Source organism: Onychomys torridus, chromosome 9 (assembly GCF_903995425.1).
Source record: "Onychomys torridus chromosome 9, mOncTor1.1, whole genome shotgun sequence".
NCBI classification, from domain to species: Eukaryota; Metazoa; Chordata; class Mammalia; order Rodentia; family Cricetidae; genus Onychomys; species Onychomys torridus.
Genome location: NC_050451.1, coordinates 20,408,485 through 20,552,663, shown reverse-complemented (window position 1 = coordinate 20,552,663; position 144,179 = coordinate 20,408,485). Strand labels below are relative to the sequence as shown.

Genomic DNA, 144,179 nt, shown 5'->3' with positions numbered 1-144,179 from the left:
GTAACTATCAACCAAAAAGTTACCCCCACATTTTTGCCTACAGAGCATCATGCTGTGTTAGCCTGCATGCCACATTTCCCATCAATATGACAATGGACTAAATCTCTGAAAACATAAGCCACTCAATTAAATGTTTTCTTTCATAAGAGTTGCTGTGGTCATGGTGTCTCTTCACATCAATAGAAACTTGAATTTAGACAATGGTTGATGTGGAAGAGGCCAGTCCACTATGAGGGTAACATCACTGGGCTTGTTATCTATGTCTTTGGGGTATATAAAAAAGCAGACTAAGTATGCCATGGAAAACAAGCCAGTAAGCACTGTTCATCCAGGGTCTCTGCTTCAGTTCTTATCTTTAGGCTTCTGCTTGAGTTCCTGCCCTGACTTCCCTCAATGATGGATTGTCCAAATAAACCCCTTCCTCCCCACATTCTTGGTCTTGGAGTTTATCACAGTAATAGAAACCTGAGTAGAACATGAGTCTTGTCCCATATAAGTAGGATAGATCAAAGACCCTGGAGACAGTGAAGAGATTACAGACGTTCTTTTTTTTTTTTTTTTTTTTGAGACAGGATTTCTTTGTGTTTAATTGCCCCTGGCTATCTTGGAATTCACTCTGTAGACCAGACTGGCCTTGAACATGAAGAGATCCATCTGCTTCTGCCTTCTGAGTGCTAGAATTAAAGGCATGTGTCACCACTGCCTGACTGATTACAGCTAATTTTGCACCTGGCTTTTTATCACCACTTAATACTATGAGGCACATCCAAAGGGAATAATAGGCTAAAGTTCCCTTGATATCCAGTTGTATTCCTGATTCAGTTCCCTGTGTCCCAGAATCCAAAATCAGCTCTGTACAACCAGATGGCATCTGACAAGGACTCTACTTTGAGGAAAACCAATGAAAAACAAGACAAGGGTTTGATTCTTTGAAGCTATGATGTCATTTGTATTGATTTCTCCAATGTGTCAGAAGTTCATTTTGGAGCTCCCCATTCATAGCATTGCTGCTGAGGGAAGTGGTTTTTTTCCCTCAGAACTCTTTGGATGCTAGATACTCAACACCTGCCCCTGGATGGACAAATAAACAACAATCATCAGTCACATCTGCTTTACACCCACACACACACACACACACACACACACACACACACACACACACACACGCACACACCACTGAAGAACATGCAGTGACAAACAGAGGTAGAAAGGGTAAAAACCAGAAGCTATGCCAAGAGGTTTGCAAGACCCCTAGAACACCAAAGGATATAATTGGCCTTTTGAATAAGTCTCAAAGTTGTTCTATAGAGAAAGGTCCAAGCACGGTCCTCAAAATGAGTTCAACATTCAACTATGAGATTCTGGGGGATATCATTCTGTGAATATATGTTGTTCCCATTGGTTAATAAATAAGCTGCTTTGGCCTATATCAAGGCAGCTTAGAGGCAGGTGGGAAACCCAAGGAGAGAGACAAGCAACAGAAAGGCAGCGTCTGGGGAAACACCAGACTGCCATCTGAGGAACAACATGTAATGGGATGCAGGTAAAGCCACAGAATATGTGACTATACATAGATTAATAGTTATGGGTTGACTTAAACTCTAAGAGCTAGCTAGAAAGATGCCTGCCATAGGCCATATAGTTTGTAAACAATATTAATCCTCTGAGTGATTATTTTATAAGTGGCTGCTGGACTGTGGGGCCAGTCAGGACCAGAGGGACTTGGGAGTGGAGAACCTTCTGATTACAATGAGACCCCACTCATAGAAGCAAAACATTTACAGTTAAGTCTTGCAGGGTCCTATCAATCACATTAGTCATCAAGGCAGGATAAGTCATTAAGCCTTCACCAGAGGTCTTACATCACAGTATCATACTGTACTCTACATGTATCATCTCATTTAATCCTAACTCTACTACAAACAAGGAAAGAACACTTGCCACCAAGCCTTCTGACCTGTTAGATCTGCAGGACTCACATGATAGAAGAGAACCAACTCATACAGGTTGTTATTTGGCCTCCACACATGTGCTGTGGTAAGCCCATGGTTCCCATACAATCAATCAAGCAACCAATCAATGTAATAAAAGAGGAAACTGAGATTGAAATACTCAAGAAAATCTTCACAGTAAATAGAATCCAAAATTTAAACCTGGATCTTTCTCTATGGCCATAGCATGTACAGTAACATGGGTTATGAGATATCTTTTGTGACTCAAACCAGGCTACAATTCATACTAGCCATTCCTATTGCCTTTAACATCAGAGTGAAGAGGGGAGGAGAGAAGGAGGAGGAAAGGGAGAGGAAAGGAGAAAGGGAGACAAAGAGAGGAAACAGGGTTGGCAGGTGTTATTGATGTTCTAGACACCTGACCCCTGCTTTGAAGTTCAGGGCTCTGAGGCTCAGCCCAGTGGAGCCCATGGGAAGAGCAGACACCCTGACCTTTGAGCAGTGCACCAAAATTCTTGTAAAACATTAATAAATCCCTGCTATGGGATGACTTTCTGTATGCTGTGAATATGTGTTGCTCTGATTGGTTGATAAACAAAGCTGCATTGGCCTACGGCAGGGCAGAATGGAGTCAGGTGGGAAAATCTATGAGAGACAGTGAAAGGAGAAAGCAGAGTAGGGAGACTCGAGCTGCCACCCAAGGAGCAACAACATGCCAGCAGACCGGGAACACCATGGCCACATGGCAAAACAGATTAATAGAAATGATTAATTTAAGATGAAAGAGCTAGCTAGCAAGAAGCCTGCCATGGGCCATACAGTTGGTAATTAGTATAAGCCTTTGAGTGATTATTTCTTAAGTGGCTGAGGGACCTCAGGGCTGAGCAGGACACAGGAAGACTTCCAGCTACAAATCCCACTTCCCGTAGGTTGTAATTATCCCAAGTTTTATGATATTTCCAATTCAGTATCAGGGAGGCATTTAGACCTAGAAACTGGCATAGTTGGAATCAAACTTTTCTATGGCTATTTTCAGGAGTGGATGAAATACTAATTGACATCTATGTGGACTGTCACTCATGTCATTTGTCAGAGTCAAAATGAATATACAAATATTGATGAAGGATTTTCCCCATATAATTTGATGAAGGAATAGCATGGTTATTTCTATGAGCAGCACGTATAATTTAGTTCTGTTTAAAACAAAGCAGCTATGTCCTCCAGCCCAGAGGGCAGCAACACTGACTCATTTCTCCTTAACATTATTTATGCATAGCAGAGAGCAGAATCCCTGAGAATACTCGTTCCTTTGTCTTTTCAACTTTCCTTGTATTTCAGTTATTTTTATGGGTTGTCATAGTCAAGTATTGTAACTGTTCAGCTGGAACCTCCAGCTCACGCCTGCTTGATCCAGAAAGCCCATTCCTTTCTCTCCAAACCCTACCATCTCAGAGAACTTCCAGGAAAGAGAAGGCACCAAAAAGCCCAATTCTACATTCTTGGTGGCTATGGCAGCTCCTCCCCTGAAGTTGTCAGCAGCCCAAGTCCCTGCCCAAGTGTTCCAGCTTTTGATCATGCTTGGGCACAACCCCAGCTTGTAGAGGACACACCATCCCTCATCTACAGGGCATATAAGCTCTGTTTTAGTTTGTGCATTTGACTTCTCTTGCCTCAGTCTCTAAGGCTCACGCAGGAGTTGCTTTGCTCAAATAAACCTGTTCTTTTACTTTTTCAATTTGGCTTGATCTGACTTACTGTGCTGGTGGAGAAACCTACTCTCCAGGTACAGAAAACCTATTAGTAACCATAATACTGCTTAATGAACAATCAAATTGTCTTAATCTCTTCAAGGAAGAATCAGTTACCTGTGTTGCTCAGTGTCTTGAACATCAGTGAGGGTGATTGCTACCAAGTGATCCTTCTCCAGGCATTTAGAAGGCCTACTTTAGGTGACTCCCATTCTCTTTTAACCAGGATTCCCGCATTATGTCCTTCTCATAATGATCAGCTGGTCTCCTGGGGTGGGAAGGGAGAGTGTGGCACCACTTGTGTCATGTCTGTGAACTGGCACACTGCTGGTCCTGCCGGGGGAGCGCAGGGCCACGTGGCCCTGGATCAGACGTGGTAGGAAGATCATTGCTGGGGCCCTGCTGTCCCTCCCTTAGCTCTTAAGCCTTGTCTATACAAAGCAGAGCAAAGAGCTATGGGAAAAGCTGTTTTAAACCACCTTTCAATTTAAGAAAATGAAGACTAAAATTACACAAGGGTTATTTTACCCTCCAAAGCTTCGGGATTCTCATTTTCTTTTTCTTTCGTTTTCAGGATGAATCGAAATGTCATGTTTTGAGATATCTATCTTCCTTAGGAAAAAATGGAAATTCAATTTATTGCGTACTCTCTGCCAGAAAAAGCATGTATGTTGTGACTAAAGAGCTCAATTTGTCACAGAGAAATCAACGTGAACACCCAAGAACTGAAGTTCAGGAACTTCTGAGGTAAGACAGTGGGGTTTAGCTGTTTCTACATGACGAGAAGACTCAGAGGAGTAGACTAAATTCTATGAGAGAGGGGGAGAGAGAGAGGGAGAGACAGAGAGAGAGAGGGAGAGAGAGAGGGGAGGGAGGGGGGGGGGGGGGGGGGGGGGGGAGAGGGAGCACGCACAAGCGTAGAAAAGCACTGGAAATCACGGAGAACAAGACAGCCGACACCGAAGAGAACAGAAGATTCTGGAGCACAAAATGGAAAGCAGTCACAGACCCTGCTGGAGCCTCAGGGCAAGGGGGCTCAGACACTCCAGCACATGGTTTAGTTCCCTCATCTGAGCAGGGCTGCAGGCTGAGCTCTCAAGACTAGTCTGCTTGTTAAGAGACCCCCATGCTGTGCTTGGTGGCACACACCTTTAATCCAGAGGCAGTAACGGGGGACCTCAATGAGTTCAAAGCCAGCTAGACCTATATAGTGAAATCCTGTCCAAAAAGGAAAAAAAAAATTAAAGGAAAATATATTCCCAAATAAAACCAGAAGATATAAAAGTGCAAATTACAAAACGGAATTACAAAAAATATAAAAATGTTAAGGGGACACATAACACTTCCAACAGATCATAATTCCTTAATTACCAAATCCAAAAATAATGAAATAGTTAAAAAGCCAGGCAAGTAAGTAAAAAAAAAAAATGTACTTCCAATAATAGTCACTGACTTCAAAAGGGAAACAAGCAGACAAAAGAAGTAGGGAATGAACTCTGGTGAAGATAAATAAGAAAGTCAAATTTGTAGAAAAAATTCAGCAGCATGGGTGAGAAATGTAGCAAGGAAATTGAGATCTTAAGGAAACTATGCTTTAAATACAAGACTCAATTCACTCAATAAAAACCTGTAAAGTATCAGCAAGACATATTGTCAAACAGAAGAAGTAACATCAGGGAAAAAAGACAAAGTTAGTGAAATACTACATTAAAACACCAATGAATTAAAAGCTAAATATAATCATTATATTAAGAATGCTGAAGCATGATTAAAAGATCAAATCTATGAATCCATGAGGAAGAAGGAACTGAAATAAAAGAGGCATTAAAATCTATTTAATGAAATTATAGGAGAAGACATCACAAATCTAAGGAAATAAATGAATGTCAAAGGAAAACAAGGATTTAAAAACCTCAAGTAGATACAGATACAAAGGAAGTCTACATTCTAAAACTAAAAACAATGAAATAATACTAAGATCTAAACAGAAAAAACCCAACTAAAATAGACAAACCAATCAAAATAATATCAGATATATCAGCAGAAATCCTAAAATCCAATAAAGCATAGAATGGTGTTTCAAGCATTAGAAGTAAATAACTGCCATCCAAAATTAATAAGTGCATATAAATAAGGAAAGAAAAAGATATGTTTTTATCATCACATGCTAAGGCAATTCATGACCACCAGCCTAACACTGCAGAACATACTTAAATAATCCTCCAGTCAGAAGGGAAAGAAGTTTCAGTCTCAAGAGGGGATAAATTTTATGAGAGAGATATATTAATATCAAAGAACTCAATCACACCTACTCCAACAAAACAGTAAACCTCTACAACTAACAAAATTACAGGAATGAGTAGACCCTTCTTAATAATAACCCTAAATGCAAATAGCCTTATTACCTAATCTAGGAGACACAGAATAACTAAGTTAATTTTTAGAAAATAACTACCTTGAATACAAGGAACATATTTCATTGGCAAAGAAACAGAATGAGGATAAAATGATGGAAGTAAACACATAAAGCAAACAGAAACCACAAATAAGCAAGATTAACTAGTCATATAACTGGTAATATATATTGAAAGTTAAAATTAGTCAGAGAAGGTACAGATCATTTCATATTAATAAAAGGAAAATACAAAAGAAGATATATTCTAAATACATGTGGACTGAACATTGATGAATACAATTTTGTAAAAGAATTGCTAATGGCTATAACAGGGCAGCTGGGTCCAAGGACAATTATAGCTGTTAATTTCAACAACCAATTCTCATCAAAAGAAAGATCATATGGTAAAAACAGCAACAAGAACAAACAGCAACAAAGAAACTTCAGAGGTAACTGTACCAGTTATCAAATAGACTTAACAGATGTTTATAGATATTCCACCCAACATCTGCAGAGCATACATTCTTCTCAACAGCTCATGGACCTCTCTCTAAACTAGATGAGTCTTTACAGGTCTTACAAAGGAAAAATTAAAATAAATTGTTATATCATGGAATATTGGAATAAATCTACAAATCAGTATTAGAAGAAAACATAGGATTACCTGGAGAGAGAAAAATATACTCTTGAATGAACAGAACAGTGGGCGGTTGAAGAAATTCTGTAGGAAACCCTTAGACTAAAATGGAAATGAAAGTCTAACTTACCCAGATGGCTGGGACACAGCAAAGGAAGCTCTGTGTGAAAGTTTGATTCCGTGAATCCTTCACTAACAAAAACAAAGATCTCAAATAAATACCTTAATGATGGATGGCAATGTCTTAGAAAACCAAGAGGAAGAAAAGCCCAGTTTCAATAAATAGAAAAAATAATAATCAAATTATAGAAATAAAAAATTGGAGACTACACCAAGGGGACTGGACCTGCCTCAACCTACCAGGCTGAGCTGAATCCCCAGGGGAGAGCTTGCCTTGGAGTAGGCGGGGATTGGGGGTGGATTGGCGGGGAAGACTGGAGGGGAAGAAGGAGGGAGGACAGGGCAATCCGTGGCTGATACGTAAAATCAAATTAATTATAAAATAAAAATACAAAAAAACTGAGGACTAACAGAATGATGCAGAGAAAAATGAAACAATGAATTGGTTCTTGAAAAAAATTAAAAGGATAAAAAAAACTCTAAGTTAAAAAAGGAAGATCTCAGTTAATAAAATTAGGGAGAACAATGGATGCATTATAACATGCACCAGTTGAAGCCAGAGGACAAGGAGGTAATGATTTGAGAGACTATATCCCATAAAGCTTTTAAAAAGAATACGTAAGTTAATAGACTAGTAAGACCTACCAAAACTACATTGGGAGGATATTAATAACATAAGCAGACCTATACCAAGCCAAAAAAAAAAAAAAATTGAAGCAGAATGAAGTTTTTAAGGCAGAAAATCCCAGGATCAGACAGATTCACTGTCACATTCTACCATGTCAAGAAGAAAGAACATGAATGTTCTTCGAATTGTTCCACAACAGAGGGTGAAGAAGCACTACCAAATCATTTTATAAAACCAAGTCACTCTGTAAATACCTGCAGTCTAAGTTCAGTAATACCGAGGAGAAATAGCACATCAAAATAAAGTTGGTTTGGTTCCAAGGCTGCAAGGATGGTTCAACATTTTGGGGTCTATAAATTTAATAATGTGTATAAGTAGACTCAGAAACAGAAGTCACATGATCAACTCAATAGATTTAGAAAACACCCCTAACAAAGTTCAACTTATTTTCTTGACAGAACATACCACAATATAATGAGGATATACACAATAAACCTATAACCAAAAATATAGCAAATGAGAAAAACTGGCAAGTGTTTTCTTTAGTATAAGGCATGAAGTAAGTATATTTATTCTTATTCATTGTAATGCCTGGAATCATAGATAGAAGAAGAAGTTTGAAAAAATAACAATAAGTGAAATAAGTAAAAGTGATACAAACAAGAAAAGATCATATCACCACTGTTTACAGATACCATAATCCTATATTATTTACAGATAATTTAATTATGTACTGTTTACAGATAATGTAATCCTATATTGTTTACAGACAACATAATCTTATACTATTTATAGACAACATAATCTTATACTGTTTACAGATAACATAATCCTGTACTGTTTACAGATAACATAATCCTGTACTGTTCACAGATAACATAATCCTGTACTGTTTACAGATAACATAATCCTGTACTGTTTACAGATAACATAATCCTGTGCTGTTTACAGACAACATTCCTGTGCTGTTTACAGATATCATAATCCTATACTTCAAAGACCCTACACCTCACCAGCAACCTTTTAGATCTGTTCTACAATTTCAAGAAGTTATCAGGCTACAACATCAATATACAAAATCAGTAGCTCTTTTTAACAAATAATTCATGCTTAGAATAGAACCAGGAAAAAAATCCATTCACAACAGCATCAAGATAACATCTAGGAACAAAGTAGCTAGGGAGATGAAAGACTTCTACAATAACATCTTTAAAGCAGAAAATTTTACAGTAAAGAAATTGAAGAAGATAAGAAGATCTATGAAAGGCTTTCTATGTGATCAATTGGCATATCAATACTGAGACCATGCCTTTAATATCAAATGCACACTGCAACATCAATGCAATCACCACCAAAATCCCAATTCTGTCTTTAGGATTAAACAAAAACATTTTGGATTCATACAGAACAGTGATTCTCAACCTGTGGGTCACAACCCCCTTGAGGGTCAAATGACCCTTTCACAGGGTTTGCTTATGACCTTTGGAAAACACAGATTTACATTATGATTCATAACAGTAGCGAAATTACAGTTACGAAGTAGCAATGAAAATAATTTTATGCTAGAGGGTCACCACAAACTGAGGAACTATGTTGAAGGGTCACAGCATTAGGAAGGCTGAGAACCACTGATATAGAGAATTAAGGATCTTGAATAACCAAAGCAACCCTAAACATAGACAGCAATGCTAGAGGTGTCACTTTCTCTGACTTCAAGGTGTATTACACAGCCTTAATATGGAAAACAACATGTTACTGGCATAAAGCAGACAGAGACCAGTGGAATGGAAGGGAGGATCCATAAATAAAACTATGAACCTACAGCCAGCACCTAATTTTGATTAAGGTGCCAAATGTACACACTGGTGGGAATGTAGCTTCTTTGACACATGGTGCTGGGGATAGAGGGTTTCTACGTGTCAAAAAAGAGGCTAGATCCATATCTCTTTATCTTTCATGAAAAATAATTTAAAAGATATCAAATACTTCAATGCTAGATGTGAAATTTTGAAACTGCTGAAAAAACTTAGGTAGGACACTTTGAGATATAGGTGAGTGAAAGCAAGTCACTCCTGAAAGGATTTCAGTAGCATGAGAAATACGAGCATGGGTTCTCACAAAGCTGAAGCTGAAACTGTCTTATTATCTTGCTCTACCTCTCCTGGGTATACAATCAAAGGAATCCAGCTCATTACAGAAATGCCTGCATGTCCTTTTTTTTCTGCACTATTCATAATAGTCAAGATATGAAATGGATACAGTCTATGGGGTCTTGATCCGGTTCATTTTCTCTGCCAGTTAAAGAATAAAAAGACGGAAAAACAATCTGAAGTTCAACCGGCAGAAGGATCAGCAGTCGGAGACAGGCATTTACTGGGGGCCAGGAAGCACAGGCATGCAGCAGACACAGATGCAGCAGACACACAGAGAAAAAGCCCCTCTGCGAAGCAGGAGGAGTGGGGGCAGGGCTGGAGGTGGGGGTGGAGTGAGGTGGGACTCAGAAATCCAAAAATCCAGTCTCCTCTCCAGGCCAGGGGTTTGAAATCCTCCCAGGGGTCTTCCTCCCCTAATTCAGCGCTGGTCAGTTTGAAGAGTTAGGATGGTTGATTGGCCCAGAACTGTTGTATTATCCTGAGGTGGCCTTGAACTTGCTGAGCCTGTCCTTCAACAGGGGACCTGCTGGTGGGAGACAGAAGCCAGGAAAGCCTTTGTTTTATCTTTTGTCTCAGGTCAGGAGGGTGAGGAAGAAGCTGGTCATCTTGGAAACGCAGCACCTTTATTACGTAGCCATGGCCCCTCTTCCTATTTGTCTGGCTACCTGGAAGACTGTGTAACTCCCAGTCTCTCAAAAGCAGCCTAGCTATTCAATAGTTAAACAGATGACATCATTTGCAGGAAAATGAATAGAAATAGAGATCATCTTGTTAAGCAAAATGAGCCAGGCTCACAGGGATGAGAATTGCATCTGGAACTGTGTGTGTGTGTGTGTGTGTGTGTGTGTGTGTGTGTGTGTGTGTGTGTGTTTCCTTAAAGAAGAAAAAGTACTCTTTGAAGTGGTGAAAAGGTGGGAATAACAGCGAGTAATGTGGGGAAAATACAGGCAAGTTTTGCAAATTTTGTCTCATATTTAGAATATTAATAAGGGGTACAGGAGGATATGGAAAGGTGAACAAAAGAGGGTTGAAAAGTTTATGCACCCCATAATTCTCTCCATGGAAGCAGCAATCCAAATCAGACCAAATTGAACTGAATTTAAAAAAAAAACAAAAAAAACCCTTAGTTTAATGGGTAAAGTGGTCCCTGATGTGGCCCCTCAGAGAGGAGATGGTGAAGAGAGACCAAAAAACCACGTGTCTGTTTTCTGGGGTGCAGTTTAAATATCCTGTAGGAGTGGTCTTGTGTAGCTAGAAGTTTTTTGTGTCCCGCCTGATCCACAACTGCTCAGACCCATGTAAACACACAGAGGCTTATATTAATTAAAACTGCTCGGCCATTAGCTCAGACTAACTATTGACTAGCTCTTACACTTAAACTCAGCCCATTTTTGTTAATCTATAATGTTACCATGTTTTCCATGGCTGTACCTGTGTGCCATTGCATGCTGCTCCCTGGACAGCAGGCTGATGTCTCCTTGACTCAGCCTTTCCCTTCCAAGAATTCTCCTTGTCTGCTTCTCCTGCCTATATTTCCTGCCTGGGTACTGGCCAATCAACTTTTTATTTATCAATCAATCAGAGCAACACATCCACAGCACACAGAACAACATCCCACAGCAGTCCTGAGCATCTCTGGGGTAGGAGTGGTGTTTGGCAGGCTTGAGACAGGGCAGGGTTTGGGGAGAGAGATGGGGGAGGGGAGTTGAGGTGGAGCTTCCACCAGAACAAGGGTGAATATGAACAAAGTACAATGATATATGTACATAAAAACATTGTAATTAAAGCCATTATTTTGTTGCTAACTCAAAAAATTATTAATAAAAATGTCAAACAAAGAATAAATTAGGAATGAAGGGAGAAGAGTTAGAAATACTCCTAAAGAGTACATTATACCAGGCTATGGTGGTGCACACCTTTAATCCCAAGCAGAGGCAGGCAGATCTCCACTGAGTTCAAGGCCAGCCTGGTCTACAAAGCTAGTTCCAGGACAGCCAGGGCTACACAAAGAAACCCAGTCTGGAGAAAGAGTACATACACTATGGTTAAATCAAGCAATTAAAGGAACAAAAGAACAATGATGTAGCATAGTGAAGACCAAGGATAAAATGTCCAAGAGCCCATAACACATAAATAAATGTTTGGATAAACGCAAAAATCAAGGAGAATCCATGAGTCTTTGTTGAATTCCAAACACTGTGCAGATAACTTCTCTTCCTCAGTTTTACTTCCATAAGGTATGGGCTGAAGTAGGTGATTTATTTTCAATGAACAGAGTATGGAAAGGGGGAAATCACAACTTGACAGGGGAGAAACTGGCTGACACTCTATGAACTAAATGATCAGAGTTAGAATCATCATCAGAACCATGTTAACTGATTTATTAGGTAGGATTGTCCTCTGCTCCCTGAGTTTAACAATGAAAACATTAGGCCTTTATGTGTTCTTTGTCAAAAATTGCACACTTCCAATCTAATCATAAAATATCTCCAGAAAAAGCCAAAAAGCATTCTATAAAACATCTGCCCAGTGCTCTTCATAGGTCAAGTTCATAAAAACAAAAAATGAATAGAATGCTCAAGATTGGAGCAGATTAATGAGATAAATGTATTGACCGCAAGGTAATATTTGGAGCTCTATATATATTAAAAAGAAACTACTGGGGGAAAGAAAAGGAATGGGGTTTGCTGAGAGCACAAAGGTCCTTGTGCTCAAGAATTTCCAAGGAACCCAGGAATGTTATACACTCAGGGTTGTCCTTTCAAAAGGAGGGACAACCCTGTTTTTCCAGAAAGCTTGGAATTGGAGGTAAATAATAGCCGGGTGATATCCATTATCTGTAGAGCCAGGCCATGTTCAAGCTCGACAGCCAGGGCTGGAGGTGACTAGTAGTCTAAATGACCCTTACATTACCTGTACAGCCAGGGCCTCCCCAGGCTTCCACAACCAGGACCAGGGGCGGCTAATAGCCCAAATGACCTCTATGCTCTCTGTATGATGGAGACCAGGCCAGGTCCTTCCGTAGGCCCTTAAACTAATACAGGTAGTCTATCTCTAGAACCCATCTTCTTGGAAGAAATGACACGTTCCCTGAGTTGAGTTTGGATGTAATCATGCTTCCTTGTGCATCAAGATTACACCATGAAACCTTTTTCCAAATTATATTGTGTTCAGATACCCTGATGATAAGCTGACTGGCATCAGTCTTCCCAGAGTTTGATCCAGGTTAACAAAGAAGTCAGTCTGAACGGAGTTTTTCTACTCACCTCTTCACTTAATGGAACACTGCCCGCCTTGACACCTGCAGAGGCCCCCACATGGGATAACGTTAGCCAATTGTCAATCTCAAATCATTCCATAATTTAATTTTGAAAAGGTTGCAAATTCAAAGTCATATACATAAAAATAGACTTGAAAATATTCTAGTCATTGAAAAGAAAGTGTGTAATGTACAAATGCAATGTATAATGGTAAAAATTCATTATTTTTGTAATTTAATTACATATGTATTCAAATAATATATTTGAATTGAAAAATATATGAACTGAACTGGGGTTCAGTTCACAACATGATACATGTTGATTTAAGGTCTCAAGTAACACTTTTTCCTTGACTATAATTATCAATTTTTTTTTCATTTTGTTTTGTTTTTGAGACAGGGTTTCTCTGTATAGCTTTGGCTATCCTGGAACTACCTATGTAGAACAGGCTAGCCTAAAATTCACATAGATCAACCTGTTTTTGCCTCCTGAGTGCTGGAATTAGAAGTATCAACACCACATTCAGCTAAATTACCAGTTCTTAAATCAGTTGGCAGAAACTCGGTACTGGCAACATATTGAAATAGGGTGAAAGTCAGAAATGCATGCAGTTTTCAGAATATTCAGCCTATTATTTTGATGAACAAGAATTTGTGTTAAATCATGGTAGCTGGGATAAATTTCAATCTCTTCCTTGAGATCCAGGTTCCTCAAACATCAGAAGCTGGATTATGATAGCATGAATGTCAGAGACTTGATTTGTAGAGGAAATATCGGGCCGGCCTGATGCCTGACATGTATGAATGAGCATTTTTATTGTTTTGTATGTGTCTTGATTATGCCACACAATGGGGTCCTGAAGAGCCTTTTATTATAGTAAGTCCTAAAAACAATATACTCCATCTTATTTGACAACCAGACATTAATCCTTTATGCTGTAGCATTTTTACTATTGTTTTTAGACTCCTAGTGATAACACCCAAGTGGCTTTAGAAAAAGTGTTCAGTTGTTTTCATATGGTTTGACTTTGAGGTACAGCACTCCAACTGTCTTCCCGAACAAACAGCATGCAGTAACGTAGGGTTTCCAGGTGATATGCCCATGAATGTGTGGGCATGTGGGGAAGCTAGAAAGACAGAGGTTCTCGATGAGAGCATCCATCCATCCATCAAGGACTGGTCAAGGAATTTAGTCAAGTACATAACATGACTTCAGTCAGTTTTCTGCGAGGTTGCAAGCAGTTACAATAAAACCTATTAGTAAACAAAGTCTTCAGATAAAAGTAGCTCCTTCAATTTCACATAGTTGGTAGAGATTTCAAACCATTTCACCTATGGCTCAGTTAGAATCAAGTCCAGCTAGTTTTGATTATGTCAGGTTGAGCTCAGCAGAATAATTATGTTGGTTCATAGTGCTCATTGGTTCTGTGTATTTTCAACATCAGCTTCATAACCATTAAATTTAAGAGGCAGAACACAACGAAATAATGACTGCTAAAATGACGACAACAAGGAGGATGACTGATGACTCACAGTGCCATGGGGCAGCACTCAAACACCTCCCAAATTCACTTCTTGCCTAGGCCACTGGCTTTTCTCATTTGGGATTAGAATAGCAAGTGCCTGACTCTCTGGGCCTGGAACTCGCTCCTAGTGCCGTAGACAGGGAGCTTTTAGACAGCAGACACTGGCCACACTCCATCCTGGTTTGGAACTCTTCAAAGGATCTCAAAGAGTGGGGAAGGGTGTTGTTTCTAAGAATTCAAGAGGGAGAGCAGGACTGTATTAGTAGTGAGTAAAATAAGCCAGACTCAGAAGCTAAGTGCTTTCTCTCATGTGTGATACATAGATTACACATAAGCATGTGCACATACATATATATATATATATACACATATACATAGGACACAGGGAACTAGGAAGGATGTTATTTGGGAATGGAAAAGGAGGTAGCAGAAGGAGAAGGGAACGGGGGATAATTGATCATAAATATGGTTATTTGCAAGAGATACTTAAGTAAAAACTGTCATTACAAAATCTACTTTGTTCAGTGAATATACATTCATTTCATTTTTCAGAAAAATGGTTATATTGTCGGTAAGAGGTCTGGTATGGACACTGTAGGCACACTCTTCACAAAGAGCAAGAATGGAAAGAACTGCAGTGTCCGCCAACTGAAGCATAGGAAAGGAAAATGTGGCACATATAAACCAAGGAATGCTAATCAGCCATATGTAGAACAGAACCTTGTCCTTTGCAAGGCACAGATGGAACTGGGGATCATTATGTTACATGATGTAAACCAGGCACAGAAAGGCAAGCACCATGGGCCAGTGCTCATAAGGAGAATCATAAAACGCTAGTCTCCTAGAACTAGAGAAAGGGATTACACATGCTCAGAGGATAGGACGTGATAGAATAAGACCACCCAGTGAACTGTTGTACAGCAAATGACCATGGAATGTGGCAGTGCAGTGTTTCAAAAGTGAGAAGATAGAGTTCAGAATGTTTCCAGTAGAAGGAAATGTGGAGTGATTGAGGAGATATTGTGATTTGAACTCACATTGTGCTTATTCTGATTTCAACTCACACTGTGTACACACATAGCTAAACCCCACACTGGAACCCATAAATACACCTAGTTTTTATGTATCAGGCAAAAACATATTTAAATTCTTTAAAAATGTAAAATATGAGTTAAACCTGTTGAGCACATTCATAATATATTACCTTAGGTGACATTTTATGAATGTATAGACTATGAAGTCATTATCTCTAAGTGATGACCTTTAGGAAGACTTATATTTTCTTTATAACAATCCATAATATTACCACATTTTTATATTCTAGAAGATTCTATGTCCTTAGTTTTTGTTGATGTTGTTTGTTGTGCGTGTTTGTTCTTTGTTATTTTTGTTTGTTTGTTTTTGTTGTTACACAGCTCAAGCAAGCTGGCTCAAACTTACTATATCTCAGGCTAGTCATGAATCTGCTCAGGCCACACTTGCTACACTTTCAACTTTTGCTTTAAACATAATTTTTATTGATTCTTTGGGAATTTTACATAATTCACCTCAATTCCACTCATTTCTCAGTCTTTCCATATCTGTCCTTCACTCTTGTAGTATCCCTCCAAAGGAAAATTTAAAAAGAAATGATAAAACTAAAATTTTTAATCAAACAACATAACAAAACAAAACCAAGCAAAAAAACTAATACTTGGCTCCTCCATTCTTCCCACCTCTCTGTCACCTCTTCATTCATCTTGGTGGCACTGGAAGCTGCTGTATATCGTGCAGTATAATACCCTTTTGTCAAAATAGCTTTATTTGCAAATGTTACTTATGTAACATATTGTTGGTCAGGTTCAAGGCCCCTGGCTTCTAAACTTTTTAAAAAGATTATAATTTTTTATTTTTAATTACGTGTATATATGTGTCTGTGTAGGGGGTATATGGATGTAAGGGAAGGTGCCTGTAACTAACAGCTAGAGCTGTTACATCTCCCTGGATCTGGATTTAAAGGTGGATGTGAGCCACCAGACATAGAATTGAACTCAGATCCTCTGTAATAGCTAAAAATACTGAAACCACTGAGCCATCTCTCCAGCTCTATCCTCAAACTGTTAAACATCCATCTGACTGTCATTTTGCAAGCAATATGAAAACAAGCATTACAGTTAAGTTTGCTGTTTATTTATTTTTATTCACATCTAAGGCAAACATTCCATCAAGTGTGGCTGTTGTGGTATGGACTGCTTGGCATGATGAGTGAGCTTTGTGAGGCTTCTGGTGTCCCAGGGTTCTGTTGCCTTGCCTGGAGACGGCAGCTGAGACTTCCCGGGTAGATCCAACCTGTGCATCTCTGGCCATACAGGAACCAGTCCTAATGATGGGGCTTCTCTTGTGCTGAGGAGCAAGAGATAAGACCCTTGTGCACAATCCTGGTGAGAATTTTTTAAGTTTTTCATCAAAGGGATGATCTTGGATCTACAAACTGAGCCAGTCTATGGTGGAAATGGCTGGAACAGACTGAGAATACCTTTCTTTATTTCAACTGTTCTGCTCTGAAGAGGGCTGCTATGATGAGTTATAAGGAACTTGGAGCTATGAGGAAAATTCTCAGTGAATCAATCCAGGACAGAGGATAGAGTAAGAGTTGTGTGTGATCAAATGTGGAACATGAAGTTAATTACAACATTAATTACAACATGGTTTTCATGGCTTATCACAAATGGCTTTGAGAAGAATGATTAAAATAGTTATGTAGACATGAAGCTAGCAGGTCAGATTGCTTACTCATTTTGTCCTTTCTTGACATATCTGCATGGAGGCCCTCACTTCTATAGGCATCTCTCTGCGTGAGTTCTATCCAGAAGACAAGTGAATTCATTTCAAAACAAAGATGCTCCTGAGAGCTAAGGGCAACACAGAGAGACAGCTGTGGTGTTGAGACACGAAGGGGTTAATTACACTTTCTACAACTTTCCTTGATTATCCCAGTGAAAACTTCCAAATGCTCCTTGGCTAGTGATCAGGTACATGGCTTTCTGGGTCTGCCTTAGTGAGATAATGCAGCCTGTCTCTGTGAATTAATAGACATCCCTTCTCAAGGTTCTGGGGACAGGGGTCCGGGAACAAGGTGCTGGCAGCTCTGGCTTCTAAGGTCTCTGCTCTTTCTTGCAGATGGCCACTTCTTGGCTCTGAGTACCTGGTTTCTTTGTGAAGGAAATGGTCAAGTCAAAGGCCTCATTTCCCCTTAATCGATGATTTCAAGGCCCTGACTTTAAGTACAGCAACACTCTGAGGTGCTGCATGCAGTTCTGGCTTCTATCTATAACTCCTGAGAGTCACAACTCACCCCATAGCAAATGGAAGGAGCTGTGCAGAGTAAACAGAAAGCAAAACAATAATAGTTTATAAAGTGCTGCCTCTTAGAATATTAGCAACAATGGCCACACCCTCTGCCAGTGCTGAATAAAGAGAAATCTGAGCTTCCATCACGCCCAAGGCCAGATCACTGCCCTTCTAATCTGTGGCCTCTTCAGTCTCCCTCTGGCACCTCATAAGCATAGGGACACAACTTGAGCTTTGGTGTCAGAGAAGCTTTCTCCATCATTACCTGGGGCACTTTGTGAGTTATGGGTCTCTGTATCTGCCCCCTACCAAAACAGACAGAGAACAGGAGGGTGTGTGAGGCAGAGGAGGCATGGTGCCTAGATGGCTGGGGGAGCTGAACTTCCATTTGAGCTTGAGTTCAGAGGACTTTGCAATGGTTTCGTGACTGGCTCTCAATCATGTTTGGGATATGAAAACAAGTGTGGCAAACACCTGATAAGAAATCAGAACCCATGCAAAGTAAAATGTGGAAGGAGTCTGGGACAATCCACAAATCTCAGGGAAATTTAAAAGATGGATAATAATACACACTTTCCCTTTTTAAATTAGGTAACAAGTTTGAGAGGTTTATCTACTTAGACGAGTAGTGAATTAAACACAATCAGAATGACTAATGACTTGTATTCAGTAGTCAATAAGAGGTTAGAAGGCAGCTATGTGGCCTTGAAGGCCATACACAGTCACTAAATTTAGAGTATGGACTTTTTTGTGGCCTCTGAGTTTCCCAGCATGTGAGGCAAGGTGTGTGTGTGTGTGGGGGGGGGTGTCTTATATTACAGATTCTCAATCTACTCCATGAGGGAACAGAGTCCATGCTTTTATGTCAGCAAAGTTCTGCCAAGCACAATGTTGCCCAACAAAACAAAACAACAAACAACAAAAATAAAAACAAAAAGGCCTCACAGTGTGCCCGTGGGTCAGTGTTCCTACCCTGACTGGTCACAGTCGACCTGAATGTGCCAGCAGAAGACAGGAGCCTGACTTAGCCTCTGGGGAACCATTTCAGAAGATGTGGCTGCAGCACAGGTAATCAGATGATCTGGATGCTCATCTCAGCCTAAGCTATCGTTACATGGGTTTAAAGCAATTCTATCTGCTAGGCTGTTCAGACAACTTAGTTTGCACTCCTCCAATAGTTAGACACCAAGTTAATGATTTGTAAGCACAATTTATTTGGAGGTGCATAAAATACCAAGGAAGGCATGGGACAGGGATTAAGCAAGCGAATAGAGAAGTGTGTGCCTCCTCAGACCTCTCCTCATGATGGTCTGCAGAGATCTTTTCTGTCAGGGAAACTGAACTCAGGCTAAAACTCACGATGGAAAGGCTGAGGGAGCTGGAGTATGCTGTGGATATCACTCTATAAATAAAGTGCTGATTGGCCAGTAGCCAGGCAGGAAGGATAAGGTAGGCGGGACAAGGAAGAGGAGAAGGCTGGGAACAGGACTAACAGAAATGGGCTAAATATAAGAGTAAGAGCTAGACAATGGTAGGCCTGAGCTAATGGCCAGGCAGTTTAAATAATATAAGTGTCAGTATGATTATTTTGTACGTGGGTTGTGGGACCGTAGGGGCTTGGTGGAACCTGGAGAGAAGCTCTCCAACTACAGGAGTATATACACTGAGTTCTCAGTTATTATCAGCAGAACTGTTATTAGAGACTAAGTGTGCCCTGGCATCCTAACCTGCTTTCTGAGAAGCTGCCATTGCCAAAGAAAACACTCAGGCACCTGCATGTAGGAGGTGCCATTGGCATTTGCCCACTACACATGGAGATACCCTCAGCTAGGCCTGGCTGGCTGCTGTCAAGCCAAGAATTGAGTCTTCCTTTGCTGACATCCTAGGAGCAAACTGAAAATCCAGGGTCATCAGTCTCATGGCTGAAATCTAAAAATATCTTTTCTTAACTTCTACTATTTTTATTATTGATTAAACTGTGAGAATTAATAAAACTAAAGATGTCCCTAAGCAGTTGACATAGTATGGACAGAACAAAGCTACCGACACATAGCTGGTCACACTCCAGCATTGCATGTTCTGTGCTGATCTTGGTGAGATGTTTTCTTGGTCTTATTTTACTCATCTGTAAAATGGGCCAGGGAGTCCTTACACACTGTAGGGAGCATAGAAGTCCTTGTGCTCACAGATAAGCACTGGATAAATCAGGAATGTTAAATAAACAGGATTGTCTCTTCAAAGAGAAGAAATATAGCCTGTTTTATACCCAGAAGGGTGGGAGTGTAAGTGGTTAATTGCCTGGTGACTTTTGCACTATCTGTATGACCAACACAACACCAGCTCCTCCCCAAGACCCCTAAAATGTCACATGTAGTCAATCTATAAAACCTATTTTTATGGGAGAGGATGCATGTACTTTACAAAGAGTTTCAATGCAGTCATGCTAAAGCTTTACTGTGCACACAGGATTGAGTTAATTGTCATCAGAAAACTTTTCACAAATTGTACTGTACTTTAATATGCCTTAAACAAACCTCCCACTGTAAGACTATTGAAGTCTGAGCCAAATTTGGCTGTTGAGTTGGACTGAGCCAATTTGTTTCTTGCCTCACAAGGATAATTACTCCGTTGGCCGTGGTGTCTGCGGAGACCCCCACAACACACTTGGTAGTAAGTGTTGTAGGAACTAAGGCCAAGAGAAATAAAACTTTGCACTAGGCAAAGTATGTCTTTTAGAGACTCCTTGAACCAATTGTCATTATCTGTGACTTACCCATGGACTCCTCTGTCCACAATATGCTTGCCAGTCTCATTGATGATGAAGTGATGGAAATGTCAGTCTGGTTTGTCTCCCTAGGACCTTCCTGCATGTGACACTTTCTTGAGAGCTCCTTACTTTTGATTTTACATTCTCTCTAGTGATAGTAGCTGACTCCTCAGAGAGTCTGGTAATTGGCAAGGTTGTCTGTGGGGTGAAAGGCTATGAGAGATGAGCAGCATCTTTCCTATGTTTTCCCACAGAGGAAATGCAGATGATCCCAAGGAATTTGTGTGTGCTAACCCTTCCAACTCCCATGAGCCCATTTTCTGACAATCGATAACATTAACTCAATCCACAGCTTAGTAATATCTAGCCAGCAACCAGATTTCAGATTGCCCTGAATTTTATAGACTCGTCAAGAAAAAGAAAAAGAAATACAGAAATAAGAAAGCATAAGGTTTTGATATGAAGCCCAGAGAGAGCTTCACTGAGTATGCTGTTCAAGACAGCTTATTAGATATGACCCAGTGACTGTCATTCAGATGTCTCCATATGAATGAACACACTGAGCTTTTTTCTTCTTTTAATAGTAAGTTGCAGAACACTTGCCAGACTTGGAAGGAGCATAGGTTATAAAGTTGATTAACTCACTGTTTGCACTGAGCTTAGGGACAGCTTTAAAAATATTTACAAATTTCCCCATAAATTCCAATCTCAAGTAACTCTGAGCATCCCTTGGCAGAGTTACTGTTAGACCTGATTCTTCCCTAGTGTCTCTCTGATTCCTTCCTTGGCTTTTGAAACTCAGTGGTAAAATACAAATATAGAGATACAAAGGAAGAGAGGAAGGGAGAGAGGGAGGGTGGAGAAGAGAGGAAGAGAAGAGGGAGGAGACAGGTGGATAGATGATAGATAGATAGATAGATAGATAGATAGATAGATAGATGATAGATAGATGATATAACTAGATGATTGATAGGTAGATGATATAGATAGATGATTGACAGGTAGATGATAGATACATAGATATAGATAGATAAATGATAGACAGATAGATAAATAGATAGATAGATGATAGATACATAGATAGATAATAGAGTTCCACCAATGCATGTTAATGATTTTTCTATTTATTGTCATCACTTAGGAAATCATGGGACTCTTTGTCTATTTTGTAGACCCAAAAGACTCAAAATAATCATCTTCTTGGGTTGAATGAAAAATGTCTTGGCCCTGGCAGGGTCTTTGAGTATGTTCTGGCCATCGTTGAGAGGGCAAATGCAGAATGCAGGCATGTCTTCTCTCCTCTGTTCCAGATGTGTGAGGATTGAGTTTGCCCCACCCCCGTATTAGTTTGCTTTCTGTTGCTCAAACAACATGAGCAGAAGGAACTTGGGGAAGAAAGAGTTTAATGGCTGCTGCATCCCAGGTCACATTCCAGCACTGAGGTAAGGCAGAACAGGAATGCCAGCAGGACTCTGGAGGCAGAAACTGAAGAAGAAGAAGAAGAAGAAGAAGAAAAAGAAGAAGAAGAAGAAGAAGAAGAAGAAGAAGAAGAAGAAGAAGAAGAAGAAGAAGAAGCAGCAGCAGCTATGGAGGAGTGCTGCTTACTGGCTCAATCCTAAGAGCTGGGCCAGCCTGATTTCTTATACAACTCAGGACCACCTGCCCAGGGATGGCACTGCCCACACCAGTGGACATCAATGATTCATCAAGAGATTGCTCCAAAGGCTTGACCACAGGCCAATCTGATTGAGGCATGTTTTCAGTTGAAGTTTGCTCCTCTCAGATGACCCTCGTTTATGAAAACTTGACAAAACCAAAATTAACCAGCATGCTTCTTGTTTCCATTTTATAGGTGAGAACTAGCCAACTGAATGAATCACCGACACCACTTTGGGAAGCCAGGCAGACAAGAGCTCTGAGATGGAGACAGGCATTGAGGAAGGGCAGCCTTGTCTTGCCAGCTTGGCTGCACTCTATCATTTGTGGTTCTGCTCAAGGAAATAAATGTAACTCCTTTCTCTCATTCTGGGACATTGTACCAGCATCATTTCCCCCATCTTGGAAGCTAGGTCATGCACATTTTTAAACATGTTATCCTTGTCTACTTTTACAGGCAAGCAGATCCTGACACCTGACCTTGAAGGAACAATTAAAATTTCAGAATTATGGGTAGTCTTTGGCTCACAGTAAAGTAGGAATCCTCAGAGAAATTTGCTAGTATCCAGTGACATTTTTCCCCTGTGCATGTTGTTATGATGTTCACAACCTGTCTTCGATGACTGGCATAGAACTCATCAGGATGGCAGTTAGTGCCCAAAGGACACTTAGAGACAGATACACATGCCCAAAGCTCTAAGCATTTTAGTGTCTGTACCTGTGCAGTGAGTAGACGAGAGTACTCCAAGGACCCTGATGATGTAGGAGAGCATCTGCCTGCAGGAACTGAGCAGTTATAAGCAGAATTTTCCATTCTATGTCTCTGCCAGCAAACTGAGAGAACTGTATGAAAGACTTGAGTCAATAAGAAAACCTCACGACACCCCAGACTGCCATATGCTTGGTGATATCAGAGCAAGAATTACTGTGGGGAGTCAGAGATGGACAAGAAAAAGAACAATGCTCTCACACTGCTCACTGTACAGCAGTGATTACAATTTGTCCAAGTGTTATTGGAAGTTCAATCTTCCATTATGTAAGTTTTTATCACTTTTAAATGTGTTCTAGTTGAGTTGGCATGTTTTATGGTTTGCTTTGCTTCAGAGATAAGCACTTTGTCAAAGATTAGATTAAAATTCCTAGGGGCATTTTTTTTTTTTAAATCTGAAAGGTGGAGGTTGAGAGAAAACAGTCTGAGAAAAGGCACTGCCACTTCCAGGATCAGGACTTGAGCTGCTGTGTGCCTAGGACACTAAGATGGTAATTAATTTCAAAAATCTTCCCGGGGTTCGCCGTGAACAAAAACTCCCACAGAGGGGTGGGAAATGAGGCATCAATCTAGGGTCAAGACTGCAGGCTCTCACTAAGCAGATTCTTCCAGTCATCGCTTGGTGCATTGTTGGCCTCGTGGGTAGACATTCCTATACGCTGGCAATTAGATCGTTTCTCTTCTCTTCTGGTCACAAATAGACATGCTCATCTGTTACTTTAATTACACTTATTTGATTTTTATTATCTAATAACTCCGATTCGATTCATGGCAACCTAAATTAATGTTTGCCATTTTGAAGCTCTGGAGACCCTGTAACCTGGTAATCTACAGATGGAGGAACTCAGGGAGGGAACCTGCAGCATGCTTCTCAGGTCTACTTGGAGAGTTGCAATCCAAGTGAGCAGTGATTTAACTGTTGTGCACTGAATCAAGGATATGACTATCCTCACCAAATCCTCGGAGACCTTCCATTTATGAGAACATTCATTGGATTAATGGATTGGTCATGAGGAAAATAAGCTCTCATTACTAAAGACATAAAGATGATTTTGGAGGGAATGACATGAAATGGATTATCTAATCCATCTGTGGAAGATTTTCCAAAATGAATGTGACTCATAATTCAAATAAGCACACATTGATTAATTTTCAAAACTTTTGTTTAACAGCTTTTTTTCCCTATGCTGTACTTGCAGTGTATTTATAGTACTGTCCTCCAGGAGGAGCTGTACCTTCAGCCCAGTTCTGACTCCTCTCGCTGGTTCTTCCATATAGATTCAAGGCAGGCCATCAGACTTCAGTCTCCTAGGTGCAGAAGTTCTAGGCCCTAACACAAATTGCACATCTGAGAGTTATTGCTGAATTTTTGGCTAGACTGATACACCTCAGAATGGTTAAAGTGGCTGTGAGCATACAGCGGCCAGTGCTCTGAGTGTCTTGCTGATTTCTTCAGCAATCCTTTCAACAGACTATGGTTATAATCAGAACTCCAAGGCTTCCTGAAACTGTGAGTTTTCACAACCTGAAGACAATCTCCTGTGGGCTGGACAAGGCCATGTGTCTCACAAGGGCATGCTAACCCTCTTTCCTACAGAGGCCTTATACAGAGCAATTTCCCTGTGTTTTTAAATTGAATTGTCGTGGAAGTGTTTGTAAACGCATGTGGCGGAGGAACTGGCCACCTTGTGTAGCAAGCCAAGCCTAGGACAGCAGGGCAGGCAGGACAGGAGTGGTCCAGAGACTATGGGTGTCAGTGTAGGTGTCAGGAGCAGGGGGATACAATTTTCAAAACTCTCAAAACTTAGTGTCCGTGCATGTGCTATGCTTCCTACAAGTGCCGGAGTTCTCAATCTATTACATAACTCAAAACGTTCTCACAGGGTCTTGCAAGCATTAATTAAGGTGACTTAGAAAAGTATTAGGTGCAAAATAAGTGTCCCTTCCATAAGTGGCATGTGATGACAGGGTATTCTCCAGTTCAAAGTCACCCTAGGGTTTGGATTTGTATCTCACTCTCCACAGAGATTCTTTTACTGGGAACGGTTCTCCACCTTCGCTTCTATGCTCCCTAGCTTTGGTCCTTCATGCTTACTTGATCACATTCATCCTAAAACAAACAAACAAACAAAGCCCATCATTCATCTCCCACTCTAGGAACCAAATGTCTTCCAGCATGTCTGACCACAGTTGGGACATAATATCTCCTTTGTGTGGCAGATTGTATACAAGAACAAAACTCATGAAATTTCATGTTAGTGCATTTTTATCATGTAAATTGTTTGTAAGGACTATCACAGAGAAGACCTCTATTCAGAGAAGACCTGGTTCAAATTCAAGTTCTAAAGCTCTCTATTGGTATGGAGACTGGACCTGTTTTACCTGTATGAGCTGATGGCCACTTGTTCTCCTCTGCTGGTAAGAGGTTAGGGACACCAGTGGTGTCAGCATCCCCACACAGTGCTCCCCCAGAGCATCCCCACACAGTGCTCCCCCAGAGCCAGTGCTCCCCCTCTTCTAACACAGCTATTTCTGTAGTCAGCACATGTTCCTGCCCACCGTAAGGCAGTCTTGAGGATAAGACACATGCCATCTCTTACTTTCCCATTGCATCCAGCACAGAGTAGAAGCAAATTTTTATTGCTAAACCTACTCAGTTTGAAAATCAGCTGCTAGTCAGCAGGCATCCTAACATATCTAGGCTGGAAAACATGCATTTGTATAATCATCTTGGCTAGCTAAAGTCTGGCAGACACTTAACTGGTCAATAATTCAGCTCTGGTTCCCCAGGGTGCCATAGAGCTTGTAACGATACACCTTTCAATATAATAGTCTTTTAGAGTAGCAGGATTGTCTTTTACTCTTTAAAGCAAGTGGATTGGTTATATTGTTTTTTAACCAGAAAGTCACACTCTTTTCCATGGTTCAAAGTTAAGCTTTTATTCAGTTTTAAATTAAAAAAATAAATTTCATTATTAAATAGTGAGATGGGTCTAACTAATGTTCAGAGAGTTTGTTACTCGGGAGCCAGGGACACAATGAATGGGAGAAGATCGCCTAAACTAAAATTATTAGTGTTGTGGTGTTTGTGAAAAGTTCAACAGTGGTGTGATTCCAAAGAAACTAAAATACAAAGTTTTAAACGTGTACAATGGAGGGAAAAGTGAACCACTTATCCTACTATAACCAGAAGCTCCTTTCCCAGTGCCAGTCAATGTGGTCATTATACCACAGTGCTAATGTCATCGGGCTCATCTGCCTTCTTTTGCCTACTTGGCAGGGATTTCAAGTATTCAAGGTGTCTCCGAGCATCCTCCTGATTCTGCCTCACATAATATACCACATAAGAGATCACCATGGTGAACCAGCCAAACATGGTGACGAGCATGGCATAGTCAGTAGTCTTTTTAGGGAGGTTACAAAGGTCAGCATCATTGGCAGCGTTGAGGAATGGCCTCCCAGCATGCTCATCCAACACTGAGGTCTTGCAAATTACATTGTGTGCTGTCTCATGATTGGATGCCATGCTCCTCAGAACTTGCTGGAGAGTGCAGTCACAATGCCAGGGGTTGTTGGCAATTCTGGCCCTAGCCTTCAGATTATTGAAGGCATTTTTATGCACACTTTGAATCCTGTTGTCAGACAGGTCCAGGGTCTGCAAGGTTTCTGCTACTCCTTTGAATGCATGCTCATCGATAAACTCAATGCCGTTTTTGGACAGGTTGAGAACTCTCAGTTGATGGAGGTCCTTAAAAATCTCATTGGGGATGGATGTGATCTGATTGGAGTCCAGGTAGAGCAAAACTGTTTCCGGAGGGAGATCTCTGGGTATTTCCTTGAGATTTGCATTGCTACAGGTGACATTTAAACCCCCAGAGGAAGAACAAAGGCAGCCTTTGGGACACATACTGGCAGAATGAAAGCACAGTATCATCAGAACAAAGCTTTGGAGGAGAAGACACATGGAGAGGGAACGGGATAGCCACAGGTCGACCAGATTCATTCTGGAATCTCAGCATAATCACGAGTCCATTCCTCATTTACTCCGAGTGCTGCAATTGTCTGACCACACGCTGGATTTCCTTCCCGGGTGGTTCAAACGGATGTAGCTAGCACACAGCCTTCGTTATTCCTGTCCTTGCTTGGAAACCTAAAGGAAAGGGAAGCAGATGCAATCAGCTCGTTTGCAAGGAGGGGTACAGGGCAATTAAAAAGTGCCCTCAGGTGTCTCGTCTTCTACAGGGGTGGAAGGGGAGTTAGGCAGGTAATTTCCATCAAGGCCACTGGAGGTTTCCCGTGTAATGGGAATCTCCTATTGAAATCCCTAGTGCTGGGAAGAGACTCTCAGCAGAGGTCAACATTTCCACATCCCATCACTTTGTTTTCAGCAGGGCAGAATTAGAACAAACTTCTCCTATCTCTTTACTCCATTCCTGGACCTTTCTATGGCCGTAAAATTTAATCTCAGCTTTTACCCTTCCTACAGTAATGGAGGCATTATGCAGTTCAGTCCCGCATGTGGGCAGCAACAAAACCTGATACCTGTATTTCAAGGCTCATGATCATAGACAAAAATGTCTGTCATGGGCTTTCAGAAGATACTCAATGTAGAATATTGTCTCTAAAGGAACATCTGACTTCAGAAGTGGACAGTTGCCTCTGATCTTCACTGCTCGACGTTGCTGGGGTAAACATCATGTGGAGCCTCCACAAGAACGGCTCTCTCCCAGCTCCAGAGACAACACTGTACCTGGGAGGATGCTCACAACTGCATCCCAAAGGATTCTCTGTCTGTTTCCTAAACAACATATCCTCTGCCAACTCAAACAAGGCACATTGCTGTAAGGCTTTTTATAGTAAAGAAGATATTTAAGAAATACTGGCTTCTAGGACATACCCAATAGGCTATTTGTTCTTTCACTGATGCTTGCCCATACATACACACATACATACAAATATTCATATACATATGTTTATATATACTGTTATAAATGTGTGTGTACTTTGTGTGCAAAAACACATATATACATACATACATATTGTGTTAGAAGCAGCCATGGAAATTCCCCAATAGATGATATTTCTCTTTCTTTCTTATATGTATTATATATGTTATATATACACACACCCCATACACACAGACATTGTTAGTTTTGGAAAGAAGTGTGGGAATTGCAAAATTGAATAGCATTAACAATATTGTAGAGTTTTCTCAGCAACAGAGAGCAGAGGAGAGAATACAATCCAGCATTCAGAACTACCTTATGATAGCAGTTCACAGGAGGAGTGAATGGATCTCATGAGATTATGTGTCTTGTAGACGTAAGGACAGGAACCCTGCCTGTCCTGACTCATCATCTCACTTCTCTTTCTGCTGCCCCCATGGCTCCCTCCACTCCCATCTGCTCCAGAAGTTGCACAAGGCTCCACAGAGCATTGTTTTTAGGGATTTACATTACTATTATATTGTAGCCAAAATCTCTGTGCTTTGGGTCTTGATATATATTGGGAACCTTATAGAGCTCAACTGAGGGGCCGTGCATGGTGAAGGAACCACAGTTGACTTCAGAACTATCTATCCTTTTAGGATTCAGGGAACAATAAGTACCTTCACTCTCAGCAGTGAGCACCAAAGAGCTTTGTGCAAGCCTATCTTTTATAGAGATCCCAGATGGATAAATTCATAGGGAAATTATTCCAAATGTTACCAAACTCACAGAAAGGATGATTAATGTGAGCTGGAAACATAATGAATTGAGTTGTTAATCATGGAAAAATTAGATTAACAACAACAGAATGACGTGGATGTGCTTTTGGAGTTCTGCATGCCTCGAGTGCCAGAAAACAAGAAGGAAGGAGCCCAGCACACTGGGCAACCGGTGGGTCTTTGCTTTCCTTGATTCCATTAAACAGCAGAAAACATAAAGGAAGGAGACCCAGAAGCACCAAGCCCTCTGTCAATACCGTGCTTCCTTTGTGGTCAGGGTCCTTCCCTCCCATGTTCTCTGAAGCTACACTGTGGCATTTGGTAATCTCCAATAATCATCTAAGTGGGAGAGAGACAAAGGGACAGGACAGGGAGGGATATTCAGACAAGACAGACTGGGGCAGAAGTACAGACTGACGATAACAGGGGGACACGGCGGCATGACAAAAGGGTTTGTTGGTGGAAATAGAGGAAGTGCACATCAACTTAGAGACAGCCATCAACTCAGTGTGTCCAACAGCCACAGACTGACTGAAAGGTGGAAAGCTCTTCAGGGCCTTCACACTCCTGAGATTCTTTTTAAGTTGATTGATCTGTGAGTCGATATGTTCCTTAGTTCAGAGTATGAATTCCTTTAGGGTATAGACTTGTGTCTGTCTCATGTAGGAATAACAGTAAATGGTCCATAAGCACTATGAAGTCCAGCTTTAGTCCTTGTTCACATTATTCCATCTCTCTATCATTTCTTTGTCTTTGATTTAATATTACAAAAGCACTTAATTATGAAGTTGATCAGAGAATTATATGAGGTAATATATAGGCAGTGAGAGCTCAGTATTTATCAGCTATAGTTACTATCATCCTTCTTGGATGTGTACCCACAGCCACATAGTGACTGGCACACTGTAAGATATAAATACTGTTAGGGAATGAATTGATGAGATATTGAAAAGCCTATCTATGCTTTTTATTAGCACAACAACTATTACTATCTTTCACTTAAAAATCAACTCATTACGTGTCTACTGGTTTCATATGCTGATGTGGTGAACCTTGGAAAAACTGAGAACACAGGCACCTGAGGAGAGATGGAGGGGTGGATCTTTTTGTCATCAGACTCCTCTAGACTTGGCAATGGTTTCTCTAGAATAAGCATTTCTTTAGCCGTGGTCACATAAGAAATGGGTCTGAATCACACTGAGGTTTTAGCATGAGAGTACAGTCCATCTTAAGAAGGGGCCCCTTCTCCCCAAGGGGCTATCCATGCATGGAATGCTTGTTAGGAAAATTAATACAGAGCATCTTTTTCTTGCAGAGATGTTGGCTCCAAACAAGTGTCTAAGTTTCTAACTGTGATAGTTGAAAAATGAGGAAAGAAAAAAGCCTTTTGAGATTAACTAGATGGCTCAGCTACTGTGACTTGCTTTATACCCCAACCTGGACTATGGTGACAGGAGACACAGTGGAGAGCTGCTATGGGCTGAATATTTATGGACTCTGATGACTCATGTGTTGAAATCTATTACCAATACAAGGGTAACACAAACATGTGTGTGGAAGAATAGATCCCGCATGGGCAGCATTAGTACCTGTTGTAAGCATTTTCAGAGAAATTTTTGTCTCTGCACTTTGTGAGGACACATAGAGAGTACTATCTTTGAACTAGGACATGAGCCTCCACTATATATAAAAATCTTTTGTGACTTTGATCGATCTTGGATATCCTATTATCCAGAACCATGAGAAATGAACTTTTGCTACATCACAAGAACAAGTAGATTGACATAGTGTTGAGGAGATACCCAGCACAGCCAAAACATTCAATAAAGTGAGGTCATCTTCACAAGGGAGGATGGAAAAGCTGGTCACGCTGATTAACTAGTTCAAAGAGATTGGCAGCATGGCATAGCCTTAATTTACTGCACAAATGGACAACAGCTAGTGAGCAGATGAGGCTCCAAGAAAGACAGAGAGATTCTCTCACTGGTTATTGCCTGCAAAGAACAATGCTAATGGGAGCATAGAAAAATGGACCTCCCCCCCAGTCTGTTTAGATTCAACTTTGCACACAAACTTGAAGAGGAAATAAGCTGTGGTGCTGGAGAAGAGGGTAGCCGAATGCCATCAAAATGAGAAGGCCCAAGGTCACAGAGGGATGGCAGAGATAGCCAGAAGTCATTGGCTGTCCTGATACAGAACTAACTCACTGGTCACCAGCTGTCCTGATACAGAACTGGAATCACTAGTCACCGGCTGTCCTGATACAGAACTAACACTGATACAGAACTGGACCCACTAATGAGACAGAACAAGTTTAAAAGCACATTTACTAGCTCAAAACTCCTCTGCACACCCCAATTCACTGGACTCCATTATCTCTATTCACTGATCCCTTTGCCCATGACAACCAGAAAGCTGTGATGTTTCCAAACATGATGTCTAGCTGTGACCTGTGCCCAAAAGAGGATCATTTTATTCCAAGACTCAAGCCTTGCTCACATTTTCTAACCACATAAGCTTATGAGCTATTAGATGAATGTTGGAGTTGGTGACAGTCATTAAACACCCTTTCCATAATGAAGAAAACGAAGTCCACTTAGCAGACAGAAGACAGTTCCCTCGGCAGCTGACTGCTTGTCGCCGTCTTGTTTTCTATTTCTTTCTTGTGATTAAGAGATAGGCGGTACCATCGAGAGGCTAACCTAGGCATCTGCATGAACCATTGCAGAAGAAACTGATGTTACTCACTGGATTTTGAACAACACTGCTTCCAGTCATGGGGATTTGGTTAAAAGGTAAAAGTCACAAAGCAGGAAAGCCTCTAAATGCACTATCTAGAAGTCAAATCAATGGTGGAAATATCACATAATTATATACATTAATAGTTTCTCTGTGTCAGAAAGTAAGACCATGCACAAGTCAAGGGGAAGATGATAAGACAAAGGGCTTGTGTTTATGTATCTTTAAACTTACAGAAAATATAACACACACACATATATTACATGCCATATAAACTACAGACTATCACTACCAGTAAAACAAACTTAGCGAGGCTTCTATGGTCTTTTTTTAAAAACAGGAAGAACATCTAACATCAACAAACATGAGAACAAAACTTCCTTAGCCCCTTCTGAGTGCAGAGAGCAGTGAGAGACAAGCTTCGCAGATGCAAGGATAGCAAAGGATGACCCCTAAAATAGCTTGGTAAGGAGGTTCCTACAGTAGAATCACATGCATGTACAATGTTTTTAAAAGAGGAAACACGCAAATGAAAACGGGCGTTCACTCTGCTTCCGTAGGCTCAGGCAGTTTCCAAAAGGAAGTTAGTGATGGCTAATGCTAAGCAGACAGTGGACTTGAGAGCCTGCCAGAAGGAAAGACTGCATATTACCCACTTCTGTATGGTTTGAAATTCTGACAGCATAAAACTGTTATAAACATTGAAACAATGATAGTACAAAGGTACCATGGAGTAGCTAGAAAACGAGACCAATGTGGTCATTTAGCAGGGTGTTCTCCTCATGTGAGGGCTGGACAGTGGCAGCCCAGGGAACTAGGGAAGGTCACATTGCAAGATGACAAATATGCAAAGATGACAATGTGAGCCACCCCCTGCAGCAACCAGCCTGGAGCCTCTCCATAATACCAGCTGGGATCAATCCTTCCATGAAGGGCACCAATGCTCCCTGAGACCCTAACCTCTGCTTCTGTAGTATCCGAACTGCCACTTACAATCACTTTCTATCCTAATAACTACTTACCTATTACAATTAGTAGACTACATGATCACGAGAGTATTCAGTGTCTTACCATTGCCACATTAGTCATGTTAGTAAAAATTTATTGAAATGAACTTGGATCTGTTCTCATTTCATCATACACAGCTACCATTTTACATTTATTACATGCCAGGCATTTGTTTAGAGATGCACCCATCTAGCAGTGTGGTAACTGAAATTCTGACCAGGGTTCTGGGAAAATAGATATAGAATTCCTGAGTGAGGGGTTAAAGTTACCATATGAATCTTGAGTGGCACATCATGGTAGTCTAACATCTTCTAACCTACTTGAAGGATGAAAAGGGTCCAAAGGCACCTCAGTCATCATCTTTTCCAAGGGTAGTTTATTCCATGACCTTGGGGGTTGGTGGTTGGTAGAGGAGTGTGATCTAGAATCAGAGTCAGGTCATGTCATTTGGAGGTGGTCATGGTGATATTTGGAGGTTTAATGGTCTTGCTCCTTGACGTGTAAACAGAGATGTTAAACTGGCTACTATGGGTCAGATATGGTCACCAAAGGCAAAGATGTCCTGCAAAACAGAACAAGTACTATATAGTTTCCAGGGTAAAAGTGCCCCAGCAGCAAGAAAATAAAAGAGAATCCTGAATCCTAACCAAGGAATGTCCGTGCTTAGGTTTAGATGTATGGACACCTGGAATTCATACGATCCCAGAGTCATGGAACCAAAGAATGGGACTGTGTCACATAAGAGTCTTGGGAAAGAATTATCAGGTCTAGTGGCTGTGAATCTTCCATCTATTTGTACTTCCAAGGGCAGCTGATATCTCACCTGACATGGGAGTGGAGTGAATGGGACAGAGAAGAGAAAACCATTACCCCTTTCTCTTTTATCCTGAGACAAAAGGTGATAGGGAAAAGATGAATGTAAGATTCAATGTTATAATTAATCTTCTAGAATAAATTTGTACTTTGGTTTAAAGTAAGTTTGTCCCTTAAAATGATGGTAAGATTATCTACTACCTTATGCTAATCACGGAACTATGGGGCTGAATGGTGTTCTCCTTCAGAGGCTGAGAACAAGCAAAGGAATGGAGACTAAGGGAATGCCGGGGAAGAAGTGGAATGGCGTTTTCTCAGGGATGTACAAAGGTCCTCATAACTCTGTAGGAGCAGCTGTTGCCCTGATGTGATGACAAAATGGAGACTTGCATAGGTTATAGCCTGTTTGTGGTGCGCCTGCTCAGTGTCAGAAGCAAAACCTCGAGTCTCGTGTTTCATGACACCCCAGTACGCTGTACTAATGCTTAGTCATGCTCCTCTGTTTCCTGCTCATCTAATTCTACTAAAATGGGCAATGTCAGCCTAGACGCAGTTTGTGTCAATATAAACTGCTCTGTGTCATAATAATGATGATGGTAAAGAGGAGGGAAGAATACTCTCAGGACAGAACTCAGAATAACAGACATGCCCCAACAGAGCTTGGATTACAGACATCTCAGCACAGAACTCAGATCTCCAACCCACTCAGGCCAGAACCCTGCATTCCAGAAGTCATGAAGGAAAGAACTGGGAACCTGGATCCCCCCAAGAGAGAATCTGGATCTTAAATGTCCCCTAGGACAGAAGATAGACCCTTGATGGCTCCCAGATAAAACCTGGTATCCTGGATGTTTCCAGGTAAGAATCTGGACTCTGTATGTCTTCAAGACAGAACCTGGACCGCAAGACAGAACTCCAACCTCCAATCTCTTTGGGTCAGATCCTGGACTCTGAGATGCTCCCCAGGCTAGTTGCCACCCACTGTGAACTTGATTTGTGCCTCTCTTTCCCTTCTCATTTCCAATTACTGAGAATCTGTAAATGTAAGTGCTGAGTTTTAATGCCAAACCAGCTCTCTGAACCTTCTGAGTGAGTCTGGTCAAATTGAGACTACATGCCCTCAACTTCTTTTGTGAGGTCCTTGTAGTCCACCCTCTAACATCACAATGGCATGAGACTCATCTGTTCTTATTCCAGTCAGCTGTAGTACAGCTTTTCCCTGCCTACAACATTCCTCACAGAATATATTTTATGCTGGTTGGTTTTATGCCAACTTCACACAAGCTAGAGTCATCAGAGAGAAAGGAGCCTCAGTTGAGGAAATGATTACATAAGATCCAGTTGTAGGGTACTTTCTTAACTAGTGATTGATGAAGGAAGATCTAGCCCATTGTGGTCCTGAGTTCTATAAAAAAGTAGACTGAGCAAGCCAGTAAGCAGCACCCCACCATGGCCTTTGCATCAGCTCCTGCCTCTAGGTTCTTGCTTGCCCTGTTTGAGTTTCTGTCTTGATTTCCTTCAACAATGGACTAAGATGTGGAAGTGTAAGCCAAATAAACCCTTTCCTCACCAATTTGCTTTTGGTCATGGTTTCATCACATCACATAACACCCTAACTAGGACACATCTGTGTGTCCTAAGTGAACCCTTGAGATAGTAGGCAACCCGACTTCTGAACATCTTGCCTCCTCCCTACATGCTCTGAAGGGTTTCAAAGTTCTTCTTATCCGTGAATTCACTAGAAAAACAGAGTCCAAGACTTTTTTTTTTTTAGCCAGGAATTTTTTTCTGCTGTGGGTTCAGAGCACAGGGTAAAAATATTTCCATGTCTTGACTAATATCCATAATTATTATACAGCATGAAGTAAGTTTATGAGATTAAGTGGGAACCATCACCTTGGCTTCTTTCTGCTTCCCTATTATTATTTCTCAGCATGTGCTTACATGTCTACAGTAGCGAGAGCTTTGGAAACTTTTAAAATATAATCTCCATAAATTAAGCTTTCACTGTCTTACCAGAGTGCAGGTTGCTTGAAGGTTGCTTTTACAAAGACCTAACTGATGCTGGATTCAGATGTAGCTCTGTGTTGATGAGTGTCTATTACCTTTTTAAAAATGCCTTATCCTTCTTAATCCTGCCCCCTATCTATTTTATATTAAATTGATAATAGTCACTGACTTGGGAGGGGAAGCATAATATTGAGATCCCAAACCAAGGTCAAATCCCAGCTCCACAAGGAGCCATGTCCAGGAAGCTAGCACGTCACATACCCCCACACTTCAAATGCTTTAGTACCAATCAAATACAGCAAGGATAAAGCAAAAACATCAACAGCATCCTCAGTGCTGTCAGAGCTTCCAGGATGTTCAAGGGAAAGATGTTTCCAGAAGTTTTAGTCAGTAAGGAGGATTCTCTGTCTTAGATTTCAATAGTTGTGACAAAAAATAACACATAATTTTATTGGATAATTTCAGTTATTTTCTTCTACATAAAGGAAATGGTTTGCACCTCACTCATGTCAGGACAAACTCCCACCAGAATCCAGTTGAGATGAAAGAATTACACTACTACAGAACTGAAGGAACTCTAGAGTGAACGGTTACAGCAGGAAAACGAACACAGGACCACACAGAAGGAAACCACGGCAACAACAGGAAGACAGGACACAGAACTTCCAGGTGGGGAAGCTACTTCACAAAGACATTGGGAAAATGGGCTTTCTACTTAAAAAGGGGGCGGGGGCTGAAAAGCAGATGTTGCTTGAAGAGCTGAGGAAGCCTAATCGCAGACTGAGTTTTAGATGCTATTGCACCAACTTGAAATTTCCTGGGCTTTATAATGATGTGCGTAGGACAGAGATGGTCCTTCCTCTCAGGATCCATGCAGAAGTACTGGGAATGAGTTCTCCGAACAACTGTCTGTAAGCAGAAAGGCCCATGGAGCAGAGGTTGTCACAGCAGACAAGGGGATGCCAGGACAGACAAAGGTCATTGTAACAAGTCTTTTTTCAACTTCTCAGAAAGTTTTTTTTCTTTCAGATGAAAATCTGGCGTAGGGGAGATACTAAGACATATAGAAAAGAACCCCAAGAAAAGAAGAGGTCCTCTCAGTGCTGTGGGCATGTCACAGCAATCCTAGAGTTAGACATTAGTTCCTTTGAGTTTCCAAATGGAAATCCAGGGAGCAGAAAACAGAGGTTCTTCGAGATTGTGCTGTATAATCCCAGTGCACATTGCTCTGCCTGTCACATGAGGGATGGACATAGTTTTACTTGGTGAACACAGCTATTATGGGTTGGTCACTTTCTCTCAGTCATCTGGCTTTTCTTATCTGAACTTGGGATATAAATGATTCCCACACCATGTGGCATGGTAAGTATTGAAATAGCAGGAGCCAAACACAGAGCAGCTTCAGTAATGTGATAAACTGTCCATAGTAATTGTCACCTGCCATCAGACTTATAAATGTTAGGCATCTGGATGACTTGAAGAGGAGGAAAGTAGATGGTAGGTACATCCTCACCAAATAAGCAGGGGGTAGATTTGAGTTGAGCAAAAAAGGGAGGCTGTATCTCAGTGGCTGTGTCTCAAGCTAGTTAGAATGCCCCTTGGCCACATAACCTGAAAGCTGAAGTTAGAGTCTTCTAGCCATACTGGAAATGGCATAAGAAGCCAGGCCACTTTCCCTGCAGCTACACATGAATGGCAGCTACCATCTTAATAAGCAGGTAAGGGAATGAATCTCACTGACATTTTGACCTCGGCACATTTGCAGAAGAGTGAGATAAAAGGAAGGTGGTGCCTAGTGGGGAGCAACTTAGCAATGACATCGTAAGAAGGAGGTAAAAAAAAAAAATATTCTTCAAAGTCTACAACACAGGATCCAGGGGGCTGTGCCTATAAAGAAGATCTAGTGGCCCATGGTAAAAAATTAATCTGTAGCAGGAAAATAAAATGGTAAAGCAAAGTCAGAAAGCAATGAGTAAAGGGAGGAGGGGATACCTGGAAGCTAACGGTATGTGGACACCTACTATATGCAAGGCACCAGATGCTTGATTTTAGAAAAGGAAACCAGAACCTCAGAACTGCTCTTTCTCAGAGTTGTCTCATGTCTGACCTGAGACAATTTATGATGATGTTGGGGACTTTTGAGCTGATACTATTTAGATTAGATACTGAACTTCGAGTTGATTATCTGAGTGGAAACATTCTGAGGTTGCCGGGAAATAATGTGTATATTTTATATGGAGGATTGATGTGAAGCATTTGGATAGACCTGCTGGGAGGAAACAAAAGAAGAGTAAACAGAGAAAAAAAGATTCTCTAACTACTGAGCTAGAGATTAAAGTGAGGAGGCCAGAAATCCAGCCACCACTAGAAGCTGGAAACAAAGAATGGATTCTCCCTTGCAGTCTCTGGCAGGGCTGTGTCTGTCTAGCAAGTTGATGTCTTCTTTTGACACACACTTGAAGTTTATTAAGAAAATGTTTTATATAGATTTAAACATAAACATTAAGAGATTGGAGGGAAGAGATATGTAAGACAAGGAGAGTAGCACCGTAGGATCCATTCTGGGCTGAGTGTGGGCTTCTCAAGAAAGAAATTCTTACCTTGATATGCTCTTGGTGGCCTTTGAAACCAATGATCAAAGTGTTAAATTAATAAAAATATTTTAACATGCTATTGTGAGCTAAACAACTTTCACTTGAGTAAATGAGCTTTCAAAATGCTTGACGGTATTTTGTACAGGTTTACAGGCCGACAAGAAAAAAACAGCACCAGAACTCTTACATGCACAGGTTACACAGAGGTCAGGACATGCATTTTGACTGTACGTAGAGTTCTTAATCTTGCTTAAGGATGGTTTTCTTTTTGTTCTTTTTCTGGACACTGGGTTTCACTATGTATCCAGGCTGTCCTCAAGCTTGCTATCCCCAATGTTAGCCCCTTGAAAGCTGGGATTACATACATACACATACATACGTCATCATTCCTGAGAATCAAATTGACTTTTGCCTACAGAAGCCAATGTCAGTCTTCTGCCTCTGAAACCACCATAAAAGGATAGATGCATGTTAGTTCAGGATTCAAATGTGTGGCAACTTGTTGCATAAGCCTTGGGGACCTAATACAACAACGAAGGAGAATGAAATCTCTTCTGTTGACCTGCTCTCCACATGGGTGAAGAACTTCTGCCAGAGTTGAGTACATGTTTCATCTCTGAGTTTCTAGGCTTCCAAATGAAGACAGTAAAGGTATCAGAGTGGAAAATATTGTTTTCCAATATATAGAAAGGTGATCAGTTATTAGAAGATACAAACATGTTCAAATATCAGGATCCTCACAAAATCCTGGGAAAGAATACTGAAAACATGACACACAAAACTTTCGGTTAAGCATTGAGAAGAAATCAAAGTCTGTCAGAGACTTTGTATGCCATGAAAAGCTACATTACTAACAAGAATGGCGGGCGCTAGAAATTAGAGTGAAAGCAGGGTGGGGCAGAAAATGAGTAGAGCAAACATCTCTCCACGGAGAAGATTTTACCAAGTTGGCCTCACATTTTACTAGAAATGATGGTAGCATGGGACGACTGGTCCAGATAAGCAGTCCAGGAGACAACATCCTAGAGAGTTCTGCAGGTCTATGTTTATCCCAGGCCAGGACTCAAGCAGACCACAGTGGATTTCTCATGGGCTTTCTAAGCATCAACAGAGACAAACTTGTATGAATTGTTAACAAAATTTCACATGTCATATTGTAAAACAGATTTCCTCTTAAGTGAAACATATTAGGAATTGTTCTGTCTAACAAATCAAATTCATTCTTCCAGGCATGTAATTTTTTTTTTATAATTGCCAGCTAATCATGTTTGTGTATCTATATTTTTCAAAGTCCTAAATGCCCATGACTTGTTAACCCCAGCAAAGGGGGGCTTTATGCAATATTGATTACTACATTAACTTTTGGTTAGATATTTGTACTTTCTCCCATATTTTTCTTCTGAACTGATATCAGATGGAAACATTCTATTCATGATCTGTATTATTGGAAAGCCACTGAACAACACAATGGATGGTGGCTTTAGATTGGGAGATTTGTCACACTTGTCCAGTTTGTAGAGCATCTGTACTGATAGCATAGAAAATGGACCACGCAGAACTGGGCAAGCCCCTGAGGAAGAGGTCTCTTGAAGAGGCTGGGTCACTTCTTTTATGTCTAGTCAGTCATAGCTGTGAAATCTGATGGGGACACCACCCCGGTCTATTCACTTCCTGTGTAAGAAGAGATCAGGAGGCTGGAGTGCTGTTTCTTTTATCAAAACTGTATTTTAAGAAACCTGTTGGCATTGAGATGAGGACTCAGTAGATGAAGTGTTTGCTGTGCAAGCAGGAGGAACAGAACTTCCTGCCCAGAACCCCAGTGAAAAATCAAGTGTGAAATGCACGGTTGTAATCCTAGCACTAGGCAGGGGTAAGAGGGTCCCTGATGCTTGTTGGCTACCCGGTCTAGCTGCATTGGAAAGCCATAGGTGAGGAGAGATTAGAAGGAAATCATCCAGTGTTGACCTCAGGTCCCCACATACATGCACACCTGTACACACACACACACACACACACACACACACACACACACATTCATTACAACTCCTGTAGCATTTTCTTGACAAGAGAGTCACTGGGGAAATGATGAGTTCATGTGATTTCCATGGAATTTTTTGGTCTTTTTTTTGATTAAAAACAAGAAGGTTAAAAAACTAGAAACAGGCTCCGGTTGCCAAGTCTCATGACCTGAGTTCAAACTCTGGAAATTAAACGATAGGAAAGAGAGAAAGCCAACCCCTGAGAGGTTCACTTCAGCCTATGCATGCTCCCTTTAACATGTTCACACACATGATAGAAACTATAATTCATTTAAATACCCACCATATCAAGATTGATTAAATAATATGGCATATCAATAAACAACAAAACAATCTACAACTCATGATTTTTCAAAATTTCAGATATGTGTCACTGAGGGAAAAGCTTGAATGTATGACCACCTGTGAATGAAACAGGAAGAAATCATACGCAAGTGCACACATGGATATACATACACAACAGACACATGTCCATAATGCACTCATACACATGCACTCACAAAGCAGTGATATACACACACATGATCAAATGCACACAAATGCACACATACACATGTAAACATGTATACATACACACTTGTACAAACATTGTGTATGCACATGTGTATATAAACATGCATGTGCATGCAGGTGCACAAGCATGTATGTACACAAACATGCCCTTGAATCAATGAATCTGCACACACACACACACACACACACACACACACACACACACACACACTGGCAAGAGCTTTCCAAGGATGAATAAACACTAACAATTGTTACCATTTACACCTCCAGGAGAAGGCTCTGGCAGCTAACTTATGTTGTAAACATTTGTTATGAGCATGATTAGAATCCAGACAATAAAGAAAAGGATTGGCCTGTCAGCACTGACTACTAACCTATTCTCATTTAGGACCCACAGAGGATAAATGTGCATAGGAGACATAGTTATCCTTACCAGTTAGCCACCCTGGACAGTTCAAACTTTCTGAAAAGTATATAGGAGATGGCACAGGCCCGAATCTATACAAATCCAGGTTCCTCTCTCAGTTCCCATTCCAGTTGAGGCCCCAGGGCAAGCCAATGTTCCTGTCTCAGACCCTACTCCATAAGGAGTATATTTCCTATTTGATTCTTACAGGCTCCAGTGGAGCAGTGCATTATGGGCTGATACATCTAGACATCTGGATGGAGATCAGAACAACTTTGCATTTTCAAAGGGTTCTATAGGATTCCAGGTGTCTACGAGTTGCATCAAATGAATATCCTAAAGTCATCCTGCTGGTTTTGAGAATAACAGCAGGCATCAATCTGTTAGAGTTTCTGAGAATCAACACCATATTAACTCATAACCCAGATTTTCTCAAGCACACAAGCCCTTGCTGGAGAGTCCCCACACTGTATGCACATAGTACTACACTCTGAATTTGGAATGAACGGAACAGCATCAATACTCCCTCACTACCGCTAGTGATGCTCCTTACTTCACCAACATGCTCTGGGGGAGCGTGAGGTAAAGGCCGTGCATGGGGGATTCCAGTTGAACACTTCATCAGTACCAGTCTGTGCAGCACTACCATGAGAAACACCTGCCCAGTTAAGGCCTACCCAAGTAGAGATGAGAAAACAATAACCTACAGCTATCCTCAGGGCTGGATTTTCGTTTAATTAAAGCAAAGTCCCTTGATTAACACAATCCATGCCTTTAATAATGAGAACAAAAGGGCTATTGCTGTTTGAATTGTATACTTGGTTATTTCCTCATCTTTGGTCACCACTTTCATTAAGCATTTACAGTCCTAACATTTGGGCATGAGAGAAGTTCAAGGTCATCCTTGCTGACATTTTGAGTTTGAAGCCACCTGAGCTACATAAGACCCCATCCAAACAAAATAAAACAATGACCACAATGCATTGGCTGGGTCTGATAGACATATGAATTCAGGACTGTAATCTCAATTATTCAGGGATGCTGAGGCAGGAAGGTCACAAGTTTAAGGTCACCCCAGGCTACAGAATGAGTACAAAGCCAGCCTGGATAACTTAGGGAGACTGTCTCAAATTAAAAAGTAAAAATAGAGTGGTGGATATAGCTCAGAGAGCTTGCCTAGCACTCAGCATCATTCATTATTCAACCAACTAATCAGTTGACAAAAAAATTTTAAAGTCAAAAATAGCCTTGGAGTTAGGCATGGCTTAGTGTCTAACTTTGTTATCCAACTACCTGCTAATTTTTAGTGAGTTAGAGTGCTTTGCTAGTTAATCATTTCATAATTTTTAGGGTGGTCTATTTAACATTTCACCTCAGCATTTCCACCTGTAAAATGTCTTTAGAAACACTTATTTCTAATGCTTATTCCTCATACTATAATAGCCACTCCCCTTTGCAATGTGATCTTAGGTCTCTTTTTACCCAGGGATAGAATCTTGAATCTACCCGCCTAAAGACTTGCTTTAGCTATAGCAGCAGACAGAAGTGATGGGGTTATGGGTATGATTTCTGAGTCCCTCTGAAAGGACTTCTGTACTCTTGCTTTTTTTCCTGAGGACCCTGCCAAGACACGCATTAGCACACTACATGGAGCCTGCTGGATGATGGAAGGCCACATGATGTGGAAGCCAAGTTTTCCACCTGAGGTATTCAAGCTTCAGCTCTCTCGGCTTCATACATATGAGATAGTCCACCTGGGTCATCAGATGCAGTTACCTAATCTTTATCTGACCCATCTGAGTGAGCCAATGAGCCCAGAACCAAGCTACCCACACATGTGAATGATAACAAGCACCTTTCTCATATTTTATTATGTAGATAATAATACACACGACCATCTTACCAATTAAATACCTTAATATACTTGTTCCTTATCACATGCATGACCGGTACTTGTTTACCGTCAACAACTAATAAGTGTATGCTCCTTAACAAAGTGTAAGAGAGTCCTTATTCACAAGTGCTGTCATTGCTCACTGCTGAAGGACATCAGCAATTCCACTGTCATTAGAAAACAAATTACTTAATTCTATTTGCTGACCATCACAGTCAATAATATTCTGGGTTGTTATGGTAACCTCTGAGCAGTTCAGAAAACCTGACACATAGATGAAAGATATTCATGCAATCTGAAGGTCAAACTTGAATAACAAATTGAAATACTGTTTGCTCATGAATCCCTGATGTCTAGAACAATGGGTGATGCAGAGACAAGCACCTTGTGCAGGCTTGGACAAAGAGATTTGGAGTCAGGCTGTGGAACACAGTCCCTTCACTGTGTTTGTGTTGATCCCCCTGTGTGTGAGCAGAGAACCACAGAAGCCCTTACTGCTTCCGAGTGTTTTAAGGATAAAGTGAGATTATTTAGATAAGACACCTGAACAGAACCTGGATCTAGTCTGTGGACAATGAATCTGAATTATGTGCCATTGTTGAATTGTTTTTGTTTCTGATGTGATCTTAGAAACAGAGCTTATGTTTCTCTCCAGCTCTCAGACTCACACTGCAAACAGACAAATGTCAAAGGAAGCAAAGGCTATAGAAAATCAGTGGGAATTTAACATCATGTCTTGGTGATCCTATGCTACAAGTGCAATAAATAACAATTAATCAATTCAGGCCCCACTGCCACCATGCATCTAGTATGAAGTCCCATCTCCCACTAAACAGAGTCCTCACTACCCTGGAAATGCATGGGGTACTCTCCTATTTGTACTTTGGTCATACCCTTTCTGTGAGCCTTATCCAGAGCTGTGACCTCCCGTGATTCCCTCTGAAGCATCCAATGATACAGAGACTGAAGCCTGTTCCTGACCTCAATCAGGGATAAATAGGGAAGTCACATTTCTCAGTTTGTCCATCCACCACCTGTTCTTCCTAATCAGGGATTCAAATATTTGGCCGAGGCAGGGAAGTGAGTGAAGGCCTGGCATGGAGGCAGATTACATGAATGGTGCACATAAAAAGGAAAGCCAGCAAGTCCAGGATCATCTCATCCACAAAGCAGACCTTTTGGCTGGGCAGCTGTCCTGTCCAGAGTCACCACTCATCACATTGAACTGAAAGCCTCCAATCTGCCTGCAGAGTCAACTGGCATAAAACCATCACCAACATCCGTGTAATATCTCTTTGATTTCAGATTCAGATTTTCGTTTTGCTAAGCACCTGCAAGTACATTTTAAATCCCCACCTTCTCCATGATTGCATGAAGGATCATGGGAGGTCAAAGTTGATCTTATAGGTTCTATCTTGTGATTTATACTTTCACATAAGCTGATGCCCTTAAAGACAATACAGAGTGTAAACCTTCTGACTAATAACCCTGGGCAGGGCATTCACAGTGCTGTCAGTGGGCCTTCAGTTCTGACAGGAGGGTCAGAGACAGGCCACCCCAGCTTACCTATGATTGCAGTGAGCCCAGGAAGCAGTCAATTTTTTAGGTCAGTGGTATGGATCCTCTCCATGTTGCACCTCTATTTTCTCAGGTAAATATAGATACTATTTTCCAACCAAAAATAACCATTCATTAGAAAGAATCCCTCAAATCAAAAAAGGAAATTTGATCTGAGATTGCTATCTTCTGTGTCCTGTGCAGTGCATCAAAGCTGTACTGGGAAACACATGGATCTGAGTTGGCACAATTCTCCCCTGGGAAGCACCCGGAAAAATTAACAGCCACCCGGGGACTTGGCTTTGTCAACAACACACCAAATCAAACTTTCCAAGTCCTTTAATTGTCTTCCTGACGCAGTGAAGATGTTCCTTGCCTCCTTGCTCACATCTAGCAGAAGAGTTCTTCTGCACTTTCCTAGGGACTCTACTGTGAGCTGACCAGCAGGGGATGGTGGCAGGAATCTATTCAGGGGAAGCTGAGAGCCCAGGAGAAGGAAGCAAGGCTCAGCAGTAAAACCCATCCTGTGTCCTCTGAATGCTTGCATAAACTCTGAAAGCAGACCATCAGTACTGACACCTTGTTCTAAGTCTCACTGCTTGTGGTACAGTTGCACAAAAATGACTGAGGGAGGGACGGATAGAGAGCTACTATTGAGAGCCATTTCCCATGCAATTGTGTGCAAAAGGAAAACAGAGAGCCCAGTGCACTGGGAAATGGAGATGGCAGGAGCCTCACGAAGGCTCACATTGGCCAGTTGGGATTTAGTGTCTTGTTCTGGAAAGGCCATCTCCCTTCTCCTGGCCTCTGCCTCTCCAGAGGTTTCCTTTGCTTTTCCTTTGCTCCTCATGTTGGTGGCTCACAGAAGCTGAGTGAACAAGAAGATGCAGAATAACAATGCCATGTTACAGAGACAATCTTTATATGCAGGCAGCTCACACATGGGTTTGGCCAGGTCAAGCTATCTTATTTTTACCCTGAGTTACAGCTTGTGAGGACCGGGAAAACACATCTGGCATGGTGTCTCAGACTCGTTCACTTAGGAACAACAGGCTGAGGAGCACGGGTCACTGAGCAGCTCTTTCCCTTTCACTGTCTTGAGTTCAACAATGCCTAGTGTCACAGACGGAAAGTTTGGACAGAGTAGAGCAAGACATCCGTGCATGGTCCAGACAGCAGAGCATCTGAATACCACAGCTGCCGGCATCCCCAGGACTGCCTGGCCGATGGCACAGCACATGCTCAGGACAAGCTGTTCAATGAAGGACTTAGTGGATGAAAATGGGGCAGAACATCTCATGAACCTAAAATGCTCATGGGAAGAGCTGGTCTTGACGCTACCCAGGGCTGGCTTTGCCTCCTCTGAGCTGTGTGTAGTCCATAGGGACACAAGTAAGGAAGGGAAGACCACGAAGCCACTTACTGAGAGCTGTTCCTCACAAACTTAGATTCAAAAGAGAAACAGAGAGCCTGAGTCTGTAACCAGTCAGGATTGATTCCGGTGTCCAAAGCACTGTTTCCAATCCTGTGGCACAGACCTTGCCCACAAATTTCAGAAGTACACATACTCACAGGGAGTGAAAGGCAAGGAGAGATGATGGCCTGTTTCAGTGTGTTTGGAGGGAAGGACGTCATCACGGACCCTGGGCAGATGGAGTGACGCACATACAGGGTTCCCATGTTTGGCTGCTGGGTCCCCTAGGCCCAGCATTTTTCTGCAAACTGAAATGCCTGGCATTTGTCTGTGACAGAAAAACAGAGGCTCTGGTCACATGGAGAGCTGACACTTGCCAAATAGAAGAGTCAGTTCACAACAGTCTAGCACTAAAGTGAGAGCAGAGGCCACACTTGCAGTTCAATTGCCAAGCTGACCAGGGAAAGTGTGCTCCAGGCTATGATTATGGGGATGAGCTAGAGACAGCCATTGCCCTCTGCTGGTGCTGGCACATCATTCTTTACCAGGTTAAGCTTTCCCCCAGCACAAAGGAGCACCTTTATACTTCCTGTGGTCTTCTATTTAAAATGTGTGCCTGGTCCCTTCTTCAGGGGATCATTCTTTGCTGGCCAGAAAAGGGTAAATGTGGTGGTCGGAGGGAGGACGTGGGCTTAGTTTTGAGTGTCCACTGTTCTGGTTTTGTCCTGTTGTGACAAACACTGTGACTGAAACACTTCAGAGGAGGAAAGGGTTTGTTTGCTTACACTGCCGAGTCACAATCCATCACTGAGAGGAGACAGGGCAGGAACTGCAGGTAGGAATCGGGAAGCAAGAGCCATGGCGGAATGCTGTCTTCTGGCACTCTCTGGCTTGTTCTCAAGCTCATGCTCAGCTAGCTTTCTTATATAAGGTCCAGAAACACCTGCTAGGAACGGCACTATCCACATTGGACTCGACCCTCCTATAGCAATCATCAAGACAAAGACTAAAAGAGACAGACACAAGCCAATTTGATCCAGGCAAATTCCCCACTGAGACACTCTCAGATGCCTCTAGGCTATGTTGAGTATACAGCTGAAGCTAATGAGGACATTCGTCCCATTACTATTAATTTGCAATATTTTAAGTGCTTCACTGGCCTATATCAATTATACAAAATAGTGAGTTTCATGCAAACATACAACATATGTTGATCATACTCACCCCCATTATCCTATCTTGTCTCCCAGTCTTAGAACATTTGTGTTTTCTTTACAGGGATGTCAGCAACGTCTCATTTGAGATGGCCACAGTGAAAGATTCAATGAGATCTCTTTACAGAAACAAAGCAAGAAATAATTTGCAAAGGATCTGTCTGGAGGCTGCAGGAAAGCCATCTGCTTGTGTGGCTGCTCTGCTCAGTAACCAGGGATGGATGAGCTAAGGCTGCATGAGGTGACAGAGTCAAGGCCAGTTTCTAACTACTTCAACTGTGGATTACCTCACCCTTTCCAATCTGTCTCCTTGGTGGTCCCTGGTCATTTTTGCCACTCATTATCACCAGTCCCAGAGGGAAGGCAGAGTGATGAAATTCAAGTGAGTCAATTCAGCCACTTGTACGCTGCTCAGCTCCCAGTGCACACGGGGAGGAGGCTGCAGTCAGGGCCGCTGTGCTTACAGTTCTCTGTGTTATTCCTATCCATCCCCCGTGCTGCCAGGCAATCTTGAGTGGGCTGTATGGAAATGATCTGTGGGATGAAAGAAGAAAGGGGGAGCTCTCTCCCTGTGAAGCTTCTTCAAAGAAGGAAGGGGTGTTATGCTCTGAGCATCATGTCACAGAGAACAGCCAAGCTCTTATTAAACAAACCCATGTTTGGATGCACAAGATCTCATCAACAGCACAGAAAATGAAAATGCAGAGAGAGCCCTGATTGTCACAGCCACAAGAAGATAGTGAAGGGTCCCTAGTGACCAGACCAAGAACCACAAAGGCAGAAGTAAACACGGCCACATTAAATCATTATAGAGTTGGAAATAGGAGCAAATACAGCAAAACTTTAAACCACTGTACTGTCACTGACACATGTGGGGTGCTGAGGTCACAACCTAGAGAAGACAAACTACTTTCTTTACTCTAGGATTATTGATTAGAGCAGAGGCAGACTAGTCAACAATCTCCTACTTTCTCTGTCATGGTACCCAATGGGGTACCATTGGGTATGTGTGCCCCCCCCTGTAATGAGGGCTTGACAACACAGGAAGGGCTAGAAGTAGACAGTTCTGAAGCGTTGGCTTCTTCAAGGCTTGTCACTGTGATAGATACCCACAGAGCCTCCAGGAACAGCCACAGCCAGGGAGTGACAATCAAAAGGAATCGGGCCTGGACACCTCAGCCCAGCTAGGGTACTCTTGCAGTGGACCTGGGGTCAGTTCCAAGAACCTGTATGGGTACTAGTCTAGATCTTGAGCTGCTGTGAGGTGGGCTATGTCTGTCAGGGGCTGCGTCAAAGTCACTGTTTCCCCCTCTCCAGCCCCATCCACCCCAACTGTTAGTTGTCAGGATACTCCCCAGTAAACTTCCTGTGTGGCAAACCCTGCCCTTGGCTTTCTAGAATTCAAACAGGCAACTGTTTACTTGTTTACCACACTGCAATGAATCCAGATCACCACTTCCTTATTAGTGTAAGATTTATTTTATTATGTTATTGGTATTTGCCACAAAAGAGAGACTCTGATACTCATTTTTTAAAAACGACATGCAAGGTAGAATGTGGAAGGACTGGGGGGAAGGCTCTGGCTGGTGCAGAAGGAGACCGAGTAAGCATTCTGAGCTTCTAGTACTCTAAGAAGCAAAGCTCAAGTTAGCATTGTTAGTTATTTAGCGCTCTTACCCTGCAAGAAAAAGTCCCGAACACGACAAATCCACAGAAGAGCTGTTTATGAAAAGAGGATGGAGAATGTGACAGACGTGACAGGCCTGTGTGAAACACACACGTGAGTGAAAAGAGGAGAGAGAAAAGAGAGACCTGTGCAAAATGGCGCTGGCTTTTTAAAGAGTGGGCTGCTGTGCATGCGTACTGGAACACATATGGCTACTCCACACATGCGCGTAGATTATATGGCCGTGCGCGCTTTACGCAACCATGTAAAGCCATGGAGTCCCAGTCCCGGGAGATGTTTGACCCGGAAATGGCTATTTTGAACTGGAAATAACTAGGTGGTCCGCCGGACAAACCCAACCGTGTGGACATGTTGTGATTTCCTATCCAGCATAAGAAATGAGATCACTAAGAACCAACAGCGATGTCCTTTATTTAAAATGGAATCCATACTGGGCCAGAGTACTGGGGAAAAGAGAGATACAGGGATGGGTGCGATTTGGGGAGACCCCATTCTGTGAATAAGCTATCAGCTGCTCATTTTGTCTAAGTCTGAGAACATGACTGTTTCTATCTAGGGGAGCTATTGGCAATATACGGTCAGCAAATGCTTGCCACCAGAGAAAGACATTGCAACTGAGAAGCTGAGTGGCCCCTTTGACATGGGGCATCTGAGCATACTTCACCCCTGTACCACTGAATGGCATCGGGTTCAGGCTCCAGATCTGAAAGGAATAAAGATCAGTGAACATAACACCTTTCTGAATTACTTGATAGAAAATTTCCACCAACTGGGGTGGCTAAGTAGAGCAGGGGATGGGTGGAAAACAGTATTGACAGCACGAGGTGCTTCTGAGTAAAGTGAACACAGCTATAACTGACTGTATGCACCCTGTCTTTGTTCCAGCTCTTGCAAAGAAGGATCCTGATGCCATCTTCCATGTGGATGGTGTCCCAGCATCACCACACTCCTTTAAGAAGGGCAGAGTATCATTTAGGGCTGATTCTCCTAGGACACTGAGAATCACCCTTTTCTACTCTTCTTGGAATGCTCATGGAAACCCCTGGGCTAATGATTCTGAATATAACTTGTGTGAGCTTTTGCCTCTCTCTAAGTCAGGGTGTAACTGGGAAGTGCAGGTCTCCAGGCCAGGCTTGAGACCACAAATAAGAATGAAATTCCCCTCTTTTGAGGAACCGTGACTTGGAGCACGTTATTGCCACTGTACTGTGAAGTCTACATTCTGCAAACAAAGAGATGGAGACTTAGAGCCATACCATCTTTGTCCATGTCACAAGCTAGTGAGACAGCACTTTGCAGGAAACAGGACAGTCAAGGCTAAGAAAGGTGAACTGGAGCTCTTCAAACATCCGCACATATGTGAGGATGGAGTAACGAAGCCACCCCGGGAGAACTCAGGTCTGGGGTGCTGCATGAGAAAGGAGCTCATTCTGAACTTATGTGTTCTCGGAGTGAGAGCTGCAGCTCGAATGTCTGTCATTGACAATTACCATTAAAGCACCATCGTCATTGTAGCATCGTGAAGATTAGAGACCCTCGAGAAAAGAAGATTCATGCTGTTGTAAGGGGGCAAGTGAGGCCCCTTCTGTTCTTTGTCCTGTTTCCTGCCATCTAATGGTGCAGGAAGGAAGGCCCTCAGCAGATAGTAGACTCTTGGATTTCTCATTCTTCAGGATTTTGAGAAGTAAATTTCTGTTCACAATAAGTCATTTGGGTATTCGGTACAGCAGCATAAAGTAGACTGCCAAGAGAGGGACTTTTCATTATGCCTGCCAGAGATGGAAGCAGTAGAGCAGACACTGCCAACACGAGACAGCAGAGAGGTGGTGACATGCATCACATGAACAGTCAAGGCCACAGAACTGTCCACCAACTGGCCAGATTCCCAATGCTCCATGGTCCTTTGATGCCACATAGATTGAAATTTACTTGATTTCATAAGAGGCAGTTGGGCTCAGCAGCTCAGTATAATCTGCTCAGCCACTCTTAGTAACTAAAAAGTCTTTGTAGACAGATCTAAAATGTTCTAAGCCTTGTTTTCAAGACAGGGGAAGCTTCCAAGAAATTGTTCAGCCAGCCATGGTCCTGAGTGAATAACTTGAGCAAATCATCTGAATTGGCTGATTCACCAGCAGATATGGGAAGGATCCATGGCAGGGCCAGCCAGCTGGAAGGAGCCAGGAAAATACTGAAAGGAATGATCTGTGGACTAAGGGTCAGATCTGCCTCACACCAACATTCACCAGACAAAATGCACTGCAGTGAGAATAGAGGTTTATTCCTGAGAGAGCCTACTGGCATGCCACATCCCAACTCTGCCCAGGCAGGCAAGAGAGCAACACAGAGTAGAAATCTTACTAGGCTGTAACATTGGGCCTGATAAAACAGATGGCCAGGGGGCTGACCAGGGTGGTGGGTGGCCTTGTTTTTAGTAAGATGGATTTTAGGCTTGAAGTCTTGAATTAGTTTCACTTCTTGGTAGAGATGTAATCCTAAAGTAATGTAGGTTTGCTCATCCATGACCCTTCTACTCTGTGTTGGACTAAAGCACTGCAAACCACCCCCTGTATTCAGTAGTCTTGGTTATACTCTGAGTCTAGTATGTGCATTCCCTAAGACCATGATGGGGCTTAGGCCTGACTGATGAGCCTGGAACCACCATGGTGCAGTTGCAGGATACAAGCTTTGCAACAGTTGGACAGCCACCTAATCAATGTGCTCAGCAGATCAGAAGTCACATAAGCCATGTGTATGTCCTTCATTTCACTTGACTTTTGAAGTTAAGGTGCAGACTACTTCCTAAAGAGAGCCCAAGTAGCTCCAAACAAAGAATAAAGGAGACCCCATATGGTTTCCCAGCTTCACCTTTCTGTTATGACCTCTCCTGACTTCCCTTCCCAAATTGTACTCTGAAAGTCCTAGCATGTCCTAAGTATGACTAAAAAATAGAAGTGCTCAAAGTCTGATGAAGTCGTGCCCTGCAGATTCATAAGTTCTAGGATAGCCTGAGCTACATGATGAGACTCTGCCTGGAAAAAGAAAAGAAAAGAAAAACCTTCAAATCACCCAGACAGAGCTGAAGACTTAAATAAACAAAGCTAGGATTGTGTGGAGGTTTGAATGGGAATGGCCCCCATAGACTCATGTGTTTGAATGCCTGACCCATAGAGAATGTCCCTTTTAGGAGGTGTGGCTTTGCTGGAGTAGGTGTGGCCTTTTTGGAGGAAGTGTATCACTGTGGAGGTAGCTATACACAGTGTGGCACACAGTCTCCTTCTGCTGATCAAGATGTAGAACTCTCAGCTCCTCTCCAGCACTATGTCTGCCTATGTGCTGTTATGCTTCTCACCATGATAATAATGGACTAAACCTCTGAAACTTAAGCCAGCCCCAATTAAACATTTTCCTTTATAAGAGTTGCTATGGACAATGTGTCTCTTCACAGCAATAGAAACCCTAGCTAAGACAGATTGTTTCTGCCTGCCAATTTCATATGTCACAGGTGCTGTTTAGAGAGGCCTGGGCACCAATCAGGAAATCTCAGTTCTTACACTGTCTTTAGTGAGCACACCAGACAAGGGAAACAGGAAACACAAAGCTAACCAAAGTAAAAGGAAGCCAGAGAACTGACACCATAGGGCTACAGCTTGTGATGTCCAATGGCAAAGAAGGGACCATTATCTGGAGTTCTGCCACCCCCAAGTGAGGCTCTGAGGAGGACACTTACAGCGTCAGTGCTGTATCATGGTGAAGGATAGCCATCTTCAAATATTTGTCCCTGTTTGTCTAGGCTTGAGACTGTCTTTCCAACAGCATTTTGCATGAAAACAATCCTGAAGGGAAATAAACAACTCTTCCCACCAAGAACAAAGAAAATAGAAATGTGGCTTCTCAAGTAACCAGGAGACCTGATGGAAGTAGCTAGAGACTTTTCACAGGGGACACTGGGATGTGCGTGGCATGTGACAGAGAGGAAGCAGGCAGGGCTTGAGTCAATTTGAGCATTTTCTAGGACAAGGTAGTGGTAATGAGGTACAGATTATATGTAGAAGGGCTTGAACCCTAGGCAAGGTGTCAGAAAAGAAAAGGAACACGAACAAGTTGGGCATGATGACAGTCTGGCACAAAGCCATTGCCTGTGTCTGCATGATTTTAGTTGGCTACAGTATAGAGTGGATCCAGTCAACCACCAAATCTGACAAACACACTGCATATACTGGTTTATTAAATGAATCACTTTGTTTAAACATTCAAGAACCTTCATTCATTTCAGAAACACTTATTTATACCAAGTTCATCAACCATGTGGTGGCTCTTCTATCAGGCAGTAGTTGGCACCAAAGCTAACACACATGACAAGAGTAACTATTGTAACAGTTGTGGCTGACATTGATGGAGTCTTAATCAGGACTCTGTGCTCTGTGCTCACACACCCCCCTGTTGTGCTTTCAGAGCCACCATCAAAAGTCCAACCCATGAACTCTTGCTCTTTTAATAGCTGAGGAAATCAAGGCTCAGGGAAGTCTGATGACATCGGTTGCAAAGCCTGGTCTTGATATTCCAACTCAAGAGCTTGGATGCTACACACTACACACTGTTGCCTCTTGCAAAAGAAAGACAGTAGGTTCATGTCTTTTGCTCCCAGGAGGCTGGAAGGAAGATTTCACATGCTACAGCTATGATGCCGTTAAAAGAAATGTAACTCAGTTGAAGCTCTCAAATCAACTGTCCTGTTACAACCACCTAGTCAATATAGCCTTTTCCTCACAAATCTATACCTATATTTGTTTGCTAATGGAATTTAGTGTGTTCACACAGAATTGGCATCATGATCCATTAAAAAAAACTTTCATAACACAAAAGATTAATAAAAATATTCTAGCATACAATAGGAAAATGGGCTCACCTTCCTTGTTTCTCTCATTTCTTTCTCTCTCTCCCCAGGAACACAGTCATTAAACTGTTGTTCTGGTTAGGGTTTCTATTGCTGTGATGAAATCCATGACCAAAAGCAAATGGGGAGGAAAGGGTTTATTTGGATTACACTTCTACATTTTAGTCCATTATTGAAGGAAGTCAGGACTGAAACTCAAACAGGGTAGGCACCAGGAGACAGGAACTGATGCAGAGGCCATGAGGGGCAGGGTACTGCTTACTGGCTTGCTCTCCATAGCTTGCTCATTCTGCTTTCTTATAGAACCCAAGATCTAATGAAGGCATTTTTTCCAACCAAGGTTCCCTCCTTTCAGATGATTCTAGAGTGTGTCAATTTGACATAAAACTAGCCACCACAATGTCTTTCTTAGTATATAAGTGGCAAAATAAATATTTGAGAAAACCAAAGATTATGTTTCTTCCTCTCTGTCCAACATCCCCTGTCTTTAGCTTCAGAGACAGAATTCAGTGGCTAACAACAAAATAGGAAAGCGAACCACACCTAGGTAAGGATGGTTCCTTAAAATACATGTAAATCAGCAGGGTGGTGGTGGCACACCCCTTTAATCCCAGCACTCAGAGGCAGAGGCAGGAGGATCTCTGTGAGTTCAAGGCCAGCCTGGTCTACAGAGTGAGTTCCAGGAAAGGTGCAAAGCTACGCAGAGAAACCCTGTCTTGAAAAACCTGAAAAACAAAAACAAAACAAAAAAAACATGTAAATCTGTGTGTGAGGATATGTCAGTACAGAATCCCCCCGTGTGGTAGGCCATGCCATGCTTTAATTTTGATTAAAAAAGAAAAGTCACTGACGATCCAGAGGGAAGTCATGTAGTTTATCCTATGAATACAACAAGCCAACCAGTTTCCTCACATTGTGCATGGCTTCTGCACTATGTGGGAGGGTGTGGAGGCCATCTGTGTGTGCATTAGCTGTTTTTTTCTAGAAGGAAAACTACATGCTTGGCATGCACCATAGAGAGGCTTACTGGATTACTGAGGAATCTTACACATGGCTTTTCGTGGTGGGCAAGTGGCTGAGCTGTAAAGTCGCATTTCCAGTGTCCATAGAAGAATTCCCAATCCTGACATGGCACAGACTGCACACAAGAGAAACCCCAGCAGAATCCCCATTCACTTGACTTGTGAAACTAAGGTACAGGCCACTTCCTGGGTAGGTAGAGACATGCAGCTGGAAAGTACAACTTAGTAGGAGTCCCAAGCACACAGTCCAGCTTGAATTGTGGATTTAATGTTTTCTTCCTCAATGAACAGTTTTAGTGGGGAAATGAATGCCAAGGGCTTTGAGGAAATAAGCAAAAGTTATTGATATCTTTGGGTTGATAAAAATAGTAAGATGTTGTCTGTAGCAGGAAATTTTTTGAGAACTAATTTCAGTTAATAGCAAAGGTCTATGTTTCCCTGTTTCAATTTTAAAAAAGACAAACAATAAAATAGGTTTAATTATCAATCATATTTGACATTTCTTCTATAAAGACAAAATTAGCCTTGTGGGCCTGCATCCACTGGTTATCACCAGCTTAATTTCCTGCAAGTCATATTCTGTGTTGCTCAGCCCTTTCACCTGTAAGACAGGGGCAATAGCTGTCCCTTCTTGAGGGTCACAATCATCATACTTTCTGTTTTGCCCAAGTGGAGTCATGACAGGGGGTCCAGGTCTTCAGGTGGACCAGAAAAGGGTTCCAATGCTACCTGGAAATTCTGATACTCTAAGAGGACATCCCTCTCAGAAGACAGAAAACAGCCAGGGCCTATGGATCCTCAGGGCAGCTCTTCTTTCCTCAAGACTTGCAGACACAATGATACAAAGCGGCCCACGGTAAGCTGTGACTGTGGCAGAGGGGAAATGATAAAGGACAGGCTGGAGTGTTATGTGCTGTGGCTGGAGGATGCAAACCTGCTGTCTGGATCCTGTATCCTGAGGCTGCTGAGTCAGGCCTGACTTCTCTTTCAGGTGCCTGGCAGAGGAGGTATACTGGTAGACAGTCTGTTTTCTGTTTTTTTTCAAATAAGGAATTTTAGATGGTGACCCTAAGGATGACACTGTCTATCTCAGTGTGGGGTAGGGTAGAAACAAGAGCATGTGAATGGACACCTAGATGGCAAGAAGGTATATGTGACTAAGGTAAGATTGGGTGCTGAGACAGTAACAGGGGATATCACTGTGGCTTAGCCAGACATAAAGTGCTGCAGTCTCGAGAAAGTCTCCATGAAATTGAATGTTCAGCTTAGCAACCGTGCATTCAACCATTTATTTGGAGCTGACTATGTGCCAGGTACTAAGAAGCAGTGGGTGCAGAATAAACACAATCTTCCTAACAGTGACCAGACATCACACAAGGGAGCCATTGCCTATCACTTGACAGCTAACTCTCATATCTAAATGCTGGAGACAACAGGGGTCATGGGAAGAAAGAGTGAGCCCCAAGAGCACTGCTGCACAGTCTTGGCTGGGGGTTGTCTTTATAGGCAGATGGCCTAATGGCTCTAAAATTATGAGTTTTCTATAAAATGAAAGCAAGTTTGCATGGTCTTTCGTGTCTTCTTCAGTCTGCTGCTTCATATAAATGAAATACAGAAAAGGTACTTTCTTGTCCTGACAAAGATACTGGTAAGGGCTATAGGAACCAGGTACTTACTGCTGCTTAACATGCAAGTGTCTCTTTCTCTGGAGCTTTGATTTATTTTTTTAAAATATGTTTAGTCAAAATACATAAATCCCAGATTTCCTGGCTGCCTAAAGGTTGGCTGTTTTTTTGTTTTTTTTTTTTACAATTTCCTCCACCACTACCTTTAGCAACTTTGTTCCAAATTAAGCTTAGCACAGAATGACAAACATTCCTGGGTGAGTTTGCCCCAGGGTAGACTGACTCATCCTGAAGCTAATCAGGCACTTTCCTTATTGTCCTTACACTGATGAGGCTGCAAGATGCAGGAAACAGCTAGAGGGAGGAGAGGCAGAGGGCTGGGACACCAGGGGTGTGCTTACTAACTCCATCCTCTGAGCCTCTAGGCATCAGCGCAGGCCCCTGGCACCTCAGAGGTTCTTAGAAATACAGACTCAGAGGCTCCACCCAAGACTTCTGGAGTCATGCATCTTAGGCCTCTTCTGGTGGTGAAAGAGAGAACGGAAATGGGTGAGCTGCAGAGGCTGTGGTGCTGGAGAAGAACATGAGGCTTAGGGATTCCAGCTCATTTCTTGCATCCTACCCTCCTCATTCGCTCATTTGCTCCTTCAACAAATACTTCCTTATGATCTCTTCGTTTGCCAGGCACTGTTCCCAATAGAGCTGGTAGTCTGTCAGGCCATGTATCTGCCCTCGGGAAGCTTTGCACACACATCTCTTAATGGGAAAGAGTAACAGAGTGTAGTGATGATATCACTACAGATAGGAACTTTAATAGCAGTGTCTCCAAGGTCGTAAACAGGTGCAAAGAGTTGAGTGAAGTGACAGTCGCTGAAGGATAAAGGGACCAATGCTCTGGGCAAAAGCCACAGAGGGCATCAATGCTCTACATCACCTCCACTCTTAGAGGAAAGAATGAGAAGTCTGTGGTCAGTGCAAGGGGCAGAAGTGGAAGAGGCCCTGCTGGAGGTGTGGCTTTGTGATTAGAAGGGCCTTTTTGTTTTTCTTTATGGGAGTGACAAAGTAACTCACTTTCCTTTTCTTACTGAGATGGCAGTTCTGGGTCTCAGACAGCACCATTGTTCCCCATAACAACCTTCCCTGCAGAACCACAGTGGGCTTTGACAGAATGCTGCTCCTGAGGACTCTACTCCACCCTGCTCCAACATCTGGAAGACTGAGTAAGTAAAGGAGAGATCCAGCAGTCTCAACTACAGCCACCCAAAGCAAAATAGCCTTTGCTGTAGTTGATGAGCTGATCACCACAAATATGCTTGAGTTCAGTACAGGATAGCAGCCTTGGTATGAAGAGAGTCCACCTAAATACGGCTAATCTGACCTTAAAAATACCAATTCTCACTTTCCCCCTAATGTTTCATTTTTCTCCTGGGAAGAATCCCTAGCTCTTCCTTCCAGAAAGCCTTCATTTCCTCTTTGATCTCACAGGCTTTTGTTCTGACCTTCAACAGAATATAAATTGGGAACTGCACAACCTTCAAAGACTATTTGATGTCTTGTCTCCTGCACATGATTTCATGACCCATGGTGGTGTGCTTCCAACCCTTCTCCAGAAGTGCCTGCTCCTGTGGTTCTGGGCAGCCCCTGCTGTCTGTGGTAAGTCTTGAATGGAGATTCTGATTCCTCAGGCACCAGTAAGGATCAAAAATGCCCTCTCTGCCAGATGTTTGCAAATTTTACCAGGAAGGGGTCTTGGACTTTCCTATAAATCACTTGTAAAAATCCTTCCTTAGCCATTGATTCTATCAGCAGTTCAGTTTCTGCAGTAAATGAGAAGATGCCTCATAAAGTGTCTCTCTGGAATTAGAGCGTTATCTCTCTTCTCATTGCTGTAGCATTGGAATGGGGCTTCTCCTGACATCTCCCAACAACTGGCACACTGCCAATCTGCTGTGACTCATACAGCTGCTCTCTTTCTCACAGTCACCCTCTAGACTGGGTTAGAACAGAGGTGGAAGAGCCTGTGCCCTGACAGCCATGCCAGTTCCATGACAGGCAAATGCTTGCCCAGAACAGTGACCACTGGCTGGGCTTCCCTCCAGGTCAGTAGTGCTGTTTGCATAGCTCACAGCCCTTGAGGTCAAATATTTTCCACATCACCTATTTCCCACTCCGCAGAGGCAAGTATGACCTCCGTATGCCTTGTGTATTGTTGTGTAGTATTGTAGTTTTCATGCATTTGATACACGTTATTTTTCCTGACAGTTCAGCATTTCCCTGAGGAAAACAACATGACTTTTATCTCCACATGGCACTGGAGGGCACCAATGACTCATCTCTGTGACTCTCCTGATGGAACTAGCTTGCTCTCTGACCCTGAGGCGAATGTATGACCCTCCGTCTAGTGCTATTTCTTCTCAGCAGACTTTCTGCACCATAGTGTGGTTCTGAATCCAACCACTTCTGTGGTCCACTACCATCCAGTGAGTTCTTGCAGTGAACTGTGAACTCCCATCTTCCAAAGCATACTGTTGGACTCTTTGTCCTGGCACAAAATGTTTAAAATAAAATAAACCAAGAACAGAGAAGGCCAGCCACAGTATATATTGTCAAAGGTTGCTGTTATTTCATGAAACCAGGGACATGTTTTACCACACAGAATACGAAGGAAGTCATTTAGAACAACAGCTAGTTTCCCACGAAGAACAAACATAAAAGCATGTTATATCACCTTACTTTTGAAAAGCAAAAAGCTAAAGTGATACTGTTATTATGATTTTGTATGCAATTATTTAATTTATAAAAGACTGACATGCAAGTATGCATATATACATATCAATTGTGTATGTGCTCAACAATGTAAAAACAACAATTGTTCCACCTAATTCATTATCAATACCATTGTCAAACCTCAAGTTTCACACCATTTGGCAAAAATGGAAATAACATTTGCTAGGGCTTCTTCACACAGCTTGGAATATTCTGAGCAAACTGAAGAAGTTGAGAATTAATTGTTTCCATGCCACCAGCGGATTTCCCACCCTCCTTCTGGAGCTCCAGGGAGACCGTGGGTAGCTGGCAGACTGTGTGTCTAGCTGACGGGAGTCAGTGCTCTAGGCAGGGTGATGTGGCACTGAAAGCCACTGCTGGGACCAGTCTGGGTCACGGGGCTGACCCACCCCACCAGTTGGAGGTATCAAATAAAGGCATTCCAGACACTGACATGCAGACCCAGTTTTAGACCACAGACAGGCTAGGCGTAGGTTCAGTGTAGAACACTTGCCCGCCTAGGAATACACAAGAGCCACATTCAATCCCTGGTGTACACACACACACACACACACACACACACACACACACACACACACACGTATCAGGTAAAATTCTTCAGTGTATCAGTGTATCTCAAACCTGATAGTCACAGTTTGAACACTAGAACCCATGCAAAAGTAGGAGAGAACCAACTCTGTGTTGTTTTCCTCTGACCTCCACATTTGGGCTGTAGCACATGCATGTACACACACACACACAAAAAAAAAAAAAAAAAAAAAAAATTAAAAATTCCTGTAAATTAAGAACCACAGACTGTGTGCATGCTATGTCTCAATGTTTCTCAATGTTTTGATTTTATTGCTTGAGGAGAAAGACTGACAATCTTCAACTCTGAATTATCCGTACAGACACCTAGTCTTATTCCATATAAATCAGGTGAGAACGAGCAAGTGGGGAAACTGTACTACAGTGCACAGAAAAAGGTCCAAAACTAGTTAACATCTGGAGATTCATTGTTCTTTCTGGTTGTGGTTGCCTCAGAGTGATTTTGATGGTTTAGTCATAGGACACAACATAGGAAGAGCACCACAAAGAACATCCCTTAGTTTTTCATCATATATAAGTACCTTCCATTTGAAAAACATTCAGGAAGAGGGAACTTGGGTAAGACAGTGTCGGGGAGGCTGCTAACCGAGAAGGGAGACCCTGGAGGAGTAGTCTCTGAGTTAGGTGATACAAGGAAGGGACAAGAAGAGAAACCCCAAGAAGGTTGAGGAATGTGTGGAACTTTTAAGCTATGATGTCTTGTAGGCATTTCCAAATCCACAAAAATCATCTAAATTCTTCAATATTGATATTTACTGTCCTACGTGTGAGTAGTAAAGAAAAAATGTGGGCCCTGCTTCCATGGAAAGCCTATGTTTTAATAGTAACAGCACCTGTGAAAACTGATATAATTAATGCTGTTATTCTTTCAGAAAAGTTGTATTGAAATAAAGACTGTAGAAATTTTAAAGAGCATCCTTTATTCATTTTTATAAGAAAAGGTGATCAGAACCAGCATTTAGTCATCGGCATAATGCCCTAGTTGCTTTATTTGAGTATAGCTACTTCAGTCAAAACCTTATTTTTACTTCAGTGCATTCAATTTCATTTTTATGTCCATAAGTAAACGTTTTGCTTTTGTCCCATGTCAATAAGACAAAAATATTTATCAAATACCATAATTCACCTGTCAAATTGTTGATGCAGGGATCTGACCTCTCAAAGACTGCAGAAGGATGCTCTCTACTGATTAACTGTAGATACTGATGAAGTCATTTCTGAGAGTGACATCTCTAATTCCCTGACTACCCTGCATGCCTCTCCTGGAAAGCAGAGAATGCCCTTGGCTGAGCTCAAAACTTCTGTCATTATCATACAATCTGTTTGTTACTTGTTTATCAATTCATTATTTGTAATCTGCACTAGGATAGAGGATAGGAGTAGGCCTCAGGCAGCCTGCTTACATTCTCAACGTGTTCTACAACTAAGGATTCAACTTCATGATCCAGGCCCTCAGGAGAGAAGTGAAGAAAGTATATGTTAGTTTCCAGGTCCAGCAACTGCACCTTGGCATTTCTCAGAAAGCTGCTGATTTGCTCAGATTTAGGACAGAATCCAGGATGTCTCTGTTCTATGGCTGCCATGCCAGTGGGGTTTGTCAGGGAGGTGACAGATGAACCTTACACATCAGTGACATGCTAGGAAAGGAGACCTAAGGCGGCAGCAAGACTGAAGTGAAAGTCGCCTCTCCAACAGGCACCTCCTGTCAAGCCACTGGAGTATTCTTTTTGGCTTATAGGTGAGAATGGGCCTGGGCAGGAAATCTTACTATTAGGCATTGTGTCTGCACCACCTTATGGGGCTGCCCCTGAGTCAAGCATTGCTCTTCACATCCTCCCTTATAGCAGAGAAAACCTAACAAAAGACAATTATTGCCTTGCTCTATGGCTCAGCACTGAGCTAGTGATTCTTCCTGCCTATGGACGTCCAGGTCCTGCCTTCTTCAGTGTCAAAGGGTTTATAACACATACACACACACACACACACACACACACACACACACACACACACCATCACTAAGGACACTGTCATCCATCAGGGTTGGCTTGATGCGAAACTTTATGACAAGAAAAACAGAAATTCATAAGCTCAGTTTTAGCTGTTCTATAAAGAATATGATTTATATTCTCCTATTCCAGTAGGAAGGAGGGAGAGGAGGTAAGAGAGACAATGTGGGGAAGGACAGGTAAAACTAAGAGCCATTTGAGGGTTATCTGGGTACCTAATACAGTAGAAGCTTCTTAAAATATATCATATATGTAAGAAATCTAAATAGAAATCACCAAATATCAGGAGAGACTAATCCCTAACTAGACATCTCTCTCCACCAAATGAAACCTTCAGTGCCAGTACTGTGAATGGGTTACATCTAATTGAGTTTTTGGCCAAAGGAGCTCCATGAAAACTCCCACACAACCGAGGCTATTGCCTAGGATATTGGCTGCTCTGTACAAACTGATGGTAAGGTTCTATTCCTGAAGACAACACCTACATAACTCACTGAACAAAGAGAGGTTGGGCTGATTCCTACTTAGACACTTCACTCCTACTGACTAGTGTTTATGGTACTAGAAGGTTCTCTGTACACTACCAGAGGAAAAAGGTAAACACCAACCCAGCTACAAAACCTTCAATCTACAATGGTGACCTGTCTGCAAGACAAGCTGGTATAATTAATAGTGGCACAAAAGTTGTGGGAGTAACCAACCACTATATGATTGGACTTGAGGACTAGTCTATGAGATGAAACAGATGCCTGACACTGCCCAAGTGTCCAAGGACCTGAGACTAGATAAGAGAGGGACCTAGGGTGAAACCAAATACTGTTCTGCTAAAGGAACATAACAATAAAGTGATTCCTAATGACCCTCTGCTAAACAATGCGCAGAAAGTGAAAGACACTGAAACACTCAGCCCTAAATAGAATGTCTCCATCAGATCCCTCCCTTCATGTTTCAGAGAACTCTGCAGAAGAGGGGGAAGAAAGAGTATAAGGCCCGCTGGGAATGGAAGACACCAAGTAAGTAGTGTCTTCCAGGCACAGAAGGATTGATGCACATGTGAATTCATAGAGACTGTGACAGCATGCACAGCGCCTGTGCAGGTCTCAGCCAGATGGAGTCTCAGTACTGAGAAGGAAAGTAGACATAAGCCTTTATCCCTAACCCTCTCCAATGGATAGCTGCCTGCAAAGGAAAAAAAAAATAGATTTTCCAGTATAGTTTCACTGGGAATATAAACATTTAAAGTAAGGCCCTGTGACCAACACAGAATGAACTTATTAGTATTTTTGGAGGGTTTTCCTTTGTCTTGCAATGCTTTATCTGAGTATTTCCTTTCCCTTGCAGATCTTCTGCTCATATATTGTGGTTTCTGATTTCGTTTTATGGGCTTTCTATGTGTGCAAATGTGTGTCTCAGTGTCTGTATGTGTTTCTTGTTCTCTGTGTGTGCAAATGTGTGTCTCAGCATCTGTATGTATTTCTTGTTCTCTCTGTGTGCAAATGTGTGTCTCAGTATCTCTCTTTATTTCTTGTGCTTTTTCTTTGATTCCTCTTTTCCTGTGTGTTTGTTTTGTCCTATTTGAGTTTGTTTTTATTGTTGTTATTATTATTGTTAATTATTAATGCCCATCTGTATTCTAATAAGAAATAAAAAGAAAGCATGTAGATCTGGGTGCATGGGGAAGTAGGAAGAATATGGGAGGAATTTGGGGAGGAGCAACCACAATCCAAATATATTATATGAGAAAAAAATATTTTCAATTAAGTGAAAGAATACCATGGAAGAAAAAAGTAAGAGGGAACTGAACACTTTGATTTTGTTATTTGACATTTGTGCAAAGCGTGACCACTTGTCTCTACAGCAGGGCTCTATTTGGACTATGTGAGAGTAATCCCTGAGAGTCGCTTCTCTGAGCAGAGCTGACATTTGCCAAGGGTGGGTTTTGAGTTACAGATGCTGTGAGCATGGACTAACAAGAGATAAGAGAAACTTTCAAGTAGTAAGTAAGCCTAGCTTGCCGCCCGGCTTTCCCAGTCCATCATGTATGGCTGCTCTGCTGCATCCCAGAAGTGTCCCCTCTGCCCCAAAGGGCATGCTATAGAGTTGTGTCTGAATGAAGATGTTCCAGAAAGAGTTAGCTACATGCTATTAGAAATTCTTTCAAAGATAAGGGAAACAATTTTAAATTCTCAAATCTTAAGCAATTATTTAAACAATTCCTCTGATTTTAACAATAGATTTGGAGACATGATTAAAATTGCTGATAAAAATTTGATATTTTTGTGTTTCATAACAAAAATGGGACCACCATTGGTAGCAGGCAGGGAACAGGGTATGAAGTACAATCTGCCAGGAGTAGGGGATAGAGAAATGTCCTTTTCAAATGTGGTGGTTCACACAGTGCAGTTACCCGACTGAGGGATATGCTGTTGATAACGTAGAATTAATCACCTTGAAATGACTAGAAGAAATGCTCTTTTCAAACAGCTACAAACTGATGCAATCACTGAGATGAAGGGAAGGAGAACTTAGGCTGCCCAGTCACAAGCTGTCACCCCTACAATGGAAGATGTCCCTGCCTGTGGGTCCCAGGGAGTTACATCTTAGATCGTGAAACAAGCAATTCCCTCTGCTCACAGTTCCTTTGTGACAAATTATGTTTTCCCTTTTGAAAAAGCTGGTCTGGATGTGGGGAGATCATACAGAGGGCAAAGCAATTTCTGTGGAAACATGGGGGCCTGAGTTCAGGTCTCCAGCATCCATGGAAAAGGAGTTGGTTGTGGAGACGTGTGTGTGTGTGTGTGTGTGTGTGTGTGTGTGTGTGTGTATGTGTGTGTCTTTTAGCGGTTGATAGCCAGCCACCTTAACCAAATGGTAAGCTCCCGGTTCTGTCTAGGAGATATAAGGTGAAAAACATTTGAGGAAGACACCCGAGGGCAGCCTCTGGCCCCCACAGGTGAATGGCACACCTGGCACACCAACATTCTCTTCAGAAGGATTTTGGCTGCCAAAATTCAGACTCAATTCTAATTTTTGTTGTTCTTTGACTGTTTATTTTTGACACTACATAGTCTAGACAGACTACAGCTATGTCCCACTGTCCCTGACTTTCAACGTTAATCTTAAAGGATTGTCCTTTAAAAGATTAGCATTGCCTTAGGATATATGTGTGTATGTGCATACATATGTATAAATAAATAGTCAATATTTATTCACACTATAATATGTGTTTTATACCCCATACTCATTTATGTATATGTGTAGTTGATATTTATGGATTGTTTTTCCTATGAGTTTTAATTCAGATAAAGAATGACCAGCCTGCTTTACAAGAATAAACAGGTATTTGGTTAGATCAACAGTGGACAACAGTGTGCTTCATCTAGTTGGAGCTAGAATCTGGAGGGGAGTATGACACCCATGGATCACTATTTATAAAGGTATTTAAAGTGCATTTAAAATGAGCTTGGCAAGGAGTCCTTGCTAACTTCCCTGGGTTTTAAGTTCTACCGACTAACTAGATCTTACATTTAAAAGATGCAACATTTTTCTTCTCAGCCTGTCTAGCAGCTTGCTGCTGAGGAAGGAGGTCAACGCTAAGTTTCAGAGGTGGAAGGATGCACTTAGGGCGGGTCTGGGGCTATAGAGTGAGGTTCTGTCTAAGACCACCCACTGTACACTCTGAGTGTGTTTCCCCAGTGAACTTCAACATCTTAATCTGTGAAGTGAGTCTAGCTTTGCCCACTCCAACTGTAAACATTAATGTGTGAGACGTGTAAGAAGGTGAGCTATGGCCATCTCCCTTGGTGCTGAGCACAGCATTGTACAAGTGGCACTTATGTGGGAGCACACTGTGTCTCAAGTACCTAGGTGCCAAGATGCTCACTGGAAGTTCTTTGCATGTAACAATAAAACTGTTACTGGTTACTGAGCTCTCATTGTGTGCGACCATCACACAGAACTTGCCATGAACATTGCTGCTTTCCATTCTCCCGACCTACAGATGCAACTCTAAGATGATCTCTATTCCCTGTTGGGAGAGAGACACAAGAGATCATACAACAAAACATAAACTAATCTCTGACTTACTTCCTCGCTATCCAGTAAGGGAACAAATGGCTTTGGACTGTAGAATGTCAATTAAATCCTTAACAAGGCAATGATTCTCAACATTTCACCTGCTGCATTGTATGATTTACCAAACAACCTGGGAGTATCGTTTGCTTCATTCGATTAAAACCCAAAACTCAGGGGCAAAGTATTTTTCTAAGGATATAAGCACCAGGATGAAAAATAAGTCATTGGAGTCACAGCACACTGTGTTTTCCACTGTGAGGAACATCCTCTTAGCACACAGTGCTAAAGCCACAGGTATGAAAGGATGAAGGCACTGTTGGGGAACTGCTGCATGCTCCTCGTGGTTCAAAGGCAAAGGGATCAAAATGATTTCCTTCTGTTTCTAGGCATCCATTGAGAAATGTACACTCTTTCCTAAGTCACTCTAGCATCTTCTGTGATAAAAAGTCCAAATTCATTAGCGGGGCACACAGGATAAAAATGAATGATCAGAGAAGAGAAATGCTAAGTGTGAGACATGAGGGACAGCAATGCAAAGAACTTAAACATAAAGTAGGAGCCCTATCAGAGGACCCGAGCTAGACCCCCAGCACCCACATGTTGCCTCACAACCCTCTGTAATTCCCCATCCAGAGATACCGATGGCCGCTTCTGACCTCTTTACACACTCTGTGCACATGTACATGTGCATAAAGAACAAATAAAGCTTAAAAATTCATAAAGCAAGACAGAGAGGGGAATACTACTTTACCAAGATCAAGGAAATGTTATTAAAATTAGAAAGCAATGGGATGTCTAAGGATAAGCCTATTCCACGAAGTAAAATTGAACTTAACCCAGCTGAACTAGATCAAATCAAAATAACCGGAAATGCTCAGTGTGGAACAGCCTTCCTTTACACACCCGATTATGAAAATCCCAAGAACTCATCTTTTACTATGTGACCATAAAGAAAGACTCAACTTTGGGGAAGAAGTAATGAAGTGTGAAATAGTTTTATCTTTAATGGCAAATAGGAAACTCTTATTTTGCAAGTTGCTGGTTCCTCTCTTAATACAATGGATTTTTACCAGGAGAGTAAATCTCAAAAAATAAGAATGAAGCAATTAGTGAATACTAGGATTCAGCGACATGGTTCTCAGTGCCATTCTGGGTTTAAAAAGAAATACTCATTACCTTATCTTAGAAATGTGCAAACATCTGGGGAATCCTTTCATTTTCTCATGTGCTGATGCCAGTTCCGGTTTGTTAACCCAACTCTGGAAGAAAGACCACCCACCCCACAACATGAGAAATTACTCCCCCTTGACAAGGGAGGAGGAAGCCTAAGGAAACCAAGTCTTCAGCAAGGAGCTGGCACCTCTCAAATAGGGCTTGAGGTGGTAGTCTGAATGAGAATGATTCCCACAGGTTCATATGTTTGAATTTTGGTCCCCAGTAAGCCAAACTCCTTGGGAGAGATTCAGAGATGTGGCCTTGTTGGAGGCAGTGCATTATTAGGGGCAGACTTGAAGGTTTCAAAGCCCAAGCCAGGCACAGTCTCCCCCTTTGTTTTCTTGTCTCCTGTCTATGGATCAGGATATAAGTTTTTGTTACTGTCCCAGCACTGTGGCCTCCTGTCTGCTGCCAAACTTTCCATCATGATGGTCATGGACTTCCCCTGTAAACTTTAAGCAACCCCCAGTTAAATGCTTTCTTTTATAAGCTGCCTTAGTCATGGTGCCTTTTCATAGCCATGGAACAGTAATAAAAACACATGGAAACAGCAAATACTCCAGTCACTCATTCTCCTGTCATATCTTGGTTTTCATCTTTAGCAACATGAGGAATCTTTGGTACCTCAGTGAATCTTCACGTCTGTCATAACATAAATATCTGAACTCATTTAATATAAATTGATTAAAAAATCAGTGGTACAAGTCACACTACATTCAGAAGGACTTTGTAAAAATGAATTTATATTTACTAATATCAACAAAAGCAGCATTGTATGTTTACCCAATGGTTGACTATTTGTGGGACACACTGGTGCAATCACTGGGTAGATTAAGTCTAGCAAGCATGTGGATTTGGGGACCTCTGTTGGGGTACATAATGTTTTAGGATAACTGAGCTGCTGGAAAGAAACCATTCAATCATTTCTCTCCTAGTAGACCACCTGCTACCAAACAGAGTTTTCAGAAGAACTTGAGTATTTCATCCTGCAAATGTTTGCAGTCTTTATATGTTGGAGAAGAGGAAAAGAAACTCACATCAAAACAGCAACTGTTTCCCACTGGCTATAACATTTTGGGGTGGTATATTTGTTTTCTGTGTTACCCAAATTTTCTATGACAATAATTTATCCATTTAAAAAAGAAACCAAACCCCAAAAGATTTAACAGATGTCCCAATAACACTGAATCAGGAAGTCTTAGGTTTTGGTAAACCTAAAATTCTAGGTTCTTGTCAAATGTCCCCAGCTGCTATTCCACTTTTTCCTGGAGACCTATTCCTACAGAATGGCAGTGGAGTAATGGAGACCTACATGTGCATTCATATACATGACATCACATAATACGTAAGTTTTTGATTCTGATATAGAATGCAGCTCTCACCTCCAAGAGAGTAAGAGATGGTTTATTCGAGAGCTAAATATGAGTGACCATCACCTGAGAAATCAGATTTAGGTTAACCCAAAACCCATGTTCCAATGTGGTTACCAGTCAATGAAGTTTTCATAGTAACAGAACACAGAAAGCCATAAATTAAGACATTTTTCAAGTACAATGGTGGGAACATCATATAAGTTAGAGCAAAGCAAAGAAATCTTTGTTATAGGCTCCAATGCTTTCTGATTACATTTTTAAATCTTGGTTAGTTGGAAGTTAGTAGTCTGATACTACACTCCAAAGTTCCATATGATAATTGTAAGGAAGTTAGGTCAGACATGGAGGTGGGCAATGAAAAATTTAGTGGGCTGAATATATGACATTTCAAGATGAATTGTCATTGGACTCTGGACCTGCAACATTCCAACCACACCAAATCACTGAAGTTCTAGTCAGCCTTGAAGAAGGTCCAGTGTGAGATGTTGCTACTTTCCAGGAATGTTCCTTTATACTGACCAGGACAATGGTACTTCCAATGCAGAAGTACCTGACACGTTCCTTCCTGCCTTCCCTTCCTCTCCTGCCATGGAGGAGTTCCTCTGGTGACTTCATGACCTCAGAGCTTTCTACTCTGAGCTGTCTACCAGCCTCTCTGGTTTTATGACACCTAATCCTTTAGTAAATAGCTCTACTCTGCTGGGGCCTTTATAGATACTGTCCCTGTGTAGAAGAAGGCTCTCTAGTTCTCATTGTACAGTCCATTTTTTATTTAAAAAAAGTAATACTATATGCATGCCTAACATAGATTATACAGAGAACAGCACTATTATTTAAAATACTTAACTGTAATATAGACATGTTTTCATTACATTTGTAGAGCATTAGCTTACTCAAAAATCAAGGATAGTTCCAAATAAGTAAAAAAAAAATCAAAATTGATGATGTCCTGAACTGTTTCTATAATCCACTTGTCTCTGCCTGTGTGATTACGAGTTGTTGGTCAACACTGCCAATATTGGCAGTGACCACTGTTCATCCTGTAGTGTCCACTATCTGTCACATAAGAGAAATTCCATTGCTGCCAGACACCTCATCATCAACATTGGCCATCATGTCCCTCAGCTCCTTGTGATCTTAGAAATACCCTGGAACAAAGCTTTGACCTACAAAAGAGAAAACATTAGGCAGCACTTGCAGAAAATTTTCTCAGAAAATAAAAGATACATTCTTCTCTCGTTCCATCTGATTCATGGAATACACGTATGGTAGCTGGAGTTTCATCAGCTTCCCTAGGTCCTAAGGATGGTGAGGGTCATATTTTAGGCATGGTCGAATAGTGAGATGGAAGAGGTCCAGGTCTGTCAATTATTTCTGTATCTCTCAAGCTGACTCTGTGAAGTCTCAATAGTTCATTCCGTATCTGCATATATAGATATGCATGCAAGACTTTTTACAGCCTTCTACTTACAGCCAAACAATCATAACGAATATGTAGCACTTTGGAAATTGCCAGATGTTTTAGCAAGATGCTTGATTGGAACCCTTAATAAACCCCATGTATCACCTAGTACATATCTACCAAGTATTAGTGATCCCTAGGAATCGACTTAGAAGCTTCCACATGCATCAGATCTCTTAAGGGATGAAAGGCCATAGCTTAGGAAGACCAGTATAAGGAGAGGTGGTTTCCTCAACAGTGAACCTTTATTAACAGTGAAAAAAGACAGTGAGAGACAATGAGACAAGTTTTCCAGAATTCAGAGGCCAGGCTTTACTGCAATGACTTCTTATATTTAATTATGTTGGCATAGTGTCTAATATACTAATACACAATATCTTTCTTTTCGGCCCCAACTCCGGTTTTTGATGAAAATGCTATAGTTGTTTTTTTAAATTACTTTTAAAACAGCAATTTCTGTTCTATAGTATATCTGACCAGTATTGCTAAAAACTGTCAATATCATGATAGCAATGTGAAAAAGGAAAGTTTGAGAAACTGTCGCAGACCAGAAGATATGGAGACAGGGTTGGGGAAGGATGAGCTCTAAGTGTGTGACAGAATCTTGGGAAAGAAAGCCACATCAGTAGGGGAGTGGCCCGGTTGAATACTTTTTGGAGTTTGGTTGATGGTAATCTGCTGGTACTGAAGTCTAAACTGGCGAGCAGCAGACTACAGTGTGTGGTGAGCCAAGGGGGATGGAGAGGAAGACAAGGGAGCTCTGCTCCTTAGTCTTCTCAATGTCACCACATAACTAAAAGAATTATAAATAACAGGGAAGGGTAAGTATCTACTGTCAGGTTGTTGGGAGAATTGCTACATGTGAGGCACAGAACTCTGATCTGATAATGGAACTCAAGTAAATGGAAACATCCTTCTTTCAAACTGAATTCTCCACATGCCACCAATTTTGTTTTATACTATTAAAGAAGGCCTTTTATGTATGTGTACTATGTCTCAGCAAGGAGGAATCAATTCCTCTATAAAAATGTTCATAAATTTGAATTGCTATTTCTATCCCGTTTTCCCCCCACAATCAACTATCTGTTAAAGTTCAGCTACTCCTAAGTTGCTCTCCTTTCTTCCTAGAAGCAGTTTCACATGGTGCTTTGGTGCCCCCAGAAGCAGACATTGCTGAGGACAGAGGCCCTGGTTTCTCCATGGTTCTCCTTCCCATATTTATCACAGATTCACTTCGCAGGAGGTTTCTGTGTGTTGATTTTGAATTGAGAACAAGGAGTAAGTAAAAAGCTTTTTTTTTTCATGAATTTTGAATGATTTATGACATTTGGAAATGCTCCAGTATGATGTCAGACTTAATTATGACACTGTTAGCTCACCCATATTTATGTCAAAGTACTAAGTCAGACAGATTTTCTAGTACATGAACTACTTTGGTGACTGCTGCCCCTTGGGGCTCCCGGGCCACTGTCATACAGCCAGCAGCACAGGAAGAAACTGCTCTAGAGAGACAAAAGCAGGTCTCAGGACTGAAGACCTCCCCAGGATGTGAGTGCGCTTCTCCTTTCTTTGCAAAGAATGCTTTGTAAATTAACAAACTCATTTAACTTCAGATCCTTTTCTGTTCATCCACTCAGTTTTAGTGTCTGGTTATTTGTTTTTCACTGTGTATTTTTATGCTTCAACCCTCCTCTCCATACTTTCAATCCTAAATTCAACTCCTTTCTAAGATAATAACGATTTGAAGTTTGTTTTAGTAGATTACAATAAAAAGGAACACAGGAGGTGTCAGCTGGTAGGAAAAACATACCCAAAAGACAAAGCAACAGAGACACCAGGAAGTATTTTTAGCAGAACTGAATGAGGAAGGTTGGAAAAAAACAAGAATGATAAGAAATGGTTTAGTGTGTGTGATTTCAATCTCAACAAAGTGATGTTTGATTTAGAAGTTGTATCTGGAGATAGGCCAGTCCTTCAAACTGAGATCTAGTCCTGTAATGAAAACAGAACTGATAGAGATGTTGTCACACTTTCCCCATCACCTGATGATATCTAAATACAGGGCAGTCTGCTGTGATTTCATCCCCAGCTGCCCAGGCCCGTGTCTTTATCAGAGTGGCCTTCAGTAGCCATGACTTTCCTCCTTAAACCAGAGCTTCAGTGAGAATAAGCCAAAGATAGCAACATTAACATCACTAGCAAATTTGTTGGCAGCACAAACTCGTGGACTCTATTTTGGATCTCTTAGACTCTCTGGGTATGTGCCCTGTCTTGGTTAGCTGTAGCTACCAACTGGACATAATCTAGAGCCATTTGAGAAAGAAATCTCAAATGAAAGACAGTCCAGGTTAGACTAGGCTGTGATCATTTCTGTGTGGATTTTTCTGGATTGCTATTTGAGGTAAGAGGGCCCAGCTCACTGTGTGGGGCACCATTTCCTAGGCAAGTGGTTCTGGGATATATAAGAAGGCTAGCTATACATGAGCCTACAAGCATGGCATCAAGGAGTGTTTCTCCATGATTTCTGCCTTTGATTTAATGTCCTGATTTCCCTTGGAGACAGAGTTGTAACTTACAAACTGAAATAAATGCCTTCTTCTCCACAGTTGATTCTCGCCATGTGTTTGTCACAGAATGAAACTAGAAGAGTGCCCAAGAATCTGAAGTCATGTGGACATTTCATGGAGTTTGAGACCCACAGACCCACATGAAAGCCAAGTAATTGGTTTTACACACTGAGGAATGAGGCAGCCTCTAGCCAGTGCTGATGTATCTGAGAATATAAACACTGCAGCTGCCTCCCAAGGCAGGCAGTCAAAGGTGGCTTCTAGATCATTTCCAAAATTCTCTGTAAAGTTGAGCCCAGATGATCTTCTGTGAGACTCTCTAAATGGCACTCCAGTTTTCAGCTTCCTTCTCTTTGCCTCACTCCTCTACGTCCTTCCCAGTCAAGTCACTCCAGACACATCTGCAGCTCAGGGTTATCTTCTAGAAGACTATGCTGAAAGTATCACTTTTGGTGGAGCCTTGTTGGTGAGCTGTCATTGTACTAGGAATAGCTGCTACACTCCAAGTGCTACGGGAAAAGCTGGAAACAAAGGAAAAGAGGATTCTCCTGTGCTCTCCGAGAAATCACAGCCAGTAACAGTCAGAGATGTAAAGATACCTGAATGGGTTTGGATTACCAAGAAAGCATTTGCCCCAGTTTCTATGAAGAGGCACAGGTCAAGCTAAGTGTCAAGTATGGATGGAGGTTAGTCAGCATATGGAAAGCAAACAAAATATGCCAGCAAAACCATGAACTAAAATGTAGGAGTAAGAAACAGAGGATGCCCAGGAGGAATTTGATGTCAATACAATGTACTACTTAGGTGTTGCCAATTTGACACAAATCTACATTTCCAATGAGAGGAAATCACAGTTGAGGAATTGCTTCCATCAGGCTGGTCTGTGGACATGTCTGTGGAGCAGCCCCACTAATTTTCTTGACCACTAATTAATATAGGAGCACCTAGCCCACTGTGGGTGCTACTACCCCTAAGCAAGTGGGCCTGGGGCCATATAAGAGAGCAAACTCAGCAAGCCAGTGGGAAGCATTCATACTAGGCCTCTGCTTCATTCTCTGCTTCCAAGTTCCTTCCTTGAGTTCCTACATTGGTTTCCTCAGATGATGGACTGTGACTTTCAGCCAAATAAACTCTTTCCTTACCTAGGTTGCTGTTGGGTCACTGTCTTATCACAGCAACAAGAAATCAAACTAGAACATGAGGTGTACCAAATATGGGAGTAAGGAACAGAGGGGACCCAGGATGGGTTTGGCTTTGCTGTGGTATCAGGTTCCAGTGGCAGAAGGCAGGTGAAGAAGCTGAAAAACTGAGGATGCTCCAAAGTGTATGAAGAGCTCTGTACTTATAGGAGAGAGCCTTCTCCCTTGGGTGGTGGGTACGTGATGGCAAGTTTTAAACATAGAAGAGTGCTATCTGAATGTGCTCTTAGAAAAAGCCTCTGTGCTGGATGTGATAGTGCATGCTTGGAATCTTAGCACCTAAGAAGTGATAGAGGCAGAAGGATCCAGAGATTGAGGCCACCCTGAATTGCACAGAGACAAACCCAGTCTTCAAACAAAACAAAAAAGTAAAGGGCTAGGGATCCAGCTGAGTGAGTAGGCACTGATCTGTGAAGCTCCAAGTTCATCTCCAACATCACACAGAGAGGGGATGAGTGAGAGGAAGAGAGAAGAGTTTAATGAAAGGGGAGGGGGAGGCAAGTCTATCAGCAGAGAGATCAGGCAGAAGGTATGGAGATGGCCCAAACAAGATACCATAGTATTCGACTGGAAGGAGCAGGACCCCAGGAAGTGGTGAAATCAGCAAGAATCAAGAGAATTCTCAGCACAAGTATCCACTTTCCTCCCAAGGAACTTAGCCATTCACTTTAATTGTGGGATGGAGGCAAGCATGGTGAAAAGATGCTGACTAGCTATCACGCTGAATGGCAGGGAGGTGAACGCGGGCTCTAGGCTGAACAATGCAATTAGCTCAGAGTCTCCATTTTCCCATTTCAGGGCAGGAACTAAAACAGCCATGCTGAAAATTGCTGTCCCACCTTGGAAAGCTAGACACTGACATTCTAAATTTATAACATCCATGGAAAACTTCATCTATGCTGCTGGGCACACACAGCTCCAATTACCACTAATATAGAATGCCCAATCAACAAAACTGCCTGGCATAATTAATACTCAAGTCCTTTCAGTTAATCACAACTTATGTATGATTATTTTAATTGAAACATTTATGAGTTTTTTAGTACTATTTAAGCAATTAATAAAATTCTAAGTTTTAAGAGAACTAGATAAAGAGACAAGTGAATGTTTACTAAAAGAGCAAACATTGAAATTAAGATGTATTTTTGTGGGGGTGAGGTGGTGAAAACATAATTGGCAAGGCAAACTGTAAGATCTCACTGTACTGTCACGGCAAACATGATACCTAACTCCAAGCTCAAAAATACTTCTCTAAAGTGTGCACAGTACTCAAAGACAGAGCTCAGTCAAGCCAAATGCTGGAGGAAATGAGCCCAGGAGAAGAGCTTGCAACATGTTTTATCTGTTGCCATTGTTCATGGGATGGCTGAAAGCAGAACCCCTAAACTCTTTCTGAACTTGATACACCAGGAGAGTCGGCAGCAAGGTCCAACCAGCACAGGCACCCAGCAGCCCTCTTGTCAATATTCAGTTACTAAGGCCCAGCAGTGACCCAACAGAACAGATGTTCACCCCCAGGACTATCTTCCTCCCGTTCGTTTTAACTTCCCAGTCTTGGAACCTGAGATGAGAGAAGTGATAAACAGGGAAGAGTCTGGAAGTGCTAGGCTTTCACAAAGTCATGGAGATGAGCGCTGGACTTTCCATTTCTTCATCACCCTGAGACACCTCATGTACCAAAGAAGCAGCTGGGTCAGTGAGAACAAGAGCTGTGACCGGAAGCAAGAGAATCCCAGGACCGAAGTGTGTCCACTTCCTCCCATGGAACTTAGCTCTTAACTCAAATAGTAGAAAAAAAAAAAAAAAAGAAGCATGTAGTGCTAAAAAAGATACATACAAACATATTCAACATGTCATCCTCAGTCTATCATCATCTTTCTATCTCTAGCCATATATATTTTAGTTATGTTTATTTAGTATCTATCATCTATCTATCTATCTATCTATCTGTCATCTACATATATATATACTATCTATCTATCTATCTATCTGTCTGTCTGTCTATATATCTATCTGTCATCTACATATATATACATAAATCATCTATCAACTATTTATCCATCTATCATCTGTTATTTGTCTATCAGCAGCAGCAGCAACAAAGCAACATAGACAAATGGTGTAAACTAGGCAGGGTTAAGATCTGGTTGATAGAAATTTCAGAGGACAGGCTGGAAACTGCCAATTATATCAGAAATGAGAAGCAGTTAATGGATGAGTGGGGGTACATTAATAAGACAAAATAGTAGAAACAAAAAATCAGTATTAATTCTAACAATTGTTTACTTCCATGCATTACAGGCCAAAATGTGGTTAGCAGACAAGAATTTTACCTTGTTCTAAAGTATTCAAATTTCTGAATTTGGGGCACAAGTGGCGCAGGGCCAAGTCTAAGGACAGTAAATGAGTATAATTGTTTATAATGGTCTAGAGGAAAAAATGACAGAGCAGGCTAACATTAATAGCTAGGAAAAAAATGACCCAATTATGTAACTCAAGAGAAAGATGGAGACAACTTTCACTAAAAGGCCTAAAATTCATACTTCTTTAACGCTGAGGTTAATAGGACCGAATTTTAGAACTGATAAGTGAATGCTAAGGACTGACGTTAAGGACAATTGCATTCTTGGAGAAATTTTAGGATCCCCTATCCTCAAGATTACTAGAAGTTTTAAAGAGATTCTGAGAATACAGCCATCGTTAAGTTTTCTGAGTAACTGCTGTCCATTTGAGCCATTATGGGTTTCCTGAAATTCCAGACTTTAAAAGCCTGAAAGAGAAACCAGCTGGGCCATTGAACTTGAGCTGAAACAATCGAATAGCATCATGAAATATGCACCAGAATCCAAGGTCAGCTGCAACAAGGCCCTGCAGCTCAAGAAACAGAGATGTTTTGTGTCTCTTGGTAAGTGTGTCCATCTCTGTACATGCCTGACGAGGTGTGCACAAAGACACTCATGGCTGTGTAACTCATGATGATGAAGAACTGGGAGATGCTTTGCAGTGAGGCTGGCTAGACCACCTACCTGCTATGATCCACTGGATGAGACCATACAGCCATTACCAGGATGTTTCAGAGTTGGAAGGGAAGACATTTAAATCACCTTTGCATGGTGATCAAGACTATGACAGAGCAACCAAAGGCATAAAATTCACAGGTGTGAAGAATGAGAGGTTGGCATGATACGCTTGCATCTTATTAGCATTTTTCCAATTTACTATAAATAAGCATGCTGCAACCACAGGATGGAGCTGAAAACAACAGCAGTTTAGGGGAAAGTATGAGTACTTACATTATCTGAAGATACCCATAAATGATAAAATAATACTGTTTATTTACTATTTTGAGACAGGATCTCATTACAGAGCCCAGGCTCCTCCTTCGGTCTCCTGACTGTTACTGATTACAGGGATGAGGCACCAGGCATGGTGTAAAATTGGTCATAAGAGAGGATCGACTTGGGTCCACAGTGAGAGATACATTCCTGTGCTGGACCCTTGGCGTATGTGTGTATGTACATACTGAGGAGATTTTAGCCAATGACACACACCTCTTGGGTCATTTCTACTCAGCTGGTTTGAAAGGTACTAACAATCTATTTGGAATGTTTTCCAAATTGTTTCATTTTCTAAAGAAAATTACTGGAGTGCTTATAATGCCATGTAGAATAAGAGTAGATTGATATTTTTTCTGTAACTTAATTCTTGACAATTTCTATTGTTGTGAAATATTTTCTGTGAGCTACTCTATGACAGTCATCCCCACCAAAGGCTCATGAAATAGGTACAATTTGCATCTGCATTGTAAAGACAAATGGCAGAGGATCAGGAAAGAAAGGGGGTCCACCCATTTTCACACAGCTGAGCTCAAGCACAGGCAGCTTTGACCAAGATGCTCTTGTCTCAGTGTCCATTCCTCTGTTTGTTGTCTACATGTTCTAATGAAAGTATCTTATGACCCAGACCTCACAGACCACCCTACTTTATGAACTTTTCTCTATAACAATTCCAGAGAAGTAGCATAAGGCTTTGGAAGACATGGTGTCAACTGTCACCACTCTGTTTGAGAGAGGCCACTTTCAAGCCTAAGTGAACAACACTGATATGGAAGCCAAGAAAAGGAAATGATGGGGCTATCGACTGGCATTCTCCTCCCTCTAAATCACTTTTAAAATGTTACTGAGTTATACATGCAAAACTCATTCCATTCTTGTTCTGTTTTGAATTTGATAATTTACTTAAAAGATCTAATCACATCTTACAATAACATTTACTTAAGAATGATTATAGTCTGTGGTCTCAAGGAAACAAATTGTGATCTACTTAAATCAAACACAACAGAACGAAGGCCCCGTTCAAAAGTCTCTTGATTTTCTCCAGTGGCTTTCTGATAGAGCAAAGAGATCATTCTGTGGTCAGAGGCCCCACCACCTCAAGCAGCATCAGATCCTTGCCCTGTTCTAATTCACACATTCAGATTCCTCAACTCTTTAGCTTAGCTTGTGTTTTAACCGTATCATGTTTTTCTTTATTGAGAACTGCATACATGAATGCACTGAAACACACTTACCCTCTTTTCCCTGCTTCGCTCCTGTCAACCTCCTCCCAATAAACTTTATGCTATTGTTTATTGATTTTTACAACTCAGGTCCAGGTAGAAATGCCCACATAAGTATGGTGTGGGGCATGTGGACTCAACACGCATAGAGGGAGAAGGCATGCCTAGATTCCATCTCATCCCTTACTGAGGAAATCTTGGGGGTTGATAGTTGCTGGGAGAAGGGGAATCTTGGTGGGTCTAGGGATTAAGGGTGTGTGTGTGTTGGGGTAAAACAGTGTCTTGTGTAGCTCAAATGGACTTGAAATTCTCAAACTCATTCTTTAGTTGAGGATGACCTTGAATACTCAATTGCTCCCTCCTTCCAAGCCTGGGATCTCAGGTGTGTGCCACCACACCCAGCTACAGGCTCCTAAATTCTCCCACTGATGGAATACTCAGTGGTGAGGAGATCTGTACCTCATTTCCTGCTATATTTCAGAGGGGGTGGGGGAGGGAGTGTGTGAAGCCTGACACTCTTACAAATGTGAGAGCTTTTGCAGAATGAGTACCTGTGCAGATGGGGCAACAGTGAGAATCATGGTCTAACTTGGAGTGTGAAAATGCTCGGCTGAAATCGCTTTCATCATGAAACACCTAAGATCTAAATACAGGCAGTGTGGAGAATCATTTCAACCCAGATGAGATGACACTTCCCAGAACAAACTGTAGGAAATACTCCTTCACGACACATGAGTGACTAAAACCAGTCGATGGGTCTTTTATCCGTGTCCAGCCTCTGCCAAACATACTCTCTCCAGACCTAAACAAAGCAAATTCACACAGGTTTGGTTTGGTTTGGATTTCATTTAAGCAAGATTCCAAGCTGAAATAATTCTCCCTGAAGAACTCACAAGAATATGGAAATAGAGACTAACACAGCATACATTAGATATTTTGAAAATGCTGGTCAAATTATCTCAGTACTAACCCAGCGTACTATCCATGGACTTCGCTCTTGGTCTCGGACTTTCTCTACACTTCTGCCTGTTATTTATAGAATTCCTCTTGGATTATCTTATTTCAATTTCCCAGCAATCCTGAGGAGTTTTCAGAGTACTGCAAAGCCTGTTTCCCAGTTAGTAGATGAAGACCAAAGGTTTTATTAAAAGGCAAGAGCTCGTGGAAGAACACTCTTAAGACATATGCAGGCGAGTGTGAGCGCTCTCTATGACAGTGCAGGGAAGACTCATAGCAGAACAGAGGGAGCCAGGCTGCTCTGATTTGAACTCGGGGCTCTGCTGATCTGGGGAACGTATTTAGCCTTTGTGTAGCCACGTGTTTCACCTGCAGGAGACCACAACAGTATTGCTTTCTATGATTGCTGTGGGCATTTAAAGGTGTGAACATTGGCACAAAGCTTGGCAACCAACAAGCACAGTCCATGAACTAAAGTAGCAGTGTCTGTATAATGGGGCTGAGGCCTGTAATCCCAACTGCTTGGGAAGCTGCAACAGGGAGCCAGAGATTTAAAATCAGCCTGAGCCACAGAGTGAGTTTAAGTCCAGACTGAGCAACTTTTGGAGACCCTGCCTCAAAATAAACATAGTAAATAAGGCTCTAGGGATGGAGCCCTGTGGTGGGCCACCTGACTAGCAGCTTGAGAGCCTGAGTTGACTTCCTATCACTACAAAAGAGAAAAAGAGAAAAAGAGAAAAAGAAAGAAGTCTATTTGAAGTTTTTTTCCTAATATTTCTATCAAATACCACACAACTCTAATCAACAAGCTAGCACACTCACACACACCTGCCCTGTGCACACTCACCCTCATAGTTGATCATCTGGTGCTCAGTCATTTTCCTGTCGTCACACCCCCATTGCCACCACTACCAAGGAGAGGAAAAAGCTTCTGGTCCTTTCCTCTTCATGGTCAGGGCCGATGCAGTCTTGGATGTAGGACTGCTTAAATGATGTATATTCAGAGCGACCTAGAGGGGGCACTTTGTGAAAATACTGTAGACTGGAAAACAAATGGCCTCCTTTCCTCGGATTGCAGTTTCTTATTATCATTGTAAACACAGCCTGATTATTTCTCACAGACATACAGCATCTGAGAGTGTTTTGTAAAAAGATGAGGGACTGGTAAAATTGGGACCTGCCTCATCAGCTTCCTGAAACCCTGGGTATGGGGGTTGGACCACCAGCAGCCCCAGGAACCCAAATCCTTGCGTTTTAAGATCTCAGGTGAGTCCTGTGCACAGGAAAACCACACAACTACCTCCATGAGGCACCACATTTGTGAATTGTCTTTTATTGAGTTGGTCTTGTGAAGTTTGGCACTCTGTTAGTTGGTTGATGGGGGAGGTAGTCAAAATGATCTTAATTTGATAGGCCCCAGGCACAACACAGATTTTATAACCAAAGTAGCAAGTCTCCTCCTGGTTTTCTCTCCCCTCTCTTATTATTTACTCATTACAGCTTCAAAAGGCAGATACAGCCTCACCTGCAACAGCCCGGATTTTAGTGAGTCATTCTGTTCCACCATTAGAACAGGCTATGCCTGTCAATTCCTGCTGTACCAGCTCAGCAAGTACAGAAAGCCAGGCCAGGCCATCATCCTCTCAAGTAGCTCAGGAGGCAGCCTCAAAGGCAATGTGCACCCTGATCAGAATTGAGACACTCCAGTAAGGGAAAAAAGAACAAAATGGAGATAGTATAATGAATCGCTCTAATTCTGGAGCTCCTCAAGGCGTGAAGCAGGAACAAGTCCGTTCAAATGACTAATGCCACCACCTCTGAGAAGTGACTTAGCAAATATGGAAGTAGAATGGGACAGCTGAGAATAAACCTTACCTGAAGGAGAGGCACACAGGAGGGGCCAGAAATTGTACTCCATGCCACCAGATGCTGCCACTAGCCAGGGAGCAGGTTTGAAAATTGAACTTAATTGACTTACCGATGGAGCGAGGACTTTGGTACTTAAATGGCATCTCATGTTTTCGTACATCTTCTCACAGGCCTCTGTTTGTATACATAAAGAAGGCACCACCAGCACTTTTGTTCCTAAATTAAAAGCTGTTCGGCTCACAGGGCTTAGATGAGTGAGCTGGTTTACACTGCTAATAACAGCAGAAGGACGAATGTACGTTTGGCTTCCCTAGCCCGGTCTGGGACTGTGTGTCTTGAATACCAAGCCCTCAATTGTTTTACCAAGCACTGCACATGCCACTTCAATTTTGATCTTATGTTACTCTGTGGAGCAGAAAGCAGCAGGACCACTTGATGGTGATTTCAAATGGGCAAACTTGCTAAGCGAATCTCCTAATTGGAATCTTTTATCCCATCTTCAGATTTCTATACATGGTACATTTCTTCTTCTTCTCTGGTGGGGATGCCTTCTAGAATTCATTTTTCTTTCCTTGATTTCTTTTTGTTTCAGCCTGCCTTACAATTAATTGTAGCCATGTGACTGAATTCTGGCCAATGAAACAAGAGTTGAAGGAAGAGATGCCTCTTCTGAGACGTGGTCCCGGAGAGTCCCCTAGCCTGATCCTCAACAGTGAATGGCTAGGATGGAAGCAACAGCCATCTTAGAAGCTGTGTCCTGAGGATGCTCCACCACAATCAGCTGAGTTCCTCAAAGCCTGTGTGATGGGTAATCCTGATTGCTACTTTGAGAGGATTTCAAATTAACAGAGAAACAAGCCTCTGGGCATGCCTAAGAAGGCACATCTAGGTTAGATTGAGTATGGTCAATATCATTCCACATCTGGGGGCCCAGACTGGATAAAAAGGGGAAATTAAGCTTAGCAAAGACATTCATCCATCTCTTTCTTGACTGTGGATGCAACATGATCACCTCCTGCTCCTACCTCGTCCCTTCTCTGCCATGACCATATCTCTTGGAACAAAAAGCCAAATAAATCCTTCCTTCCTTGGAAAGAAAAGTTACCTCCAACCCCCACACTATCACCAACTGCAAATACCCTCAGATAATCAGGTCTCCAAGACTTTTATTGTGTTGAGCCACTCTATGTTTGAACTAATTTGTCATTAAACTCTTAGCTACAATGCATGCCCAGGCCTGCATGCCAGCTCTTTGGGACAGCAGCAGCAGGAGCAGGAGCAGCAGCAGCAGCATGCTTCTTGCTTTGCTTTACAGAGACTATCAATTCCATCCCTGCAGTGACTCTTCAGGGTGCTCATAAATCACTGAGCCCAAATCATCTGGGGGAAATGAACAGCCAGGCACAGTCCTGTGGAGGCAGGTACAGAAGTGGAGGAGGTCAGGCTTTGCAGTCAACAGAGCTCAATGGAAGATGGGCTTTAGCTGAATTAGTTATGCAAACCTTGGCTACTCCTCTAGCCTCTTTCACTCCTCATCTGGTGCAGAGCTAGGTTCATTTACATTCAAAGCAAATGCATTGTTGCCGGGATTATCAAGCCAAGAGGAGCCACCCTTTTCTGTAGGCAGAATAAGAAGAGATGGCTGATCTGTAAGCACTCTGGAGACCGGCTGTTGTGATTTTTGTCGGGTTCCTCAACCACACCTCCAGCATTTATGTTAGCACTCCAGTTGACATGAGGCCAACTCTGCTCACATTCTCAGGGCAACTTCAGCAAAATGCCTATCATCCCCGCGCAGGGAAGTGACAGGTCCCAAACCCTGCCTGCCTATGAGCTGTCATTGCCATCCCCTAATCTCCACCCTGGGGGGCCTACCCTGATAGCTGCTGTTTTGTTTCAACAGGATTTACTGACTCCCCCTCCCCACAGCGCTAGCGCTTCAGGCACAGGATGAGTAGCTGGTACCTAAGGAACCTTCTCAGTTTATTTTTGTGGTATCGGTTTTAAAGTTGAATTCCTATTTATGAAAAAGGCTATAGCTTTCCACCTAGAGAGATATTTAGTAGATAGAGAGGTGGACACACAGACAGATAGCTTTTATAGATATAGTTAAGTAAAAATCAGTAAGTCCATTTAAAGAAATATACCAGGAAACGCTATTCAAACCTCTGGAGATGGTAACGCAATGGCTCAAGTTAGGAAATGTCCATTTAAAGAAATAGACCTGTAAATGCTACGCAAACTTCTGGAGATGGCAGTGTTATGGCTCAAAGTTAGGAAATGCCATTCTAAAGCACTGCCAACCTCCTCATGTGACAAAAGCTTACACTTTCTGCTTTCTCCCTGGCTTTGTTTACTATGAACATTAAGCGAACAACTGCTCCTTTCTTGCACAGAAACTCTATGAAAATGCCCATAACAGCTGAGTGTTTGGATATTCCAGGACCCTTAGGAAGCATCCTGCTGCTTTCTCATACACAGTCTGCTTTCCCTTCATGCCTCCAAGCCAGTTACACGGAAGTTTGCACCTCTTATATCCATGGTTTTCTCACCTCTTTGCGTCTACTGTTTTCTCTGCCTACAGAGTCCAAATTATTCCTTGCCTGTCTTTGCTATTACTTGTGTTTGTGGTGTATTAGCATTTCTCATTGGGGTTTGTACCACACCTTGTTTGTAGCAGAATATCCAAACTACCTGGAAAATTTTAAACAGCCAATCCCTTAGTTTCAGCTTGAAAATTTTAACTTAATGTGTATGGATTGTAGCTGGGAACTTAGACGTGTTAAGTCTTTCAGGAAAAGTCTAGGGATACAGAGAAGTTGTGAGCGCCATTGCTATACACAGCCAGGTTCTTCCTAAAGCCCTGCTCCTTCAGTTGGCTTCTGCTTGCCTGGCTTGCTGTGGATGGCTGGGCAGCATGGAAATACATGAGTGTCCACTTCAGGATTTTTATAAATGCATCCCATCATTGTTCAAGGACACCCAATCTTTGACTGATTTGAAATCATGATTCCATTCCATTACTGCAGGTTATTAGAAACAGCCCAGGAACGGAAGAACATCATAGCAATTCTGCCAAGCTCTGGACTGCTTTCCCCATCTAGGAAATGTATCATGCAGGCTATTTTCAGCCGTTAATTAGTCATGGAAAAAATACAGCCATCTGGTGCCACCAGGTATGGACACTATAAGCATCCCCTCCACTAACCATAAAACACAACTCCTTTCTTTAGAAACTAAATGTGGCATCTCTCTGTAGCTTCACTTACCTCAGCACACTATGGGTACAGTTGGCTTTTTGCATTAGACAGCTCTTAGAGGACATAATAGCCTTGAAGCTGGCTCTGAGCCGGTGTCAGGGAAGCCACTTCAGACCCTGAAACACACATCACAACCAAAGGTTCTCAGAACCTCAGATTATCTTACTGCAGCATTGAGGACAGTGTTGGTTTTCTCTCCTGTGCATTCTTCCTTTGACTGTGTGTGTGTGTGTGTGTGTGTGTGTGTGTGTGTGTGTGTGTGTGTGTGTGAGATAGTTCTCTATCTGCCTCCCTGAGGCTCAGGTCAGTGAGAATTGACATGCCAGCTGCTTCTAAACCATTATTAATGACAGGCCAGCTCCTGCACAATCTGAACTCACAAAGTCTTGCTTTGCCTTCATACCTCAGTCTGTGGGAAAATGACAATAACTCTAGACTATGGGAGAACCTACTCAGAATTTGGCCCTGGCTCGCACAGGCAGCTGGGCTAACAGATAGGGAGCGGCAAGTCATATCTTTTCACTAATTACTCCGCATGCCTTCCCCTTCTCCCGTTTCCTATTCCCTGGTTCCACAGCTCTGCACACTTGCTGCTTCGTCATCTTTTAGCCATTGTTACCCTCTCACCCCGAGCCTTGTGCACAGTCTTTTCATTCCACCCACTCCGTCTTGGGTTTGGGGGCCACTTCTCGGTATGTGTAGGTTTCCCAGGTACGCTGTGGCCCCACCCCCTCAACCTTGCCCCAGGTAGTGCTGTGCACTGGCTGTTTCCCTCCAGAGTCCAGCACACCAGAGCTCTGGGCTTCTGCCCTGGTAAGAATGTGCACGGATGCAGTCAAGAACAGCACAGAGAAAAGCCCTGAAGAAAAAAATGAGCATGTTTTCAGCAGGGTGGTACTCAGGGAAACACTTTGCTTATTCTGCCTAATGTTGTCATAATTTTGTTAGTAGAGTTTTAAATAAAGACGTGAGCACTTAAAAAATCAATTTCATCCCTGAAATTTGTTTGTTGTTGTTTTTTTCTTTTTGTGGAGCTGAGGATTGAACCCACGGCCTTGTGCTTGCTAGGCAAGCACTCTACCACTGAGCTAAATGTGTTTGTTTTTAACACTAAAGTAGGTTTCAGGGGTGGGTGAGTGATCCGAAGAGCAAGATAGGATCCTAACACTGGCCCATTTGCCAGGGCTGACTCACACCTGAACAGGGAAGGATGCCATCTTGTCCCATAGAGCTGGCTGTGTGGACCCAGGGGTTCTGGTGTGCTCTGGCTGCAAGATTATCCTCTGCAGCTGCCATTGCTCTCTCTCCTCTCCCCAGCCTGCTTTTCTTTCCCAGCTCCAGGGAGCCATTCCTTGGCTTCTGCCTTCCACCCGACTTCACAGCTATGAGGTGACAGCTAACGTTTCGCAGCAGCATATGCTGCCAGGAACAGGTGCCAAAGCCCAGACTGTGAGAAATGAAGAGGATCTCAAGGAGGTGTGGGGCGGGGTGGGGACTCTCCTGACAGCCTCTGGGACAGAGCCTCAGCTGGTCATACTGCTGGGGTTCCACAGGTACACACACAGCTTTCTCTGGGCTTTGTGGAAGCCAAATACCACCTCAGCTGGCTGTTTTCTTTCCATAGTCCAGGAGGTGATGTACGATCACACACTGTCCCCAAAGCCACATACTGGCTCCCCTTGCCACCACCCAGTACTGAGTGGCAGGAGGTCAGACACTAGAAGTCTGTGATAGGGAAAGTGGACACTGCAGCCAGCCCTGGGTTCAAGCTCAACCTCTCCTACTTGTTGGTAATAGGACCTGAGTACCTTCTAGTAAGGTCACTTGGCCTGAATGTAATGCAAATCCAACACTGACTGTAGTTAATTCTGTGTGGTGCATAGGCTTAGCTGACAAGTAGAGAAATAGAAACAATTTTCCAACTACTGCAAGGGAACACACCTTTAAAAAATCCCTTTAAGTTAGTATACAAACTGAAGGGTTTCATTAAGGAATGTATTTCTATGTTTATTTATATGTTTGCCTCCCCTCCCCTACTGCCTTCTCCCTTCCTTGAAGCCCCTTTCTTGCTGCCCCCCCCCCCACAGACGGTACCCCCCCCCCCTTCGGCTTTCATGTCACTCATTTTCATTACCCATGATTCTTCCTTCACACTGTTAAGATTTTGCATCCCCTCTTAAGATGCCTGTTACGGTTAGTTTTTGTCAACTTGTCACAAACTAGAATTGTTGGAGAAGAGGAAACGTTAATTAAGGATATGCCTCCATCAGACTGGCCTGTAGACAGGTGTGTTGGGTCATTTTCTTGACTAATGATTGATGTGGGAGGGCTAAGCCTACTATTGGTTGTGCCTCTCCTGGACAGAACCTAGGCTGAGTTTAAAAAACAAAACAAAACAAAACAAAACAAAAAAACAAAAAACGAAGCAGGCTGAAGAAGCTGATGAGGGTGAGCAGCGAGCAGTGTTCTTTCATGGCTTCTGTTCAGTTCCCGCTTCCAGGCCTCCACTGTGGACTTTCTCCCCAGCTTCCCTTTGACGTTGGACTGTACATACCTGTAAACTAAAACAAACTCTGTCCTCCTCAGGTTGCTTTTAGTCATGGTTTTATCCCAGCAACAAAAACCTAAGACAGCCCCTTTCCTGTTTTTCACGGCTTTCATACACACACCACACATGGATATGCTCCCTATATGAGAGGAAAAACGGCATTTGACTAACGATGGCCTACTTTATGTAACATAATGATCACAGTTTCATTCTTCTTTGTAGCTGAATAAGATTCCCGATCTGTCAACAGACAAATGGACCTCATCCTTTAGGAACAAGGTAGTGCTGTGGCTCAGAGGAAGCTCATTTCATGCCTGCCACTTCAGGTTGATCCCCAGGATAGGAATCTAAACACAGATCTCTTCAGGCCTGGTGGCCCCTCTCTCTGTCCTCGCGCTTCCCTCTCGTCATATCTAGTGAGCACTGACTTCATGCCAGACACTGTTGTGGATGCTGTAGAGCAGCACAGATATAACACATCATCTGACCCTACAGAGCCTGGAGTTCAGTGATCATCTGGATGATGAGGGAGATACACGGAGTGCGGGATATCATCTTAGATTTGTGATTATTTTTAAATCAAGGTTGAAATATAAAACATAAATGTATGGCCTACTTAGTGAGGCAAAAAATACAGATGAAAAAAATGTAAAAGGCACTACTTTATTAAACAGGGGTTACTATCCCCAGAGCTGGTTAATGGAAACTTCTATTCTAGTTTCTGTCCTGGGCCACAAGGATAGAATAGTACGGGACACATGAGGACAGAGAGGGGAGAATGTCCCAAGTGGAGGCCCACCCCCAAGATGGTAGGAGGCAGGCAGAACACATCAGGAAGTAAAGCAAGTCTCAATGATGTTCATCATGAACACAGAGGGGCGAGATGGCTTCACGGACCAAGTCGGGCTTATGGAATCAGAGATAGTTGAGCTACTAAAAAGTTTAAACAAGAAGGCAATCAATTAAAGGGCATCTTCAGAAAATGGATCTAGTGGCAATGGGCAGTGTGAGGCTAGAGGAAGGGCAAAGAAGGAGCAGTTCTGAAACCAGGTATGAATGCTGAAGAATTCAACTAAGGAAACTCATTTTCCCAAGTGACGGAGAAGTGTGTCCACCAAAAGGTCTCCAGTCATGAAACTGGAACACGGAGCATGTGTCTATTTTTATTTTGAGGAATATGACAAGAAGGGTCTGGTAAAAATAGACACTCAGTTGGCATTTAGGAATGTGCTCTTCAGTTCATTTGTGTAGTTTTTTTGGTGGAAGATTCTGAAGAAACAGCACACAGAAGAAATGAGAAGGGCCAAGGTGGGCTGTGAGCATCGGAACACAAGTATTGGTTTCTCCATGAGAGCAGCAGCTTTCCAAACTCACACAAGGGAAAGGATGGGTCATGCCATTCTAAGAAGATTCTATGAGATGATTTTGCCCTCTCAGACAGCCTAACATTGAGTCAAGTGGCTCAGAGTGAAAGGAGAGCCCGTGACAACCGGAAGCCCAGTCTCTACTTCTAATGATTTTTCTTCACTATATCAGTGGCTCCCATTATAAACATTTCTAAAAACCATGTTAGGCCATCTTCTAGGAGAAGGACATTTTCTTCCTGTACTACATATGTAACTCTAATATTGCTCCTCTCAAGAAACCGGTTGCTTCCCCCACAAAGCATACCCATTATTATTCATAAGACGCTCTAATGGAGCAATGCATACTGTTGGAATTTGAGACAGCCAGGTTATTTATTATCTCTATCCTGAGTAGGTTTCTCTATCCAAAGGCATAGTTCACAGGACAAATTTGGTGTTGCCACTGCTGTTTATTTAAGACAGGCAAATTAAAAATGAAAAATGATTCAGTGAGAGTATTATAATCAAGAGTGTCTTTGCTACACACATTTTCACAGAGGATTAGAGTACTCCTGTGAGGTCGCCTCTCCGGAGATTAACAAAGAGACCCCCACATCCTAGGCCATGTGGGCAGGATACTAATTCTCTCACGATCAGAAAAGCAGGTTAGGCAGTTTTTGAGCTTCAGGAAATAGAAAGAAAGCAGATTCAGAGCTCAGAGTAAAGCAATTTCCCCAGATTCAAGATTCGGTTTCATTTTCTCATGCGGGGTATGTTCATTTCCTCTGAAATGAAGACAGCTTTTCAGTCCTTATGAAAATGAGGGCAGAGGGGTGGGGTAGCAACATCAGCACCTTATCTACAAGGTGCCAGGGCACGGAGAAGGGCTTCCCACCATCTGACATCAGCTCTCTCTGCCTGATTCAGTCTCCACCAGGATACTTTTCACGCTTCCCAGAAATCCACAGCTTTCTAAACATTATGAATAATGGATTGAGATTTCTGAAACTCCCCCTTCTCTCCCCCCACAATTTAAATCAAGTCTCTTTCAGAGCCGGTATACTCTACACTCTGATTGAAGTCAGAAAAGGTTATAAATAGCAAAGGTTGAAAACTTTCCACAAAGGTAAGTGGATGAAGAAAATCACAAATGCCATCCACAGGCAGGGTATATTCACCATCAAGTGCCGTTCATTACTGTAGTATTGTCTCGCAGAGGTACAACAAGCCAAAGCCGGCGAGATTCCACTCTCCTGGCCTCTGTTCCACTCCCTGCTCCTCAATTCTGGGACATGATGTCATTTTCCTGAGTCCAGTCTTGATGCAGTTAAGCTGTACATGACTTAAATTGAACAAAGTCACTACATGACAATGGGCACTGTTTAAATGTCATGTACTCAGTGGGACCAGAGCTGGTATCTGTCAGCTACTGGCTTAAGTAGAAAGTTTTAAGATTCTCTTACTTCAAATTCCCCTCCAAAATTCCTACCAATGAACTACATCACATCTCTACAGTGATGCACACTATAAGAATATATATGGGATACTTGAGTAAAGGAAGGAGGTTCTTCATTGGCAACATAGCAGAAGCTATATAAAGTTCAATTTGCATGATGTTTATAATTTACAAAGCTGTTACAGAAACCTTGTGTTATTTGATCCCAAGAATGTGCATGTGGGGCTGTTCTATTTCTTACAGAGTCCAAGTAAGTTTTCCAACAAATATTTACTGAATGTTTGCTATATGCAGGGGCTGATATACTGGGGGTGTGGGTGGCATATGGCCTTTGCTCTAATGGGACCCAGGAGTTGAGGAAAAATAGACAATAAACACAAAACACAAACCATGGAGGTGCTGAGAAAGGCTATGGAGAAAAATCCATCAAGACCAAGTGCTAAAGAATAAAGAACTGAGGGGTGGTGCTGTTCTTGTAGTGACTTTTGAGCTAAAACCCCAGAAAGTTGAACAGCAAGGGTGGGATGATTCATCAGAGACAGGGGCATGCCAAGCAGTAGGAAGCATGAATTCAGGAGCTCTACAGCAGAGGGATGGGGTGGGGTGGGGAGTGTCTCTGCACACAGACTGCTGAAGTGAAGGGGAGGCTGGTGGGAAGGGACCACCATTAAGGACAAGGAATCGTGATGAAGCAGGAGAGCGTCAACTCGCATGTGTACAAGGGCCTTGAGCCAGGTTCATGGCCCAGTGATCAAGTCCTACTCATCTTATAACACTTCATGCTGCTTCTCCCAAGGCCTGCCATCTGGAGCCAGCATGGTCCACCCAGGTAGAAACAAGGAACATGGAACCAGTGTGACACTGCAAACTCTACACAGACTGTCTCCTCAAATTCCACACAAGAGGCAGGCTTTTTGCCTGGGTTTCAAAGCTGGAATTCTCCTCAACACCCAGCGGTATTGCTTTTGTTCCTTGTCCTTGCTGGCCTCCTGGCTGAAGTCCGATCAAAGGCTGCACACTCTGGGAAAACTTGAGCACTGCCAGTAGAATATAATTACTGGAGCAAACTGGAAAGGTGACTGAAGAAAAGATAAAACATATTTAATGCCTCCAGGAAAAGAGTCCAAATGGATTTGATGAGCATCACAAGGCGAATGGAGTGTCTGTTCTCCCCGACCCTGCTTGGACACAAACTGAAATTGCTCTAGACTGTCACATCAAATTAGCAAAAGCAGACAATAATTCAGAGGCATGCCAGGGTGGCAGTGTTGAGGAGTGCTGTGGGAAGGCTTCCTGAGCATCTTCCAGGGGCTCTAACTCTTTCTTCTCCCTTTCAGGATGAGCAGGGATGAGCAGGGATGGGCTTCCTGATGGGGTAGGGGTCAGCATCTTTGAAGACGTGCAGGCCTGTGCTGCTGTGCTAAGGAGCAAGGACAACAGGTGCGTCTGTCAGAGGGAGCCAAAACAAAGTGTGTCATCTTCACCTGTGGTCATGTGACAAAGACTTGAAACACAGACCAGTGTTGGTCTAGCAGAGCAAGGAGCTGTAGATGACTCTTGGCTTTTGACATCAGGGTGAACTTAGGAAAAAGGCATGTAAACAAGAGCCAGGTGTTCCTGCCCTTGACCATGATAATTGGTGGTCTCCTCAGAGGACAACTTCCTCTGATCCTTGCTTGTTTATGATTCCTTTAAAATATGTAGTGGTGTTTGTGATCTCTCATTCACTTATTGATGTGTCTGGCTACTTTCTGTCCCTCCAACTACAAAATTTAAACAGAATATGAGCTGCCTTATCCCCAGCTCTCAGAACAAGACACAGTGATCATGCCAAATACTCACTGAAGGAACACCAAATTCACAAAACCACATAGACAACAGCAGAGTCTGAGCTGTGGATGTTGATTAATGATAATAAGCAATGCCTGAATGCATTGGAATGTAGGCAATCACAACTGTACTCAGCCACAGGGACCAGAGGCCATCTTGGGGGCTAATCTCTCCTTTGTAGTGAGATCTTGCCTATGGAGTAATTAGCTAAAAAGCCTTGGCTGGTCTCAGAAGAGGAGAGACACGTTCCTTTGGTGGCTTAAGGAAAATTTTATGCATCTCCTCAACACTGGCTCCTTGGTCTACACAATAGCATTTTTAGATTTTTGGATTTATGTCTAAGACATCCCAAACTCAAAACAATCTAATAGTTTTTAGCTTCCTTTTGAAATGTCTTAAGCCTAAGTTGGCAGAAAAATGGAAAAAGAATGCTCCAGTTGAATATCATTTTCTATCATATTTTCTCTGTCTTCTAAGTGTGTAAGTATGGATGTATGTGTCTGGATACATACTTAAATATGCATGTCTGCATATACATTTGTATGGATCTATATGTGCATAAATGTGATCATGTGTATGCATATATGTCTATATCTATGCATATATATACATGCCCGTGGATTTATGTTTGTATACATGTGCATGCATATGCACACATGTGCATTATTTACACATGTACCTCCACACATATAACTATAGATGGGCACAGCCTGTGTGAGCCTTTAGTATGGGCATGTATACTTTGAACTATTGGGATCTTGTCTGGGGACATGGATGCACTCCATACTTCAGTACTTCAGGATGAAGCTCTGAAGCTGAGAATATGATCTACAAAGATACCATCACATTTAGGTAGACTAGAATTTATATTTGTAGCTATCCTGTTTAATAGTGAGCAATTCATCTCTCAAATATCCTTAAGAGTTCCAAAATGTGCTCATGGCACTTTATTTTTATGTGGGTCCCATAAAGGGTCACATGCTGATTCGGTGGCCATGGCTCTTTGGTCTCCTTTAAATCGAATACTTCCAGCCTGGTTTTTCCATGTGTTTCATGACACTGACATTTGTGTAGAATCTGGGGCCAGTTGTTTTACATAATTTCTTTTCATTTTAATTTGCCTACTTGTTTCCTCTAATTATATTCAGGTTAAAGTCTAGTGTTCTAAGAACCCAAAACAATCAATCAGAAGCAAATGTGAAATAGCTTGGGTTCCCAAAAGGACATTTTAGAAGAAGCTATCAAACCAACGAAGATCACATGCACTCCTACAGGTGCCAGAAGTCACCTGGTCACCTGCTAATGTGGTCTCTTCTGAACTTATTAGAACAAAAGCCTCGTCAACATGATTCAGTTAGCGCTTCCCTCCCACGTCAGTTACTCGATACGATACGCCTGCATCACATTCCACTTGTACCACTGCCAATGAAGTCCTTTCTTAAACTCCCTTTTTGTAAACTCCCAGCAAAAAGTAAGATTAATATGAATGATTTTTGCAATGCTTGCTGTGTTTTTCTAATGACTACGAAAGTACTTATAAATATGCACAATAGTACACCCATTTGAAATCCCTTCAAACAGCATGGTGCTGTGCTAGGGGAACTGAGCAGAAGATGGCTACATTTCTTAGGCAATGTGCATGAACAGGTGTGAATCTATACCTATGCATTCATAGCTGGTAAATAGACTGAATAGTGTACGGACACCAGAACCAGTGAGATGACTCAGGGAGTGAAAGGAACCTGCTGGCAGGTCCAATGACTGGAGTTCATCCATAGAACCCACATGGTGGAAAGAGAAAAATGGTTCTCACAGGTTTCCCTCTGCCCTCCATGTGCTACCAGGCCACACATGCTTCCCCCACCCCTTACCAAAATAGGAAGTGTGGACAAAGGAAGGTACCAGTTTTTCAGGCCTAAGAGGATTGTGTTTCACCCAATAAGACCACAACTTTAGAGATACAAAGCTGTTGCCTACATTCCTCTGAAATCAAACTGTTGGTTTTCTTACTCATTTCCAATTCAAGCCAAGATTATAAGGCCTCAGGAAAATGCTTCTCAGACAAACTGTGGCAAAAATGGAATCCCTATGTCTACAGGAACCCTCCAGAGCTGTCACAGAATTCTTGTCATTCATAAACCCTATCCTTACTAATCCAGGATCCTTGCCCAGAGACCATGAGTGTGTTGTGGGAGATCACATAGCTACTGGATGACTTGAGTGCTCCCAGTCACTGCTCTGACTCCAGCCTTGCAAGATCAGGCTGTAAAATGCCCACTGCTCTGAGATTATTACCTCATCTCCCCCTTCTCATCTCAGGGAGCTTCAGGGAACAGGGCACCTGCTTGCTGTGAGGACCGTGAAGGAATGTTCCCCAGACCATGCCCATACACTGGCCAGGCCATTTCAGAGACTATTCCCTGTCCTCAATTCTGTACCCTACGGGTTACTAACTTCTGTCAATCTTTTCTTTCTCCTTGTGAGTATGCTGTGATACATGCCTTCATTGTCTCTGTGTCTGTTCTCTTACAAGTATATGCTAGAGGGTCCTGACAGCTATCTCACATGGATATGACAACGGAGTGAACACATGGGGTTGAAGAGATGGTTCAAAGCAGGTACTGCTCTTGCAGAGGACCCTAATTAAGTTATCACCACCCATATTCAGTTGGCTTATAGCTGCCTCTAAGTCCTGCTCCAGGAAATCCTATGTCTCTGCAGGCACCTGCACATTTGTGCACATTGTCATACACAGAAACACAATTTAAATAAGTCTTTAAAAAATACATAGTGACCACAGAAGCTTATGTGTGTCCAGCTGTCCTTCGTTATACCAGGGAGCAGAAAAATGCAGCACAGTCATGCCCAGCTCCTCATCATATTTAATTTTTTTTGAAAACATAATTCTTTTTTTTTTCTTTTTTTGTTTAGTTTAGTTTAGTTTAGTTTTGTTTTGTTTTTTTCAAGACAGGGTTTCTCTGTACAGTTTTGTGCCTGTCTTGGATCTCGCTCTGTAGCCCAGGCTGGTTTTGAACTCACAGAGATCCACCTGCCTCTGCCTCACGAGTGCTGGGATTAAAGATATGCACTACCACCACCCAGCTGGAAAATATAATTCTTTTTATATGAATTTAATAAGCATTTTATTATTGTTATTTTAACAAAATAATAAGCATTTATTTGTATTCATTCCTATCATGGTTACTATGGTTAATCATATATACCAAAACTTTTTAGGATTCTCTGTAAAAGTTGATCGTTAAATTTCTGATATATAAAAAAAGAGAGAACCCCACATATAAGACTTGTTTTTAAAGAAAACACTTATTTAATCAAGTTACTTCTCTGTTGTAATCCATTCATGTGCTGAGAGTTGTGGATACAGTGTTTGACAGGGCCCTGAGCACCATCCTTACTGGGACCAGCTCCTGGTGTACTACCTCCTTCCTCTCCCCAACCTTTTCCATGCTCCATCTTGCCACACAGTCCAGGGCTCGCATTGTATAACAGTGGATGTGTGGATGGGTGGCTCTCTATTGCGCGGACCTGGATGCGTGGACCTGGATGCGTGGACCAATGACTCTATTTTGTGCTTAATTGAGTATGTGACTAATGGTTCTGTGCTATGTGATCTAGGTGTATGGAAGATGGCTCTTTATAGACCTGGGTATGTACAAGGGTCATTCTGTTCTGTTGACCTTGGTGCTGGACCCCATGTTGGTGTTGGACCATAGGGTTCCAGGTTAGATAAGTCTGCCTGAGACTTGGAAGCATTGCACTGGGAAGGCACTCAAATTGCCACCATTCCACAGCTTATCTGTTCAGTGAGCACAGACGTGGCCCTCCAGCTCTCCATGCTCCCCCTGTGTCTGAGTCAGTGTGTACAATTCCAAGGCCAAGATCTCTGGTTTCTTCTTGCCACCTGGGCTGCTAAAACACAGGATGTAGTTCTCATTCTCAGACTCCAGGTAGTTCCGGCATCTCCCTCTGTGTCCCCTGACTTGTTCTCTGAGCCCAGCAGGTCTAGAATAACTTTAGGAGCATCACCTATCCCAGGTGTGTTGTCCATGGCCCTTTGCTGTTCTCTCAGGGTCCCTGACCAGTGACTTGTCCTTGATCCCCAAACTAGGCTTTGGTTCTCTGTCTATCCCCCACAGGTGGGAAGCACCTGACTCAGCATTTCATACATTATCCCTATCATTCACAAACTCGGCTGCCCTCTTTAGACCTTAATTTATCTTAAGTCTCCAGTGTTCTTTCTCAGATCCATGTTTGGCAGAAAACCAAGAGTCTTTTCTGAACCAGCCCAGAACCCTTTCAGCCACTGTGCCTTCTCAACCAACTTCCAACCGAACTGGATGTGACTCTCTCACCCTCATATTCCCAGGGAACACAGCATGCCCTGCACCTACAATGATCTCATAGACTTAGTTTTCCACATGCTTCTCTGCCTTCTGTTCCTGAAAACATCTTACAAATTATATGTTGGTACCCCAGTGCCATAGTTAGATGACCTGAATAGTATATTAAACCACACGCTATGGGCCCTTCAGAATAACTCACATTCCAGAAATGGAGAAAAAAATGAAAAAGAAACCAGGGCTGGTGAATCCAGGCCAGATATGGTGGTACACATATGTAATCCAGCTCTTTCAGCTTTCAGAAATCTGAGGTGGGAGGAGTTTTAACTGGAGGCTGGCCTGTGTGAAATGATGGAGCCCTTCTTCCAAATAACAATGTCAACACAACAAAACCCACATTTCTAAGTTGAGAGTGTACATAAAGCAAGATATTTTGACATTGTTAGATGTAAGAATTACAAGGGGAGTTTGCTCAAAACAAGGCCTCTAAAATATTCTGACCTAGTTGGTTTGGGGCAGGGCACAGAACTGTTTGACAAACAGGCTGTCCTCACGAACAAGGTCTTTGGAGCGCATCTTAAGAGCCACCGTCAAAAGAACTGCAAGGAGCGGTAATTAAAGGCAGAATTGTAAAATGAGGATCCTTTGGATAGCTTAATGGAGAGTTCCGGGGCTGGAGGGAGAACATAAAAACTTGGGTTTCTATCTCTAGCACATGTCTTCAGAATCAAAGACGTCGACAGTCTGAACCCTTCAGCCTGACTCACAGAAGGAAAATGAACCTTTTCTTCATAACAGGAGCAGAAGCATCAATTGCTGTTCTTGATTTCTCCACCTAAACTCATCCCTGACCTTTCTACCCATGAAGCAAAGCTCTGAGTACTCAGCATACAAACAATGATATTTGTGAGGAAAGGTCCTTTGGGGGCCATATAAAAGGGATGATGGAAGGTGTGAGGGAAATACTTGGTTCCCAAGATTAAAAAAGAAATTCTGAGTACAGACCATAAACCTAGGAAAACTATCCCTGATTCTGGAGCACTAATGCTCACAATGTGCCTATGGGACCTCCCCAGTGGTTTTCACATATGGCTTAAGGCTCTGCTATCTGCTAGCCATCTTGGGCTACTGAGCACTTAGAACATGGGCAGTGTGGATGGAGAAAGAAATGCTTAATTATATGTAACTGTGATTAAATTAAACTTCAGAATATTTCTTCCTTTATTGACAAATGTTAAGTATGTAGGGGCAAACCTGTCTATACACCATATATATATCAACCATACATTTTATAAAATGCAAAAAGAAGCCAAACATTTCTGATGAAAATTCAGAATTTAGCATGAGGGGTTGTGTAAGCCAAAATGTAGGATAGCTCTTGGAGACAATGTGAATAAAACTCAATAAAGTTTAATTTGATTATTTGTTGAAATACTTTAATGTATTGAGATAAGCATATTGCTGAAACAAATTTCCTATTTTTCTTCTTACATGCTTAGTGTGGTGTATTAGTTCATTTTTTGTCAACATTACACAAGATAGTCATTTGGGTAAAAGGGACTCTGAATTCAGAGCCTCAATCAGATTGGCCGGTAGGTGAGTTTATTGAGCATTTTCCTGACAAATGATTGGTGTAGGGGTATCATTTTGAGTAGTGCCAACTCTTGGCAGGTTATGCTGAGTTATGTAAGAGCAGGAGCTGCTAGTAAGGACATTACTCCAGGACTCCTGTTTCAGTTCCTGGCACCAGGTATCTACCTTGAGTTCCTCTAGGGACTTTCCTTCATGACAGACTGTGTTCAGGTCATAGAAGCTGAAATAAATCCTTCCTTCTCCACATTACTTTTGGTTATAGTATTTATCAGAGCAATGAAAACCCTAAGAAAAATTTTAATTATCTAAATGGCTAGTGACAATGAATTTCTGTTGAACAATACAACTATCTAAGATCAAATGGAATGTGAATATTGAAGGCTAGGCATGATGGCACATATTTGTAAACCTACACTTAGGAGGCTGAGATAAGATGATCATGAGTTCAAGCCCAGCTTGGGCTACACAGAGAGACCATGTCTCCTAAAACCAAAAGTATACAAACTTATGACTATTGAAATGTTGTTACTAAGCATTTTTAAAAAATAGTAGAATACTATGCTGGAGGGTAATGAGCATCTGTATCTAAGGCAGCTACTCAAGGGGTCTGTCAGCTGACTCTAGGGATGCCATCTTCTGGAAATGAAATCCTAGCTGAGCCTTGTCCAGCTGGCCATGTTTATGCTGGAGAAGCTGGAACAGTGTGTGAGTCATTTGGAAAAGAAAGTCACTTCCATGTTCAACATCCTTCTTTCAGATAACATATATTACAAACACCATCCTCACTCTAAAAGCTGAAGAATAAACATTGGTAGCTGGGTACTTTCCAGCACATTGATGGCCTGGCATGTGCATACCCATGAACTTCAGTCTCCAATACTAGATAAAAAGTAGCAGAAAACAGTGATGAAGATATTTAAAACATTTCACCATTGTTGTTAAGATAACCTAACATTGTTCTGAATAAATGAAAAAGTATTTCTCCCCTACAAGACTGATGATGAGCTAACCATATTTTTGGTTGAATTATGGTGTGTATATTTTAAAAAATTAACAAACACAGACACTACTTTAGAATCTATGTACAGGTTTCACCTGTATGGAGACAATGCCAGTTCGCAATTGTCTGGAATATTCTCTGATTTTTTTCTTCCACTGACCTCTAACTAGAATTGGGTGTTCTCTTCCATGCTAAAGGCATGCCACAAATTACATCACCACTAACTGCTCCTTTGAAGTCTTCAGTAAAAGTCACAGTTTCCCTTCACATAGGACAATATAGCTCCTGGAGTCATAAAATAGTATAGCTTTAAAACTCCTCCTGATATCAAAATTTATAGTACCTCAAGGGGTTAAATTTAGACACAAAGGCAAGTGTCTATGGTGCTGCTAGTCTTTCCTATACACGCTTGATCTGCATTCATAGACCACAAGGATACAGACATTAAAAGAAATCAGGAAATTCAAATCAGAATTTTTAATCCTTCATTAATTGTCTTTTGCAATATACTATGCATGTGGGCAACTAGTCAAGTCCAGGCAAGATAAACACATCTATCTAATGCCTAAGAGAACTTCCTGAGGTGTGGAACTTAAGATAATTTTTTATTTATTGCTAACACATTAGGCAATGGCATAGTCTTGCATAATGCTCAGGGTGCTTTGTACTGGTAGTCCTGCCCCTTAGGAGGCTGAGGTGGGAGGGCTATGAGTAGAGGCCAGTCTAGGTTACATGGGCTCTATGTCTGTCTGTCTGTCTCTCTCATTTATACATAAGGAAGCTATACACAGGATTGCAGACCACCAAAGGGTCCTCTGTGAGAAGAGATGGCTTAGGTCCTCGCTCTGGACAGCCTGTAACTGGAGCTCCCGGTATCTGTATCACTGGATCCGCTCTTCCACCCTGGTTATACCCATGCTTATGCTTTCAACGCCGCTCAAACTGGTAAGAAGTTCATTACTGTTTGCACAGAGGAAAGAGAAGTGAGGAACTGGACTTTTAAAGGAAAGGCTCACAGGAAGAAGTCCTAGTGGATGTGGACTGAGATGTTTAGAGGGTGGGAAGCTGACAGCAATCTCCTAGAGCTCAATAAATCAGCAATTTCCCCAGCAAGCAGATGACTCTTCCATCTTCAGGAAGGAACATGAATTCATCTTCCCTCTTATAAGTAAAACGACTTCCCTCAGACACTCCACATAGCACTGCAGAGCCCTCCAGACAGACTGCAACATGAGGTTCACACAGTCGATACAGCTTCGAGAGAGAAGATCACATTGGAGGCCTGCGTAGCATTGACTACTGCCCAATAGAGAGAAACAGCCCTGGCCAAAAACAGCATTGTTGACTTTAGAAATTTATCCTGTTTTAACACACACACACACACACACACACACACACACTGAGAGAGAGAGAGACAGAGAGACAGAGATAGAGAGAGACAGAGAGAGAGAGAGACACAGAGAGAGAGATTGATTCAGCCCACTATTTAATATTGTCAATATGTTTTCCCCATTACACAACTGGAATGCTGTTACCTAAGCACGTCAGCCTCTTCAAACCCCACACCCACACGTTCTGAACTCAGCTGCACCCGATGTGGTAATGAGGGAGAGTACCTTGAGGAAATCAGGTCTCTGCTGACAAGAAGCAAGCCTGTGGAGTGAATTCCGTGTAGTGTCTGAGTCACTTCTTATAGCAAGAGAGAATTTTACAGCCACTATTTTTCAGAAAATCCTACCTGCTGCGGTGGTCAGACCACTGAACCTGGACAGGCTCAGTCAATACCAGGGTTCTAAGTCTTTGGGAAAGGATCAGAGCTTTTTCTTTTGTTTAGGTCAGGGAAACCAGGATTTGGCATGTCAGTATCCAAACTTGAAAACTCTTTTGAGAAGAGTTAGTTCTAGGAGATCTTGATGAAATCGCTAATGCTTAGACATAGTTACTTGCTGCATGCTGGGTAAATAGGAAAACATGCTGACTGCATTTATTTTACTATCATTGTATCTCCATGGGGTGAGACAGTAAGAAAAGCAGAGCTCATTAACATCTTGAGGTGTGGTGTGGTGTGGTGTGGTGTGTGTGTGTGTGTGTGTGTGTGTGTGTGTGTGTGTGTGCGCGTGCGTGTGTACATCACTAAGATAATCTATTTATCTTTTTCTCGTTACCATTGCAGGAATTCTTTAGCATTGGATGAACTATTTCCAAACTATCCAGGTGGATAAGTGTTATTCTCTTTACTAGAGTTCATTCTTTCAATGAAGACATGATTACTGAGAGCCTACTGTAGGTCAGACTATAGTTTACCCCGGATAAAGAACAGGTACTTTCTTACTCATCAAGAGGCAGGTGAGTACCCAAGTTAGCCTATAATAACTTCCTTTCAGGATGATACTGGGCAAGGATAGCTTCAACAACAGCAATTTTTCTCTTACCATTCTGGAAATGGTGCGGCAGGGCCAAGTTTGGCAAGGGCTTTGTGTGGATAAAGCAGTGAATGTCTTCCTCCCATTGTGCCTTTAGATGGTTTTCCATGCATGTGAAAAAGGAAGAAAGGTTTGCTGTCTCTTCTTATGGGGAAGCAATACCATTTCAAGGGACACCTTCATTACCTCCTCTGATCCTAACCCTGTTTCAAAGGCTGCATCTCAAAATATCACACCAGCGACTTGAATTATGATGCATACTTAACACAAAATTTGATACTCCATCTCTATGCCCAACACACTCAATATTGCCAGTACTGAGCAGGGTATGCCTCATGTGTGAAATGTATCTACCAGAAGAGGGATGTGTGGGCTCCTCTGGGGACCAGCACTTACAGTGGTCAGAAGGACAGCTGAGGAAGATCTACAAAGACAAAAGACACCAAGATGGCTTAGGCTTTGGGTGTCTAGGGGTGAGCAGAACTCCAAAGTTCAGTGGGGTCAAAGTTCAACAACAGCTCCTGTGAGTTAGGTACCTCCATTTCAAGGCTTGCCTGCTTCTTTAAAATTGCCTGTGGCAACAGCATGGGTAGTGGTATAGTAAACCTGAAGTTTTCACAAAGCAGATTTCTTTTATTCCAGTGATGTGATATGGGTCTAGTGATGTGTGTGGGGTGTGTGTCTGTCTCCTGACAATGTCAAGGCCAGTATCCACTGAGCTCAGTCCCTCAATCAGAAATAATTAGACTCTTGTAAGGCATGATTATCTCCTTGAAATCCTGCATGATCGAAACTAGACTGGGGTAGAGAAGGATAAAGAGAGAGGGACGACAAAGCCAAGATGAGTATGAGATCTCCCTGACTGACACGTGACTGTAGAGGAGTCCTGAACAGAAGGCCCCTTGTCTCCTGGAAGGAGCTTGCTGCACACACTCGGAGGAGCTCAGTGTCAACTGTAGCCTTGCATCCCTGCCGCACAATCAGTGACTCCTGGCTGGATCTCTGACATCAACTTCCAACAAGCAAAGTCAGACTCTGTGGAGTGTTATGCACAGAAGGAAGCAGGAAACACACCTATGGATCTCTCTCTCATCCACTGTAGGAATTTAGGAGGCATGTGTGGGCATTTGGGAATCCTCGAATGACTGTGCTATTTTGGGTCTGCTCTGGGTATGCGGCTGTCACAGCACCCAGGGACCTGTGGATTATACCAACACTTGTCTGATTGCACCGGCTCGATTTCCATCATCCAAGGACCTCCCACTGTAAGGTACAGAGGACAAGAAATACAGTAAGCATTTGGCAGAAAAGTAATGCTCAGAGCTTATGGGACTCGCCTGTGCTCACATACACTGGCAGGCAGAATCACAATCAATATGAGGAATTCCAGTTGCAGATCTTAGCACCTTTAAACAGGCTTGGGAACACAGACTCCCCTCTGTGGTGGAAGCCTGAATACAACCTGCACTGCACATGTCCTCTCTTGTTTTCTTACTGTTTGCATCAATAAAAAGCCTCACTAAATAGCCCAAGCTATTCTCAAGCTCAAGATCCTCCTGCCTCAGCTTCTGAGGGTTGAGATTATAGTCACATAGCGCCATGCAGGCTTTCATGTCCACTTTAGCTGGCTGAAATCAACCACTGACCTAAGGGGCTCTCAGGAGCAGCCTGGGCTTCTGACTTGGGAAAGCTAGAGCTCTGCCCTGGCTTGACGACATCAAGAGACAAGAGGAAGCGGCTGCTTACTCCCTGGAGCCCCTCGCCAAAGCTCCAGGCAGATTAAACGCCCTCCTCTAGAACCACAGGCTCTAGGACCTTATCCTAACCGGCTTTTCACCTGGTGCCGCTTGGGGCCTGCCAATGTGCTGCCTCGTTTGTCTGCATTGCTGGATGGTACCCATGAGCATCTTCTCTTGTGAGTCTGGCTGCCTTGGGCTCTAGGAAGCCATGGTAACCCTGGAATAGACAACAACCTTCCTTCAGGGACCTGGGACATTTCTAATGCTTGTTTCATTTATTAATTTATTTAATTTTGATTTTATATGTATAGGTGTTTTGTTTCCACGTAGGTCTCTGTATTATACGACTACAGTGCTCATGGGGACCTGAAGAGAGTATTGGATTCCCTAGAACTGGAGTTATGGTTAGTTTTGAGCTGCCGGGTGGATATTGAGAACTGAACCCAGGTCTTCTGCAAGAGCAACAAGTGCTCTGAACCATGAAACCACATTTCCAGTCCTATAAACTTCTTTTCACAGGTCCATGTTCAGTGCTGAGTACACAGTCAGCTGTCAGATACTGCTTTGCTTGGTGTCAATGACAATGCCTTATTAGCCAGGTGTAAAAGCACGCTACACACATAATTCTGTCATGCCTCTCAGCTGTCTGTCTTCATACCCATTTCACATAGAGCAAACTGAGGCATACTAATGACAGGAGGATGCCCCACTTGCTCAGTTGGCTGTTAAATGGCAGGAGAGGTGTTGGTACTTGGTTGAGATCTCTCTAGATGGAAGGGCATAGGGGTAGGTAGATAAAAGCTCCACATTGGCACAAGGAGGGGAGAGGGAGAGATGGAGAGAGCAGCAAACCTTTGAGAATAAGATGATAAAGTGGAGCAAGGCTGTGGTGTGTGCAGGGAAATTTCACAACTAGATTTCTGGCCATGTGTCCTGCTTTGTAGTCTAAACACTCACCCCATTAACTTCAAATACCAGCATAGAGCTGGAGACAAAAATGGGGACAGTTGTCAGTACGGATAAGCCCCAGCCCAGAGGTGCTTATAGGATGCCAAGGAATAAAGAAACAGCGAACAGCCGGTAAAGGACTATGAGCCCATCCTAGGACAAACCCTCTTATGTACAACTAGATTCATACCCCTCCCCCACGGTCATACCCTTCCGTATCCGGCACTTTTCCACGCATCTCTTCAGCAGCCCATCTGCTAATTCTAGGGCTGTGAAAAATGCTCCGGGTGTCATTGACCCTCAAGAGTACAGGATATCTGCCCACCAGAGCTGGATTTGTACACAAGCAAATATGTGAGCGCAAAACAGCTCACGTGGGGAAACTGGTACATGGACCAGAGACACGAAGATAATCCCTCAACCATTACAGTCCATGCCGCTGGAGGCTTTTGAGGGCCTGAGTCCCAGCTAGTCTGAACATCCATGCAGCAAGCCCAATGCCGGCACATGGTCAGAAAGCTGAACCTACCTACATGCAGCTGAAGACGATTCTGTTTCCTGAGACCTTGCCTCTCTCTCTAAGCCAAAGGTCTCTTGAAGAACTTGTGTTGTCCTAAGCAGGTACTTTTCACCAGGCAGAACAAACAAAACTGTTCATCTCAGGAGCTGGACATTCAGTCATTGTTCCCAATGCAGGACGATAAGGGCCACCTGTTTGGGAAACACACCATGACTGCAATCCGCCGTCCATCCCTCAGCTTAAGAGTTCTTCGGAGCCTGGGCTTTTTTCATGGATCTCTCACCACCTGCCTGCGTTCTGGAAGTTTCCTGGTAGCTAGAAAGTGCTCAAGGAAAGGCAGTAAGCTTTTCCAAACCACTGACAGTTCTGCTGAAAGGGAACTAACTGTGCTGGTCGGAAAGTCAACACTGCTGAGGGGCAGTGTAGCCTCACTTCATGCCATGCTGGCAAGGCCATGGGGATCAGATCCCAAAGTGGCTGCTTCCGGAAGGTGAAACGCAGCCAGTGCTCATCTCCCCATGACCACAGATGCTCCTGGGGCTGCTGCTACCAGACCCTCTTTTCCCCAGTCCTTAGTGCAGGCTCCCATATCCTGGAAGGGGTCCTGCTATGGGATATTCTTTCAGCCTACAGTCTTCTCTGTTTTCCAACATTTTGGATGCCCACAAATAAGGGAGAAAAAGAAATTCCTTGGTGTGGAGAAGTGTAAATTGGTTTAAGGTCTTAGGCCCCATACCTAAGCAGCCACAAAATCTGTGTTACAACTCATCAAGGCCCACCTCAACTTACAGCCAGTAGCGGGGAGAAACAACCATAGTCCTTCTCATTTTCCAAAGATGCTTAGCAAACTCAGTGATCTTCCTGGTCCAGTGTTCTTATGTGGTCATGGGCTTGCAAGACATCTACCAATAGAACCTAGTGACCAGTCTCTGAACTTTGGACAGAATTTACAACTTGTTCATCAACCTTCCCTCACAATGTAGTGTTCTACTCTAATGCCAATGCCGGCCCCATGGGAACTAGCAGAGCTGGAGTTCTGTCACTGATACAGGGAAGGCATGATCACACCATAGCACAGGTATCACACAGCAGCACTCATACTCACTGCCACTTTGGAGCGGCAGCACCTACTCCAATCACAGAGGTTACATTAATACATGCATTCCGTAGGAACCACACAGGGCAGCAACAATGGCTAGAAGTGAATCTTATGTCTAGTCTTACATATATGCAATACATTTAAACATACTACTGCAGAGCCCCCATGGCTTCATCTGATCTGCCAAGGACAATGGGGTACAAATGGACATAAGAGGCCAGTGCTGGGGACAGGTGAAGGACAGTAATGAGCTGTTCTGGCATGGGAGAAAGAAACATGGCTCTCTGAGAAGATTTAGACGATTAGGAACTTCTTAGCTCATTTTTCTCTAATGTTCATCACCACATACCTCACACTCTGTATCCTCCTCATTTTTTCCTTGTCCTTGGGTTTGGAGGTGGCATGGGTATCGCTCTCCTGGGCTGAGACTCCCTTCTTGTGCCTGGTTCAGTTCCTGTGGTCTCTCTCTCTCTACTTCCCTTGGACTTGCCTTCTCTCCCGCTCTTGCCTGTCACCTGGCCCTCCTGTGCCTGCTGGCCACATGCCACCTCCTTAGGCTCTGCAGCAGAAGCCTCGGTCACAGACCAGCTCCATCATACTGTTTAGGAATAAAATACATTTACTGACAGGAGGTATTTCTGAGACACAGTTGGAGGAATAGACTGGCCATCTCAATAAATGCCTCTACACTACTCCTAATGGGAAGAGGGAAGCGTAACTTGTGAGGTGGGTGGAAAGTATCCTGCTGGGTAATTCCAGTGGCCCCACTGTACGGAACCCCAGAGGCCAGACCAGGACCTTTCTCCTGCCCAAATTCCTAGCTATGTACATTAATTAATCACTGCAAGTAGGAAGCCCTGAGGGCAGGCCTGGAGAAGGCCTGTTCCTCCAAGTCAGAGGTGAGGTTAGAAGACTGGGGGAGAGGTAGTCTTGTGCTTTAGATAAACTTACAGTGCGCTGTTCCCGCAGCCCTGCCCTTGTCTAGAGACATGTACTGTGAGTTTTTCCCAGTAAGGTAGTGGAGAGAATACTTATCCTATCAATAACCCAAGGGGGAAAGGCAGGGCAGGAAAGAGGGAGGGGCGATGGGAGGGAGAGGAAAGAAAGGAAATCAGGAAGCTAGCCTTGGAAACATGGAGCCCTATAAAGTTTGCTCCATGATATTGGGAATAGTTTGAGATATATTTGTTTCCATTTTGTTTTCCTAATAAAAGGCACTAAAGTACTTACAATAAAAACTGCATAAGAGTGTAGTGATATTTTCACTAAGCTAGTATTAATTTAAAATGTGCTTAGGAACTTAGCATGGAATGAAACAATAAACATTGTAACCTTCCCTAATCTGTTCATTTATCCTGAAAGTCCATTTTTATGGGACTAGTTCTCTCTCCAAGACTTAATCATTCATTCCTGAAGAAGTGTCCTGGCCTTCCTATTAATTTATTCCTTAGGGGAAAGACCACTGGCTCAAGAGAAGACTCCAGACTTCACTCTCATAGGAAATGGCCACGGCACATGACTCAAGCGAAGAGTGCCCAGACTTTGCTGTCACAGGAAATGGCCATGTCATATGCCGAGCTGGGAGGCATCAATCTTCTAACATTTTGTAAAGAGGACACAAAAGTAGATGGCCATCTCTCATCTAAAAGCCTGGTCCACCCTGCACTATCAAAAAATGTTCAGAGCCACAGTCTACAGATAAAACGAATACGGTGCTAAATTTTCAGTCACATAGAGAACTCAAAAGTGGACGTGATTTAAGATACTATATAATGGTTTAAGACAGAATTTATGAGGATAAAACCTCTCTGGTTCTACTTTGATATTTTCATTTTGTTCTTTACATTTATGGAATTATCTTCAAACCTTTTCCTTAAAATCTAGTTTGTCTTCTTTTGCTATTCCATATCTAAGTTGGATACTTTGGATATTATTTATTTTTTAAACATCAACCTAAAATGAAAATAATGTATAATTGTGCCGTTTAGAACATGAGCATTTCCAGTCAATGAGTTCTGAAAGAAGTCTTCATTTTTCTTGTGATTACGCTCATAGTTATTCAGTTTTTCTCTTGTCCACAAACTCAGTTATAGGATTTAAAACGAATAGATGCTTGGGGAATTGTGATGGCATCCTGTGAGCCACTCGATAGGGTACCACAAGGTGCCCATAGAAGAAGAGGGAACATGGGTCACAGGAGACAGAAACCTGCAGCTAACTCCCACCTACTCTGAAAAGACTGAAACGGCCAACCAGGGTATTGACCCAGCTTCTCTGGATTCTCCTCTCTGTGGCAAAGAACAGAGACCATTTCTTGGCATGTAGTCACAATGGATTTCAAGTATACCTCTTACTCTTTACTGCTCTGCCTTAACCGAACCAGTATCCTAATCCTGAGACAGTTTTTGCTCACAGTCCTTCTGGAAGAGTGTGGCAGGTGTATGAATTTTCCGACTCACATCAAATCATGATTCATTGTTAATGAACTCTCTAGAAAGTAAATGCAGCCCCCAGAGACCCAGAGACCCTGGGATTTGCCAGACAGACAAAGGTAGCAAGTGGAGGTAGATAGATGGAAACGAGCAAGAATGGTCTCTGTAGCACAACCCTTGCTTCTGGAACTCCTGTCACCCGGAGCTTCTCCAGCAGGCCTCACCTTCTCTTCCACCAACCACTGCCCAGGACCTCTGTGCTGGTAGGTCACCAAATGGGCTGAGAAATGGGCTTTTCTCACTCTCTAGCTGGATTTTTCCTAGTTTATCTTCCAGAGGAGGTCATCCTGGAACTATGACCTCAGAGAAAATACAAGTACTATCCCTAGTAGCCAGAATCCCACTCCACAGGACTGCTTAGAGGTTAAACAGAATGCCTAGGGGCTGGGAAGTGCTCGCTATGGGAGTGTCTCAGTGAGTGGAGAAGCATTTGAGTCCAAAGTACAAGAGAACACTTAGAATTATGTCAACAGGGAAGTCTAATGCAATGGGAAGCTCCAGGAGAGAAATCCATCAAGGCATTTGGTTGCATCAGAGAGAGATTTCCCCTCATGTTTCAGAGTTTTTCTACTTTGGTAAATGACTATGAGCAGGGCAGGGCAAAACTACTCGAACTTGATAAGACCTTTCAAAAGTGGCTGGGAATTCATTTAATCTTATTTAGAATCATTAAAGGTTTACATGGCTAGTTAGTTTTTGTTGATTTGAAGAATTATAGTCTACTGCAATTTCCTTGCCCATCCCACCAAAGAGCTGAGTTTGTGGTAGCTTAGGAAAAACAAGCAAAACTACCTTTTTTAAAATAGGGAAGTCTTTTTCCCCAAGGTTTTTTAAGATGCTGAAAAACATCAGGAATAAACATCTATTTGTGTGTAAGAAAGTTCACTGGGCTCAGGAGTAAAAAGGCAATGATTCCCACACTTATGCTACAAGCTCACTGAAGGGTGGAGGCCAGCACCAACTGGCCTCTGCAGAGGAACCCTGGTCTCTGAGCTCCCAGACAGTGCTTATGTTCGCATTCAACTCCTAGACACTTTCCTGTGGAATACCCTTACTTCCCAAATGCCTCTGACTTCATAGCACAAAGCCCATCACACTTAGAAATCCAGCTCTGAATTTCAAAGAGAAACATCTGCTAATAGGTTGAAAAGAGAAGATCAACAACAACAAGGGGTCCCTTAGACTGGCTTCTGGGGCATCCCAGGAGACTCTAGACATACAATGTCAGTCCCCACTCCAGATTCTGGGGTAGAGGCCAGCATGCACAGTATACCCCTGGGCTTAGACTGAAGCGGAAGGGGCCTCCTCATTCATTCTCCCCCGTGGGTAGCCTTTACTAAACCTGATTGTGACTTTGGGACACACAGCTTGCTCTCTGGAGAACCAGCCCTCCCTTGTACTGGCTGGGTGACAAAGAGCAAACTGATTCTCCATGACTTGATTTTTTCCCACCTCCAGTCATATGAAATCACATATGAATAGCTTTCATGGCTATTGTGTAAACTAAAAGCAACTCAGACACGTACAATATCCAGGATAGTGTCTGGCCCTGCATGCAGAGCCACCCCAGTGAATGCTAAGAGGCACTATTGTCACTCCAATCTTCCCACACAGTCCAACCACTGGCCCAAGCTACCTTAGTGAGGCTGTGAAGCCTTCTCCCAAGTTCCCAAGACATGGGTCACCCCACCCTTTTTCTGTGAAAACGGGGAAAGCACTAACACAGGTGAGAAACATCCAGAAACCTGTCAGAGTGGTTGAGATCTAGAGTCCTACCTCAGATATCCAGGTAATTCAGAAGAAGCTGCAAGCTGTCACCAGCCAGACCTGGCTTGTGAGGGTGTGGCCTTTGTGCCCCAGAAATGCAGTAGAAGCTTGTGTAGAGGGAATCCCCATTCTTGCTCCTCTGGCTCTAGAGCTGTCTGTTTTGAAGCAGGGAGCTAGCAGCTCCAGGTAGGCCAGGGGATGGGAGTGACTGCCATGACTTCCCCCTAGAGCCCTGATAGTCCACCACTCTTCTAGAAGCTCCGACCAAAAAGGCAAGCAAATTGACTCCAATCCTGCTTTCTCCTAGCTAGCGCAGGATAGGAGAAGCAATCACAGGGCAACCTAGGGAAGGTTGTACTCCTAGAAGCCAGAACATGAGAAGTTGAGGCGGGGGGGGGGGAACCTGGGAGCTTTCCACAGCCCCACACCAGCACAACCTCCGAATGCTTCCCCACCAGGCTAGGTAGGAACTGGAGACAAGCGGGACTCTCAACCGAAAGTGTCACGGGAGATAGGGCGAGGAGGGCTATGCACCTCCTCTCCCAGACATGGTGATGTGTCCCCTACTCAGGAAGAGAGGAGGAGTTTGGAGATAAATAGAGAGGGGACGCCCTTTCTTTGCAATGGGCCCCTTCCCACAAGTGGTCTTGAAAGCCAGGAGCCAGGGGTGGAAAGGAGTATTGCTGCATCCACCAAGTCATCAGAAACAGCCAGGACGATTTATCTGGGGGTTGCAAAGTGGGCAGACCGACCTCTGATCCCCGAGACCAGGTCGCGAAGCTGTGTCTCGCTTCACGGGAGGAGCTGTGCACACCCCCTTCCCCTGAGACTCTCCACACACCCTCCAGTTCTAAGCTAGGATCTTTCCCAGCCCAGCTCAGGGCTCCCCCATTCCCTTCTTTGCTCCGCCCAGGTGCAAACCTTGAAGCAGCCAGGAGAAGGTGGCTCAGGGTGCTGCCTCCGCCCTGCACTCTTCTCGGGAGGGCTGGGACCCCAGCCTATCTGCTGAGTGCTGAGGATCCCCCTTTGCTTTCCACACATAAATATACCCCTAGGGATCAGGGCAGGAGTCCCCTTCCCATTCCGGGACGTGGAGACATCCTTGACGCCCTAGTGCCGTCAGAGACGGTGGGCGTAGATCTACCGACCCGGTTGCGAAGATGAAGGGGTGTAGAGACGAGCGGGTGCGGGAGAGGACAGGGGCTGTGGTCCGCTTGGAGCCAGGAACAGCGTCCTCGGTCCATGATCTGAACATTCAGTCACCGCCCAAGATGCCAACGCATTCAGAATGTAGCCGAGAGGTTTGTTTGTTCCTGGGGAGGGAGCTCTTTCTACCCTAGGCAGAAGCAGCTAGCCTTCCTAAATACCCCGGGGCAGGAATTCCAGGAGCTCCTTCCCACCTCCCAGGTACCTAAGCCCCTCCCCCTGTATTTACACATCCAGGCCGGCGCCCCCCCCCCCCACCGGACTTCAATCTCTTCCAGATCCTCTTCAGTGACCACGCTGGGCTGTCCCTTCGCACACGTTAGCAGAGCCTTTCCGTCCCCTCACCCTTGGGCAGATCTCACCCTCTTGGCTGCCTCCCGCATCCTCAAGAAAGACCTTTTCCTCCCAGAACCACTTACTTCACCCACCCAGATCCACACTTGCATTTCCAATGGCACAAAACCATAACCCAAAGCCACTCTGAGGATTTTATTATCGAGTTGGGGGTGGCGTGCTCGAGTGGTGTGACCCCCACCGCTCTGGATGGAGACCCCGGGTGGCAGCAGGCTTCCCTTAAGTCCCACCTCTCCTGGTCCTCTGCCCCTACCCAGCTGCGACAGGCAGGAGAGGCACTACTAGATCGCAAGCCCTCGTCTCTGGAACCGGAGCGGCAGAGAGCGAAAAGTCGAACTGCAAGAACACAGTGAGAGAAATGGGCAAATGCGTTAAGGAAAGGGGAGCTGGGGGAAGGGCGCACGAGAGAAATGAACAGGCACCGCACCAGGTGAGAACCACGCAGGGAGGGTCACAAAAGTTTGCAGACTGCTGCATGGCACCTGGTTGCACCAGAGCGAAAAGGGTCGACTTCTCTTCTCCAGGCAGAGTCTCTCCAAAGATCTGTGTCAAAGGGACCCGGGGATTTGCACTGACACGACTCAGAACTGCGGTGACCGTTCTCTGCTTCCCAGAGAGATGGCCTAGGCAACCTGACTGGTAGCTGATCCCGCGCTCTGCGTAAAGCAACAGGCGGCTGCACCTTACCTTGCGCCAGTCCTGGGTTGGGATGGCTGCTCCATCCTCGTGGCGCAGGGAGGAGGCGTTTGGTGTGTATGCCTAGGGGTGTGCGCGCTGCCAGGGCTGCAGCGGCCGCCGCCTCCAGCAGGCTGCGAACTGGGCTGCCCACCCAGACCCGGCCCGCCGGCCGGGCTCCGCTCCGGAGCGACCGCCGCGGCGGCGTGGATGCGCTGTGGCCGGGGCGCAGGACGCAGGCTGTGCGTGGCGCGGCTGGCGTCTTTGCGCGCCGCCACCGAGCGAGGGTGCGGCCCCGGGCGGCCGTGTGGGGCACGACTTGGCTTTCGCTGCGGCGCCGGCCGCTGCAGACCCTGTGCAGGGAGCAGGAGTCTAGCTGGAGGAGGAGACAAAAATGCGAAGGAGGCAGAAAGCCACTCGCCAACATGCAGGCGGCTCAGTCACTAGAGGGGACTCGCCTCCAACCTGGGCTGGGGATGGAGGAGGGGCGAGGCTTCTGGGGACTAGAAGAGCTAGAACGAGTGAACGTGACAGGCGGAGCTGGCTATCACCTCGCTGACACTATTTTCTGCCTTCTAGCTGGAGGGTCCTGAATGAGGAGGGGAGGGGCTTCAGCCTTTGCTGAAGAAGCCAGAGCTGAGGTAGGAGCCTTAGCTTTCTCGGCTCTTGCATCCCCTTGCACAGTTCCAGGACAGGTTGCTATGGGCCCATTTTTTTTTCTCCTGTTTCCTGATTAGTAAACAGGGCAATTGTTTAGCCAAGGCTCATTGCCGTCAACAGGGAAAAAGCAAATATTTAAAATTAACTCTACAATGACTTCTTGTTGAATGCCAAGTATTGTGCTAGGCTATTGTGAAGAAGGATGAGTGAGAGATGAGACAGGACTCCATACCCCAAGCGGTGGTTCCATTTTCAGGTTTCCAGAGGAGGTTACCCTGAATTCCTGGTGCCCAACATTTAAGCAATCAGTCGTAGTCCCTAATCCTTGGTAGCCAATCTCTCCTGCTTCCCCAGGAACCCCTGTCCCTCCCAGGAATGGCTTTAAATGTGCAACAGAAATTGTGTGTGTGTGTGTGTGTGTGTGTGTGTGTGTGTGTGTGTGTGTGTGTGTGTGTTAGAGAAACAGAGGCTGAGACAGAGAGCAAGACAGAGACAGCGCGAGACAAATCGAGACAGAGAAAGAATTTCTGGTTTCCGTAATATTCTTATTTCATGATTTTATTTGTAAGATTAGCATCAGAACCCAATTTAGGATTGAACAACTTGCTTTTCCAGCCTCAAAAAACGCCATGGTTTTTCCAAGTCTCCTTTCTCCTCACCTCCACCCCAGGCCAAACCAATCTTTCTCTTCTCTATGCTGCCACAGACTTTCATCTTCCATCACTTGTAAGACTGATAAGATAGATTTTTATCATTTCACTCACTTGTGAGACCTCTTCCAGGTGCAACATTCAACAGGGCTGGTATCTACTAAGCCCACCGAATACAAGGAATGCTTATGTATTCAAAGATCATCTCCTTCCAGAGCAGTGAATTCCAGTGTCCTTGGAATAAAGTGTGATGGAATCTTTAGGAGTTTATGAAGGAAGAGTGTATACAGTGATTTTCACAGCCCCTGTGCTGACTGCACACAGCTATTTCCTTCCTCTTTGTTCCTAATTTATCTGCTCCCACTGACCATCTCACTTCTCTGTTGAATCCCCACAGACCAGAAAGCCATACTATTGAGCTCATGCACAGGGCAAGAGTCAGGTACACTGCAGCTAGCACCCAGAGCAAACCCAGTCCAAATGGGGATCCACCAGAAAAATGTTTAACATTTGGTGACCTGTATCAAGCATGTTGCAAGCCTGCTGACATTCCTCACCTTTGCAATGATGCTTTCTTATTGCAGACACATTTAGAAGGAGCTGAGCACTGTTTCACTGCTGAACTGTGAAGAGGTACACTGTGTCTAGACACAATGCAAAAATGTAAACCACTGACACCCCAGAGCAGGCATGCCCTATGAACAAGTCCCACATTATATACCCATATATTCCATGGCTTGTATTTCTAATATTTCACAATGTGATTTTATTAATCTGGATTTGAATTGTCATTAATATTTTTTACAGTTTTAAACTGAGACTTTTAGAACCTAGAAGTAAATACATATGGATAATAGGCATGTAATTTGGTGTAATTAATTATTCAGAGGGAAATTTGGCATTCTTAATGAAAGTATAAAATTTGTTTGTGACAGCATGCCAATGCTTCTGCTTCTTACAACTCAGGAGATAACTGAGAGCATACAACAAAACTCATCTGTAGAGATGCTTGCTGGACTGCTGTAGAAAGCAGTAGAAGGCTGAGAGAATCAGAGATGAACAGTGAAATGTTCCATAGGACTATGGGATAAAATACCACATGCCGAATTGTCATAGAGGAGTATTGTAGGGGGTGATGGGTGTAAGTTCAGTTGAAGGGTTCCAGAGGCACAAGACGACAACAGGACAAACACAATGGGGTTCAGAATCCGCATCCTACAGATCAAGCTTATATCCAGCCCTTCCCAAGTGTTGACTAATGACGTCCGAAGCTTTAGTTTGCTGCCATGTGGGTACCGTGATGTTGTGTTTTAAATGAAATAGTATTTGGGGGAACACTCATCACTTATTAATGTCTGTAATGCATACAATTAGTGAAAAGTAAAAGAAAAGCATCCTGACTGTGGTTCAGATAACCCTCATGGTGGCTTCCTGGTTTGGCTGGCTCACCAAATTGTCAACGTGATTGCTGACTGTTGGTGTCACCCATGCTATAAAAAGGATAAAGGACAGGGTATGGCGTTTGTCACCTCTGATACAAACTTAGATTTGTTTTGTAGCAACCAAGAATTAAGTCCAGCTCAGCAAATTTGGCATTTAATATGAGACTCTGATTGGTTCTTTCCTCTGCTTGTGCTGGCATCTAATTAAAAAATGAAAGAGGAGAAAGGACGCTTCTTGGAAAGCTCTACCTGGAAGTTAATTAGTGAACCAGAGAAGGAACTTAGCATGAAAGGGTCATGAGGCTCTCTGACTTTGACATTCACCTTCAAGGCCCTTCTGCTTCAGAGCTGGGCCATTTGTAAAAGTTGTCTGCACAAATAGAAACGTTACAAAGATATACAGAGAAGTGGGATCTGTTGATGGTTTCCGTTTAACTTCCTTTAGAAATGGAGTGCACTGTTTCAGTCAGTACGTTCTAGGAACCTTTGCATGTTGAAGAAATCCTTCAATTCTGCACCACATTCCCAATTGAAACATTTCTACAAAAGTGCAAATACCTGTGTGTGTGTGTGGGGGGGGGGGCTGAATCTCTCAAAAACAGGGTGCCTGAAATCCTGTTGTCTATGGCATGGAAAAAGTCAAGGCATGAAGATGTTGCTCCCACAAAACCTTTGCTAGAGATAGTCCAGGTAGTAGGAAGCTATTGCAAAGCAGCTGAAAGCCAGAATTAGCCAAGTAGTCCCCTCAAGAGCATGCTCACTGCTGGGCTCACCCTCAAGCAAAAGAAGATTGGGCTATGCTTAGCCTTGAGCTCTATGGGAGCTGTGGACCTGGTGGTGATCTCCATATACACAACTCTCTAGGTCTTTCTCAATGCTGGTGACTTAGTTCACAAGGAGAGGGAAGCCCAAATGTAATCAGACCTTCCCTTAATAATGAACACCAGATGGTTTATGAATGCAGTGATACACGCTTATCCACTCTACACAAAGTCATAAATTTTAATCTGGAAAATATCAGTACATGAACTAGAAAACCACCTAATCATCTGAATGACAAGTGAATCAACTCTTTCAAGTATGCAGCTAATTATATAAAGAACTGGAAAACTATTCAGTTAGTTACCTTGACAATATTACATATTGTTTGATTTTAATAATGATTCCCTATAGTAAAGACTGAATTCCTTACCTTGGTCTTAAGGGCTTCTGCAATTTAACTCTTTCCCTGTGGTCTCATAAATACAGCGAGCTTTCTATCAGTCACTTCATGTCCTCATGACTTGCAAACCATATTCATTCAGAGAGCATATGTTTGCTACAAACTTATTGAAAAGATGAATAATTCGAAACCCCTTACCTTTCCCATCTCCAAAACAGCAACGTCACTTCTGAACTACTCCACAGGGAAGCTAATTAATTTCCTGAAACCGGAAAATATTTTGAAGTTCTACAGTACTTTAAAAGCACTCAAGAACACTAACATGTGCAATAAAAACATTATTATTACTTCCCAGACATATAAATGGTGAATAATGCCCTTTTAGTGTGTTTGTTTTGAATATACTCAACACATTTGCAGAAGTAATGTATTTTGGCTTGTCTCTTTTAGGGATACCTTGTGTGGACTGAATAAGATGTGGCCCCTTCTTTCGCTGCTGTTTGCTCACTTTTTAGTGTTGAGAGCTTCTCTTTATGTACATTGGTTAGGAGGAAAGTGACAGCATCAGCCTTCTGGGGTTCTGTCTTATTAGGCAGTATGGGTACCTACCGGCAACAGAAATGCTCTGGCCACGTGCTGTCATCCTGCTACCAACCTGCACAGTCTATTTAATAGAGATCCTTGTCTGACTGAATTTTCTGGAAATTTTCTAAGAGTTACCTGTGAGAACTGGGTCAGCTGATGGCAGCTGAATCTGTCACATGTGAACCCTGCACGAAGTATGCATGTTTGTCCTCTGTCTGCAGAATGAGTCTTAAGCTATCACACTGCGATAACAGTAAGAGACAGTGGCTCCCTAGGTGGCCTTCAACCCTCGCTGCAGCCATTGGGGCCATTTTCTGCATTTCCCTCAGCATTTTATTCATCTTCTTATTTAAATAAATCCACCTTTCTGCTTAAAGTAGTTCAAATTTGTCAGTCAGGACCAAAAGAATCCCCACTAATACGGCACTGAAGGATTTGAGAAATGCCTACCAGAGAAAGTCTGACTAAAGGTTAGAGATAGCGTCTGCACATAGGCTTCTACAGGAGGCTTTCCTCTCCTCAAGTCAAGAGCTCAGTAAATAGTAGAAATGGAACCTCAGCTTCTAGATAGACAGCTTCTCCCTTAAATGTAAAATCCAGGAGCAGGACAGGCACTTTGACTAACTAAAGGCTTCCTGGTTGTTTGCCCCATATGCTAACAATTGGAAGAGAATTTTGCATGTTTAATGCATTTCCATTTAGTGAGTTAATGTGTGTGTGCCTCCTCCTTTCTCCCATTGCAAATAATGAAAAATTACATTTTGCTAACTCATTGTATAAACCAGCCACTGTACTGAAGCATCCTCAAAGCTGCACTCAGCTTCCTACAGCCCGGAGGGTGTGGGTTGGGGCAGCTATGGATCAAGAGGACTTGTTCTCATAGATGAAATAGTTTGCTTTAGGGCACCCATGTTCTCTTTGCTGTGATCATGATTTAAAACTAAATGTCTCCAAAATGTTTTTTCTCTACTGTACCACAATTCCCTTAATGTATCTCACGAAAGGGCAGAAAGCTGTTCTGGGTGGTAAGGCCCCATCATCCGTAAAAATAACTGGCTTTTCTCCTCCCCATGTCTTTCTCCCCTCTCAGAACCTTACCAAACTGCTCAAATCCACACCCTTATTCCAACAGTCTACTTCTGTAACAGTCTGCCCTGCTTACTCTGGATTCCCAAAGGAGAGGGTCAGATCGCTCTGTGTTTTTAATAAATTAGATTCCTTCCTTTAGCAAACAGCTAGCATGCAGGGCATTAGATTCAAAGTGCCCTCTGTCATGTTCTAGACCTCCCTCCTGGGAATGTCTGAGTGACCTAATAAACAAGCCAGATTACCTTGGAGAGCCCAGATCATATTTTTGAATAAGGCTCAAAAACACCAGGATGGGTATTTTCATCTCTATTAAAATTAGGTGCACATACTGTAGTGGTGAAGACCACCCAACTATTGACCAGCTATGAGAAAGACCAAATATATCTATGCAGTGGAGTATTATTTAGTTATACAAAGGACTGAAGCTAATTGACTATTTCAAATTGTCTGGTTGAAAGGACTTTTGAAGTAGGTGGTGCTATTTTATTCATTATAAAAAATATTCCCCTGGCATTTAATTAGAATCTGATCTTTTAGAGGCCTTTTCATTTTGACTTGTAAGTCTCTGGGTGATCAGGTTCCTTTGTTTTTCCAGCCTCCTCTGCCATCATTACCTCATCTTTTCTCTGATTTAAAGCCTTTTTTCCTGCTCCTAAGCCTTTGAGTCTTTCTCTCCTGTGCCTGACTTTTTTATGATTGGGGCACTTAAAGTTTATTGTATTTATTTTAGTTAATTTATTATTTAACAATTTCATAAGTGTATATGATACATTCTGGTCACACTCACACTCCCTCACACACACTCTGTATTACCCTTCTCTCACACTTAGCAACCCTCCCCAACAAGTCTCTATCTACTCCATGTCTTCTTTTTCTCTTTTTGCTTTTTGACCCGCTGGATTTTACCAGGGATACTTGCATGGGCATGGCTGTGAGTCTATCTACTGTAGCATAAGTAGCTCATCAGTGATTACAGATGGCTTCCTATACACTCCCAACAATCCCTGACTGCCATTAGCTATCCAGAGTAAGGTGAGGCCTGATGAGTCTCTCCCATCTATGGCTAAATGTTCACACAGCCATGTGTGTTTCTGAGTGTCATGTCACTCCCTTGAGATAATATCCACCATCCTCTTCTCAATACCCACCTCTTATATTCTTTCTATCCACTCTGATGTAATGTTCTCTGAACTTTCAACATGTGATATGGGTCTTCTATTTAAGTCTGAGTATTCAATAGTCACTTGTACTATGCATCTTAACTAGCCACAAGTCTCCATAGTAACTGTATTCACAACAGGGATGAGCTTCTTTGACTAAGGCTGAGGATAAGATTAAATTATGATTATAAACATAGATAGTTAAAAGGCAGCTTGATAACATATTCATTCAGCAATACAGGTATAGTACAATTACCTCTAGTGCTTTTGACCCCTCCAGTCATGGGCTTTTGACAAGATCAATGATATCTGGTATGAATATCCTCCCATAGAGCAGGTCTCAGATCCAATTAGAAATCAGTTGATTGGTCCTATCCCTAGCTGGCTGCAACACTCAGGAGAATGGGCCCCACACCTCACCAGGGCAGCCCACTATAGCTGGCCCTGGTGGCATGGGTGCAGGTGAGTGAGTGAGTTAGCATCAAGGACATGAGCCTGCTGTGGGATGTTCTGTATGCTTAGAATGTGTTGCTCTGATTGGTTAATAAATAAAACTCTGATTGGCCAGTAGCCAAGCAGGAAGTATAGGCGGGACAAAGAGAGAGGAGAAGTCTGGAAAGGGGAAAGCTGAGTCAGGAGATGCTGCCAGCTGCTGCCACCATGAGAAGCAAGATGTAAAGTACTGGTAAGCCACCACATGGCAACTTATAGATTAGTAGAAATGGGTTAATTTAAGATATAAGAACTAGATAGGAAGAAGCCTGCCAGAGCCACACAGTTTAAAAGTGATATAAGTCTCTGTGTGTTTACTTGGCTCTGAGTGGCTGCAGAGGACCCGTGGACACAGGAAACCTTCAGCTACAGAGGAAAGCTTTCAGCTCAGTTCCAGCATGGTTTATTTACATTCTACAACCAAGGTGTGTACTGTCTTCAGCAACAGGATCTTACCATTTAGCTCTGGGGGCAGCCAAGAGCAGTGGTCATGTTTTCAACACCAAGAAATGGCCCATGCCTAGGGTGAGAGGTGTGCTGGTTACCCTGATTGCATCATTCCGTATTGTGTTAATGTGTTGGGCTATCACACTGTACCCCCAATACATATAGTGACAAGTGTCTATTAAAAACAGAAATATATTTGTTTTAATGAAGTCCATGGCTGAACCTTGAAAGCATTGCTGTCTACCAAAGAAACTACTTCACAAAGACTACATACTGTAGCTAGAGTTTTCCTGCCTGGCCCATAGTCAGGACAAATCTCTCTCACCTGCCAGCCCCACAGCCGCTCAGACCCAACTGAGTAAACACACAGAGACTTATATTGCTTACCAACTGTATGGCCTCAGCAGGCTTCTTGTTCTTATATCTTAAATTAACCCATATCTATTAGTCCGTAAGTTGCCACATGGCTTGTGGCTTACCAGTACCTTATATCTTGCTTTCCATGGTGGCGGCTGGCAGCATCTCTCTGACTCAGCCTTCCACTTTCCAGCATTCTCCTCTCTCCTTGTCCCACCTATACTTCCTGCCTGGCTACTGGCCAATCAGTGTTTTATTTATTAACCAATCAGAGCAACACATTTAACATATAGAACATCCCACAGCAACATACTATATGACTCCATCTTGTAAAATGACTATAACAGGGGGATCTACAAAGCCACAAATAGATTTGAGGTTGCTTGGGGCTGGGCTTGGAAGTGAAGTTACTTTTGAAGTGATGGCCATGTTTTAAGATCACCCTGTGCAGCAACTGTATTTATCTGGGAATATGCTAAAAGTCATAGAAATGTGTACATGAGTTCCATCTAAGCAAAGCTACTGTGGTTTCATACATGTGATGGCAAAGTTAACATTAGAATACATGAAGACTCCACTAACTTATTATTCTCTCTCTACCTGTCTTCCCTCTCTCCAACTAGATAACACCCTAGGAGTATAGGCTAGAAGCATCCCAATGTCCTGACCTTCTCATTTCTTCCTTAGGTCTCCTTTATCCACCATGTCTCCTTGACACTCTTCAGGTGGAGATTTGGACCTGTAAGGTCTTTTTGGAGTTTTGTTCTTACCATTTAGTAGAATTGGCCAACTCAGTTTGAATGTCAGAGGTTTTAAAAGAAAGGAACAAAGAAACAAATGATGCTGAAGATGTCCTCATCAGCAGCTACTCGTAGTTACTTTTGCATCCCATCAAATGTTTACGTCTTCAGTTGGGCATTGCAGACATACCACTGTTGCTTATGAGCTGTGACTGGCTGAGGCGGACTCGCCTCCCTCCCTCTGCCATGCTAAGGGAAGCCCCCACAATATTCTTGCTAGCTGGTCTGGAGTCAGTTCAGTATTTAATTATGGGGTTGATTTCCTTCCTTTGTACTAATGTTTTCTCCACCCACTGGGGGTGTTTGAAGGATCTGACAAGCAAGCTTTCTGGCCGTCCACATTTTATTGTAAGAAGCCAAGGGCATGAGGGAAAAGCCCTCCCTACTTACAGGCTGGGGTTTCAGTCCTTCCTCTAAACTTAAAGGACACAGGAAACCCTAGGGAAGCCATGGAACTTCCCAGACATTGGTTTTCTCTGACAGAAAATGAGAAAATTGTTCCAGTGTCTTCAAAGCTCCTTTTAGGGTAGGTATTCCCCAAACAGGCCTGATGGTGCTCTCCAAACACAAGTGTCTCTACAGGTTTTCAAACAAGAAGTTAACAAACACAGTGGAGTAAGGATGTGTTTGTTGACTGATGAAGTTTCATTTGCTTAACTTTTTGCTGAGATATCAGCACTTGCAGCAGATCTGTGTTCTGAGGTCAGATCCCTTCAAGAGAGTTAGCAAGCATAGAAACAGTGGGTTACAGTGAGGAACCCCCAAAACAAAACCTGAGTGGTATGCTGTAGGACACCTATATGGACACCTCCTCCAGCCCTGCCTGGGTGGTATGTTCTCCCATGTGACTCCCACAGAGACATTCACTCCAGTGTGGGCCAGGTAGTGTGTATTTTGTCAGAATATCCACACAGATAGCCCTTCCAGCATGGGCCTGGGCTGTGTGATGTGTCTGGGTCTTCTCACACAAACATTTTCTGTCAGGATACTCCCACACAGACATTCCCTCCCACCATGGACCTGGGTGGTGAATTCTGTCAGGATATCCACACAGACACCCACTTCAGTGTGGGCCTGGATGGTGTGCTGTGTCAGGAGATGCCTACACAGGTACTCCCTCTAGTATATGGACTATGTGGTATGCTGTGTCAGGATACCCACGTGGGTACCCCTCCAGTGTGGGCCTGGTGGTATGCTATGTTAGAAGACTCCAACACAGACATCTCTTCCAGTATGGGCCTGTGTGTTGTGCTGTGTCAAGAGACTCACACATACACACCTTCTCCAGCAAGGTGTACCCACACTCTGTGATACCCACACAGCTGTGGAGAGGCTCGCCAAGGCTGTTCAAGTACCTGGAGGGTGAGTATTACATAAGTGAAATCTTACTCTCTGCCTTAATCTTTCCTGAGGTAATTGCCTTTATTCTATTTTTAGTGTGTTGCTAGCAATGTGGCATGGCCTACTGACAGTTGTTCAATAAAACTTGAGATCATATCCCAAGAGGAAAATGTACAACAGTCGCATGTGGCCAATATGCTGCTTCTATGTCCTTGTTTCCACACTGGTTAAATGGAGGAAGCACCCTGCTCCCTTGGTGGGAAGAAGATGGCGTTCTAACAAGCTGTCTCTGTAGTAGGTCTAGCCTGTATTCTGCATACTAGGAGCACTGCCACCCTTCCATCCACACCCTCCTCTAGAACCAAGTTCCCTCCTTCTTGGACCACATCACACATTCTCCTCCCCTTCTACACTGCTGTGCTAACTGGGAATATTATCATTTCTTACTAGAGTGATATTTCATTTCCCTAAAAGGTCGCTCTGCCCCACTCCCCTCTTTTCTTGCCTGCCACACTGCCATTCTGTGTACAGCAGCTTCAAGCCTACAAAGTGACGGTGTCATGCCTTGCTCAAAATGAGAGAATGAGTAGATGTGTTAAAAACAAAAATTACACGTGTTAACAAGTCAATAAGCCAAGAAGTATTCTGGGCTGTGCAGAAACTATAGCTGACATTGCTGAGGCATCTATCAGGTGAACTGGACTGGAAATGTAGATGTTACATATGAGTTAGGGGAGGCCTGGAAATCATGAGCTGGGGAGAGACTAAGGAATTCTCAAATATGCAAATCATATCCACTGATTGTAGAAAAAGTATTTACCCATTCTCTTAAATATTCAAGAGTGCAGCTGTCACTTTCAATGGGGAGAGATGGAGAGTAATAGTGGGTAGGCCACATAAAGGGGGTTGGAAGAGTACACGGTAGAGCTGAAATCTCATCAGGGACATTGTGGGAGAATCTTACTACAGATTTTGAACAAGGTGCATCTCCTTCATGTTTGTAGACTAGACATCTCTGGCTGTGAATTTGGGATGGATGGAAGTGTCTATGAAGGGATGGAGATGATGAGGACATTGAGAACTCATCTGCAATGGGCAATATTTTAAATTATTATTATTATTAATGGGTGGGTATGTGTGTGTATCATCAGAGACAGAGGACAGCCTTGTGGAGTCGGTTCTCTTCTGTTTTCACATGGGTTCCAGGGATCAAATTCAGGCTGCCTGGCTCGTGTGACAAGTGGCTTTATCCAGAGTAGTCTAGCCCGTCTATTGTGGCTAATCTTGACTCTCAACCTGACAGGACCTAGAGTCTCCTATATTTCCAAAACTGAGGTGGAAAGAAACACCCTAAATGTGGATAACACCATTTCATGGCCTGGGGTCCTGGACTGAATAATAAAAGAGAATGAGTTGACACAAGCATTCATCTCTCTCAACCTCCTGAATGTGGACACAATGTGGTGAGCTGCCTCCAGCTCCTACCTTTATGCTCTTCCCCAACAAGGTAAACTGCACCCATTAACTGTAATATAAACCATCCTTTCTTCAAGGTCCCTTCCTCAGGTATTTTTTTCTGAGCATCAAGAAAAGTGGTTAATACATTCTCACAGTAGCCAAGGTGAGAAATTGGTGTTCCAACAGTAGACTAAGGGTTGGAGAGAAGTGGACACATGCAGGGAGATAGTTTGGGGGTAAGAAAAGGTACCTGATCCTAGCCACATGGTCATGCATTAAGTTAAGGGGTCATCCTCACCCTTCAAGATTCCCAAGTCTGCACAGTTCCCCTGTAGCAGACATAGTTGGTTGCAGATCCAATAATCATTATCTTCCCCAACATTCTTTCCACATAGCCTGTATCTCCTGTGTGCTCAAAGTCCATGTTCTTCCTTGCCCTTGCACTGGAAGAACAAGCATCAGATAGGCTTACAGTCCATGTGCACCCAAGTGTTTACAAGGATGTTTCTAGACAAAGCTTTTTCCTTGTAAAAGAACCAGAGGAGCAACAAACCTTCTGGTCATGTTCTTTGCATGACTATTTCTTATGCCTGGAATCAGTGCAACCATTTGGATAGCAGAGGTGAAATCCAGAAGCCAAAACTCAGTAGGTCAAGGATAGAAGACTGAAATAAAAAGAAATAGCCAAGGTCCTTTAGAGTGTTGTTTGAGCTGTTCCAGCAATGTGATAATGACCTATAGCCAGGCTTCGGCTGTGTAAAACAGTAGAGACATATTTTAAAGTTCTTGCTACTTCAAATGCTGTCAGTGGACCAACTGTGTCAATGCCAAGAACTCCTTAAAACTGTAGAATCTTGAGTATTATTCCACAGCACTGAATAGGGTGTTCATTTTTAACTAGATCCCCAGCTCAAGGAGAAGCCACTTAGAATTGAGAGTCCTGTTTCTTTCCACCAGAAGCTCTCTTATTACAATGCACTGCTCTGTTTGTAAGCAGAATTAATTGCACTTTATTTTGTTATTCCACAGTATCTGATCACCCTTTCTAAAGCAAAAGACAATTAATGTTGTCACTTATGGTACAGTATACACATAGTACTGTGGGAACTAGCTATGGCAGTTAGCTCTTGCAGTTGTGTGAATGTCTTAAGGGAAGGCACCATTACCTGCCTACTTCTACATTTCTCTTTTTACCTATCATTAAGCTTCACAAAACTAAAGTCTGTTAACCAAAATAATAATGTGACAATCTTTGCCTTACTTTAGCCAAAGAAAAATTTAGAATTTCTAGTAACTAGGCACAAAGGATTCTAAGTCTGCTGCGCCTTGCCTATTTTAGGCTACAGATGCATTTGTGAGACCACCTTCACAGGGAACACTCTTCCTGGCCAAATATGCGGGATGCATCTTGGGTCCTTTTTAGCAGGGCCCAAATGGCTGCTCCATTCCTGAGGCTCCATTGCTTATTTGACACTGGAATAATGAAAGTCATTTCAAGGATGCTTCTTTCAAAGGCACCAGATCTAGCCCTCTAGGGATTGTTCTGTATATGTAAGTGCTTAATTGAAAGTAATCAATGCCACAGATCAATTCAGGATTCAGCATCAAACATTGTTTGCTGAATAAGACCAGGAAGGAAATCCATGGTCTCATAGAACTCAGGAAAGCCCCAAAGTGGAAGGCCCTTTCTAGCAGACTCTGCCTTCCTTAAAAGGCTCTGTCAAGGGCCGAGCCTACAGAAGCTATAATATGAGGATAAACACAGAAAATTGATTTAACTTTTTTATTTAAAAAAAAAGCTTCTAAAGATTTAATAAAGTAAAAACTCTGTGTTTAATATAGGTCATTCAAATAGAGGGAACATACATACAAACACACACACACATACACAGAAAAAGAGGGAGGGAGAGAGATGGAGGGAATGCGTATGAGGGACAGAAAGAGGAGAGAGAGAGAGAGAGAGAGAGAGAGAGAGAGAGAGAGAGAGAGAGAGAGAATTGAGTCATCTTATAACATGTACACCAAAATATTTTTTGGCTTACTGTTTCTTCATGATTTTCTAAATATACCATAACAGTTTTTGTAACTGTGTATTGGGCTACATAATCTATATCGGATGTCCAGAATCTATGGTGGGAAAGCTCAACTTGAGAGAAGAGCATGAGGCTTCAGTCGAGTCTGTTCTGCCGGGAGATGTGAAGGAACATTACATCATCCTCAGAGCATGTGACTGTGAAAAGCCCCAGCCTCACATTAGGGATGGGGAAGAAGACAATGCAAGGATCTAGAAGAAGTGGCTTCAAAGACATCTTGGAAATTATGTGAGCTCATTTAGAGAAGCTGGCTACCAGATCTGCCTGTGGTGACCACGGGATTCTGAATGTGTGGACAGCTCTAGTTGTGAACAGGAAGAGATGTGGCATAGCAACACCATTCCCAGCAGTGACAAAAACAACTCCATGCTGTCATGGAACCAAATCGCACAACAAAAAAAGCCCTGAGAGAAACCACATGGAACAGCAGAAACGGTAAATCTCCAACTGCCTCTTGACAACAGAAAAGCTCTAAAGCCCATCTGGAGCCTCAGAGAACCTGATAGCATGTTGCATCTACTCAAATGATTGTCAAAGATTGGGAGAAATCAGTCTTACAGCTTTATGGTTATCATGTTTCATTCCCAGAAGAAACACTAACTTTATGTTAATATTTATAGGATGTTTTTGTTTGTTTTAAGCACTACCATTTGAAATTCAGTAGAAGTGAATTATCCATGAAGACACTCTTGGATAATTGATTTATTGTTTCCACCTTAGGCTAACAGAAGCTTAAATTCATGACCAGCACTCAAGAAGTCACGGAATCCTGAGGGTTTGGTGGATTGCCCATGCCCACATATTTACGGGTAGCACCACAGCTGCTGTTTTTGTTAGACTTTTCTTTTGATGTGATTTTTTAAAAAAATGACCAAAAACAACTTGGGGAGGAAAGAGTTTATTTCATCTTACAACTCAGAGGTAACATTCCAACACTGAGTGAAGCCGGGACAGGAACTCAAGGCTGGAACCTGGGAGCAGAAACTGAAGCAGAAGCCATGGAGGAATGCTGCTTACCGGCTTACTCTCTATGGCTTGCCTACCCTTTCTGTATCACCCAGGGCCGTCTTTGTAGGGGTGGCACTGTTTGCAGTGGACTGGGCCCTCCCACATCAGTCATTAATCAAGAAAATGCACTACAGACTTGCCTACAGGCAAACCTGATGAAGGCATTGTCTTAATTGAGGTTCCTCTTCCCTGATGGCTCTACCTTGTGTCAAGTTGACAAAAAATTAATCAGCACAGCCACTGCAGCAACTTTGATTCAGAGCATTGATTTTCAACTGGTGGCTATTTTACCTCCCCAGGTAAATCAGATAATGACGAGAGGCTATTTTTATTGTTATAGTGGGAATAGTGGGTCCTATCTGCACCTCTCAGGTTGAGACTGGTGTGATACAAAAATCCCCCTGTGATATGCAAAATAACACCCACTTTGGCACTTTTTTAAGTGTGAAGGCTTACACACATGAACACACATTCTCTTTCCCCACACACCCACCAATCTGGCACACAAGAAAAGGATAAATAGCTTCTATATTAGTGCAACATGTTCTTATAAAAGAAATCAAGAGTAGTAAATACAGTAGCTCTGAAAGTTTTCTAAGACTCCCCCACCCTCCATTTCCACTCTTAACAGTTCAGGTCCAGCGTAACACATGTTATCAGCTCCACTTTTAATGTGTGTTCCCACACCAACTGTTTCCCACCTTACTGAGTTATTGCCACCCCACCCTTTCGTAGCATGAATGGTCATATTAATATCTCCATTTCTCACCCCTCTCTCAGGATCTTTTGTATTTTAAGCTTGTTCCATATGCTCTGTCTAGTAAAGGATGACCTAGGGTTTCTTATCCTCTAGCTTCTGAGCCTGAGCTTTGGGACTGTGTATCTTGTCCTACCATCTCTGTTTTGAGGGATGCTTGGGATCAAACTCTGGGCTTCATGCATAGCAGGAGGGCACATCACCAGCTGAGCTACATTCTGAGCTTCTCTATTTCATCTCACTGTCCATTCCATCTACTTTCTACTCAGCAGCTACAATTGTCTCATATCCTTTCTTAGTTGTCCAGTGGCACTAACAGCTTATCCCAATGCATGAAGGACAAGTGTGGGGTAGATTTGCAGTGGGATGCTGCTGCAGGAACTGAGATAAAGGAGAGTTTTATGCAGCTGAGAGATTGTGAAAAACGATTAGCCTAAGCTATTTCTGAACCCCTGAGTCAGGATGTAGAAAACACTTTCAACCCTGATTGTTCTCTCACTGACCTGAGTGTTCAGGGCCTGTTTCAAACTCCAGGACTCTGAGCTAGCTGATTCCAACTCGAAAGCTCTTCTGAAGATCTGAATTTTGCACCTTCACTTCATTTTAGTCTCACCTGGATATTCACACCATCCAAGAAATGTCATTGGCTCATTCTCTACTAAACTGTGTCCTCTTCTTTGAGGGAGGAGTATGCTGACTGTCTCTTCTCCTCTCATATATGAATACTTGCTGTCATGGTACAATATGTGTTGAGGGGACAGGAGTTTTGGTTGTTTCTTTGTGTTTAGTTCCCAGACCAGCTCCCAGCATGGAGAAGAGATGGTCTGTCTTCACTTTTGAAGGAATTATGTCTACAATGATGAAGTGTGGCGTGTGCTCGGAGCACAGAGAAAACCCAAATTCCCCTTTAACTTGATGACTACACACTTAAAAATCCCAGTCTTCCAAAACCATGCCAAATTCACCAAAGACTTCAAAATTTTATTCAAAAGGGACTCACATCTATCTTTGTGGATTGAGCATGACCAAAAGTCAAGATATTTCTCAGGTGCTTGATGACTCATGGGCAAAAGCAGGCTATTTTCATTCATTTAAGACACAATTAATAGTCTTTTAAGAAGGCAAACTTTTAATAAGACAAAATTAATAAGACAAAAACTTCATGGACTATTTTGTACTGATTATATTAAATGTGTAAACTGAACAGGAGTGGTGAAATAGGAAAAATTCCTCCCCATTAACTGTGATACAAGCTTGGAGTCTGATAGCACTGTACTTGCCTGGAGCTCTGGCTTCAGGCCAATGAGACAAATTTCTCCTCCCTGGGAGAAGTCTGTACAGATTGGGGTTCATTACATTCCTTTTGATCATCAAGAAGCACATGATGTCACCTCTTTCTACAGTTCCCTGATTGCCAGTTGTTCCTGTTCCTTTTCTTGCTCACTTGATCTATCATGGAGCTGGAGTTGAGATACAAGGACCTTTGTATGGCACACACACATACACATAGCCGCTGGTATCTGGACTTGGTGTATTTTTGACTCAGCTTCCATAGACTCAGAGTCCACAGTGGGCACAGTGGGAGTAGTTGGTTAGGACTGGCTCTCAGAAGGGAAATGCAGGAAGGAGAATCAGGAAAGGGGAGGAATCTAAGTATAGATACAATCTTAACTGGTGGATTCCATCCTGGAATATGAGGTGTGGAACAGATTTGGTTCATCTAAAGGAAAAATAGGCAGCCCTGGCCTCTGTCTGCTCAGTAGAGTAGGATGTGAATGCTTCCTAATCTCACTGTGGAGAAGCTCTTACCTATATACTGTTCTCCACTAACCAGAGACTAAAGCAATGATGTTGGCAAGCAGAGGTGTGATGGTGTGCTCTTGTCCTGTGAGGGGGACCTGGGGATCACACCAGGGTACTGCCTCATGTTTACCAATCTCAAATACTCACAGATCACAGTTATAGACATTTTTAACACCCCAAGCACTCTCTCAAAGTGCTGCTTCTTGGCATAGGGTTCACAGTGGTCTTGAACATCATACTGCTGATGTCCTAGGTTTGTTCTGAGGAAATTTTCCTAATGCAAGGCAACATGTGTACAGCATTTGCAATCTCAGTTACCACCTTCTCCTTGAAATGCTCCGAATGCTTTACAAAGAGCCACTTTAACAAGTCTCAGGGAACAGTGGAGGGGTTCAAGCAAGATGGTGAAACATCTGATCCAGAGATGAGAGGCGTTCGTTTTATTACCAACTTTGAATAATAATTAAATGAAGCCATTTCATCAGGTCCCTCAGAAATCCTATCTGCATTTCTATATTTTTCATTTATTTTTATTCATGTCTCTGAAGAAACATGATCTTACACAGGATATTCCCACCTCAGCATATTCACAGGTGAGGCCAAAATTTTTTTAGCTGTGCTCTGCACTGTAGCATATTTAACAGAAACCCAGGCCTCTACCCAGTAGATGTCAATGGTCTGTCCCTACCCTCCATTCTGCCCTTACATTGTCAAATATCTGCTGGAAGTTAAATTGGCCTTGGTTGAAAATCTAAAGGAACCAAACCAGCCTCTTTGGTGATGATAAAGGCCCTTACTAGTTATATCTTGACCCAGTGTGGTTATTATAAGCCTCAGTCTATTTTCTGTAGAATGGCAAGACACTTGCACACAGCTGCACTAATGTTTTAACTAGATAATGCTGGTACTGCCTTTCTTGTCTTTGCTTCTGCTGATTAGAAAGGACTGTTTTTGGAGATATAAGACCATGCTGTACACCTTAACTTCAAGCTCCTGATATTGAGCTTGAGAACCCCAATTCCTGCTAACTGGAAATCATGGCACTACTGGTTTCCTGTTTTTTCTATGATGGAAATGTAATAGGCATCCAAGACTTTCAGAATGCTTAAGTATGGCCACTGTTCTAGGACCACTCTATGAATCCCCTACTGGACAGATGCCATTGCTCCTAACGTACAGTTGAGAATTCCTGTACCAAAAGCACCAGAAAGCAGTGAGTTTGAAATTCACTCCAAAATGGTCCATAGGAAAAGAGAGTGGCTCTGTGAGGCATGATGTAGAAAACTGTAGCTCAGAGTTGTGATGTAGTCAAATGTAGCTCAGAAAGAGAAAGGCATACAGAGAAGCATCACAGACTGAGTCATTAGCTCCTGGCTGCTATCTACTATCCACTCCCACACTCAATTCTCCTTACACTGAACTAGGACCTCAGAGACCCTGCTCACAGAGGGGAAGAAGTTGCCTCTGTCTTTCCAAACATACTATGTGCAGTTGAAATCAAGACATCGAAAAACATGGAGTAAACTTATAAAACCACAGGAGAAGTTCAGTGTTATCCCCACTATTAATAGCTTGAAGATTTCTCTGAAATAGCAAATATTATATTTGTTCAAAAATATCTCTTCTACTGTCTCTTATACACAGGTACTGGTTACTCTGAATTCTCCCATCTTCCTGAAAGTTTCTGAGTAAGTGATCTGGGCCTTGAGTCTAAAATGACAGGCCCATGACCAGGCATGGAAAGCCTGTCTTCACTAGAGCCTTGTGATGGGCATCTTCATGGCCATCCTTTGCATTCTCCTTCCTCTGGAGGAGGCATTGGAGGACCATTTTTTCTACAGGCCCACACAGATGGGAAATATATTAGACATTGTGCACAATGGGGTCTCTCTCTCTCACAAATCTACCATTATGATTCATGAGTCACCATAGACACTGAAATGGCTACATTCCAATAACACTTCATTCATAAAACCAGACAATGGGCAAGATTAGATTTTTGGTCAATAGTTTATCAACAATAAGATTTAGGGTCTTATTTTCTGTGTCTACCGACTTTACTAACAGCTCTCTATGCTTGTAACCAAGTACTTTGCCAGAAATTAGATGATATCGTTGCCAAGTAGGTGAAGTTTCATTTTGGCACTGTGATCCAAATGGCCTGGCTTACACAGAAGTGGGTATCCTACTGGGTATGCCAAGTAATCCTTTGTGAAAATGGCAAAGCAATAAATTATCAGGCTAGATGTAGAAATTACACAGCTTATAAACTATAATGCAAGGATGCATTTCTAGAGAACGGTACCTAGACATGTTTAAAATCATGAAACTTGTTCATGGGAGCTGAGAGTGACAATTCTGGAGTCCCGCCCCAACACGACCTCTCCCTTCCCTTCACCTTTCCTCCAGTTCCAGTTTTCCTGGAGTTTAAATAAAATCCTTTTACAGTTCTGTATCTTTGAGTTTACTGTAAGCGGCTCTGATATCTGCTTTTTAGGGTCCTTGAAGGGTCTTCTCATCTGGTTGTACTTTTAACAGAAAGATCAACAATCTAATAACAGACTCCCATGGCTATTTCTTAATCTCATTCTCTTTGACCAACAGATTAAATATTATCTGTTGTGGAATATTTGTTTACACTGTAAAGATGTGTCTCTGCCTAAAGTGCCTTCTGATTGGCTTACTAAAGAGCTAAATGGTCAATAGCTAGGTAGAAGAGAATAGGTGGGACTTCTGGGCAGAGGGAGAGAGAGAGAGAGAGAGAGAGAGAGAGAGAGAGAGAGACAGAGAGACAGACAGACAGACAGGCACTGGGAGGAGGAATGTAGGTGTGCAATTTCACCAGCAGACTAGGAGCAAGCCAGATGTGCCACACTAAAAAGAGGTAACCAAGCCACTTGGCAGAATGTAGAAGCAGATTAATTGAGTTATAAGAGCTAGTTGGGAAAAAGCCTAAGCTAAAGCCAAGCTTTCATACTTAATAATAAGTCTCAGTGTTATTATTTGTGGGCTGGAGGTTCAAGAAAGTCAGAAGAGAAAGTTTGCTACACTGATCTTTACAATTTATAACTATACTTCCCTTACAGGAATGTCCTTCCTATGTGGTTTAGAAACTCTTCCTCTTCCTTGGCTCACTGGTTCATCTCTGTGGGTCTTTATCTGTGTAGGTGCTGTGTACTGGGGCCTGTGCTCAGTGGTTTCCTTTTCCCACAAGTTCATTTCAAGAACTCTCAGCTATTTCTGTGACTTTGACACCACCAACCCACTCGATTAAAAAGTCTATGACCCACACTCCCCAACCAACCAATAAACCACTGTGAGTTCTGCTATAAAAAGACAGATGCATCCTGACAGTGTGAAAAAGGTCATGAAAGAACAGTCAATCCCAAGCCCCATGAACATTTGTGATAGACGGACTTCTATGCTCCATATTCACACGCTACAACCTTAACCCCTGAGGTGGAGGTACTGGGATGTCTAAGTGTGATATTGCAAGGAGGTGATTCCTGTCTATGAGGAAGGAGATCCTCACCAACTGTTGAATCTGCAGGTGGCATGATATTCCAGAATTTTCAGAAATAAATTATTCTTCTTTATAAAATACCTTGTTTTTGCTGCTTTGTGACGGCAGCCTAATTGGAGCAAGTCGATACTTCAGTTGCTTTTATTTACTTTTTTGAGGCCTGCTGCCCAGCTCCCAAGTAAATAAACAGAGACTTATTCTTATTTATGAATACCTGGTCTTAGCTTGGCTTGTTTCTAACCAGCTTTCCTAATTTAAATTATCCTGTTTCCTCTTTATGTTTTGCTGGCTGTGTGGCTGAGTGGCTGGCCCCTGGTGTCCTCCTCTCCTCCTTTTCTCACCCCTCACTCTTCTTTCAAGCCTACATTTCTCCTCCTATTCTCTCTGCCTGGCATCCCCACCTATCTTTTCTCCTACTTTGCTATTGGTGATTCCACTCTTTATTAGACCAATCAGGTGTTTTAGACAGGCAAAGTAACACAGCTTTACAGAGCTAAACAAATACAACATGAAAGAATGCAGCATATCTTTACATCATTAAACAAATATTCCACAGCATAAATGAATATAACACATCTTAAACTAATATTCCACAACACAATACCAAACAGAAAAAGGAGAAACCTGAGAGAGAAGTATCACAATTGTATACATATTAAATGGTCAAGAAACTGACAAACAGAAGTCTACAATAAGGCACTTGACCCTGAGGAAATCTTGGATGTCTGTAGAAATGTAGCTTGGAGTAGCTGTGCTTTGTGAGTTTCTGTGATGTCTGAAGGCTGTAGTATCTGTGATTGGGTGTGGCTCACATAAAAGTAGTGTTACAGTGTTTGAACATGCATATAGGTGAGATCTCTTATTTTCCTGTGGCCAGTGCAGGTAGGAATACTTCCTGAATTCTAGTACTTCATACCATGCAGATGCAACCTTTTTCCTGGGCTCAAATGATTCATTAATGTGTTGATATCATGGGGACAAAGTCAGGGTTTTACAGACCTTGGGCCTCCCAGCCTCTCGGTGTCAGTACATCAAACTATAATATCTACAGATATTTTCTTCTGCAAGTTTCACTTTCTCCAGAGTCAATCTATGCAATCAACAGCTGCTCACTTGACTTCAACAACTCACTGCATTTAGTTAGTCACAGTTATTGCAATTTCTGCCTGATAATCATGTTTCAGATCCATCTCCTCCCTTCTACTGTGAGAACCAAAGACTCCAACTTACCCACTTTTTAATGAGTTCTCACAGAGTGCCCTACTTAGTTTTCTTGTTTCCACTCCTGTATCCTTATACCAGATCTTCCACATAACCAAAAAGGCAATCTTTACATGGGAACAAGCTTTCCTAGAGTAAAGGCTAACCCTTAAGTTCTCTCACATATCCACCCTCTGGGGGATCCTAAGGTCATAAGCAGTGTAGTGTACTTTAATCTTTCATGACTGTCAGCTTCTAAGACAGTGAATAACAATGAAATGGGAAGGACAGCCAGGCTTGCTGCCTAGCAGTCCTGTGAGACTGGAATGCGGAAGGTACTCAGCACAGCATCCAACCGATGTGTTTAGCGAGTGCAAGCTGCGATCAATATCACTGTGATCATCATCAGGCTAGGAGAGCTTCTCCCAGCTCAACAGCTGGAGCACTTTACTCTTTATCTCAGTTACCTTAATTCAGTGAAAGAACTCTTACTCAGTGCCTTCTGCATTGAAAATAATAGCAAGAGACACTCAGCTGCGTCCAGTGCCAGCCTGAGAAACACCATGTATTAATAACTCCACTTTCATGCCAATTGTCACAATGGCTGGAAGTGTATGTAGTACAGGGAGGGAAGGCAGGAATAGGGATAAATTTGAATGGATGCTGAGGAAGGACTTTGGGCTCTCCAGATCTGATGGGTTCCCAGAAGCAGGGTGGTAAAGCATGTATTATGGGTGCATGGATGGGGTGAGGGTGTCTTGTTCTCTCTGATTCTATCTATTGTCCCCAATGGCACTAATAAGGCATGGCCCAGGACAGTGCTGCTGAATGCAAGCATTTGCCAGAGATCCTTTCTGCTCCCACTTCTGCCTCTGTTCCCACTTCAAAAAAAATTTCCAAGTGTTGGCAGAAATAAAAATCAAGTTGTGTTATGAGCTTAAACATCCTTCCTTAACTCCAACCTAGGCATGCAGGATGTGGCCCCATCTTGGATTTCCTGGGATGCATTCACCATTCCCCTCACCTCAGCCACAATGGCTGACTTGCACTCCTCAATTGGGACAGAGTTTACCCTTGCTTATTGTCTCCCAGGGTTCTCTCCTTCCCTGGGATGAATGAATGTCTTTTCATCACCAATTTAGGACATGATGTCTCCTCAGAGAAAACCCTCAGGCCCCTTTCTCACGGCGGCCCACCCTAGTTAGGCTTTGCAGTTTCACGCCCAGTGTGGATTGATTTTATTGCCACTACACCATGGAGGCACAAACTCTCTAAGGATGGATCACCGCTGCATCTACAGCATACCAGATGAAACACTGAGAAGTGCTGACTCCAGGGGATGTGCAGCTTGGAAGATGGAAGCCACACAATTGGGAAGAAAAGACCCCAAAGAAGAGAATGCCTCCAGGCTTTGCTCTGCAATGAATCTTTTAGAAGTTGATGCATTTTCTTTTGTTGTGTTTGTCTTTTTTTAAAATGTTTTTAAATTTTATTTTATAATTTAATTTAATTTTACATATTAACCAGGGATTCCCCTGTCCTCCTTCCTCCAGCCTCCCCCCCCCAGGGCACCCCCCATTCCCATCTCCTCCAGGACAAGGACTCTCCTGGGGATTCAGCCCAGCCTGGTAGATTCAGTACAGGCAGGTCCAGTCCCCTCCTCCCTTCGCCCAGGCTGAGCAAAGTGTCCCAGCATAGGCCCCAGGCTCCAAACAGCCAGCTCATGTACTAAGGACAGGTCCTGGCTGGTCCCATTTCCTGGAGGCCTCCCAAACGGTTCAAGTTAATCAACTGTCTCACTTATCCAGAGGACCTGATCCAGTTGGGGTTCCTTATCTATTGGTTCATAGTTCATGTGTTTCCGCCATTTGTCCCTGTGCTTTTTCCTATCATGGTCTCAATTTCTATTTCTGGGAGGAAACACCATGACCAAAGCAACTTGGAGAGGAAAGGGTTTCTTTGGATTACATCCTGAGTCATAGTCCTCTGAGGGAAGCCCAAACAGGAACTCTAACTGGGCAGGAACCTGGAGGCAGGAGCTGATACAGAGGCAGTGGAAGGGTGCTGCTTATGGGCTTGTTTTTCAGGGCTGCTCAGCCTGCTTTCTTATGGCACTAGGACTCCCAGCCCTGGTGTGGCACTACTGATATTCCCTCAACTGATATTCCCTCCTCTCAGATGATTTTAGCTTATGGCAAGTGATATGAAACTATCAGCACAGAGTTCTCTATATACCATTCTCTTAAATGGTACTCATTCCTGAAGTTTCTGCCCAGTCCAGTTCCTACCGTATAACATTGATCTCACTGCCCATCCTCTGCAGCTGTTCTCTGTTCTCTCTGCTTCCTGGCATTCATTTTTTATATCATTTGGGGCACTAATACATGGTACTGGATGCCTGTCTGTCTGTTTACTGATGTATTCTGAAAGTAGATTTTAAATTCTTTGAGGAATTTTGTTTGTGACTTCTGCCTTCTTTCCTATGGTTTTGGTGAGTCTCTTATGGGTTTGAATTTTTTCTCTCTTTCTCTCCCCCTCACCTCCCCCCCACTGTGTGTGTGTGTGCACGCGCGCACACACACAGACACACAGTATTATAATAAGGTATTTTAAAGCAATATATATTCTTCAGCTCAGTTGTGCACAGAACGTGCTGTTTAACATGCATTTCCTGTTTGTCTAGGAAGTAGCATGTTCTGTGTTGCCTGAAGATGGCAATGTATGGATCACCTACATTCAAGCAGCACATGATCAGCCTGGGAGAAGCAGTACAGGCATCAATACATCAGCTACTAAGGCACTGATACTTATGTGACAATTCCAGTGAGACCAGCAAAAGAAACAGCAAAATGCAAGGACAGCCTTAAGGATATGAGAAAGACTCGGGCAGCTTATCTGGTAACAGCTAAAATCTAAATCATATAATTAACTTATACAAATCAATAGGAAGAATAAAAACCTGATTAAAGGACAGGCAAGGGACTCGAATAAAATGGTTCAAAATTTAAAAAGCACAACATACATGAAAAGATGTTTAGCATCCTCAATTGCCAAGGAAGAGCAGATTAGAGCCATGATCTCCCATCCCACACCTTAGGATAGTTAAAATAAAAAATTTAAAGCATAAGAAGCACTGGAGAGTGTGGCAGTGCACACTGTCGGGAAGGTGTAAATCCATGTTGCCATTGTGGGAAGCAATTTTAATACTCTAGAAAGCTAAAAATAGACCTACCCTGTAATCCACCTGGTGAACATACACCCAGAGGAAAGGAGAAGTCAGTATGTCCAAAAGACAACTACACTGCTATGTTCATTGCAGATCTATCTACCACAGCACAAAAAAGGAAATGCCGTACATATCTATTGACACATGCACACACAGTACATATGCACATACACACATGCATGCACAAGCACACACACGCCATGAACTCTTCAATGCTGTTAAGAAGGGCTATTTTTACTTTTGTAACATGGATGAGCTGAGAGGAAATGACAGTAAAGGAAATAGGCCGGGCATAGAAGAACAAATACTGCAACCTCTTCTCACCAAAATGATGACTCTTCAAAGGTTGATCCATAAAAATGAGGGAACAGAGCAGGTGCTCCAGTGCTGGGAACAGACAGCTGAGGTAACAGCACACACATTCGGCTATGAGGTCACTAGCTTCTCATGATCTGTGGCACGGCACAGTGGTAATAACAATGAATTCTCTGCTTTACATGTACTCAGTGAGTAGGTCTTAAGTGTTCTCATCCTGAAAGCTAATGACAGGAACTGATGGGCCGGGCAGTCAGCTCAACTGGGGAAATCATTTCACAAGGCATCATGTATCTGAACATTATGATAAATACTTGCAATGCTTGTCAAAAATTCCTCCACAGAGCTGAAAAATACACGAAGAGACAAGAGAAAATATCATGAGAGGGAACCCCAAAGTGTAGAATCCACTGTGGGGCACACATCCTCAAGTCTAGTGCAATTTTGTGAACCTCCATGAATTCAATGGCTGAGGCATTTTAGATCAAGAAGCAGCCTGTTCCTCAGCTCAGCTGAAGACTGACACTGACCTAATTCCATGAGAACTGGAAAAACCACCATGAATTCAGCAAATTCCTTCCTGGAGTCCCAGTTTGAGAAGGAAAATAGCCCAAAATGTTTGCATGAAATTGGCAGCTTGATAGAACTGCTCTGCAAAGCCAGTAATCATCTCAGAGCTTCAAGTTCTGATTAGGGATGTGATCATTAGGAAACCTTCATATCCCAAACCAACATGGAGATGGCACCACCACCATTGCCCCCTGTGCAGAGGGGTCTTTGCTCTCCAGAGAATCCTGCCTCTTGTACCTCCATTTACTCTCAACTTCGGTGAAATCAAAATGACAAGATTTTATCGTCTTCATAGTTAAACAGCATTCGTGTGTGTGTGTGTGTGTGTGTGTGTGTGTGTGTGTGTGTGTGTGTGTGCGCGCGCGCGCGCCAATTAGTTGATGGAAACTTAAATTGTTTCCTTTATCTTTTGTGAATGGTACTTCAGTGATGATTGGGGTGCAGAAATCTTAACATATTGTTATCAACTTGTACATATGCCCAAATATGGGGTTTCTTGAGCTTCTTGGAGTTCTACTATATATATATATATATATACTTTGAGGACTCTCCATATTATTTCCATAGTGTCTGGGTTATGCTCACTAGATTCCTAATTAGAACTATCTGTACACTATATGCTGATAAAAGGCAGTTTGTTAACATTTCGATTTATCTTGAGCATTGTGTAGATTACTTTTGAATGAACAAGCATGAAAATATGAGAAGCAACTCCAGGGCTGAGTCAGTTTGAATGCATTTCTCCCAATTTCATCCTCTCTTTCTGTGATGGATAGATGGGTATTATGAGACAAAGATTGTATTTTTGGAGGAAGTTAAGGCTCAGAGAGGTAAGGAGTATATATAGTAGGCTGAGGTCATAGTTGAAAAATGACTGTTTCCCTGGTTGGTGCGCTTTGCCTTGCACTAACACCAGGCTGTGTCAGTTAACTGCTGTTGCATAGCAAGTTGCCCTAACTACTAGCACATTAAAATGGCATGCCGATGACCTCTCCCAGACACCTCAAGGCTCAGGAATCCTCCAGAACGGTTCTGACGGGTAGTCCTAGCAGAGGGTCTCTTGAAGCTGTGCAAACATGTTGCTCAGGGGGGAAGACATAATGGAGCTTCACTGAAGATCAGTGACCACTCATAGAAGTTCAGGACATTTCGCCCATCACCACCAACGCCTGTTCACCCTAAGAACAGAGAGAGTAAGGACATGAGATGGGAAGGAAAGAAAAACTAAGTGTGGGAAAGTGGGAAGGGAGAGAGACGGTGAGAGACAGAGAGACAGAGGCCAAGACAGAGTTACAGACTAGAGTCCAAAGCTACTGCTTTAAAAGGATCTGCCTGCTGCCCTGGTTGAGACCTCCCTCCTGTGACATACCTGCATTCAGAATGTAGAGGGCGAGGTTTTTCCTTATCCTTTCCTTAACACAGACCACGGGGGAAAAGAGAGGACTACATGAAGTTAATTCTGCTTGTATCTTTCCCAGTACCTCTCATAACTTTGATTGGATGTGATTAGGATATATTCCTCACTCCTAGCATGGGGGGGGGGGGGGAGAGAGAGAGAGAGAGAGAGAGAGCGAGCGAGCGAGCGCTAGCTTTCCACACTCCCTAGACACACACCTGACTACAGATTAAGTGCTATTTTCTTCTGATCATGACAGGACATTATCTAGCTTGGGAGAAGAAAACCCAATGAGGAGAAAAAGGGAAGAAATGAGCCATAAATGTTGGAATCATTCCACAGTACAACAAACAGTAAAGTCCTGCTGTTCCTCACATAGATCTGTACCCACAATTGCACTTGACCCTTTTAAAAATAGCTGCAGGAGACTACAGCGCTTCTAAGATGGGGTGTCATCTTCTTTTGTAAACATGAGTAAGCTACCCAGATGAAGCTTGTGGGGGCTGAAACAGCAGACACGGAGACTCAGAGCAGGGAAGGGGCAGGGGCTTTTGCAGGGCGTTCCAGAAAAGGGTTATTTATTCATTCATTTTTCCAAGTAGCATATACAGAACCTTTATTATTAGCATTTTGGAGGAGCTATCAAAGTGCAGAGTGCAGGCCTTGCTCTGCAGAAATGTGATCATCTATGTTGCTTCCCACAGATTTAGTAGACCATCGTGGTCTCCAGGTTTATTCATTCATGTGCCCAGCATTGTGAAAGGTGCTGCTGTGGTAACAGCTAATAGAAGCAGTGTCTTTCTGTCTTCCAGGACAACCATCTGGGAGCGTCAGGTCTGATGAGGATCCAGGTAAATATGAATAAAAAGAAACGGGTGGGAACGGCAAGGAAAAGCCCACGCTGGCTTCAGTCTTTGTGTCTCCCTCCCTCCTCTCTTTCTCCAGCCACTCCCCTTGGGAGGTCAGAATCACCAGAGAAACTGAGGCTGCGGTAAATACACGGCAGGTACCCAGGGGACTGCTTCTTGAAGTTTACATGGGTAAAACCTATTTATGGCAAAATATGCAAATAAACTGTCTCCATTGCGGCATCGTATAGACTGTACATCATACAGTACTCCATATCATACAGATCTTACCTCATCAGAGATGTTCAGAGCAATGAACAGTTCACCAGGTTATTATCAACACTGGAGGAGTAGGAGTTTGAAACTGGACCAGCTGACTCTACGGTATGTGCTCTGACTCTCAGTCTGGGGTTTCTGCACCAGGAGGTGTGGTGCCTTTAGGGGTTAAGGGGATGTGAGATACCAGCAAGAGAGAAATGAATGTTAAGTATAGAAAGAGGTTTTAGACAAAAGGTAAGCAGGACACTAGAGACCAAGACATTTCAGCAGTGCTGAAAGTGTATGACCATGCGGAAGGGCAGAGCATACAGATGTCAAAAGTGAGAGAGAAACTCAAGGACGTCCAGTGAAGCTCATCAGAACCCTCTACGGCTAGAAATGCAAGTCCATTTTGGGCATGGCATCAAGTCCCACAGTGCTACCACTGTAGCCTTGCCACATTGTGCCTCTGGCAGACAGTTTTTGCAGCAGCATCTGAAGACAATGGTACAGAGCCAAGCTTCTGGGACATGGGAATTGATAGCACCTAGCTCCTTGGACTAGATCAACTGAAGGAAAAGAAGCAACAGGGAGACAGGTGCTAGGAAGGGCCAGGTCTTAGCCATGTGCCTGACGGGTCACTGAGAACAAAGAGCATCTGGCTAGGGGGACAGGAATCAGTTCTGGCTCTTGTAGTAATACTAAAGATTTCTCCCTTATAAGCAGTCCAAACACCTTCCCAGCAAGTGTGACTGCACTGTAGTTCACAAAGAAGCCCAATTAGGATTGGGCTACTGATCTTAACATTTCCCCATGCCCTCCTAGGTTGGTGTCATTTTATAGACAGTATGAACCATGGATACAAACACTGATGTCTCCTTGTGGAGGCCACTGTATACCAAGCAATGCTGAAGCTTCACAGCCTTGTGGAAACAAGCATTAGCTCTGGACCCAAGTGTTCACATTCAAGTCCCCACTCCAAGCAGGAGGCAGCTGTGTGACACTGGACATTCTGAGGGCTGGTTTCCTTAATTATAAAATAGGGCTAAGAAAGCATACCTTATTTTATAAGGAGAGGTCAGCCATCTCAGGGTGGATATATGCAGGACTGAGATAATGGAATGAAACTCAATGCTATTCCATTGCAATGAATTGCATTTGGCCTGCAGAAGAGATAATGAAAGTCATTTTCTAATATGAGGGGAATACAATTTGCTTGTACTAGCAGGCTGCCTAGGGCAACCAGCCTGCTCCCAGGCGCTGGTCCGTGTCCTAAGTGGTAAAGTCCCCACCAGTACAACCTCATGGGACAGGAAACCCTGGCAAGCAGAGGTTCCAGCAGGACAGCTGCAGCCTGGCAGTGGAAAGGATAACCCTTGGGTGCTGGTGGGTCCTGCTTAAAAGTTTCTGGCCATTGCTTTTGCTCAAAGCATGGTGTAAATATTCAAGATGGTGACACCCAGGTGCATTTCTATTTAAGTGTGCCTTGAACCAATATACAGCTATAAAAACAGCCATCTCTGATCTTCCCTTTTCAACTGTTCATTGCTAGTTCAGTGGCCTGGAGGCAGTTATGGCATTTCCATAACCTGGTATTCTCAAAGATCTGACACTGACTGAGCCCCTTTCAATTACTATTAGTGCTATGAAGGTTACCTCAGCATTAGGTGTAAGAAAGAGTGTAACAGACCGTCAGCAAACTTCCACTACCTCTGGCATTGTGATTAATGTACTTTACTGTAGTCATTCCCTTATATGGGGCCAACTCCACTGGACTGAATGGTCTATTGAATGGTCTACGTAGAGGGCAGAAGATGACCTAAGCGTGGCTTCTCCTTGATGTGACTGGAGCTGCCCTGAGTCATCATCGCCAGGATTGCCCCAAAGAACTCCTGCCAGTTTTTCCACAGTTTTCCGGCAAACTATAAATAGGCAAAAACCACTACAGTGGTGGCTTCTGGGACAAGTCTGACAATGATATCAGCTTCAGATGAGCTAGGTACATTCCAGGCAGGATGACATCACTTTTCTTCTAACCCATAATCATACACCTTTTCCAGATGCAAATAGCAAGCACTCCACTGGCCCTTTTTTTTAAATCTCTGAAACCCCAAGTCTACCTGCTCCTCTTTCTTCAGTCTCATGGCTCCTTGGGGTTGGTCCTCACACATTAAAAGTGTGCTTTTATAAGATGCCTGTAACTGTAGCAAATTAAGAACAGTCAATCCAGAAAACCCATCCATTGAAATAAGGAGCAGGCAGACAAGAAGAACTTTCTGGAGGAAGAAAAGGAAACTGAAATATAAACAATTCAGAATCATTTGCCAGACACAGAGGACCAGGGGCCTGCATATCTGCGAAGATACACACTGCAGAAAACAGATCATTCATCAGTGTGGCCAGAGAGGGAGCAGGAAGTCCCATGTCATAGAATGTAAACTATTGCCTCAGGGTGGAGGTTCTGAACAGGACTCCAGGGAAACCAGCTTCATAGTGTTTGCCAAAGCTGACAGTGCCATGCTGGGGAGGATCCTATGCCACTCACATGCTTGACAAGTGCTCTACCTTAGTGGTACATCCTTTCTCAACTAATTTTGAGACAGTGACTAGGTCACCAAAGTTGGCCTCAAACTTGCTACTCTCCTACTTCAGTCTCCTGAGTAGCAATGACTGCTGGCATGCACAGCCATGTCCTCTGTACTGTCTTGATGTCTTCTTAAATCAACTCACCATTTGTTTAATCAATAAAGTTACTTCATAAGGAAACTCTTCCTAATGTAAAGAATAGCTCTTATTATCTCACATGAATGAAGATAATGAAACAAATAGGTAAAGGCAAGTCATCTTAATAACTCTTGCTTGCTAATTTGCCTGCTGTAGGCTCTGAACTGAGATAACTGCCTTTTACTAATGGTAGAAATCAGCAGGATTAAGGAATGTGATGGTTCTAAAGCCCACCTACAGCTACCTCTTTACCTAGAAAAATGGAGAGGGATCTGGCAGCATGCAGCTGTGGGGATGACAGGAAGTGACATGGACATTGTGAGTGCTCCAAAGCATCCTTGAGGTTCCCAATGGCAAGGGTCTCACCATCTGAAGGATTCTCTCAGAGTTGAGAAGGTGGGAGGACACCTCTCTCCGGGACACTTGGCAGATACTAGTCACTTTTAAAAATCACTCAGTGTTTAATAGCAAGTTTCTCCAAGCACTGTTGTGAAAATCCCTTGTGGTATTCCTTTTCCTATGAATTAGCAAAGGCACTGGGAGATGGCAATTGAACTTTCTAATTTGACTGTTGAACTCTGTCTTACTGTTCTGGCTGGCTGCTCTGAGCAAAACGACTGTAAATAGAACAACCAGAGCATACCCTTCCATCAACAACAGCCACCATGAGCATGGCCTTGAGAAGACTGTAGAGAGTCCAGCTCCAGAAGGGTGGCCCAGCCAGGACTTGCTCATTTGTCTGGTTATTTTGCTATCATAGGTCTTTAGGAAATAGATGACCAGCAACCTGTTCCATCTAGGGCAAAAGAGGAGAATGTCCCAGGTGGTTGAGCAGAGAGGCTGCTAGGAAGAGTACTAAGGAGTTAAGCCTGTAGATTAAGGCAAGCACAAACAATTTTTTTTTTTTAACCCATGAGATGTTCAAACGCCCCTTTGTCTGGCCATATATGTCAGCGAGTTGGTGAATGAGCTGGCAGACATTCTCTTGTGCTGCCTCCCTGGGTCTCGCAACATTAGGGCCAGTAAAGGTCTGTGGGAGACATGGCCTTTTCTTGACTGTTTTCAGTAGTGTGCTCTAAACTGGCAACACAAAGAAAGTATCTCAGACGGTGCACAAGGACGGCAGGGGAGCACCAGTGGTGGCTACAGCTGAGCAGTGAAAAGGCCAAACTGTGACAGCAGCATGGCCACCCAATACTTTAGAGCTGAAAAATGCAGCCAGGGCATTCCCAGGGGGCTATGGCAGGGAGAAGGACAGCAGACTTTGGAGCATCTTCCTGACTGTGTTATGGATGAGAATTTATGGACGCAGACTAGGTTTCTAGGTATCAGAAGAAAGGAAGCTAAGTACCTTAGGTGACAAGGATGGAAGTCTGACTGAAGAAAAATGTTTAGGGTTGGGAAGATAGAAGTCATTGGGCTGGTCACATTCTCCCATGCTCCCAGACCCTTTCTGCTGCTTCCAGG

The 144,179-nt window shown here is 42.9% G+C and overlaps 1 protein-coding gene across 5 annotated transcripts; it reads right to left on the bottom strand.

The window, feature by feature from the left end:
• Nucleotides 1-25,854: 25,854 nt before the first annotated feature.
• On the bottom strand, nucleotides 25,855-111,826 carry Lrrc3b (leucine rich repeat containing 3B). Of its 5 annotated transcripts, XM_036198547.1 has the most exons (3): nucleotides 111,361-111,731; nucleotides 103,765-103,946; nucleotides 25,861-27,090 (listed from the first exon to the last, which is right to left on the bottom strand). In XM_036198547.1, the coding sequence occupies exon 3, from the start codon at nucleotides 26,941-26,943 to the stop codon at nucleotides 26,164-26,166; it is 780 nt and encodes a 259-aa protein (XP_036054440.1). In that variant the 5' UTR covers nucleotides 26,944-27,090; nucleotides 103,765-103,946; nucleotides 111,361-111,731; the 3' UTR covers nucleotides 25,861-26,163. The 5 variants fall into 5 exon arrangements, with proteins under 5 accessions (XP_036054439.1, XP_036054440.1, XP_036054443.1 ...); XM_036198546.1 differs by lacking the exon at nucleotides 103,765-103,946 and having other exon boundaries at nucleotides 25,855-27,090; nucleotides 111,361-111,826; XM_036198550.1 differs by lacking the exons at nucleotides 103,765-103,946; nucleotides 111,361-111,731 and adding an exon at nucleotides 110,262-110,425.
• Between the last annotated feature and the right edge of the window lie 32,353 nt (nucleotides 111,827-144,179).

What these genes read in the sequence shown, in the direction of transcription:
- Lrrc3b (XM_036198546.1), bottom strand. Translation starts at nt 26,943, where the DNA reads ATGAATCTGGTCGACCTGTGGCTATCCCGTTCCCTCTCCATGTGTCTT.